This window comes from Salvia splendens, chromosome 15, assembly GCF_004379255.2.
Source record: "Salvia splendens isolate huo1 chromosome 15, SspV2, whole genome shotgun sequence".
Taxonomy (NCBI): Eukaryota; Viridiplantae; Streptophyta; class Magnoliopsida; order Lamiales; family Lamiaceae; genus Salvia; species Salvia splendens.
In genome coordinates, this window is record NC_056046.1 from 13759827 (window position 1) to 13901882 (window position 142056).

The window sequence follows — 142056 nt, forward strand, 5'->3', positions numbered from 1 at the left end:
AAAAGGAAAGAGTGCATATTCTTGTGGGACGGAATGAGAATTAAAAAGTAGGTTTATAATCCCTTTTGTTTTAACTTTTATTTCGGCACGAATTTAAACAAGTAAGGTAATTATATAGATGAATAGAAAGAGCTCGGCATGTATTGTAGAATGATTTTATTTAATTGTAAATCTTAGGTAAGTGTATGAATGAGAATTGGGATTGTGGACTAATTGGGTAAAATATTTATGGAGTTAGAAATTTGCAACCAGCCAATCCTAATTCCTAACTGAGACAATCATCGATTGGGAGAAACTACCCTTTATGGTCAAGGCTGATCAAGGTGAAGATAGGAGGCTGAGGGGACTATTCCTACATCAGAAACGAACCTCCCAGCCCCGGGAGCAAGGGGTTTGAGGAATGGGAGGAGAACGATCTCATAGTGTTCTCTTGGATCGTGGATAACATCGAAAACGACATTATCTCTGATTTTGCGCACCGCCAAACATCAAAGGCGTGTGGGATAGCCTCGCCGTGACATACGAAAGCAAGGCAGATAAGTATCTTATTTACGATTTGGAAGAAAAAGTAATTGCAATCAGACAAGGAAGCCTGGATTTAGAGACCTATTACCGGAGGATCCACGGGCTGTGCGTCAACATCGATCGCTGCCAGAAGCAGCCCGTGACTTGCTGCGACAAAGGAATCGACCAGTACAGGGTACATTCAAACGAGAAGCGCTTGGTCAAGTTCCTAACGGGATTGAATCAGGAATACGATTTAATCAGGCGAGAGATTCTGAAGGAAGAACCATACCCATCAGTGGAGGCAGCCTACGGGTGGGTGAAGACGGAGGTGGCTCGACATCGAATCATGCCACCGACATCCGCCGCACCCACCACAGATGCCGACGGCGAAAAGGCCGATTCATCATATGGGGAAATCGGGCACGGATTGGCCGCACAGAGCAACTGTCCACCGCATCGGAGCGGGCCACCACAACGCCCCGCAGCCACCACAGCCACCGGCCGACCAGGGAATCACCGCCCCGACACATCCAAATTATGGTGCTCCCACTGTGAAAAATAAAAACACTCATGGGAAACCTGCTTCAAACGATTAGGGTATCCGGAGTGGTGGGAGGAGCGGCAAAAGGCGAGGGCAGCGCCGGCGCAGGCGAAATTCGCCGCTGGAGTGAGCGGTGAGGGGTAGCCCCGACAGACGGATGTCGGAAATCAGAAGGAAATAACCGGCGGCGGCTTAGGAAACCGCCAAGAGGGTCAATCCGGCGGCGGCGGCATCGAGGCGCCAGAAACCTCGCCGAATTGACCGGGAGCGGCGCGGCGGCGACGCAACAAGGAGGTAAAGGGTTTGGTTTAAAACCAAACCCTAATGAATCTCATATCTCGTATTTTAACCCCCCAAAGTGTGAAATATTAGAAAAAGACCCCACCATATTAATTACCACCCCCTACTTGCTGAAATATGAAACTGACCCCAAATACTTCCAGAAATCTCGAATGAACCCCGATACATGTGATTATGTGTCAGAAAACCTTTTTGCACCCTTACAAAATATTTCCGCTGCATTTTATGTTGAAAATATGGCTGATACACATACGAGGGGATGTATTTTTTATTGTGGGGTAACCGATACTATGACTCCAGAGAAAAATGATTTTATTGATCTAAGTTGTGAAGTTGATAAATCCTATATTAGAACTGCCAATGGGGAACTGATTACAGTTGTAGGATCTGGAACTATTGAGATATCTCTCACTCTTCGTCTCACGAACTGCCTATATGTTCCTACTTTGTCTCAAAGGCTAATGTCTATTAGTCATGTCACCAAGGAATTAAACTGCACACTCCTAATGCATCCTGATTTTTATATCTTGCAGGATATTCAGACGAGGAGGATTCTTGGGCGTGGCACTGAGAAACAAGGACTCTACTACGTGGACGAGATAACTCAACATGGTACTGCGATGCTAGCTCACGGTTCCACGAAACAAGAAACTTGGCTTTGGCACCGTAGATTAGGACACCCCTCCCCTGGTTATTTTAAACTTCTTTATCCGAACCTTTTTATTCCTGCTGATTTTTCTTGTGCAACTTGTGTTTTGTCCAAGAGCCACAGACAGTCTTTTAAACTTACAAATACTCGAATGAATTCCATGTTTTCTTTAGTACATTTTAATGTGTGGGGTCCTGCTCCAATTGTGGGTAGAAATAGTTTTAGATATTTTGTGATATTTGTTGATGATTGCACTAGGATGACATGGGTTTATTTCTTGAAACATAAGTCTGAAGTATTTGATAGATTTGTCTCATTTCTCAAACTCATCCAAACACAGTTCCACACTACTATTAAAATTCTTAGATCTGATAATGAGAGGGAATTTGTGAATAATGTCATGACCCAATTCTGCAAAGAAAAAGGTATCATCCACCAGACTTCTTGTCCTTATACACCCGAGCAGAATGTGGTAGCCGAAAGGAAAAACAGAACGATCCTAGAAATGACCCGAGCCTTGATGATTGAATCCAAAGTCCCAAAATCTTTTTGGGCCGAAGCAGTTGCCACTTCTATCTACCTCATGAACCGCATCCCTACTAAAATCCTTCGTATGAAACTCCCCTTGATACCTTGTCCAAAGTTGCCAAAATTCCCGATCACCTAAACCTCTCACCAAAAGCTTCGGTTGTACCGTTTACGTTCATATCCTAAAACATGAAAGAACCAAACTATCCCCATGTGCAACTAAATGTGTCTTCGTGGGGTATGAGGTAAACCAGAGGGGCTATCGATGTTTTGATCCTCACACCAAAAAGGTCATCACCACTATGAACTGTAATTTTTGGGAAACCGAGTTCTTTTACCAAACCCACCTTAGTAGTCAGGGGGAGAGTGATCGAGGTAGTACTATTGACTATCTAAGTTGGGTTGTGTCATTGTCAAGCTCTTCGATTGAGGATCCAACAGATCCAGCTGTCACTACCGCCGAGCAAGTCTTACCACAAGAGTCATCTCAACCACTAACTCAAAATTCCCCTCCAACGATATCCGAGGTAATCCTTGACTCAGAACCTTCTTCTGTACCTATTTTCCACTGACCCAGTTGAAACAGAACCTCTAGAGGAGGAAAATGGCATCGATGGAGATACTGGACGGTATATACTTCCACATCGGAGTACAAGGGGGATACCGCCAAATAGATACTCCCCTGAGAAGATAGGGAAGAAAAGCCGATATGGGGTGGCGAACTTCGTGCAAGGAAATTTAACTAAAATGGCAAGAGCTTTTGCGGCTGCATTGTATGAAGAGGAAAAATTCCACAGTCAGCCGAGGAAGCAATGAGACATAAACACTGGAGAGAAGCTATGTTTACTGAAGAATAACACGTGGGTGAAAGGCAAGTTGTCTGAAGGGGTAAAGACTGTTGGGTGCAGATGGATGTTCACGATCAAGAGAAGGCCAGATGGCACGATAGAGAGATATAAGGCTCGACTCGTGGCAAAGGGATATACTCAGACGTATGGCGTGGATTATACTGAAACATTCTCCCCGGTAGCCAAGATTAACACTGTAAGAGTGCTATTTTCCATTGCCGCTAATAAGGATTGGCCACTTCATCAATTTGATGTGACTAATGTCTTCCTCCATGGAGAGTTGCCAAAACCTGTCTTTATGGAACCCCCTTCTGGGTTCATAAAAGAATTCAAAGATGGTGAAGTCTGTCAATTGAAGAAGACACTTTACGGATTGAAACAGTCCCCACGAGCATGGTTCGAAAGATTCACTGAAGTAATGAAGAAATATGGCAAGCAGAGCAATTCAGATCATACTCTGTTCCTCAAGAAGAAAGATGGTAAGATCACGTGTCAGATTATATATGTAGATGACATGATCATTACAGGAGATGATGAAGAGGAAATTAGCGAGTTGAGAAAGAACTTGTTCAGAGAGTTCGAGATGAAGGATTTGGGACTACTCAAGTACTTTCTAGGAATAGAGGTACTACGGTCAAAGAAGGGGATCTTCATAAACCAGAGGAAATACATACTAGACCTGTTGGCCAAAATTGGGAAGGTAGATTGCAAACCAGCAGACACCCCAATAGTTCAAAATCATGGGTTACAATTGAAAGAAGAAGCAAGACAGACAGATAGGGAAAGATACCAGAGATTAGTTGGGAAACTGATCTATCTATCCCACACAAGGCCGGACATTGCCTATGCAGTGGGAGTAGTAAGTCAGTTCATGCATGCACCTCAAGAAGAACATTGGGAGGCGGCTCTGCGAATAGTTCGATACTTGAAGGGGACAGCTGAACACAGACTTATGTTTGAGAAACATGATCACATGGAGGTTCATGGTTTCACTGATGCTGATTGGGCCGGCAACCCATATGACAGAAAATCAACTGCCGGTTATTTTACCTTTGTGGGAGGTAATCTTGTGACGTGGAGAAGTAAGAAGCAGAAAGTGGTGGCACTATCTAGTGCAGAGGCAGAATTCCAAGGAATCAAAAGTGGGTTGACAGAGATATTATGGCTAAGGAGGCTTATGACAGAGTTGGACCTTCGCCCTATACAACCATGTAGGTTGTTCTGTGATAACAAGACAGCAATCAGTATTTTTGAAAATCCGGTTCAGCATGATCGAACCAAACATGTAGAAGTAGATAGGCACTTCATCAAGGAGAACATTGAAGCTAAGGTGGTGGAGATGTCGTATGTCAAGTCTGAAGACTAATTGGCTGATATTCTGACAAAGGCTGTAAACTCAAAGTCATTCCGAGAAATATTAGGCAAGTTGAGTATCGGGAATCCCGTTACTTAACTTGAGGGAGAGTGTAGGAAAGAAATCAGGAATATGATACGTGATTGATATGCAAGAATATTTTACCATAGATAGAATATCAATTAATGTAAATTAGGTTTACCATATATTGTGTTGATGTAGCCTATATAAGATGTATAATCCATGTACATTGAAAAGTGAATAAGAATGAATGTTTATACCTTTTTTTAAAAAAAGATAAAAAGGTAAAAGTGCTATTTTTCTTTTTATTAACTAAGTAGCTCTTTTTGTTTTTACCACTACAAAATATAGTACGTACAGTATATGTTTATTACTCGTTGTTTATTACGGAGTATAATTTCTCTTTTAATTATCCTAGTAGTGTAACATCGGTCTATACATTTGACATTGATTGCAGCCTTCAGGTATACACCTGAAGTGGTGGTCCTCTCACTCGACTCTAATGTCGAATGACTGGACTCAGGAGTAAGCAAGTGTGCACATATGAGAATTAATGCAAAGCTCGGTCCAGACACAACGCTCCTTAAATCCACTGGATCACTGGGTCCAGGAACTCAAGAGAACTACAGTGTTTTTGTCGTTGGACACACTCGACTCCCCTTCAAAAATAAATCCCTCAACCCGAATACTATGAATTAGTATAGGGAAGTGGGGTCGATCCCACAGAGATGGATTCGCAAAGTAGTGCTAAGAGACTATGGAAACAAACGGCTGCTGCCACGCAAAGGGGTTGAGATTTTAACTATCACTAGATCTAGGCAAGAAATGTAAACGCTAGACCTAGGACACAGAAAACTTACTGGAATCAGACATCAAATCCGAAAGACACAATTACTCCCTAGACTAAGTAAACAATTACCTAATCTAGCTAAACAGAAAACAACTAACAGTGGGGACCATGTTTCCAGAAATAGCAAGTACGGTAAAAGCTGCAGACAACCAACCCATGCAATTTCCTAACCAACTCAGACGCGTAAATGCAGAAAACAGAGCATACTCCTGGATTCGAACAGAATTTAGAAATTTGGACGCCGGAAACTTGCTACGAATCGGAAATACACCAGATCTACGTAAACTAGGCGAAATGAAATGAAAACACGTAAGCGCGGCATAAAATTAAACACTCCTGCTCAGAATCACGTCGGACGCTTAATCCACTCCAGATCCAAGCAATCCAAACTCAACAATCAACAAAATCAACTCCATAACTCTGATTCTAACAGACCTGCTCCGATCACCGCCAAATTCCAATAATCACGAACAACTCCACAACATTAACCAGAAAAAACCCTGATTCATTCACAAACCAGCTCCATTCTCCCAGATTCAACCATTAACCTGCAATAATCCAGAAATCAACCAACTCCAACAATCCAACTCCAGAATTCAAGTAAACACAATCAAACAACAGGAACCATCACGATCGACGTAAACGAAAAAGAAACTTGCATAAAAGTAAGAAATATCCAGAAACAAAAGAGGTCTGAGCTTCGAACAACGAAGCTCGGCGAATTCAGCAGAAACGAAAGCGGAAAATAAATTGTTTCTTCGCCCTAAAGAAGGACGGTGTTACAACCAGATCGAAAATGTATGAAAGCTAGAGGTGAACCCCCTAGTGTGCCCTGAATTTCCCACCGAAAGAACCCAAGAGTGTGAAGAGAATGGACTAAGCTACAGGCTGTTAGCAAGGTCTCCACCGAGAAGATCCCTCCAGCTTGCATGCTTCTTCCTTTTATAGATGCGGACATAGCCTTCTAGAGTCTTCGTAGAAATCCTTATTCTACCCTTCAACTCCGAGGCTTCCTCCGTCAAGCAATTTCCTTCATAATGTCCACTTTTTCGCCAGTTTCCTAGGACCATGCAAGCGTCCTCTTCTTTTCCTGGATCTAGCGAAAATCTTCACACACCTGGCTTAAATCGTGCGTTAGACCCAGTAATTTCACGAAATAAAACCCCTAGACCGATGCATGAAATTAGCCTTATCAAACAGCTCACACTTAAACCATGCTTGTCCTCAAGTATGAAAGACAAGAAAATAGGAATAAGGTGAATTTCAATGCATGGTTACCAAGTAAAATCCTAAAAATGAAAACAAACTCCTAGACCTAAGCAACTACGGAATTGGAAAAGAAAACAACACAAAGAACAGAAACACAACAAAACAAACAAGCATGAACTATTTTCGAATTTTAAGCTACTATCCCCACAAGTTTAAGTTCAATCTGATCGATTACAGTCTTCAAATCTTCCCCCTTCCTTCGTCTGCCTAAACGGTCCATCAGTTTGTCAAGATAGCCTATCGATTTCCCATCTGTTAGGTTCGCTCGATCACTCATTCCTCACCAGGGATGCTAGGATCAAAACGCTCCACAGTTAAGGTTATACCACTGATGCGTCGGGTTATGAGAGTTTTTCCCTTCTTACTTCTCCTTTCCTATGAATTTCCCTGGGTCAGGCTACGATTTTTCTGCCCTTAAGGATTATAATTTTTTTTTCTTCCTCATTTTTCTGTATTATGACCCCTTTTCCCCTGGACTTCGTCCAGCTTATACCTCCGATTTTTTTTTTCAAACCTTCCCTGGACTTCGTCCAGCTTATACCTCCTTTTTCTGAACTTCGTCCAGCTTATACCTCCGGTTTTTTGGACTTTGTCCAGCTTATACCTTCTTAACCCATTTATTTTCTCCTTCATACTCTACTCCCTAAGCATCGAGTGGCAGCCCAATTTACATGTTAGCACAAAAGGTGTTTAGGCTTATAACTCACTTTATAGTAGGGCTGCACAGCTAGGTTATCTAAGGCATTTTCCATCGTCCTAACTTTATTCAGATCGCATTCGGCTTATTAAGGAAGAAGGTGTCAAAGTTGATCTGCTTTCTTTCTTCAATCACTCTTACTAAGGGAAACCTGCCTTATTATCTCACTAGCTCATGCGAAACACACATCCTAAAGACTCTAAAACAAAAAAAAAAAACAGACACATACTTACTCCCCCCCTCCCACTTCACTCAAGCTTGTCCCCAAGCTATCCTAGTGAAGGGGGGAAAAGGAAGTAAGAACAGCAGACAACAAACAAAACATATGAACAAAACAAACTTCTCACACTTAGACCGAACATCGGGCTAAGTGGGAGAAGGCGCAACATACCAAACCAAGACATGCAAAACAAAAGCCCCTTCTCACACTTTAGACCAAAAAATGGGCTAAGTGTGGGAAGGTATAACACATATATACAAACGAAGCATGCTGCACATAAAAACACAACGAAAGAAAAACGAAAAGTAAAAGACAGAAAAAAAAATAAGAATTACTTGGTTTTGGGGGGATTTTAATTCGGGGTCTGGCCCCCGCAAGGGCCAGACTTGGTGGCACTGTCTGCTGGGTCACCTTAGCTTTCTTTCGTGCCGGTGACTCCGGCGTCTCCTTCTGATCTTCTGTGGGGCGGGGTACGGTTTTCTTCAAAATCACGGGCCTGGAGGAAGACGAGGTGGTCTGAGGCCTTTGGGCTTGTGGCGGCTTCTGCACAGCTAGACTCCCTTGACCCGGCGTCTTGGAACCGCCGCTAGGTTCAGGAAGTCCCTTCGGTGTCTCGGGGAACTTCGCTTGAAGCCACTTCGTCATCTTCATCATCAGTGCGACGCCCTCCGTCATCCGCTCAGTACATCTGGACGATGATACCACTAGATCAGAAATGCGCCCCTTGAGGGCCACCATTTCCTCCCGAACCTTCCCAACTTTCGTCCTTATTTCTTCCAGTTCCGTTCGTACTCCAGCGACTTCTTTCCTGACACTCTCAGCCTCAGCACTATTCTTCCCTTCTCCCCGCAGGGCCACAATCCCCTCCAAAACCATTTTCATTTCTGACCTCATCCAACCAACCTCCTTTCGCACTTCCTCTACTTCTATCCTGGCTCCTGCTTCCATGTCAGCAGTATCCTTCACTTCCACCACATCGGGTTCCTGTTTCACCTGAGTCTCTGACTGCCCAACCTCGTAAAAGCATACTTCCCTTCCGCGTGCGATCAACAACCCTTTATTGAAAAAATAATCCATGTTAAAAACCTCAGGGGGGCGAGCATGTCTTACCTCTCGGCATGCCTTATGGAACTTCATGATCACATTCCTCTGCAGATAAGCCCCGAGTAGGTGGCATGTGTATAGGTGCCGAGAGGGATTTGCAGTCACTTGATGGCAGGCTTGGGCTAACCAGTAGCCCAAGTGAACTCTTACCCCCGTAGCCATGCACCATGTGAAGTACAGATCGGCGGTAGTCAGAGCGTTGTTGGCTGTGCCCATTAAATTGTAACTAATAAAAGTCTGGGCAAATCGCAGGACCCTGTCCTCAATATGGTGTGCCTTCGAACAGCTTGTTTTAAACTGACCCACCATCTGGTGAGTCAAAAACTCCCATGCGCTTTGCGCTTTGAATCCCGACATCATTTTCAGCGGACCCACCATTCTTGCATTCCACAGGCCCTCATCGTCCTCCGTTCGTGTCAGCAAACCCATCCGCAAGGTCCATTCCCGGATGCTCATCGTATGTTCCTCATTGAGAAGTCTGAAATTAATTGAGTCAGCATCCAAATCGGTAGTGGACTTAAATTGGAAGGTGGAAAAGAATTCTCGGGCCAGGTCAATCGGAACCTCGACAGTACTGTGCTTGAGCAACCAATCGAAGCCTATGGCGTCGATATAAGTCCTGAATTCACCGTTGCAAGCAATCTTCTTGAGCTCCGATGAGCTATACATCTTTCCAGACTTAGCGACCTTCCCCTCAGTACTCTTCTCTTTATAAATGGCCTTGCATTTTGGGTCGTCAAACTTCCTCATTTCATCTAGCAAGCTGTTTGTTATCCACACTTCGGCTGGCTCAAAGTTGAGTTCCTCTTCTTGTTCTTCTTCCGAGTCGCTGGACTCAGAGGGGCTCTCGGTTTCTGCGGCATATAGCACCTTAGCTGCCGGCGGAAGTGTGGATTCAGTAGACTTCCCTCTTGCCTTCTTGGTCGAGGAAGGAGCAATTTGTTTCCCCTTCCTTTTCTTCTCAGCCGCTTGGCGGCGTTTCTCCTCATCACTCTCCCCCCTGCCAGGTCTGGGAGAGTTCTCTTGTTCAGATGCTGCGGTCTCTAGACCTAGCAATTCTTCCTCCGTCGGCTCCACTGTTTCATCAATCTCATCAAGGAGGCTCCGGCGAGCCAGCCTCCTAGCATCTCTGGGATTTACCGGTGAGTCGGTCTCCTCTGGGATCTCGGTCAGATCCACAATCAAATCCACCCCAGCGTCTGCGGGTTCCTGGCCAACTTCAGAATCGAGGGCTTCTCCCTCCGTGGATAACAATGGGGTCTCTACCCCCTCAAATCCTTCTCCGACGTGGGCCTCAGTACCCACCGGTTTCTCGGGGGTATCCCCCTCCACATTTTGTTCAGAATTTAGGGCCTCGTCGCCCTCATCTTTACCAACTATAGGGGCCTCCCCCCCACAGATTCTTTCAAAACAGGGGTTTCCCCCTCAGAAATACTAACATCAACAACAAAATCTTTGACTTCCCCATACGGTTTCAGAACATCTCTCTCAACACATTCCTCACTGGCGAGTACGGGATTCACCCCCTCGGAAACACTAATCGAAATAAGGGTTTCCCCCTCAGTTGCAGAGTGTAACCTTGGTTCGTTCACAGCCAACAATTCCAACCCTGTGACCAGATCTGAGTCGTCTTCACGATCCCCTGTTGTGGGTGGTTCCGGACTGGTGGTCGTGGATTCTGGAACGTCCTCCGGTTGTGTGGTGGTCTCTGGAACAGCTGTCTCCTCTAGTACGGGAGTGGGTTCTGGAATGGCGATGACTTCTTGAACGATTTCAGGTTCGGCGACGGGTTCTGAAACGGCCTCCGATTGTGGTACACTAGAAGTCGGAGCAGCCTGTACGGATTTACCCATTGCGGTTGCAAACATGGCGAATGCCTCCATCGCCTTCTCCGCACCCCCCGAATTTCTGGAATAGCTCGGCCATAAACGTTGCCGCACTTGAATCGGCGGATCCTGAGGTGTTCCTGGCACTTTGCTTGTTATCCATGGAGAACTCTGCAAAATTTTTACACAGACTTGGACGGAAATTACTTTGATTAGGGTTAGAAAAGAGAAAGCCTAGAGAGAATTTGGGGAATTTCGGATGTAGAGAGAGAGAGAGTGAATAAGTAAAATAAAAGGAGAACACGGTTATTATCCGATAGGTATGGGCGAGGACGGTTTTTGTTGCAGGTGGTTTGCAGGCATGACGCTAGCGACCGTACGCCTCCCCATAAAGGTGTCTTTTGAAATCCGAGCCGGTGCCTACTCCCTCCAAAATTTTACTCCTCAATTCCCTGCCCAAGTAACTTCCTTCTGCAAAATCACACTTAGAGAAAAACATTAAACTAAAAATTGAAAAGCCAGACTCCCCGGGTTTAGGGTATGACAGTATCAAAAACATTCCTAAAGGAGCCTGGTATTTCAAAAATATTTTGGAAGATTGTTTGTTTTCTGATTTGTTTGGGTTTCTTGATTTACTAAAAGCGACTAAATATTTACAATTTATGTTCCAGTGTTCTCAAGATTCCCTAGACCAGGCCATGATAAAACTTCTTCGATACTGGACCTAGGAAATCTCTAAGAACACTCACTTCCCAGAATGATCAGGCGATATTAGGGAGTACGCGTAGTGAACTTCGTCCACTACACACATCTCCGAGTTATCCCTAAATACCTTTACCCTATGGCCATTGACAAGAAATGGAGTAGAGTTTGAAAAACTTCCCTGGATTTCTACCGCTCCGTTCGCACGCAGACTCACAACAGTGTATGGTCCAGTCCATTTGGACTTCAGCTTACCGGGCATTAACTTGAGTCGGGACTGGAACAGGAGACCTTCTGCCCACTTGCAGTTCCTTGGTCGGAGATTCTTATCATGCCACAACTTGGTCTTTTCCTTGTACCACATTGCTGACTCATAGGATTCAAGTCGCAATTCTTCCAACTCTTGGAGTTGCAGTTTCCTCTCTTCCTCACAAGCTTGAGGATTCATATTAATCTCCTTGACCGCCCAGTACGCCTTGTGCTCAATTCCCACCGGCAAGTGACACATCTTACCGAATACTAACCTGTAAGGAGACATTCCAATGGGCGTTTTATACGCTGTTCTGTATGCCCATAATGCATCATCAATTCTCTTGCTCCAGTCTTTCCTCGACCGATTCACCGTTTTTTCCAGGATCGCTTTGATTTCTCTGTTTGATATTTCTGCCTGGCCGTTAGATTGAGGATGATAAGGTGTAGACAATCTGTGGTGGACGCCATACTTTCTCATCAAAGCTTCAATAGTCCGGTTGCGGAAATGCGTCCCATTGTCAGATATTATAGCTCTGGGCACTCCGTACCGATTGAAGACATTAGCTCTAAGAAACTTCGATACCTCCTTAGCTTCGCAAGATGTGGTCGCCTTGGCTTCTATCCATTTCGAAACATAATCAACTGCCACTAGTATGTATGTATTCCCGTATGAAGATGGAAATGGACCCATGAAGTCCATTCCCCAAACATCGAAAATTTCACAAACGATCACCGGGACTTGCGGCATTTCATCTCTTCTGGAGATTCCCCCAGTCTGTTGACACCTCTCACAATTCTGACAAAACTCGAACGCATCTTTATGCAATGTAGGCCAGTAAAAACCACTATCTAACACCTTCCTTGCGGTCTTCCTAGGTCCAAAGTGACCTCCACATGCTAGAGCATGGCAATGATTCAACACATCCCTCTGTTCCCACTCCGGAATACACCTCCGGATTACTTGGTCGGCTCCCATTCGCCACAAATACGGGTCATCCCAGAAATAGTACTTGGCCTCGCTCTTCAATTTCATCTTCTGGGCCCGGGAAATTACTTGCGAACTGGGCACCTCTCCAGTGACTAAGTAATTTGTCAGGTCAGCGAACCATGGCTCAGCGTTTTGATGACATTTCCCTTTTTCGGCATCCCCTGGACCTGTTAACACCATAATCTCTTCCCAGCTGATAGGTCGAGGAAATTTTTTCACGTAGTACAAATGTTCCTCTGGGAATGCATCCGGTATTGCTTCCTCGGTCTCCCCTTGAAATATCCTGCTCAGATGATCGGCTACTTTATTTTCTGTTCCCTTTTTGTCTCTGACTTCCCAATCGAATTCCTGCAAAAGCAACACCCATCAGATTAATCTCGGCTTGGATTCTTTCTTTGCCAACAAGTACTTTATAGCCGCGTGGTCGGTGAAGACTATCACCCTCGACCCAAGCAAGTACGGGCGAAATTTCTCAAATGAGTATACTACCGCCAGCATTTCTTTTTCAGTAGTGTCATAATTTCTCTGAGCTTGATTCAGCGTTTTTGAAGCATAAAAGATCACATAGCTTTTCCCATCAACTCTTTGACCTAGTAGCGCTCCCACCGCATAATCGCTTGCGTCACACATAATCTCAAAGGGTAGATTCCAGTCGGGCGCTCTAATAATAGGCGCAGATACTAGCCTGTCTTTTAACAACTGAAAAGCCTTTTTGCATTCCTCATCAAAGACAAAATCAACATCGTTATGCAACAAGTGGGTGAGTGGCTGAGCAATTTTTGCGAAATCTTTTATGAACCTCCTATAGAATCCGGCATGCCCTAGGAATCCTCTCACCTCATTCTGATTCGTCGGGTAAGGCAGTTTTGAGATCACCTCAATCTTTTCCTGGTCTACCTGTATACCTCTTTCCGAGACTACGTGCCCTAGGACAATTCCCTCAGGGACCATAAAGTGGCATTTCTCGAAGTTTAAAACCAAATGTTTTTCCTGGCACCTTCTCAATACTATATCCAAACTAGCCAAACATGAGTCAAATGAATTCCCGTACACAGTGAAGTCGTCCATAAAAATCTCGATGCAGTCCTCCAAGAGATCTGAGAAGATACTCATCATACACCGCTGAAAAGTGCCTGGCGCATTGCACAGGCCAAACGGCATCCTCCTGTAAGCATACGTGCCGAAAGGACACGTGAAAGTTGTCTTCTCCTGGTCCTCGGGATCCACATAGATTTGAAAATACCCACTATACCCGTCTAGGAAACAGAAGTATTGCTTGCCCACTAGCCTCTCCAGCATCTGGTCAATGAAAGGTAGAGGGAAATGGTATTTCTTGGTCGCTTCATTTAACTTCCTATAATCGATGCACATCCTCCACCCAGTGAATAGTCTGGTGGGCACCAATTCATTCTTGTCATTCTTGACCACCTGTATTCCTGACTTCTTGGGTACCATATGGACTGGACTCACCCATTCACTGTCTGGTATGGAATAAATGATTTCTAGGGAGAGTAGTTTCAATACTTCCTTCAGCACTTCCTCCCTCATGTTAGGATTCAATTTGCGTTGAGGATCTCTGCAGGCTTTTGCTCCTCCCTCCAAGCGGATGTGATGCATGCACAAATCTGGACTAATTCCTACCAGGTCAGAGAGTGTCCACCCAATAGCCTTCTTGTTTCTTCGGATTACCTTCAGCAGTTCCTCTTCCTGTCCCTCGGTCAAGCTGCTGTTGATAATCACAGGGAAAGTTTCATTTTCCTCTAAATAAGCATACTTTAGGCCTGGTGGAAGTGTTTTCAACTCTTTCTTGGGAACGTCTTTTTCCTGGGGCAAGGGATTTTTCTCTGTTGTTTCGGTTGTCATTCCCTTCCTCGACCCAGCAGAACCTTCCACACTCGCCACATAAGGTGTATTCCTTGACCTAGCTAGCTCCGGATTTGCACAGAATTCCAGAATTGCTTCAACGAACTCCTCATCAGATAACTCACTTGTGTTCATGGCTTGACACCAACTGGCCACTTCTCTATCAATGGCATGACTCATCTCGGAGTTCTCAATCTGTTCCTGCATTAATTCCGTCTCAAGGTATTCTTGGACCAAAGGGTTAATAACATCTATAGCATGCAAATTTTCAACGTCAAGAGGTTTCTTCATTGCCTCATCAATGCTAAATGTGTATTTCTCCCCATTATAATCAAGGCAAATTGTTCCATCAAAAACATCAATGATAGTCTTAGCGGTACGTAGGAAGGGTCTCCCTAAAAGTACTCCGCCCGACTCTGTGGACTCATTATCACTCATCTTAATCACATGGAAATCAGCAGGGTACAAGAAGTCATGTACCTTGACTATCACATTCTCAAGCACCCCTTCAGGACAGATGCATGACCTGTCCGCCAGTTGAATCACTACCTTCGTGTCTACCATGCCTACCCCCACTAATTTCTTGTATATGGAAAGTGGTAACACATTTATCGACGCACCCAAATCACACATAGCATGCTCGATTTTCACGTCACCAATAGAGATGGGTAAGGTGAACATACCTGGGTCATTGCATTTTGAAGGCATCTTCCTCTTCTGAATCACTGCGGAGACGTTCTCACCTATCAGAATTTTCCCACTAGGTCTAGCCTTCCCAGCTATAAATTCCTTGATGAACTTGCTAAAGACTGGCATCTTCAGGGCCTGTAAGAATGGCAGATTGATCTCCAACTTTCCAAAAATGTCCATGAAGTCCACCGGCTCTTCCTTTTGCTTCTTGGCTTCCCCTCGGCTTGGAAAGGGTTTCGGTCGCTTTCCTGCTCCGGTAGAACTTTCAGCTGATAACTCTCCAGTTTCTTTTCCCACTGCCTCATCTTCCAACTCCGGCTCTGGATCGAGGAAGAATGATTCAGTTGATCTAGGCAAAGGTTTCTCTAAATCTCCTGTCTTAAGGTCATCCTTGACCAAGGGAATACTCCCCCCCAAGTGTCTTGGCCTAGGAATTGTATCCTCTTCTTCCCTGTCTTCTTTGGGATCTGTCACCTCCTTTGTTCTTACCACTTGCCCATCATACCCTTTCCCGGATCTCAAGGTAATCTGACTTATATTAGCTCTATCAGGTGGCCTTACTGAGGCAGGAATTTTGCCCTCGTTTCCCCGCATATCACTCAAGGAAGTAGCTATTTGTGACAGTTGCTTTGCCAGCATATCCATCGCTGCCTTCTGTTCCTGTTGAGCATCTTGAAGCTTGTGCACTACGTCATTGTTCAATTGCAGGTTTGTTTTGCATATGTTGCTGAGAACTGACGAGGTCGTGCACCATATCATCGATACTCTTTGGTGGTTTCGGGGGTTGACTGGGCCGTGGCCCTATACTCAGAGTTGGTCCACTTGCTTGATTCTGACGAGCGTTTCCTTGACCGCCTGAAGAGTTATTGTATTGATTTCCTTGGCCCTGGTAATTGTTCTGAAAATTCCTTTGGTGTGGGGGTACATAAGAGTTCCCCTGATAGCTCCGATTCCTGTTTCCCCAGCTCGAGTGGTCTCATTGGTTCCGATTAATCCAGTTGCCCTGCCCCTCTTGATTCCTTCCTGACCAGTTACCTTGTCTTTCGGGCTGAGGTGCAAACTGCTGACTTTGTTGTGGTGCCGGCTGATTCTGTTCATTGTCAGTCCATCTGAAATTTGGATGGTTTCTCCAAGGCGCATCTCTCTGTCTCCCTGGATTCCAGCTCCCATCGGGATTCTAACTTCCCATTGCATTGACCTGGGCATGATAATCTCCTTCCTGGGTCCCGTAATATTGTTGCATTTGATTATCTCCTGGACCAGGAGATTTCTCCTTCCCTTGTGAAGCCAGTGGAATCGTCTTTCCAATCGCGTTCAAAAGAGCCTTCTCGAGCCTATCAATCCTTGCTTCGACTTTGTCATCTTCTTGTTCTCTCACAGCATGCACCGATCCTCTTTTCACTGCATTCCTAGGGTTATCGTACGCCTTCTTAGCGTCAATCAACTTCCCTAGGATCTCTCTTGCCTCACTTCCCCTTTTTCTTGTAAAATTTCCCCCACTCGAGGAGTTCATTAAGTCCTTTGACTCGGGAGTTGCTCCTTCGTAAAACAGAGAGTAGGTCTCTGCCTCTATCATTCGGTGATTCGGGCATGCATCCAACAACCCCTTAAATCTCGACCAATACTGACTCAACGATTCATCGTAATCTTGCTTACACTCTAGTATTTCTTTCTTAAGTGCATTCGTCTTGTTGGATGGGAAGAAATAATCTAAGAATTCTAACTTGAAGTCCCTCCACGTGCGGATAGAATCCGGAGGCAACCTCAATAGCCACGTATTAGCTTCCCCCTTCAAGGTAAACGGAATCGCTCGTAGGCGATAATCCTCCTCTGTTGCATCATTCGGCCTCTTCTGAATACCACATAACTTACTGAATTCATTTAAGAACTCATACGGACACTCATTTTTACGCCCAGAGAACGTCGGCAAGATGCCGAGTACGTTTGTCTTGATCTCGATAGTTCTCTGGCGTGGATTCATCACTATAGCTTGAGCTGGTTCTCCATCTAAATGGGCAGTGAGAGAGCCGATTTCTGGATCTGGGTCTACCACCTGCGCCATGACTACTTCCTCTGCTTCCCCTGTTTCTGACTCTGTTTCTGATTCGGCTGGTGATTCTGGATCTTCGCGTCCTGATGACGTCCAAGATTCGTCGCTAGTAAATTCACTCGGAAACGGATCTCCCGTGGTGAACCCTGATCTGGTGGTCACAGTAGAGACTGTATCCTTAACCCGCCAATCAAACTGGCCGTGTTTCCACCCAGATGAGTTGCTCCAGTAGGTAGATCTTGAGCCTCTGCTCATAAACTGTAAACAAAAGAGAAGGAAAATAAATCAAAACTATTTACACCACAGACTCTGAACACTAACACTAAGCACGCCATCCATCCCCGGCAACGGCGCCATTTGAAGGGGTGGTCCTCTCACTCGACTCTAATGTCGAATAACTGGACTCAGGAGTAAGCAAGTGTGCACATATGAGAATTAATGCAAAGCTCGGTCCAGACACAACGCTCCTTAAATCCACTGGATCACTGGGTCCAGGAACTCAAGAGAACTACAGTGTTTTTGTCGTTGGACACACTCGACTCCCCTTCAAAAATAAATCCCTCAACCCGAATACTATGAATTAGTATAGGGAAGTGGGGTCGATCCCACAGAGATGGATTCGCAAAGTAGTGCTAAGAGACTATGGAAACAAACGGCTGCTGCCCTGCAAAGGGGTTGAGATTTTAACTATCACTAGATCTAGGCAAGAAATGTAAACGCTAGACCTAGGACACAGAAAACTTACTGGAATCAGACATCAAATCCGAAAGACACAATTACTCCCTAGACTAAGTAAACAATTACCTAATCTAGCTAAACAGAAAGCAACTAACAGTAGGGACCATGTTTCCAGAAATAGCAAGTACGGTAAAAGCTGCAGACAACCAACCCATGCAATTTCCTAACCAACTCAGACGCGTAAATGCAAAAAACAGAGCATACTCCTGGATTCGAACAGAATTTAGAAATTTGGACGCCGGAAACTTGCTACGAATCGGAAATACACCAGATCTACGTAAACTAGGCGAAATGAAATGAAAACACGTAAGCGCGGCATAAAATTAAACACTCCTGCTCAGAATCACGTCGGACGCTTAATCCACTCCGGATCCAAGCAATCCAAACTCAACAATCAACAAAATCAACTCCATAACTCCGATTCTAACATATCTGCTCCGATCACCGCCAAATTCCAATAATCACGAACAACTCCACAACATTTACCAGACAAAACCCCGATTCATTCACAAACCAGCTCCATTCTCCCAGATTCAACCATTAACCTGCAATAATCCAGAAATCAACCAACTCCAACAATCCAACTCCAGAATTCAAGTAAACACAATCAAACAACAGGAACCATCACGATCGACGTAAACGAAAACGAAACTTGCATAAAAGTAAGAAATATCCAGAAACAAAAGAGGTCCGAGCTTCGAACAGCGAAGCTCGGCGAATTCAGCAGAAACGAAAGCGGAAAATAAATTGTTTCTTCGCCCTAAAGAAGGACGGTGTTACAACCAGATCGAAAATGTATGAAAGCTAGAGGTGAACCCCCTAGTGTGCCCTGAATTTCCCACCGAAAGAACCCAAGAGTGTGAAGAGAATGGACTAAGCTACAGGCTGTTAGCAAGGTCTCCACCGAGAAGATCCCTCCAGCTTGCATGCTTCTTCCTTTTATAGATGCGGACATAGCCTTCTAGAGTCTTCGTAGAAATCCTTATTCTAACCTTCAACTCCGAGGCTTCCTCCGTCAAGCAATTTCCTTCATAATGTCCACTTTTTCGCCAGTTTCCTAGGACCATGCAAGCGTCCTCTTCTTTTCCTGGATCTAGCGAAAATCTTCACACACCTGGCTTAAATCGTGCGTTAGACCCAGTAATTTCACGAAATAAAACCCCTAGACCGATGCATGAAATTAGCCTTATCAACACCACAAGAGCACAACGTTATAAAGGTGAATGGAAGTGAGTTCCAACGTTGTATATATTCGAGTGCAGCAGAAAACGAATTATCGAGCGGATTCGACGTCGTTCCACTAACAACCCTAGGTAAGCAGTGGTATTTTAGTGGCATGTATAAAGATTGCTCTGAGGGGATGAAGCTCGCCATCACTGTGACGTCCCCGGCCCCGTGTCCGGATCTTCTGCCTCAAGTCCGAGGGCCTCGGCTGCCACTGAAGTCTCTCCGGCTATGAAATATTATCTCTGGCTAATATCCCTCGTGGTTGTGCATAGCGCGCGCGAATATTGTTTTATTAGCTTGTAGTTTTTGATCTAAGATCCATGGCTAAATGTCAAATAATGCACAACTTTTTATAGCAAAGTCGTTATCCCATTTTTTTGTAATTGGTTTTGCAAATGGTTTCATAGTGTTTAGCTATAGAAATTTAGTGATTCTGATGAATCACTTTGGGCACAGAACAGAACTAAATCAAGTTTTACAAATTCTTTCTCGGTATAGAGGTTATTCGATTTCATCTTATTAAATATTTTCTCCAAATATTTCAACTAATTTTAATATAGTTGTAATGTATGTTTTTAATGATTGACATGTATTTTGAATGAATTCATGAAAATTATGGTATACAAAATTTTTTATCTTTCAATACTTTTTGGGTGTGATAAGTACTAGTTTTTTAAAAAAAAATTCACCCTTAATTACGAGTTTAGCTATTTATAGAAAAATAACTACATTAAATACAAGTGAATATATAGTTAACATAAAGCAAATTATATAAACTCTCGTGAAGAATTCTGACGAATTCAATCTTCCTTGATTCCTTGATTCTGACGATTTGTTCTGTGTAGTGACAGAATATAAAATGTTTTATTATGTATTTTCCATTTTTTATTAATGAAGTTTTGATTTATCCGTTACCCTCAAAATCTCACAATTCAAAACTAATTAACAATGAAAAGAAAAAGTTCGAATATGGAGCAACAGTGTTAAGTGTTAAAAATTTACCTAATTATGGAAACATAGATGTGGATACTAATATTAAGGGCTCGTTTGATAAGTGGTGTGGGATATGCCCAAGATAGGGCCAGATCAAGATTTAGATCCATGTTATGAAACAAATTGATTTTACATTAATATGTTTGATAAGTTAGTTTAATAATTAATTATTAGTGACTTGTGTTTGATAGGAAATATTTGTATCAAGTAAATATGTTATGTATTTACAAATTTGTCCTTCTAAATTGTATATCTCCATCGGCTGCTAGGAAATAAATTCACCATCTTCATAAAACCTAAAATGGGACATATTGATCAAAATCAGCCATAGCTAAAACACAGTTGTTGTTAGCTTGACTAATGTGGAACTAATTACCATATAAATTCACAAAAAACTTCGCAGAAAGTCACCTGCTCGAAAACCCTCATAGGAGGCGAGCTGTAGATCTACCCCCAAAAGAAACCCAACTCATTTGACCAGACCTCTATTTCAATATTTTCAACATATACTATCATCATATCGGCTTTCCTCTTCTTCGCCGGTAGAACGAACTTTACAAATGATGAAATGAAAATATGAGGAAATAAAGGGAGGTGCACATATTTGGATCCAAGAGTGAAAAATTTGGAATACGTGCGGTGCCTAAAATAAAAAGATGCGAGTGTGCAGTAGCAATGCAGCGAAAAATTCACTTTCAGTTTCACAGTTGCCGATATGAGTTGCTTGGAGAAGAGTTGGAGATGGAAGAAGAGTTGGGAATAGAAGAAAAGAATTGGTGGTGGACGAGAAGAATGTGAAAAAAGGGTATAAAAGGTATAATAATTTATTTCTGGGTACTCAAAATCAAGCAGATTTGCTATCTCTACAAAATTGTAAGTTACATATCAATGCACTTCTAGTCCATTTCAGCGGGCCGAGATGGGCCATACCAAAAAACAAGGGCTGATGTGATAGGATAAATAGATTATCGAATGGACAGAAGTATGAAGATACATATCTATTTCTTGGCATTACTAAGTTATCAAACGGGCCCTAAAGGTAAACAATGCTAATGTTTAAGATTCAAATTTTTATCAAATCCCATTGCCCTTAGTATGCCAACATTTCAAAAAGTGAGTACCAAAAAGTTCCCCCCTTCTTCATTTAGCTAGTTTTGTTAATTATATGTTGTACTCTCCATCACAAAGCAAATCCGAAGTGGATTTAACCATTTTGACAATGTACTTTGGATAAACCTATTAATAAAGAAGAGTTGGCCCCTCTCTTTCTCTTATAAATCTTATAACTAGTTGAATATCAACCGTAACCAGAAATATGCAAACTAAAGAAAATAACAATATCAATGTCCCAACAGATGAATAAAGCGCCAACCACCTCATAATTAATTAGGAAGTTGCCTTTAATATCATTTCCCATATGGATGTGGCCACATAGTCCCACTTCCACATTAGATAAACCTGAATCAAACAGTAGGCCCCCCCGCCAATAAGTAACTCAAAAGTAACAGAAGTACTAAACCTAATCTTGGAAGGCTTTCTTAGAGTGGAATCCAACCATTTAAACTAATTTAGAGTAGTAACTAACATTTTATATGATTAATCCAGATCTTTACCAACTACATTAAGTACTCGACCACGATGTGATTATTTAAGAGAACAATAAAATGAGCTTTCAACACTCATTTTTCATGAACATTATGATCAAACAACATTTTTGCCAATTTTGTAGCTCTCATTCTTGAAACAGAAGGTTCAGAAAATTTATAATACTATTAAGCAATGCATTTTTCTTTACCACCATCCATTTTCGTATCTCAGTTTCTTCATTACAAAATCTAAGTAACAAAAGATGAAACTCGAAAACTAAATTGACAATAAATTATTTCTAAAGGAATGGTTGGCTTTTTGCGGTGGAATTACTAATTTTGCGCAAAGAAGATACAAATTGACAGCAAAGGGAAAAGTAAAAGAGACATCCTTATTCTCTCATCCCCTCGCCATTTTCATTATACTATAAATCAGTATACAAAAAGCAGAGTAAAAAAACGGAATTCTTTTCCTATACAACAGCAATAAATAACCAAACCCAATGACGATTAATTCAATCTAATCCAAAAAAAAATCATCAATCCAAAAGAATTGAAAAAGTAAGCATGCCTCTCATCCCTAATTTACAGCTGTCAATGAGCTGTAATTTTGGATCTCTTCCTTGCCTCGCTGTAAAGAATCACTCCCATTATCGTGATTGCGAACCCCATCATCCCCATCACCGTCACCGGATTCCTAAAAATCAGCACCGACACGACGGCGGCCACCGCCGCCTTCGCGTTTCCCAGCACCTGCAGCGTCAGCGCGCTGGTGTATTTGGTCACCAAGAAATTGGTCAAATTGACTAAATAGGCGACGGTGGCATTGGCGATGAGGAGAAACACCATGAATCCGTCTTCTCTCCCTTTTTGTACAGTGATTGCGAGCACATTCCCTTCTATATACAATGTGAAGGGCAGCAAAATTGCGGCGGCCATGGGGGCCATGTAGAGCAGTAGATTCATGGAGTGGAGCTTCTCGCCTTCGGATGTGAGGAGAAGGCCTTGGACTACTGATTTGAGGGCTCTGCCGGCGGTGGAGCCGACGCACATGAGGAAGCCGAAGAGGTGGAAGAGGGGCTCGCTGTTGCTGGCGAGGAGGATGCCGAGGACGACGGGGACGAGGGCGAGGTAGACCTGGGCGGATTCTTTGTTGCAGGTGATGAGGAAGGCGAAGATGGCGGTGAAGAAGGGGGTGGTGGCGCCGATGGCCTGGTTGAAGGAGACGGGGAGGTAGCGGAGGGAGGTGTTGCCGCAGACGACGGAGAAGGAGAAGATGGCGGAGAGGGCGAGGATCTTGAGGAACTGGCGGCGGCTGTGGATGTGCTGGAAGGGGACGAGGTGGAGCCACTTGATGGCGAGGAGGGAGTAGGCGGCGCAGGAGAGCATGTGGAGCATGGTGAGGAAGATGGGGTAGCGGAAGCCGTGGAAGCTGAGGAGGTATTTGTTGAGGAGGAGGACGCCGATGTTGGAGAGGTACCAGGCGGCTACGGCGGAGGCGGTGATGAGGGAGGGGGAGATGAGGTATTGCTTGGCGGTCGGGGTTGTGGGGATGTCCACGACTTGGTCGGGGGTGGTCGGGGGCTCGAAACGGGGGTTGCTGCCCCTGCGAGTCGTCCACGACTGCGCCTCCACCATTTCAATTCGAAAAACAAATCTACTACTAAAAATGTAGTCTTTGTGAGCTGCGTGATTGTAGGGATAAGGGAGTGGGAGTGGGAGTGGTAGTGTGTGTAGTGTGTGTAGGAGTAGAGGAGGTTGCTTGGATCTGAGTGGAAGGTGGGGATTTAGATTTGTGGGGAAGGAGGAGTGAGAGCTGTGGGATGGAGGGTAGGTGGGGCCCAGAGAGTGTCGGTACGATAATCCATGCCAGTTGAGTTGGGATTCTATATTTGAGAATCACAGTGCGCTGCTGCCTGCTGTAACCTGTAAGAATGGAAGGAATGGGGGTCTCAACTCTCAACACAGTGAAAATGGCGTTCCAGGATGTACACCAATGAACACTTGCATATTTGAATTTGGTTGGAGTTAGTCAACAATTTCCTACAAAGTTGAAAATTGATCTAAAAAAATTATAGTAAAATTATTTAAGCGCATACAATAAAATTATTTTGGTAAATTTAAACACGTCTCATTCGTGGATAACACTCTATTTTAATGGAAAATTGATTTAAGTAAAAGAGAACAAAGTAAGAGATAGAGAAAAGCAGATAAGAGTATGAGCGAAAAAAATTTAATTTTAAAAATAAAAATCACAAAATATTAAAATAAGACTATTTTTCATAGACAATACTTCTGCATTCTATTTAAAATGTATATTTTATTTTTAGTGTGTGCCATACAAAATGTCATTTTTAATAAGGGGAAATAATTTCCCTTCTTTTATTATTTAAATATTTAATTATTTTCTCCCTCAACTATTCTACATAAGGCCATCCGCAACGTTGTCTCTTATCCGTCTCTTAATCGTCTCGTCTTTTAACTATTCATGGACCCCACTGTACTTTTCACACCATCTCTTAACTAAGAGACAACACCTGCAACCATCAATCTCTTATCCTTCTCTTAACCATTTCATCCATTAGCTATTCGTTCAATTTCATTTTTTATTTTTATTTCCAACAAATTCAATTAATAAAAACACACTTCATTAAATAAAATAAAAAAATACATAATTAAATTCGTGGAAAAAAAAATAAAAAAATACATAATTTAAAAATATAAATTTATAGAAATTATAAAAACTACTCCGCCGGCGAATCATCCCCCGAAGGCAGTGGCGGTACACCGAATGGAGGCGGAATACCAAGTTGTCCAGCCAGATACACAATGCCGGCATGATGGGCTTGATATTGGGCGGGCGTCATCCGGGAAGTGTCCGCCATCGTGGCGGTGAAGTACATGGACATTAGGGAGGAGGGCGGCCCTTGGGAACCCGCCTGGCTTGATTCGCCTCGGCCCGTACCCTCAACCTCCTGCAAGGTAACCTCTTGTGCGGCGCTGTCTGAACCGCCCCCACTAGACGAGTATTGGTCACCGCCGTGTGCTTCGTGCGTTTCGAGGTCGAGCTCGTGCTGGACTGGACACCGCCGGCTCACCTTTCGACGTCTTTGACGGCCTCCCAAACATCGACATGTTTGAATTCTTTGCCGTTGTCGTCGAAATAGACTCGCATAGTCGGTCTCAGAATGTCGGCTCCAGTGGCTCCGCTTTGGTAATGAGCCGTTTCATTCTTGTAGATGTCGCATAATTTTTTGACCTCTCTGTCGACCTGGTCAAAATGACTTTGGAGCATCTTCAATGTGCGGTGGCGGGACCCCTTCGGCTTAATCTCGTTGTAGACCTTAGTGACCTTTTCCCAAAAGCATTTTCGGGATTGTTGATTCTCGATGATAGGATCGTACGTGACACTGATCCAGGTGTTGTACAGAGCCATCGTGTCCTTGCGGCTGTACGGATGACGACCTACATCCTCCTCCTCCTCGGCCGCCTCCTCCTCTTCCTCCATAGCGTCGAATGCCCTGGAGCTTCCACCGCCTCGTTCTCCTTCCGGATTGGGTTCATTCGGATAATCCTCCCTAATTTGGGATAATCCCTGCGAATACCTCGGGGCGGAGGGACGAGCATATGCATCCACATCAAAATGGGGTGGTTGGTACCCCGCCGGCATCGACGAGCCTTGGGTGCCCGGAGTCGACAAACCGGAACCGGAACCACCCAAGACATTGTACATGCCCCCTAGTCACCAAACGCGTTGATGTCAAACCCTCCGGGGCCGCCAGAGTTTCCATCGCCGGACATTTTGTGATGAAAATTGGAGAGGTTAGATGAAAATTGGAGAGGAAATGGAAATGATTTGGGAAGAATAGATGTGTGTTTATGTGTATAATGATTATGAAATAAGAGTATTTATAGAGTAAGAAAAGAAAAAAATAAAAACGGTCGAAAACGGTAACATTACCGTTTTAATTTTTAATTTTTTTTATTAAATTCAAATTTTAAAAAAATGATTTTATTGCGTCAGCGTGATGAAGCCCACTCGCGGGCCGGCGAGTGGGCGTCACGCCTAGCGCTGGCGCGTGGCGAGCTGGCGCGGACGCTACAACGCATCTCGCGGTCGTCTCGTTGCGGGTGCTCTAATACTGCCCGCGAGTGGGCGTCACGCCTAGCGCGGGCGCGTGGCGAGCTGGCGCGGACGCTACAACGCGTCTCGCGGTCGTCTCATTGCGGGTGCTCTAATACTCTCTCCTCTACAAAGATAAGCTACATTATTGCCAATTTTATCCAATCTATAAAACTAGTCACATCCATTTATAAAAAAAATCTATACTAATCTAAAGTAACAGTTTGTTGAAAATACCTATTTTCCCTTTTTGGCGGGAAAATGAAAAGCTATTTTATTTACCCTTTTTGTCATTTTGAAAAATGACAACCCTTGGATAGAAAAAAGGCAACTCCTATAGAGCAATAGTGGCTTCTCAAATAATCCAACAAAATGCAAACTTTAGATTTAAGACTTATATAAATACACCATTAACTGAACAGTGAAGCTTATCTCGTGAGTAAAGAAGCTGCCGGATTTTCGGAAATTCTGCCCAGCGACGGCGACGGCAGTCTGGCGACTTTCCGGCAGCGCTCCGGCGGCAGTCCGGCGATCACAGCGAAACTAACCTCCTTCGACCACGTTTTCACGATCTATCCAAATCTTCACTTTTCAAGACTTGATTGTTAGTTTTAAGCTTTCAAAGTAAGAAAATAAAGAGAAAGGGGAAAAGGAAGAAGAAATGGAGGAAACCCTACCTCTCTCGGTCGACGGCGGTGAGACCGCCATGTATACAGCGGCGACGGCGGAGGTGGTCGTCCCCGGCGGTAGAGAGACCGAGAGAGAAAGAGAGAGAGTGAGGGAGAAAGAGAGAGACCGAGGGAGAGAGAGGAGGGAGGAAGACGCGCCGGCCGCCGGCATCCTCACCGGCGCGGCAGTGGAGAGAGAGAGAGAGAGAGAGCGAGAGGTTGAGGGGGGAAGTAGCCGCCCCCTTTCTTTCTGTTTCTTTTTGAATTTGGTGGAGTGGGTATGGTTTACTAATTAATTAGGTATTAGGCCTCCCCTTTGGGCCAAATAATTTAGTATAGTATGGTCTTTAAATTTTTCTAATTGAGTTGATTTTATTTTATATATTATAAATAATTACTATTTATTTAGTCTTTGGCCATACATTATAAGTTATGCTAAGTCATTAAAACCTATAGTGTTAACGATCCTTTTGGTACTTACTATTATAATATTTGTTACAATTTAAATATTTTTTTATTGAGACATTTAGTTTTTTTATAAGTTATTATTAAGATAGTATAACTATATAACATTTTATTATAATTTTATTTTGGATGAAAGAAAAACAAATTCTCTAAACTTGCATTGTACATATATTCAAGAAATGTTAAAATTTTAATTAAGTAAAATGATAGTGTTTGGGTGATGATATTCATAGGATGAGATTGTGACAAAATAATTTGCGTCATGAGATAAGATTGTGGACACTAAAAGTAGTATGAAAAGCTACAATTTATTTGATTTCGATTTCTTCTATGAGATAAGATTTTGTTATTTATAACTTTGATTCCTATTTCTCTTTTATGCTTCTTAAAATATTATATTTATGTACATTACTCTCTTCGTTCAATAAAAATATAGGCATATAATATGCTATGGAAATTAAGATAAAATTTGTAAAGTATGAGAGGAGGAGTAGAGTAGTTGAAGTAATGTTTTAATAGTGGTATAAGATATAAATAACTTGGTGTATATGGATAATTTTATTATAATTTTATTTTGGATGAAAGAAAAATAAATTCTCTATACTTGCACTGTACATATATTCAAGAAATGTTAAAATTTTAATTAAGTAAAATGATAGTGTTTGGGTGATGATATTCATAGGATGAGATTGTGACAAAATAATTTGCGTCATGAGATAAGATTGTGGACACAAAAAGTAGTATGAAAAGCTACAATTTATTTGATTTTGATTTCTTTTATGAGATAAGATTTTGTTCTTTATAACTTTGATTCCTATTTCTCTTTTATGCTTCTTAAAATATTATATTTATGTACATTACTCTCTTCGTTCAATAAAAATATAGGCATATAATATGCTATGGAAATTAAGATAAAATTTGTAAAGTATGAGAGGAGGGGAAGAGTAGTTGAAGTAATGTTTTAATAGTGGTATAAGATATAAATAACTTGGTGTATATGGATAATTTTATTATAATTTTATTTTGGATGAAAGAAAAACAAATTCTCTATACTTGCATTGTACATATATTCAAGAAATGTTAAAATTTTATTAAGTAAAATGATAGTGTTGGGTGATGATATTCATAGGATGAGATTGTGACAAAATAATTTGCGTCATGAGATAAGATTGTGGACACAAAAAGTAGTATGAAAAGCTACAATTTATTTGATTTTGATTTCTTTTATGAGATAAGATTTTGTTCTTTATAACTTTGATTCCTATTTCTCTTTTATGCTTCTTAAAATATTATGTTTATGTACATTACTCTCTTCGTTCAATAAAAATATAGGCATATAATATGCTATGGAAATTAAGATAAAATTTGTAAAGTATGAGAGGAGGGGAAGAGTAGTTGAAGTAATGTTTTAATAGTGGTATAAGTTATAAATAACTTGGTGTATATGGGTAATAAATTGGGATAAGTTTCTATAAATGAAAATGACCATATTTTTATGCGACGAACGAAAATGGAAAGTAAATATATTTTTATGGGACGGATGAAGTATTAAGTTTGATAAAAAAATCTTAAACTTATCAATGTTGCTCACGATTATCATCGTTGCAATATTGGAAACTTTTTTCAAAAAGTTTGAAAAAAACTACTACTATCTCATACTATCAACCAAGCCATTCAATATTTTCAATTTAAATAAAAAAACTATTACTATGTGCATTTGGTCAATTTAGATACTTTATACTATGATTCTTAATTCTTTTAAAGATCAAACTCTACAACCATTCAACAAGAAGCAATACCTTCTCCAATTGTTTTCATTTTTTTATTCCTAATTAGCTCTACAAGTTTATTGGTAGTAAGGCTATTCCATTTAAAAAAGTTGCTTTGACCCACCGGATATTTAATTAAAGAAAGAAATAGGGAAAAAACAATGAGAGAAATAGAATTAGAGTACTACGTGTTTAACATTCTACCATTCTACTGCTTTTCATATGATAGTGGTTACGGTTAACCATAGCAACCCCCGCAATGTTATAGTATAATATAACAGAGGATCCTCCCCATCTTACACGTGTGTTTTTATTGAATGTGTCTTTGTTATCTATCTCTCATAAAACGTCTATTAAATTTAGATGTTTGTGTAGTGTTTTTTGTCATTTGTCACTTTGTGTGTATTTGTGCATTTTGTATATGCACTTTATTTTCGTGCGTACTAATGTAAGAGTTGGGTGTAAGATATAGCCAAACATGGTTTATGGTTTTTGATATTCATTTATTTTGTATTTATAATTTGAAACTTTTATGTTCCGTGTATAGCACGGGTGTTAATACTAGTTCATTAGAAAAATGAAGTTCATTTCCTATTAAAAATAGTTCGATGTCTTTTTCATTTATATACTACTCCCTCCGTCCAGCATTAAAAGTCTCATTTCTCCATGGCACGGGTTTTAAGAAAGTTGTTAGAGTGTGTAATAAATGGTGTGTGATAGTGGAATTTGGGACCCACTTCAAGTTTGTTAATTTTTTGGCTCTCAAAATTTCGAAAATTGCTGCCTTCATATATGCATTAAATATGCTTCTTCAATTCAATTCAATTGCATTACTTATGCTTCCAAAATTCGATTTTTGCTCCCAAAGTCACAATTTAAAACTGAATTTAAATCAACATAATAAAAAAACCCTTCAAACTGAATTTAAAATTTACACTCAACATAATAAAAAAACCCTTCAAATCATAATTCATCAAATTAGCTTGAAATATGTTCACCATACACAATTCAGTCACTGCTATTGATTCAAAGTACAAAGAGGGAAAGCTAAAAATCAAATTTCCATCTACAAAAAAAATGAGGGAAATTTGAACTCCTAAAAGTACAACTTCAAAGCTGCTATTAATACCTCACCTACACTCATTTACTCCACCTCAATCTGAAAAACTCCCAAAAAAAGCTCCCAACAGTTTTGTTGATGTAAATCCCTCAGAAAAAATTCATCATAGGGATGGATATTGGGCAGCGGCCAACAAAACACTTGAATAGCAGCATCAAGAACAACATGGTGCAGTTTCTACTCAAGCACAGCCATGATGGAGTGCTCGCAAGAGGGGCTGTTATGGAAGCAGCAGATGCATTTGAAGTTAGTAGGAAAACCGTGTACAGGGTATGGAAGGCAGCCAAGGAGCTGATGCAAAGGGGAGAACCTGCAATTATGCAAGGAAAGATTAAAGGATACCATCATGCTGATCAATTAAAAATTGATGAAGAAAAGGTTAGAAACTTATCTACTCTTGAGAGAGCTTCACTGAGAAAAATGGCTGTCAAATTAAATGTTAGCAAGAGCACATTAGGTCAGTGGGTAAAGCATGGTAAACTAAGGCCACATACAAATGCAATCAAACATGTACTCAACAATGTCAATAAGATAGCAAGGGTTAGATGGAGTCTTAGTCAACTTCAGCCACAAATTACTCAAGGTAGAGTTCCATATCAAAGCATGCACAATGTAGTGCATATAGATGAAAAATGGTTCTATATGACCAAGGCCTCAGACAGGTACTACCTCTTGCCGGATGAGGATGAGCCATATAGGGCATGCAAATCCAAGAGATTCATAACCAAAGTTATGTTTATGTGTGCTGTCAGTAGACCACATTTTGGTATGGATGGGCAGCCAACATATGATGGTAAGGTGGGAATATTTCCCTTCACTGAAGTAATGCCAGCACAGAGGAGATCAAAGAACAGGCCCAGAGGGACCATGGAAACCAAGGCAGTCCATTCAGTAACAAAGGAAGTGATGAGGGACTGCCTGATCAACAAGGTATATCCAACTTTTTCATGCTATCAGATCTTAACAACTCATGAAAGATCATCATTTAGCTAACCATATTGTTCTCCATGACAGATTATACCTGCAATAAAGGCCAGGTGGCCTGTTTGGGCAAGTAAAGACATCTACATTCAGCAAGATAATGCAACCCCACACATAACAGCCATGGATCCAGAGTTTCAAGGTGTTGCCAATTCAGATGGATTTAGAATCCAACTTATTTGTCAACCAGCTAATTCCCCTGACACTAACATCTTAGACTTGGGTTTTTTTAGATCAATTCAGTCACTGCAGTATGAGAAACCATGGCTACAAATGCCAGAGAACAATTATGGGTTAGTGTATGATATAGGCCACCTGTCAAGTGCATTTGGCATCTAAGTAAGCCAAAGTGATGTTTTTGGAATAGGGTAGTCTGATTTTTTTGGTGTGTTGGTCAGCCCCTATTATTTTTGGGTTAGGGTCTGCTGTTTTTGTTTTTTTGGTGTATAGACATAGTGCAAACCTAATGTAATGCACATAGGATGATGATACAAGACCCTCAGAAAAATTTCATCATAGGGTATGGACACAAGCCTCCAAACCTATTAAAGGGGTGGCTTTTAACTTAACCATATTGAACACATACAAACCCCATCATCACAGAGACTACAAACATCATATTCCACCAAGTATAGCCACAATTCCAATCAGATTAGCAACTCAGAATAATTTCATCATATTGCAGCAAGTAAAGCCTCCAAACCTATTAAAGGGGCGGCTTTTAACTTAACCATATTGAACACATACAAACCCCATCATCACAGAGACTACAAACAGCATATTCCACCAAGTATAGCCACAATTCACCATCATATTAGCTACTCAGAATAATTTCATCATAGTTCAGCAAGTAAAGCCTCCAAACCTAACCAAGGGGTGGCTTTTCACTCACAATAACCAGCACATATATCATCATAAAAGCAGCAGAGACTAATTTTCGAAATTCCATCACATATCAGTAGATTCAGCCTCCTAACCCAAACTGGGGGTGGCTTAAACAGAATACAATAACCACAGAACAGCCCAATGCACAAATTCCACCAACAAACATTCAATTCCACCAACAAACCTAATTTCAGTACATAGGGCAAGATCAAACCTCCTAACCCAAAATGGGGGTGGCTTAAACAGCAACAACTCAAAATAACCCTACAGAAACCCCCAAAATCAGACCAAACGAGAATCTCCAAACCCTAGATAGGGGGTGATTCTTAAAAACTCACAACATTAGAGGAGGTCTTTCATGCCAGGCAAGAGAATCAAGAGGATCTCCTTGAACCACTCCTCTTCCTCAACAGGCCGCCGTCGCCTCTTCACCCGCGGTGTTTCAGGCACCACGGTGGAGTCATCAACACCATAACCCGGCGTATCAGGGACGATGAGCTCCGAATCGAGCCAAGCATCGGGCGTATCAGGGACGTATAGCTCCGAATCGAGCTTACATTCCAGATCTGGGGTTTCAACGGACATAGATGGCTTAGAATCGGTCGAATCGACCTTCGATTCCACCATCGGAGTTTCATTAACCACAGTGGACATCGAATCGAACGAATCGAATCCATTGATGGGGGATAGGGTTTCAGAGGGTACATAGTCCATTTAGGCTAGAGTGAAGAGGAGGAGGAGGCGGCGAGTGTGAGGAGGAGGAGGCGGCGAGTAGATCTAGGGTTTTGGAATAGAGAGAGGGTGAGAGACCGAGCGAGCGAGAGAGAGATAAAATGAGGTTGAGTGAGAGCGAGGGAAAAAATTAGATTTTGGGTGGGTGTGTTAATTAATGGCATATAGTGTAATTTGTTGAGAAGGGTGAGGGTAATTAAATTGTCCAAATATGGTAAGTAGAACCGGGACTCCTATTGCCGGACGGACAAAAACGGAAAAACGAGACTTCTATTCGCGGACGGAGGGAGTACTATTGTTAGAATTTTTTGTTATTTTCTTTTACATTTTTAAACTTTCCGACTTCGTCTCTTTCCTCTCTCTCAGTCGCTCCTCTCACTCTGTGTCTCGCTGCCGCCCCGCCTCCTCCGCCATTCCGCCCCGTATCCTCAGACAGTAGAAGGTAAGCATACACCGCGCCTCTTCTCTCTCTGTAGCAGCTGTCCGAACTTGATTCCAAATTTGTTGTCGCCGGATTCCGGCAAGTCTATGCATGTCGTGCCCCCAAATTATGTAAGCAACTATCCTATACCTATATTGCCTTCAATTCAGCTTCAATTGTAGAACTGGGTTTATCCCCAATTTTAGTTTCAATAATTTTGAGTAAGAATTGATCTTGTTCGTGGTTAAATCATCTCTTAGGCTTGTGTTATGAATAAAAAGAAAGGAAGTTCAGATTTTGTGATTGTTTTGGTTTTTAAAAACGAGAAATTCCTTTATGTAGGCTAAGAGATGTTATGCTATTGCTTTCTTTGGTTTGAGATTAATCTTTAAAGCATGAAAAATGAAAGTCCTTGAATTGTGAAATGGGGAAGAGAAAAAGAAATGAGGCAGCCTATAATTTCATTTACAGTTTAGCTTAAAGTTGATATTTGAGCTCTATCTTTTCCAACTAGATTGGGAATGATTTTCTTTATATGGAGTACTCCATACATGAAGCTCATTATTGCATAAATTTGCTGGTCCACGGCTCCACGGGCTAGCCCCAAGACTGAATGTTTATGTTAGGGCAGTTTGCAGAAGAAAATCTAGACATGTTAATTTTCTTTGCATTTGTTTTGTTTAGCTGATAGTTATGTTTGAATACATTTTCATCCGTTGAAGTTCACCACTCTTTTTATGTTGTGCACGGTAATTATTCATTTTGGGGAGGTTTAATACTTTTACATTAGTACTTCACTTCACTTGTATCTTTTCTAGTTTTCCTTGTGCACCTCTCTCTCACTTAAATATTGGCACTCTATCCTTTTCTCTTGTTTTCTTTCATGATTTCTATTCTCTCTTTCATTGTCATTTCATTTACTACTATTTTGAATTTCTTCTTTCCCCACCATTGTTTACTCATCCTTGACCATGAAGTGTTATTATTGACAGGTGATCCCTTTTCAACCAATGTATATGGGCTTTTAACTTTAAACCAAATAATGGCCCTACCCAACATAGCTTCCAAAGTCCATAACATTAAAACTCTGAATACCCCGTCCAGCAACTTTCCATTCCTGTTGCCAGACCCTGTCACCATCACTAATCTATTACTCCAATCCAGTGTTGTCAAAATGTCGTTCGGGTCGCTCGGGTCGCCCGGGTCGCCTGGTCGAGACCATCACCGCCCCAACATGGGTGGGTCGATCGAGATACAGGGTCGCCGCTGGGTCGGCTGGGTCGAGTGGGTCGCCTGGGTCGAGTGAGTCGCCTGGGTCGCCCTAAACACATGCTATCTCTGATTTTCTCAAATCTCTCACATGTTTTCTGACTCTCTCAATCACAATTCTCTATATATATGCATGCACCACATCAAACTTTTCAAACCTACTTTCTACACTTTAGAATTCGGCCTCTTCACTTCTAAACAAATAAACAATTCAAAGATCTGTTTCTGCCACCCTTCATATATTCTCTTGTTTTGATATTTTCAGACAATGGTTTCAATTATTTATTGTGTTATGACTTATGAATTGTTTTGATATTTTGATCATTTTTATTTTCCATTTTATTTCTATTCACATGAATTGCGTCTACATTTATATTATTTGATATATTATAAACATTAGAGCAATATATTTATTTTATTTAATATTAAAAGGCAAAAAAATTAACCTAGCTTTGTGGGTCTCTCGACCCCGTCGACTTGTCGACCCGCGACCCGAATTTTCACCCCATCGACCCGGTGCGCCCCGCGACCCTAACAACACTGCTCCAATCAAACAATCCAGAGTCACTAGCCCAATGCATCAACACTGTTTCTCCGTGGACTCCAGGTTTAGTCCAAGCAATTCTTAAACGCCTCTGGAACCATGGCCCTAAAGCCCTTCAATTCTTTAAACTTGTTGAAGACCACCCATCTTATACACACTCAGCTATTGCTTTTGACCATGCTATTGACATCTCTGCACGAATACGAGACTACAAAACCATGTGGACCCTTATATGCAAGATGAGATCCATGAGATTGGGCCCATTCCCCAAAACCTTTGCTATCATGATGGAGCGCTATGTCTCTGCTGGAAAGGCTGATAAGGCTGTGAAGATATTTCTGTCTATGCATGAACATGGCTGCCAACAAGATTTGAAGTCATTTAATGCATTGCTTGATGTATTGTGTAAGTCGAAACGGGCAGAGATGGCATATGGGCTTTTAAAAGTATTCCGGGGAAGGTTTAGAGCTGATGTGGTCAGTTACAATATTATCGCAAATGGGTTTTGTTTAAAGAAGCAAACTCCACGAGCCTTAGAAGTTATGAAGGAGATGGTTGAAAGGGGCGTGGAACCAACATTGTCCACATATAATATACTCCTTAAAGGTTATTTTAGAGCTGGGCAGATTAAGGAAGGGTGGGAGTTTTTCTTGCAAATGAAGACTGGGAAAATTGAGATTGATGTTGTGACCTACACGACAGTCATTCATGGGTTTGGTGTGACAGGTGAGGTTGAGAAGTCGAGGAAAGTGTTTGATGAGATGATTGGAGCTGGTGTGCTACCTTCAGTCGCAACTTATACTGCCCTAATCAAGTTTTGTGCAAGAAGGATTCTGTTGAAAAGGCCATTGTAGTATTCGAGGATATGTTAATGAAAGGTTATGTGCCAAGTGCAACTACCTACAATGTGATCATAAGAGGATTGTGCCAGGCTGAAAAAATTGATATGGCTATTGAGTATATGTATAAAATGAAAGATGATTGTGAACCAACAATTCAAACATATAATGTTGTCATTAGGTATTGTTGTGAGGATGGTAAACTTGAGAAGGCATTAGAGATTTTTGGCAAGATGAATGGTGGGTCTTGTTTGCCTAATTTGGATACATACAATATCTTGATTGGCTCAATGTTTGTACGGAAGAAGTCTGATGACTTGTTGGTTGCTGGGAAGCTGTTGATAGAAATGGTTGATCGAGGATTCATGCCACGAAGGCTTACCTTCAATCATGTTCTAAATGGGCTGATGCTGACTGGTAATCAAGGATTTGCACGAGAGATTTTGAGGCTGCAAAGTACATGTGGCCGTCTTCCTCGTCATTTTAGATTGTGAATGCTTCTGTTTTATTTGCGTTTGCACCCTTCCCCTGAAGAAGAAAAAAAGAAATTGCCAGATGCCAATATCCACATGTTTAGGCCTGTTTTTTTTAATACAGGCCCTTAGTATTCACAGTTCACATGCAGTCACACATGTATATATAATGTTTCATTCTATTTACTACCCTGGTCTCTGATGGACAAGAATTTAATTGAGAAATTATTGGTCAGTTTTTGTACTTACAGTTGCTTGCTGCATTTTTTCAACAAGGTAGAGCTGTGACTAACTTGGAATTTGTCATTCATTACATTGGTTTGGAGTCTCGTGTAAAACTCAAACCCAGCCTGTCTCTGTGCGTACTTGTGTTTCTGTGTGTGTGTGTGTGTGAATTAAAGTGTCCAAGATGTAACGAGTTACAATGGAGATGTAACAATAACACCCTAATGATTACTAAAATATTCTTACATAGTACATATTTTATTATGTCCTGATATTGGATAAACTTTTTGGATATGTGAAATGAGAAATATTTCAGAAACTGTGTTGCCCAATGAGTACTTCAATAATCGGTCCAAATCCTCCACAAATGTTTCCAGGTTGATTAGTTGCTATGATGATGGAGAGTTGAGGCTAGGGTTCTATGATGTAACGTGTTTCTATTAATGATCTTGTTTCACTACAAAATAAAATCAGTGGAAGTGCTCTTTCAGCTCCATCACAAATGGTGGGCACATTGTTGCTCGCATAACATTCCCTAACAAAAACTTTTCGAGCACTTTTTCTTGCATTATAGTGAGAACTGACACCGTTCTAGCAAAATTCTCCTATTTAGGCTGAACATATTTATGTCATTGTTGGATTCGGAAACACCAGAAACTGCATTTCAAATCCATAGGCTGTAGTTGGCAATAGCTTGTAGCACTCTCGTCGAACGAGAGCCTTCGTGGCCGCTGGTATATGCCCCCTCCATGCCGTTGGATAATTTTTCCACTGCCAGTGCATGCGGTCAATAATGCCAAATATATCGGGGGAATCGTGGCATGCTTTGTGAGGACAAATCAATTGTTGGGAGCCGTGGGTTGTGAGCGCGCTCAGGTATTTTGCATAGAATGCCTTGCAAATGTCATTACAGAATCATTTTAAGGATTCACTGCCAGTGAACTCGGCGATGTGCAAGTACTCGTTGAACATATTAGAACTTTTATCAGTCGCGAACTATCAGAGGGTTGATGCACACTTATAGTGCCGAAAGCCCTTGGCTACCAATTCCGTCCGACCATTGTTGGAAGTATTTTTCTCGAGCCGCCAAGGTAGTTGCTATGCATAAGAATAAATTTATATTGATTTTGTATTTTTTTTTTATTGAGCGCAACACAGAGATTTAGTAATTGCAAGAAGCAGAAGAATAATTGGAGATAAAATTATTTTCCTAAACTAAATGCACTAGTTAGTAAAGCTGAAGACGTTTTTTTTTCACAAAAACAATCGAACCCCAATTCTTGTAATGAACTTTAAATTTAATTTGTTCGTGAAGAAAGAACCAAATTTCCCCAAATATATGTCATATTAGTGTTTTAGCTTTGAATTTTTGGTCTCTTCTCAGATCGTTCTCTCTAGAAGTGCGATTCCGATTTGGAAAGGTTCTGGTTGCTCGTGTCTGTATAAGCTATTCTGCTGTGTAGATTGCTATCTGTTGAGAAATCACAAACTCGATTGCGGTTTTATCAATAATTTTCAAAGATTTGGATTTTTTGTTGGGTTGATTATCAATCTATCATAGATGCTTATCATGTCAGTGTGCTTTACATTGAAATGACTTAGAATTGTTATGTTTTTTCCTAGTTTTTCCCCAATTATTCTTTTGATTAGTTTAATTTGTTGATGTCGATTGTGAAATCTAATTGCAGATTTCCCCCAAATCAGACGGCCACTCTGCCCCCGCTAAATAGGAGTTGAAGGCATGGCAAAAGCCAGAGATAGAACTGAGGATTTTAAGGATGCTGCGCGCCGAGCAGCACTAAATTTGGAATATGATGAGGTTTTGTTAATTTTTATTTCATCATGGTTTATCAGATTGTTGTCGTATTTTTTATTCCTACAGTTGAGTCTCTTTCTTTTGGATGGTTGCTCTATGTTTCTCTTACTTTGTCAATTCTTTTGGCAGGCCAAAATTGTAGCGATAATGGCATCTTTTATTATGCATAAATCTTTGGAAAGGTCAATATTCACCAAAGCTGCACTGAAAACGGTACATTTGTGTCACATAGCTGGGAAGATTGTTGAATTGAGTGTTGGTGATACTGGCATGTTTTATGAGGATGTATAACCTTTTTTCTGAGTTGATGTGTCGATCGTTTTTTTGCCAGCTTGAAAGTATTAGAGCATTAGAGCAGTTCCTCTTGAAGCATAAAAAGGATTATGTAGATGTACACCGAATTACTGAAAAAGAGAGGGATAGCATCGAGCATGAGGTGAGATATACATTTATTCCCTAGCTTTATAAGACTGTTCTTTTTCCTTCAACAATGATTGTTAAGGATTTGTGTTTAAGTTTAAGATTTCTTATAAGTTTATAACTTTTGGCCTGTCTACATGAAGGTAGTTTTCTATCTAGAGCTCCCTTTAGTTTTGCGTTTTGGGGCCTGTTTTTTCCTTATAGAATGATTGTTAAGGTTTTGTGTTTTAAGTTTAGGATTACTATTGACGTTTGGCATTTTGGCCTGGGTTTTAAAATGGCCCTACCTTCAAAAACTGCAAAAACAAACCATTCACCGAATCTCCAAAAAGGCCTGGGATCGAATTTTCAGTACCGTACTGCTGCCTTGGCACGCCGGAGTCCCAAAAGCTATGGATTCAGTTTCTATATCGGACTAGCCTGGTCATTTAATTTGGTGTTCCAATTCCAAAATTTAGCATTCTGGTACTGGAAATTCACTCCCTTGCCAGCTTTGGAGATTGGGTAAAAGGTCGAGTATTTTTTGAAGGTCAAGCCAGAGGATGGGCAATAAAGTGTAATCTACTTAACTTCATTCTTTCTCTATGTATGGGATCTGGAAAATAAATTAATATTATGTTATCGATTTGGAAGTTTCTACTACGGACATATTATTATTACTACTACGCTGTATGATGATTTCATGTATTCACATTGTTCGGATAGATTGCTTATAGTTTCCATAACCTACCAATTTTCATTTGATTAGAAAAGTATATTAAGGATAAATGGTCAAATCTATCCCTAAGTATCACCATCATAAAGAACAATTGCATTCTTGAAAAGGCTAAACTGCCACTTGTTGCTACTATTAATTTTCTGATATTTTGATGGATAATGTATCGGTTTGGTCGTTTGACAATTGACATAACTAGAAAAATATGTTACCAATGTATATCTTCCATGTCATTCTTCAGCGAAAATTATTATCATAAAGTATACACAATCTGCTTGAGTGGTGACTTTGTTTCATTTCAACTGTACATACTGCATATGCTATGTAGCAATATATCTTTTAAACATCTTGTATCCTTTCTTCGTGATCTTTAATGGATCCTTGTCTGGTACCTACTTTATTCGCATTTCTCACGTGTAACTGAATATCCCATGCACCATATGTCTTAACTTTTCCTATCCTCTCGAAATACCCAACCCCTTATCCTTGGTCTGTGCTGCCATTTGAATCTTAATTATTTTGGGACCTTATGATTTTGGAACTAGTAGACTATCTTTATAATGCTCAGTTTGATTTGACTATTATAAAGAGTGTCTTAATTACTTTGTATCTGTTTAGTTTCTCTGATTAAGAAGTTTTCTGCTCCATATAGGCAAATTTTATGGAGTTGCCTAGATCTTGACAAAATCTACATTTTGCAGGTTACAGTTTTCATCAAAGCCTGCAAAGAGCAAATAGATGTTCTCAAGAATAGCATAAATAACGAGGAAGCCAATTCAAAGGGATGGCTTGGTATAAGGAGTGACAGTTCAAATGCAGATACCATAGCTCACAAACATGGAGTGGTATGGCTTGTATATCTGCATTGTTTTGATATCAATCATAATGCTTTCTCCTTGTTTTATAATTGCGGCTGTGGTTATTGTTGAGATTTCTCTGGATATTCACTCGAGCTGTTCAATAATACGTAGCACTAGGTTTTGGACTCTTTTAATGTTTTTTACATGAAACAAAAGATGACCTTGCTTTTATTATCAGTTGTGGTGGTCCTCAATCCGAGATTGTCGTGTCAAATTCATTTGTCTTTGAGTACAGAATATTGTGCCATAACCATTGATTTGTTAGTAATGCTGTGGCAATTTAAGGTAAAAAAACTTTTTATAGTTTTAGCATCTCTAGGAAGCACATAGACTCGTATTTATGTACTAATATAAAAGCTGAAGTATTATCATTTCTCAATATGACTTTTTGCTTAGCGAAATTATTTTTTGTAATTGCAGGTATTAATCTTAAGTGAAAAGCTTCACTCAGTAACATCCCAATTTGATCAGCTTCGAGCTGTACGCTTTCGAGACGCCATCAATCGGGTGACACCAAGAAGAAAACTCAAGCCGAAAGGCCCTACTGTTGCAGAGAGCTCAACTTCTGGAAACATTGACTCCAGGGAAGTAAGCAATACAGGAATCAGGCAGACAGATGATGCTCAAGCACAGCCAATTAGATTCCAGCAACAGTACTTAGATGATGAGACACACGCTCTTCAGGTAATCAACTGGTGACTAGTAGAAGCTTCTGTATTTGTGGCGTAAGCTAGTCAAGCCATAGTTTTCTCTAATTTGATTTTCTGAGTTTGTGTAATGTTGATGCAGGTAGAGTTAGCTACCATGTTAGACGCTGTTCAAGATACAGAGACAAAGATGGTGGAAATGTCTGCACTGAACCACCTCATGTCTACTCATGTTTTGCAACAAGCCCAACAGATAGAATTTCTGTACGAGCAGGTAAATGAACTTCATCCACTTCTCCAAGCTGATTTACAATCTCTGTTTTCATGTGGAAATTGTACTTCATGATATAGCTCGTTTGTTACGTTTTGCTTGTTTCACATCCATAAAAAAGCCTTAGAACACTTGTTTACTACTTGTAATTAGATAAATAATTGTGCAGTATATTAGAAATGCTGAAGTTTATTATTCCTTTGTTTTTGGATTAAACAGGCAGTTGAGGCTACAAATAATGTGGTGCTTGGTAATAAAGAGCTGTCGCAAGCCATCCAAAGGAATAGCAGTAGCAGAACATTTCTTTTGCTCTTTTTATTTGTCCTTACCTTTTCAGTTCTCTTTCTTGATTGGTATAGCTGATTTACATTTTTTTCCTATTTTTCTATATTTCAAATGGTATGGCTGAATTAGACACAATTGATTGTCCATGTTATACGAAATTGTACTGGAGTAGGACATAAATTTAAGTACAGTACTTTATATGAATTTGCACAGTATCCCGGTTTTTTATTTCATTAATGTATTTTTATTTTATTTTATCCATAAATATAAATTTTACTAATATAGTATAACAGAAAAGGTTATAGCAATAATAATAATAATATATGAATTCAAAAGTACTTAAATTTTTCAATTTTTTTTGAATCCATATGGATGTAGAGAGAAGCATAGCCGATTCCAATAAGATAGTTGGAAAAGAATTTGGGCACACTCTGGTCACATCATAGTTTTATTAGTGTTAATTATGTACTTTTATTTTTATTTTAGTTGTTTAATGTTACTATTATTAATATTTTTTAAGTGCTTTAATTATATACGTGGATAATGGTGATAAACATCCATACAACTAAATGTATAAGATTTTAAAGTGATTTTTTTACTATGGAGGCGTGTGGATGCCATATTGCCTCAGGTTATTGAAAATGTCCCTAATCCGTTTTTGTATTTTATATATACTGGCGTATATGTGATAATCACATAATGATGATGATAGTAATAAGGTGTATGCATCAACAAATCTGGACTCTATATAGTAGTACTATCACATATCAAAATATTTTATATATTTACCTTACTCTTTTCTTTTTGTACTTTCCTCTAAACAAATGATAGTGGTAATATTTATTGATGAATCCACAAATCATAAAACTGCAAATTATAAGTATACATTTATATTCAAGAGTCAAACTTAGCTTTTGCGCATATCCAATATATAAAAAAGATCAAATCACATTTACTAAAGAATTCATTTAATCTTTACCAGTGGAAAATTACAAAAATGTGTGCATGGTACTGAATAAATAATGGTCATCATCAACTTTGATGTTTCATCTCTTCTTCCATTGAAATAATAGTTGCAGGTGCTTCAATAAGGGTTTTTCTATTTATTTAAACAGACAAAAAAAAAGATTTAATTTAAAGATTGTATCGATATAAAGCAACGGAAAAAAAAAGAATAGGAAAAGTCCAAAAGCCATTAAACGGGAGTGTAGAGTTGTATTCAGGGATAAAAAAATTCCAATGGTGGTGAAACAAGTTCAATTATATGCCACTCCATCCCAACACCAAATGTTGTCCATATTTATCATTTCAGTCCATCCATAAAATATTGTCCACTTTATTTTTTTCTCTATTTTTGATAAATGGACCACACTTTCTAATAACTCATTACACTCACATTTTATTATAACACTAGTAGTATATATAAAAATAAGACTCATATTCTATTAACATTTTCAATTCTCTTTTTCTTCATGTTTCTTAAAATACATGCCGAGTCAAATGTGGACAAATTTTGGTGGACGGAAGGAGTAATATATTACAGTTAAATAAGAGTAATTGTTCAAAATGGGACATGAAGATAAGAGTACACAAATATTGCGACGCTGATGTGATATTTTAGAGTTCTTAATCAATGTATAAAGATTATCAAGTTCAATTATTTAAACTCTAATAATACTACACTACTGCAAGAATACAGTATCGTAGTAGTATTTCAAGTGTCGATCCACAGGGAGGCGAGATTGCTTACACTTAATATGACTACACAAAGCATAAAAAGATTTTGTTTGATTTTGAAATGGTTAACTAACTTAAGCTACTTAAATGAGACTTTTAACACGAGAAAGACAAGTCACTCCAAGTTGCTTTCTAAGCTTGCGTTGTTACACACCAATTACGACGAACCATACGACGGGATTAAAATTATCAACCTAATCGCGTGCACTGAACATGTCTACGACGTATAGTTCACAGTCAGCTGAACACTTGTTCCATGAACCAACTTTCAACGACATTTAGTTCCTGCGGATGCGCGGGGAATAAATGTCGTCTACTATAATCACTTACCTAATCCACTATCAATTTATCCCCTGAACAGTTCTAAATCGAAAGCATACCAACAAACGATCAATCCTAAGCTATGTTAAAGAGACAATAGTTAAGATTTAACAACACTACATCATTAGCCAAAAACGTAGCATTTTAATTAAAGCAAACATTGTTGGTACCAAAACACATGATTCGATGGTGTGAAAACATTCATACAAGCCTAGATTACAACTCGGAGCAACAAAGAGAGCCTAGCCTATACACATGGTAGAATGTAGAAATAAAACCATAGGTGTGATGCTCTCGTCGAGTGGAGTTGGGATTCGGGAATGGATGGTCGGAATAATGGCCGGAATGTCTTCCTTCTCTTCTTCCTCTCCTCCTTTCTCTCCTTCTGTCTTTTTCTCTGTCTCTCCCTCTCTGTCCGTTTCCTTTCTCTTTTTATTTCCCCAGCAAAACTGCCGAGAAAACTGCTGAAATGCAGTTGAACCACCAACCAAACGCCCGACCGGGCGAAATTAGAAGGGATAATCGCCCGACCGGGCGAACGGCTTCTGGAGGGTATCGTGGGGAAACGCCCGACCGGGCGTTTTGTGTCGTCAATAATCGCCCGACCGGGCGAACTTTCTGGAATCCTCATGCGTAACGCCCGACCGGGCGTTTTAGAAGCTCAGAATCGCCCGACCGGGTGTTTCTTCTGCCTGCTATTCTGACGCATTTCCAGCTTCCAACACCCAAAACTACACTCAAAACACACTTTGGTGAGTTACAATTACATAGAAATGTTTAGTCTACGGGGGAAAAGTATAGGAAATATGCTTCGCATCAATACCCCCAAACTTAAGCTATTGCTCGCCCCGAGCAAGATACATTTTAAGCACAAAAACTCAACCAAAGTCTAACCCGCAAAGAGATTTTCATCAACAAGAATCATGTAGGGACGTGAGTGACAAGAACTAAACCCCCGACATTTCCAATCGAGATTTCCCACTCTCAAGAACAATCACTCATCCTCCTAGAACGTCAAGTTAAGGTGCACTTCAAAATACGTCCAGCATGCGATCAAACAACTCAAACCATCATCATTGACTCATTAAGCAATACTAACCACATAGACTCACAGATTTCAAATCGAACCTCTTTAACTCTACCAAGTTCTTTACACAACATCCACAAGCATCAACGATAAGGTCCAAGGTCTTATTTCAAGGTTGTAATGGGGCTAGGGACGAGGTAGGATAAGTATGGATAGTGAGCTCAAAGGCTACACATTTGAGTGCCAAAATCTTCTCTCCTACAACTTCCTTCCAAAGATTAACCAACGAAAAATTACAACCAAACCCACACTCCCCCAAACTTGAGATCTATTCCAGACGAGATTACACAAACAAACATAGAAGCTCTATCTTTATTTCATCAATTTATTCCTTTTTTTTTTTTTGTTTTTGTAAAGACCTCGACTTTTGTGAATTTGGAGGTCGTCTTTTTCTTTTTCTTATTTTTTTTTTTTTTTCCTTAGAACTTCATTCTTTTCACCTTCTATCAAGTCTAGAAATGTCTACTCTTTACAATTCACCACCCACACTCAAACTCAAACCACAAAGCTCAACTTGTATTTAGCACCCAAATAGTAGCAAGGTCTATCGATGAGGCTAAAATTAGGCTTATTTCAGTGGCTAAGTGTTTGGCTAAGTGTTTACACAAAGAATAAGAAATTAAGCTCAAGGTGGCTTCTAGGGGATCATTTGATGGACTAGGCATGTGATCATTTGGCCATGGAGTTCATCCTAGTGCCTTATCCTCCCAAATCGTTAACACAAACGAACGCAAGCACTTCACTCGATAAAGCAAATCAATCCAAAATAATTTCCACAAGTCATGCGATTTTCATACTCTCCTCAACTTAAGAAATCGGATGTAATCACAACATGCTCTTTCAAATAAATTCATGCACCCATTCCATTCATCCTAAGCTTCAAAGATCAAGTAAGATCAAGCAAGATTTCCTAACCAGAAAGCCGAAGATAAAGCATGCATCCGTCAACTACATAGATTCAAAACATCTTTATCACGCAAAACACCCAAAAAAACATACATCACAAATCATTCATAACCCCCCCAAACTTGAATGCATCATTGTCCTCAATGCATGCAAAGAAGACAAATAAAGTAAAGGGAAAGGAAACTCCCCCAAACTTGGCATGACGTCCATAGTGCATTCGGGTGGGAGGGTGGGTGTAAAAATCCTTTGCAGGTGTGCTTCCTCCTAAGCTCCAATCCTAACTCCCAGTTGCTCCTACAAAAAAACAAAAACTACAAAAAGAAACACTCAATTCAAAATAAATGTTGGAGGAAAGAATTGAGCAAACAAAACCTCCAACATATGAAATCAAAAATAAAAACAAAAAAACTTGGGTTGCCTCCCAATCAGCGCCTTTGTTTATAGTCGTTGGCTCGACCTTCTTCATCCTTGTCTACCTCTATCCAGGCTCCAATAGGCGCTTCCCCGCCTTCTCTTGCTTGATCACCACATTCTCTCCATCTACTCGAAACATGACCGTATTTGTCTTGGTCTCTATCACAACATCACCGGTTGCTAAAAATGGCCTACCAAAGAGGATAGGCATGTCCTTGTCCTCTTCCATCTCTAAGACAATAAAGTCGACCGGGAGTACAAACTTGTCCACCTTCACCAAGACATCCTTGATGATCCCTAGTGGCTTCACAATTGAGTGATCCGCCAATTGTAGCTCAATATCGATTGACTCAATCCTCGCTTGTAGACCGATTGACCTCGCCGTCTTCAGAGCCATCAATGATATTCCCGAGCCTTGATCAAGTAGGCACTTTGGGAACTTTTTATCTCCCATCTCACATGGGATCACACAACTCCCAGGGTCTCGTCTCTTCGCAGGTATCTTCCCCTTCACCAATTGTGAGCAAAATGCGCTCAATCTCACCACACCATCGTCTTGTATCTTCTCCTTTTTCGCAATAAGATCCTTAAAAAACTTGGAGAATTTAGGAAAGTGTAGGAACAAATCCACCAGGGACACATCTACATTAACTTTCCTGATAATGTTCATCATCCAATCGAGTCCTTTCTCTTGAATTATTTTCCTACCCTTCTTCTTATTCTCGACTGGGAAAGGTGGTGGCGGGATAAATCTGGAAAATTAAATGGACACTTCGGGTCCATTGCCGGACTTAGTGGATTCTTCTTGTGGATATCACTCATGGTTGACTCTTCTTTTTCTTGTTGACATTCCCTAGCTTCGGTAGTAGCCCACTCAATCCCCTCGTCCGCCCCTGCGTGCGAGGTTTGTGAGCCAAACAACTTGTCCGCCCCTGCGTGCAAGATGTTCGAGCCATTTTGTGCATCTAGCATGATTGGAGACTCAAGATCCTTCCCACTTCTTAACTTAACTGCCTTGCACTGTTCAAAACCTTTAGGATTGGGCACCGTATCACTCGGGATAGCATTAGGAATTCTTGTGTGAGATGCTGTAGCGATCTGCCCAATTTGAGTCTCGAGATTCCTCAATGTAGCTTCCATCTGACCAAACTTTTCCACCGTCTTCTCTTTGAAATTCTCATTCTCCCCTTTGACTCTTAGTCATAAACGAGAGAATCTGTCCCAATTGATCCTCGACTGATGGCTTCTTCTCATAACCCGGGGTTGAGTGTTTGTCCTCCATGGTTCCCCGAGTTGTGCTAGGACCACTTTGATTCCAGTTCGATTGCTGAGGCCTCCAATTCTGCTGATTGCTGTATTGGTTGCCTTGGTTAAACCCTTGGCCATTGTTGCCAATGTAGTTCACATCCTCGATTGGTGGTCCTTGAATACTAGAACATTGATCAGTATGATGCCCTCCTTGACACAATCCACATCTCATCACTGCCACTGCTTTGGGTTGAGGAGTCAGTTGCAGCGATTTCACTGCCTTGTCATCGACGACATCTGGGTGCTTATATCTGCCAATTGAGCTTCAATTGCAGATACTCTCTCTGCATCCTTTGTAGCACCGAATGTGTCTCCTCCTTTCTCCGCTGCTCTCCTTGGGTTGTGCCAGTTCCCGTTGATTGTTAGCCAACCTTTGGAATAAGGCTCTCACCTCCTCATGCGTTAAGTCATCCAGGTTTCCATTAGAGCCTGCAGTAACTAGTCCCGTGCCTTCATTGTTGAGTCCCTTGTAGAATTTCAAAAGGTCATGCCCCGGAGCTAGACCATGGCTCGGGCATTTCCTTATCAGGTCTGTGAATCTCTTCCAAGCTTCTGCAAAGGACTCATCATACTTTTGATGGAAAGAAGTGATCTCTTCTCTCAATTTCTCGATCTTCATCGGGGAATTATATTCTAAGAGGAAACAACGTCTTCAACTCTTGGAATGTTTCAATGTTGTAGCCCGGTATAGAGTCATACCAAGCTCTTGCTTTCTCCCTCAGAGAGAATGGGAATAAGACCCTCTTGAATCAGATTGTGTTCCACATTCGGGGGTCTGTGAGAGTTCGTCAACTCGTAGAAGGCAATTGAGGTGGCTCATCGGGTCTTCATCATCCCGTCCATGGAAAAGATTCCCCCCATTCACCAAACTAATGTAGTGAGGTGGAATGTTGATGTTGTTGTTCGCATAAGCAAACTCTCCGGGGTACTCAATTCCCGATCTAAGAGTGTCGCCAACCTCACAACGGGTGGTGGGACAGCGTTGTTGTTATTATTGTCGGCCATCGACTCAGCTTCCAGATCACTGTCACTATTCTCAAACAATGGGTTATCTCTGATTGGACTCGGCGAATCCTGTTGAATTTCAAACCCGGCTGAACTTCCTGACCCTTTCCTTCTTTGATAACAGAGTAATCCGAAAGGCGGTGTACCCTGAGATCTCGTGTGCATTCACGACTTTCTTTTTTTTTTTTTTTTATTTTATCTACACAACAGAAAATACACCAAGCACAAGCACAAAATATTTCCTAATTACCGAAAGCGAGACCTCTCGACAACTTCGGGGTAAGTCCTATAAACGTGTGTGCTAGTGTGCAAACAAAACTACCTAAAACTAAACTAAGAGTTAGCTAAAAATTACCTAAAATAATACACTCCTTCGTCTTCAAGTCCGGACGTGGTAAATGGCTATCACACCGTAGAACACGAACAAGGTACCTAAAAACTCAAAAAGAAAAATCAAACAAAACAAAATAAAAACTAAAACACTTAAGCATAAACAAGCTATTGCCTCCCCGGCAACGGCGCCAAAACTTGATGTGATATTTTAGAGTTCTTAATCAATGTATAAAGATTATCAAGTTCAATTATTTAAACTCTAATAATACTACACTACTGCAAGAATACAGTATCGTAGTAGTATTTCAAGTGTCGATCCACAGGGAGGCGAGATTGCTTACACTTAATATGACTACACAAAGCATAAAAAGATTTTGTTTGATTTTGAAATGGTTAACTAACTTAAGCTACTTAAATGAGACTTTTAACACGAGAAAGACAAGTCACTCCAAGTTGCTTTCTAAGCTTGCGTTGTTACACACCATTACGACGAACCATACGACGGGATTAAAATTATCAACCTAATCGCGTGCACTGAACATGTCTACGACGTATAGTTCACAGTCAGCTGAACACTTGTTCCATGAACCAACTTTCAACGACATTTAGTTCCTGCGGATGCGCGGGAATAAATGTCGTCTACTATAATCACTTACCTAATCCACTATCAATTTATCCCCTGAACAGTTCTAAATCGAAAGCATACCAACAAACGATCAATCCTAAGCTATGTTAAAGAGACAATAGTTAAGATTTAACAACACTACATCATTAGCCAAAAACGTAGCATTTTAATTAAAGCAAACATTGTTGGTACCAAAACACATGATTCGATGGTGTGAAAACATTCATACAAGCCTAGATTACAACTCGGAGCAACAAAGAGAGCCTAGCCTATACACATGGTAGAATGTAGAAATAAAACCATAGGTGTGATGCTCTCGTCGAGTGGAGTTGGGATTCGGGAATGGATGGTCGGAATAATGGCCGGAATGTCTTCCTTCTCTTCTTCCTCTCCTCCTTTTCTCTCCTTCTGTCTTTTTCTCTGTCTCTCCCTCTCTGTCCGTTTCCTTGCTCTTTTATTTCCCCAGCAAAACTGCCGAGAAAACTGCTGAAATGCAGTTGAACCACCAAACGCCCGACCGGGCGAAATTAGAAGGGATAATCGCCCGACCGGGCGAACGGCTTCTGGAGGTATCGTGGGGAAACGCCCGACCGGGCGTTTTGTGTCGTCAATAATCGCCCGACCGGGCGAACTTTCTGGAATCCTCATGCGTAACGCCCGACCGGGCGTTTTAGAAGCTCAGAATCGCCGACCGGGTGTTTCTTCTGCCTGCTATTCTGACGCATTTCCAGCTTCCAACACCCAAAACTACACTCAAAACACACTTTGGTGAGTTACAATTACATAGAAATGTTTAGTCTACGGGGGAAAAGTATAGGAAATATGCTTCGCATCAGACGCCAATTAGCGAACTGCAAATCGTGAGTTTCTTGCATTCTACTAAAACAAAAAAACTGCCACAGCTGACAACTGAAGGAGGATATTTATAATTTTCAAATTTTCCACACAAGCACAATCCCCTTGGATCATATCTTCCATCTTCGAAAGTAACAAACACAAAGAGGGCTTTCAAGCAAGAAATCCTAGACAATATATATGATGGGATACCTACAAACGAATTAGAGATGAATGAAAACAGATCAAAAATTACATTTTCGGCATGCAACTCACGTGTGCTTCCCATCATATAACACAATATCATAGGAATTTGCTTTTAAACAGTGCCCAAGTACACCTATCAAGAAATTTTCTCAAACAAGATTTACTCAAGCCATGAGATCAGCTCAAAAGATCTTAGTCCAGCTGATACAAGACTAAGAATTGAGGGAAGATTAGCCAATCCGTGGTTTGGTTTCTAGGTAAAGCCTAAGTTTCATAACCTCATCGGCATTGTAAAAATATACGCAAAATTAGTACTTACCCTAGCCTCTAACTGGATGCTGCATCACAGATTTGAATCATTCCCCATGTCAAAAAGCGTCATAAAATAGTGCTGAAACATAGAGCTGCATGTTTACTCATCCAAATCCAGGAGGCACATCAGGATCTTCATAGCTAGCATCTCCTGAATGCTTATGCTCGAGCACAGAAGAAAATCCAGGTGGAGCATCGTAATCCAAATTGTCAGGCTCTTCTAATTCATCCAGCTGCCAGCTGTCTCCCACTTTTGCTTTTATTGCTTTTCGTTTACGACGATTTGGCCTATCAACATTGTTCATTTGGTTTTTCTTCTTCTTCCGCCTCAGAGCAAATCCTATTGGTTCATTCAAGTCTTCATCTGAAAGTGTATCACTAGCCGCAAAAGCGCCTGCAGCATCACGAGATTCTAGCTTATTGCCTGGTGATGAATCCTTTCGAGAAGAGGACTCACCATTGTCCTTGCCTCCAGGATTTGATAGTTTATCATATACTGACCGTACAGTTTCTTTTATTTCAGACTGCATGCCATCAGCAGATTTAATTATATTCCACAAACCATCAGATATTTGGTTCATCAGCTTGTCCCTGAAATATAGAGGATTCAAATGAAACATCAAGAACCGAGCATTTTGTAGAAACTCTGACAAGAGTTATCTTACCCAATTTTGACACAACTATAATTTATATTTGTGTCAGCAGCAAATCTGAAGAGTTATCTTACCCAATTTCTTGGTGTATTGCATCAGAAAGCTGACGTGGTTTCATAGACTCCACCCCTGGACGACTTAGTGCTGCTGATTGTTTAACCATTGATATAATATTGCTTCGCAATTCTTCCTGTTGATAATTACAGAACTACTGTTATATATCAGAATACAGGAACAGATAATAGTGGGAGGCAGGGGAAAGATAATTTTATCGTTCATTTACGGTATTAGTTCTAAAACTATATTCCTCCAATGATTTTTTTTGCACTAAATAAAATAAAATTCATTGCTATGGTTCAGTATAATAAAATTCCTATTACTTATTCTAGGCCAAAATATTCATTCCCAATGTATATTTGCCTTTATATGTTTTAGTTCTCTCTATCCAGTATCCATCATGGTACAAAAATATTGGAACCAACTCCAATGATATTTTTATAGCAAAACTAAAATTTATAAAGTTATGGTTCGGTATGATGAAATGGTCTTATACTTATCCACATTTCAACATGTCCCAATTTCAACAAAGTCATGACAGTGAATCTAACAGAAATTAGCCAAATAATCTCTTCATGTATATTTAAATCATATTTTGAGTTCTCTTTCCCTTGCAAATTGGCAATACAATAATTCTGAACCTAACTCAAATGAGTTTTCACCAAAAATTAATATTCACACGGTTTGCACACAATGCCATCCCCAATTAGCCAATTTCTATGGGGCAGAGGGAGTATATAGTACTCCTATCCAAGAAAAAAATGTAACAAGCATCTGCAAATATTTAGGGGATCCTTTATTAAAAATAGTTTTGATTATGATGAGTGCTCTTACTGGACCACCTACAAAAAGTACAAATAATATTCTAGAGTTGTGACTGAGAGCTTCTAGTATTTTCTTACATAAAGGGGTGACGTGGTACACTGACTATCCAACTCTACTCAATATATACACAATATAGGAGAAATTACAGTTAAGTAAGCTCTTGATCCTTAAGATAACAATTTTAACAATTCACTTTGCAACCTTCAGTCCTTCACCTAACTCTTTAGCTGAATTTAAAATAGGTGTATATTGTCCATACAGTGAGTCACAGAGGTATTTTTGTATATTGATAAAATACCAATAAGTGGTCTTTACGCTGCTACCATGACTTTTGGCCCTGTTAACAATCTGGTTCAGAACTCTCCTACCAGCAATCCAGCATAGATGTCAACTTGTCAAGTACTCTAAAATACATCTATCTGATTAACCACAAATACCCAATTTTTGAAGGTTTTCTCTGCAAGTATACTTTCTTACTTAACACAAGCTCTATTTTTACAAACTATGAAAGAAGGACAAGACAATTAGTCCTGCATTTCAAAGTGTATAAAGGAGTGGAGTATAATGAATCTCATACATCAAGGTAGCAAGGGGACTAACGCCATCCAACAAAGGTTAGATGTTTCTTATATCAATGCCATCCATGATTTAGCAACCTGTTTATCTCAACTCTCCATCTTTAGATTGTTTTATAGCACTAAATAATGAAGTATCTGTTTCACAACAGAGTTCGTTCATCAAGTTTTCCATATGCCTTGAAAATATGTATAAGTTCATTTTTTTCCTTCTGAACCACACAAGACCAGGAACAGGAAAAAATGGGTGGAAAGTTCTGTTCCATTCATGGCAATCACCGACATGATGAACGTAAAGCTACTGCTACTTGTAAATCCCTAGCATTTGGGTCATTAAATCCCTGTCAAGCACTAAAGGATCCAACCAAAACATAAACCTTTTACATTGCACCAAACATCAAAAACCTTATCTCAAAATAAAAAATAAATAAACTGCAAAGCAAATTTCAACCAAACTATGATGAACTTAGAGATCCCTACCAAACATTTTATCCATCACAACTCCTATACTGAACTACACTTCATTTTGCAGTTACCCACAAAATAAAAGATTAAGTTACAATCTTTGGAGGAAAATTCCTCAACAAGAGTCCAATAACAGACGGTTTGGTACAGTTAACATACTTTAGTGAACACGAAAATACTAACAAAAACACAAAATTAAAATTTCATTTGTTTATTCAGGGTTAAATTTACCACACTAGGAAAACACCAGCAATTCATCCTTATCCAACAAAGTAAACTAGGTTAGATCTGTTAAGGAGGAAGCACCAATTTTAAGGTTGCAACTCTTGGCGAGAAAACTACTTAAGTTCACCATAGCACATATGCACCGGAAACTATATACAGCAGCTAATTTAATAAAGCACAGTAAAGTTGGTGTGTACAAAGCTAACAAATTCGCCAATTGAAAGGCTCAAGTGAGGCAGAAAACTCACATCGTCCTTCAGTTTACGGATGGTTTTTCGACGAAGGCGATCAAAATCACCGTCGTCTTTGAGGGTCGAAATGACAACTTCGGGTTTGACACGGCCGCCGCTGCCGTTGGAGCCCGTGTCTATCATCGGACCCAATTTGTCGTACTTGCGAATTGGTGAGTTTCTACGCGAAAGAAAAGGGAAGATAGAAAAGGAAACAATTGAAAGAATTAAAGAAGAGCAATTTCGGACTGAATTTCAGTGATTAATAATGAATAAATTACAAAGCGACAGGCGAGAGTTGGAGCCGGAGGCCGAGCTGACCGCTTCGTTGACACAAAAGGAAGGAAGGTAGGTATTTCAAATAAGAGCATCTCCATTGGGCGGATGTCCCACTCGGACATCCACTAGGACTTCCCAAAAACACCTCCTGCCACGTCACTAGAACTTCTCATCCCACTGTCACGTCACTAGGACATCCCCTTCACAATCTGTCCTTCCCATCGCCCTTCCCACTAGGACTTCCCGCAATAAAAAAATCACAAATTCACAAATATACGTAACAGAATTATAATTTTGACACGGAATACGAGAAAATTTCAAATGCTTCATTAAAAAAAATTACATAAAAAAGAGAAAAAAATTACATATAAAAAAGAAAAAATTACATAATAAAATTTTTGACTCGGCTCACTCCTCGTCGTCCGTGCCGCCCTCGCCGTCGCTCGTGTCGCCTTCGCCGTCGCCCGTGCCGCCCCCGTCGTCCCCGCCGCTAATCTCGGCGCCATCATCTCCAATGGGTGGCATCCCCAAATCGCGCCGACATCCATCGATGACATCCTTCAACATCCTTTTGTACACAGGATCTGTCGTGCTATGCCACCTATGCATGGTCCGGGACCAAGCTAGTCGTTATCTGCGCGAGGGCGAGACGGTCCGTACTCTTCTGGGAGAGCAGGGGGCCTCCGATTGGACCTCGAACGACCCCGCTGCTGCTTCCCCTAGCCTTCCGCTGTGCAGCCTTTTGCCCAATCAGGCGACGACGCCGGCGGGAGTCTGATTGAGGTAGCGGGGACACTTCCTCGGTTTCTGGGAGCTCGTGCGAACCAGCACTGCTGCTGTATTCACCGGAAGCGTTGATCTTCGTCTGCTTCTGCCAGCCCGATTCGACACCCCCACAAACTTTTGGGAATCCTTCACCACGAGATAGTTTTGGTAGAGGCCGGCAAATCGACCGGTTGCCTGGCGGAGATTGTTTTGGTAGAGGCCGGCAAATCGACTAAGCTTAGGCCTCAACCGCTCCCACTGTTTCCGGCATTGTTCGGGAACGCGACACTTCGCCCCAGCCGGTTTGTGTGTGAGGTAGGCTTCAGCGACGCGATGCCACAGTCTGTCAATATGCTGGTTAGCACCGACATAGGGATCCTCGACTATTGAAACCCAAGCCTTCGAAAGCGCGACGTTTTCCAACACGCTCCAGACCGTCCTCTTTCCCGTCTCCTCATCATCCTCCTCCTCAGCCACCGTTCGCGAGGAAGAGCCCGTGGCTTTCCCCTTGCCCCTGCCACGGCCCTTGCCCCTGCCCCTTGCCGCTGTCCCCACATCATCGGGAGTCTCCCTGACTGGAGATAGCCTCAACTCCTCAAAAGAGAAAGTTTCCACGCCGGTGAACTGAGTCTGCGGAACAAAACTGGAGGGGGTATCAGTAGACAACATATCGATAACCGGCCGATAGACATCGTCCGCTAGTGGTTCAGGCCCCCTGCCACCCCCTCCCCCAGGCATGGTCTGCATCATCCCCGGCATCATCCCACCCATCCCCATCATATTTGGGGTCATGCCCCCCATCCCCATCCCCATCATATTTGGGGTCATGCCCCCCATCCCGGCTGCCCTAGGCATCATACCACCCATCCCACCCATCCAATTGTACATATTGCAGTAAGGGGACATCATACCACTCATCCCACTCTTCCCACCCATACAACCCATCCTACCCATTCCACCCATCCCCGACATTGCCGGAACCGTTGTTGCATTTCCGCTAGAGTTTCCCTCCAGTTCGGCGGGAAATGTCGGAGTCTGCGACTCGCTCGTGGTGGGGGAGTTCCTGTCGTTCTCCATTAATTAGAAATGAAATTTGTAGTAAAAGAAGAGAGAAGCTTGTTAACACAAGTGGTGCGAATGAAATGAAGTTCAACGAGTCATATATATAGAGTTTTTTTAAAAAAATTTAAATACCGGACGTCCGACCCACGCCACAATGGCGGACGTCCGCCCGCCCGTAGCCCGCACGTCCGAGGACATCCGACGTCCTTATGGGATGTCCGTATCCGACTTGCCACGCCACAATGGCGGACGTCCCGGTCACCCGTCGCGGATGTCCGACCGGACGTCCTCCATTGGAGATGCTCTAACAAAATTATTTTCAAGATTATATTAAATTATTTTTTCATCTCTTATGTAGTATTACTAATATTCTAGATTTATGGAGAAAATTAAATGAAGTAGAAAATATATTCATTTCAAACTACTCCTCAATTAAAATATGTTTGTCCTCAAGGTGGAAATTAGAAAAAACAACATTCACCTCCATCATCCTCGTCAAAGGTGTGTGCCTTACATGATACCAGAACGTCCTTGTTGATATTATGTACTGGTGCATCATAATTCACAACATCATTATTATGGACGGATGAACAAATGTTGCTAATTCGACATTCGAAGAGATTGCCGGTTCCTTGACTACAAGCGACCATCATGCCTCAAGGCACTCTGGCAAATCTTCGAGCATATGCAGCTCAGCGTGAGTTGACACGTGATAGAGAGCAACGGTTCGACCACGTCGATGACATGTAAAATTTGAATAATTACAATATAATATTATATAATTTTTTTTATATAATGCTTTTATTGTTGGAAATTATTCAAAATAATCTATTAGTGACACAACGTCCATAATTGTCTTATTTCAATATAATATTATAATAGTTCCTTCCATGTACCACATCACCAATAACCGCACTAAAATAATCTATTAGTGACATAACGTCCATAATTGTCTTATTTCAAGACCTCCTGGGTTAATACTAAAAATGTATATATGCATATCAAATAATAGGTATATGCAGGAAAAGTAGAAAAATATTTATTAAATTCAAAATATCCATAACTTTAAGTGTCTGAACCAACATGGAAACATAAATATTAGACGTTTCCATACCCAAGACCCATTCTGTTAACTTATTCCATAAATGCCTTAGGCGGTAACGCCTTAGTCAATGGATCAGCTACTATAAGCTGTGTGCTTATATATTTTATAGATATTCTTTATTTCCAAAACTTCATCTTTCACGACAAGAAACTTTAATTCCATGTGTTTAACTCCTTTGAATACTTGTCATTCTTACATAAAGATACAATTGCACTATTATCACAATACAATTTCAAGGACATGAATATTGAGGAGACAATACCAAGGCCTGAAATAAAATTTTGCAATCACTAATTTTTCAAAGCAAGCCATAAATTCAGCTTTAATGGTGGATGTTGAATTAGAACTTTGCTTTATACTTTTCCATGATATGGCTCTTCCGGTCATAAGAAAAATGTAACCAAAAGTTGATTTTCTAAAGTCAACACATAAATCATAATCTGAATCGGAATATCTAATCACTTCTAATTGATCAGATTTTCTATCAGCAAGCATATAATCTTTTGCCCCCTTTAAGTATCTCATTATCATCTTTGCAGCTCTCCAATGTTCAATGTGAGGGTTACTTTGGTAACGACCTAGCATTTTGAGGACAAATCTAATGTCTGATAATACAGACTTGAGCATACATCAAACTTCCCACAATAGATGCATAAGGAATATTTTCCATCTCATTAGGTTCTAATTCAATTTTTGGGTATTGATTCAAACTGAATTTGTCACTTTATGAATTGGAACAACACTTGGAGAACATGCACTCATGTCATATCTCTCTAAAAGATTCGATCTATGACGTAGGATGTCTCACACATATCTTTTATGTTGGAATTTTTAGAGAGATAATTTTAGTATCATGTAGTAATCCAATGTCACTACTAGCAAGCAATATATCATCAACATACAGAACCAAAAATATGAACTTACTCCCACTAACCTTGAGGTATATGCACCGATCAACAGTGTTTACTTCAAAACCAAAAACACTAATATTGTCATGGAATTTAAAATACCATCGTCGAGAAGCCTGTTTCAGTCCATAAATTGATGTCTTAAGTTTGCAGACTAAATTTTCATTCCCTTTCTTAATGAAGTCTTCAGGTTGTTTCATGTAGACTTCTTCTTACAAATCGCCATTCAGAAAAGCAGTTTTTCACATCCATTTGATGTAGTTCCAAGTCGAAATGGGCTACAAGTGCCAAAATGATTCTAAGTGAGTCTTTCTTTGGTACATTAGAGAAAGTCTCTTTATAATCAATGCTATGTTTCTGAGTATAACCTTTGGAAACAAGTCTGGTTATATATCGTTCGATTAAACCATTCATGTCGAATTTGGTCTCGAAGACCCATTTACACCTAATACATTTGTGTCTATCAGGTAATTCGACAAGGTCCTAAACTTTATTATAATCCATACATTTTAACTCTTCTATCATGGCATCAATCCATTTATTAGAATTATTACGCTTAATGGCAAGTGAAAATGAAACTGGATCGTTATGCATACCTATATCGCATTTAGATTCTTGGAGATATATCACATAGTCATCAGAAATTGCCCACCTTCGTTTTCATAGAAAACGCCTTAATGGCACTTCCGTAGATGCTTCTTCCACACCTATGTTCAATGACTTTGGCATCATCATTAAGTGGTTGATCATTCAAATATTGTTAGGCTGTTCAACAATATTTGGCACACTTAATTCTTGAGAAAATGAGGGAAGAAGGTTATACCCTTATTTCATTAATGACCACTGACTCAACTTATTTTAACACAAGAAATTCCCGCAAGTGTACGGGGCTAGTGTAGCACAAAGTAAGCAAGAGTATCGTATCCCACAGAGACAAATTGTGTAAACTCAAGTACCACGAACCGATTTCAACTACTATTTAGACAAAGCAAATGTTTGGTTTTGATATTTAACTATTAACCATAAACAAAGTAAAACAAAAGACAAAAGATAAAGTTCCAAATAAGAGAACGAGGTGGAGCTTTGGATCTGACTACAATACCCACAATGTAAATAACTCAACAACTTTGATTACCCGTTGAAGTCTCTAGGATTAGTAGGACAATCGCTATTCTAGGCTAAGCCCCCTCTCGAGTGCACTCAACCCGTTGATTAACTATTAATATTGAAGTCTCCTTCTAATACTTCACAATTAACTCCTATACACAAAAGATTCAAGCCCTCACTCTAGAATTCCTTCTCTCGAATGCAAATTATCTAGGTGTTGTTCATTCTTTTATCAATCCTAATTAGGTATCTCTCGATTACTCAAAACTAGGTCAATATATCCAATTGTTAGCTAGGCAATTGAATTGAAAGGCACAAGAATGAAGCAAAATAATCACAAGAGCATAGGTAATCAAAAGCTATTGAATTAATCACAAGTGTTCATTGTAGTCCTCACCAAAACTCTACAAACGATTTAGCTACAAATATTCAACTCAAAAACATAAGAATAAATCATAGTCATTGAATAAAACATGAAAACCAATGAAAATACTCCCAAGGGTGGATTGAACGGAAATTCGTCTTCGTCTTCAATCTTGTTGAGGATCGTGATGCCTTTCCTCTCAATTCCACTCTCCAAACCTTCAAAAGCTGCTATAGGGCGTGTATGATGTGTTGAGGTCGAAAACCTAGGTCTCCTTTTATACCCGGGGCAGAAATAATAGCAATTTCAATCTCGCAGAACACATCGCCCGACCGGGCGATTTTAAGTCGCCAAAACGCCCGGTCGGGCGAACTTTCTGGAGTTCGCGACCAAAACGCCCGGTCGGGCGTTTTCCCCTTAAAAATCGCCCGGTCGGGCGTTTTTCCCTTAAAAATCGCCCGGTCGGGCGTTTTCTCTGGAATCCTCTAAAAGCATTGTCTTCGTCTTCGAAAGGGCTTCGCGTGAGTATCTTGCACGCCCCCATCGGAGTCCGGATGAGAGAGTTATGGCTATTATACGAAAGTCGCGCATTGAAGCGCGTCCGGTCAGGCGATTCTTCCTTCAAGCTCGTTTTCAAGTCATTTTCACATGTTTTAGCTCCAAACACTCGACAAACTCGTCAAAACACTTATGTAGTGGATAATGGATGTAAACTCAAGTAGTATGCTACAAAAACACTGAAATGTTCACGTTAAACATCCAAAATACTTGCTAAACCACGAGTTTATCAACTCCACATTACGAGTGTTAGAACTCCCACTGATCTCACCATTCTCAAAGAATCATATATTTCTAGTTTCCACAATTCTCATGCTATCATTAGGACAATAAAACCTACACCCTTTAGATTTTTCTGGTAACCCATAAAATAACCACTAACTGTCTAAAATCCATTTTTCTTTTCTTGCGAAGAGTATACTCTAGTTTCCGCTGGACAGCCTCAAACATGAAGGTGCTGCAAACTGGGTTTTCTACCTGTCCAAAGTTCATAAGAAAGTCTTTGGTACAAACCTTACTAAAAACTCAGTTTAATACATAAATAGCGGCTCTAAGAGCATAAATTCACCACCTCTATCAGATCGAATAATTTTCACCTTTCTATTTAATTGTCTTTCAACCTCAGTCATAAAATATTCAACTGTGCCTGAGATTTTTCTTGCAATAAATAAATCCATAACACGAAAAAATCATCAATAAAGGTGATAAAATATTTTTCTCCACCAAAAGTCGATGACATCAAAAGGTCCGCAAATATCTGTATGTATAATTTTAAGGAGCTCATTGCTTCTTGTGGCATTTTTAGTATTGTGTTTGGTTTGTTTACATTTAATACAATCCTCACAAACGGTAATGCTTGTAAAGTCTAAATTCGAATGAATATTATCTTTTATAAGCCTCTTAATTCTTTCACTAGAAATATGATCTAGTTCCTTTATGCCATAAGAATGATAAATTCGAATGAATATTATCCTTTAGGTGCTCCTTCGGTTGCAATGTGAGCATGAGATGCACCCATTCCATACTTCTTCATCTTACACTCCTCCTAGACCAATACGTTTCCCGATTCTTTAAGAGTCCACTAATATTTTATAGTGAATCAATTTGGAATGGTCCATATTAAGGAGGTAAGGAAGTTAGGATGAATTGGACAAGGAAATCCTCATCCACCTATAATCCAATTTTTTTCCAGCTTAGAAGAGATGTTATTTATGTCCATCACATGCTCGTACATAGTCCGTGAACTATTATATTGCATGCTCATGAGATCCTTCATAAGTTTTCCTGCAATAGACTTATATACAGTTGCGAAGCGATCCTCAACATTCTGTAAACATTCTTTTGCAATGTGATAGGTAAGAGTAGTAATGAGATGTAGATGTGTGAGATATGTGGGTGTGGTGCAGATCAAACAAGTGCAGAGGATTCACTCAACCGCTAGGCCTAGGAACTCCCTAAACTTATCTGTCTGTGTCGTTGGGATACTCTCACTTCCTATCAAAACATTAACCCATTTACTATTGGCTAGTACATGGTAGTAAGGATCTATCCCATAGAGATGGACGAGGTAGGCAAGTTTTCAGATGACTAGGAAGGGGATGGCTGCTGCCACGCAACTCATAGGTTAAGATTTGTTTATCTGCTAGACTTGGGAAAATTAAAGGTGGCTATCATATCTGCTGGACCTAAGGAACAGAAAAAGTACGTACGCATGCATGAGTAACAAGAATGAGGTTAACCAAGAGAATTCAACAACTAAACTACTTGACCAGGTAACAGGTTTCCTAAAACGGCTAAACAAAGCGTAAACATGCAGAGGGGACCACTTTCCCGAATTAACTAGTACGACAGAAAATCTGCAAAAAAAGTAACACATGCGACGGATCCTACTGCTAACTAACTTCTACCTTTATCTTTTCCAACAATTGAAATAACATACATGAAAACAGAGCATCAATTATATGAAAACAGAGCAATCACAGATCCGACTTCAAACATTACGATTGAACACGAAATGACTAGATCTAAACTACTAGGCCGAGCAAAACAAACAGAAAATAGTAAATATCCATAACCATGCAAAATTCAGAACATCACGACTCAGATCTACAACTCCGTTCAACAATTCTACTCAGATCAACAAAGAAACAACTTCAATACGTCAAATCCTACTCCTCAACTCCGACTCAACCAATTTAACGACAATTCAACTCCGATCAACCCGATCTCCACTCTACGTCAAACATCAATTGCGAAAATGCATCCAAAACAGGAAATCCAACAATCAAACATAAGAAACAGCTAAACAAAAAACATAAACTTCCATAGATATGATATTCAAGGTTCAACACTGAAACGATAAGCACCGAGCTTCTAAAATGGTGAAGTCTCGGCGTAAAATGATAGAAAACAACAGAAAATGGTAAATTGTATCTTCGCCCTTCACGAGGACAGTGTTACACCACGGAAATCAAACTAGGTGACCATGAACTCCCAGAATTTACCCTATATGTATCTAAGTGCGCAGAGAAAATGATATGTGTGAAGTAATGAGCTAAGAGAGAAAAGTGAAAAGTGTATAATACTTGGTGATGATGCCTCTCTCTTCATGTTGTCTCTATTTATAGTTGAGGCTCGAACTTCTAGGGTAGTCTCTTTGCTGAATTGACGATTTTGGCCTCCTAGAAAGTCCTTCAAAAAGACACTTTTCTGCTCACAGTTGCTTCCTCGATCTCCCGGGTCAGGTTGCAACTGGCTTCTTTACTTCACTGGGAAGCGCACGAGGTGAACTTTTCTATCCTACATACTAATGTGGATAAAAATAAAACTATTTTCAAATGATATTTGTGAAAACTCGAACATATGTTCGTTGCTCATTTTCAAATGATGTTGTCTTGCCATAAATGTTTTGTGTATAATGCCTATCTGTTTTTGGCGTGAGACCAGTTATGTTGTGAATCGAATTCGGGTCCAAGTGAGGGTGGTGTCCCTACTCAGACTAGTGTACACAGGAGACCTATGGCCTTAGGGCAGGTCTGGTGACCGAGGAAGGTGGCCACCTTCCCGGCACAAGAATGTTAAGGTGGCCGTGAGAGAACACCATCTCTACGGCACAAGATGATCAGATATGGCAAAATACAGAAAGAAAATGGACTGCAGTCAAATAATGATTTTTAGTAAGCTCGGGCATTTTTTTAAAGTAAAACCCCGAGTGTTACTGTGATAGTGGCTTGACAATATTTTTCAAATGTATATTTATATTTTTCGGCAATGTGTTCACTGAGTACTTTTGTACTCAGCCCTGCATGTATTTCTAAATGTGCCGGTTGAGCAGTGGCGGGGTGAAGTGAGTGTTGTTGGTCCACCAAGAATAAACTCTCGGAGGTTCATGTCTCCATACATGGAACCGAGTTCTTTTGCTTTCGCGGTGCCTCTAGAAAGGCAACGTTTATTCTATCTAAGACTCTGATATATTCTATTTCGTTTAAGACTCTGGTAATTTTAATATGTACGAACAACCGCTCGAGTCTGCATGATCGAGCGTATTTCGTGTTAAGTACTGTTTCCTTTAGTTTATCTTGAACACTTAATTATCGGTTGGCTTGTTATCCTTCTTGTTTCCCCCGCTTCTTTCCCCCTCTTCTTCTATTCCCCGCTCAGTCACGGTACCCCGGGCTAGGTTATCCTTAATCAGCTACAAACGTGACACTTAATGATTCCAATCCAATACGCATATATATACTATAATTATATAAATATATTCTCCTTTTCCTTATCAGCGTAGGAACATATATTTAGTCAAACTTAATGGCTAATTTAGGGAATATATTATAGCTAATTGGATGATGATAATTTAGAAAAAGGTCCATTACATTAATAGCTATTGATAGCTGATTAATTACAGAAAATGTGTCTTATACCAAGTTTATTATATCAAAACTCCAATTCTATTTAAGATTCTATCACATGTCACGTATGTGAGACATAAAACTTACATTTATATCTTACAATAACATTTCTCTTAGTGACCATAGTAAATTATGAGAAAATAAGTGTTAATTATAGTTTAGATTATAAATTATAGTCCTCTATATGCGAATATGAGTCTCATTTTTTCTGCCACATGTTTTAAAATATGTTAAGAAAAAATAGTTGAAATATTGTAGAAAATAATGGGATCATATATGATGATAAAATAAAAGCAAAGGAGAAAAAATAGTTGAAATAACATAGTGAATATAGGGGCCTATATATGATAAAATAAAAACAAAGGAGAAAAAGATGCTATAAATGGATAGGGATTATTTGCATGAGACTGACGAAAAAAAGAAAATTCAGCCTATTTCGATGTGACGGAAGAAGTAGGTAATAACGATTAGTTGCACAATTTAGAAATGACTTCAAATTCATGACGCGGGAGACTTCAAATTAAGCCTCACACTTCACCTACCATATTAAACTAACACATAAACTTAACTCAAACAAGAAATACAAAATCAATTATTTGACTTATTCCCATCCATATTCTTCTCGCCAACACCATCACCATCACCATCTGTCTTCCTAAAGAGCTTCCCCTTGAGATGTTGAGCAAACGTGCGAGGAGTGAAGCGCGGCGGCTCAGCCTCCGAGACAGTCTCCGGCAGCGGCTGGAGGACGATCTTATCCTTGTCCGTCTCGCAGAAAACGGCCCAAGAAATCCTGACCTTGTCCTTGTTGACGAGTCCGCGGTGCAGGATGCTCTTGTACCTTCCGTTGCTCAGGATCTCGATCGTGTCTCCGATGTGCATGATTATGGAATTCGGCACGCATTTTGCGGTTACCCATTTGCCCTCGTAGAACACCTGGAGCCCCGGGACCATGTTGTGCAGGATGAAGGTGAGCGCGCTGACATCCGTGTGCGCCTCGACTCCAAGGGCCAGCTCCGGCTGGGGGCATTTCGGGTAGAAGTTTATCTTCATTTGGAGGATTAGATCCTCCGTACCACACACTTCTTTTTCTAGCCTGTCTTTTTCGAGCCCTAGCCCTATTGATAGGACCGATAATATCTTCGTTGCTAGCCCTCGCACCTGCTTTGCATACTCGCTTGTAGCTTCTCTACACACACAAACAAAGGGTTCGGCAATGCACACCCAGACTCATACTATTAGTATGATATTAGTAGCATGTTTTGCTTTCAGGGACACTCCCCAAAATGTCTCAGGTGTTCGGTTTCCAAGATATAAAATAATACCAAGGTACAATCTAGAATTGAGCTGTGAGATTATTTTAGTCATAGGGATAGCTATGACTAATTATCCCACGATTATCCATCGAGAATTGAGTTGTGGGGTTGAATCTCATGAATCAAACACACTACAAATTTAATCTCGGATACAATCTTGCAAACCGATCGAACACCCGGGTTGCACATTTTCTAATTATCTGATGTGGGATGGTTTGAACCCAACAAAACATATTTATAATGTAAACAAATGGAGAATTTAACATACTAGTACTATTGTAGTGGACTTACACATAATCAGCAGGGTGATTGGGCCAAATAGAAAAGTCCCTTTTGTCCTCAGGCAGCACGCAATGGAAAAAGTAGTCCTCCCACTCGAGCTGGCCACTGGCGTTGTTAGCCAGCTTGCTTCCGTAGCCCTGCACGTTCCCGGCCACCTGATCGTTGGCGTACTTCTCCTTCTCCTCCACCGGCAGCTCGAAAAACTCTTTCCCGGCAGCCTTGACACGGCTCGTCAGCTCCTCAGGTATACCGTGATTCACCAAATGCATCACCCCCCATTCCATCGCGGCCTTCTTCACCACCTCGTGGCACTTCTTCCGCGTCTCCTCGTTGCTCGAATCGATCTCGAGGAGATCGATCGTGGGCAGCTGTGGGCCATCCTCGATGCTTTTTTCTTCGTCGAAAATGTCACGGATGCTATTCAGCTCTTCTTGGGGCCGGACGTAGTCTTTGGGGATCGTCTCCAGGCTGCTTCGGGCGAGTTCCTCCACCCGCGGCCTTGGAGCCGTTGTAGCAACCATTCTTTGTTAAAAAGTTAGGTTTGTGGATGAAGTTTATGAAATGGAAGTATATTAGGTTGGAACGTGTGAGTGTAATTGCATGAGAGATGTATGTGTATTAATAGATGTGTAGAAAAGCGGGTAGGAAAGAGACAATGAAAATGGCAAGTATTGTTGACTGGGGAGTAGAGGCATGGTATGCTATAAGTTTGGTGATGAATATTACTCCCTCCGTCCCATAGAAATATGTCATTTAATATGGACACATGTTTTAATGTATAAGAAATAGACCATTTAATATGGACACATGTTTTAATGTATAATTGGTAAAGTAAGAGAGAATGAGAAAAGTAGCTGAAATTGTGTAGTAGATAGCAGTTGAACCCATAATAATAAAGTAAAAGAGAAGGAGAAAAAGATTGTCAAAAATGGATATGAACTATTTATATGGGACAGAAACGAAAAAGGAAATATGACATATTTCTATGGGACGGAAGGAGTACATAATAGTACTTCATCTGTCTCTTGATAATTGTCCACTTTGATTCTGGCATGAGTTTTAAGAAATATAAATGAAAATGAGTTAAATGAGTTATTGGAATGTGGGGCATACTTACCATTAATGGTAAAAAGTGAAAGTTGACAATTAATTAAGGACGGACGAAAATGAAAAAATGAACAATTAATGGGTGACGAAGGGAGTATTAAGTTTAAATTTTAAATAGATCGTTATAAGACACTTCACTAAAATTTATCTGTGAGACATAATAAGATGTGCCGCATAGGATGGTGGTGGTAAGTTCAATTACTTGATTAGCAATAAAATGCAACTTCATCAGTACTATATAACTAATATATACAATTAATTAAGTTATATGCATGCACTCATGACTCATCTACTATCCAACGATATGGCTATTTAAAACTTAAATCTAAACTTAATGATCTTTTACATATTGTCCACACTCATGACTAGTTTGAGAGTTGGTTATACCTAACAAACAGAGCCGGGTGGTAAACTATTTATAACTTATCTAAACTTAATGATCTTTTACATATATCAAACCGAATTCGATTGATAACAGATACATTTAAACGATTTGTATCACTGTGTATACGTATGTATTTCATGTATATTTCGTATATATTTTCCCTTATGTATATCTGATCGATGGAGGTAATGTCGTCATGATATTTATGTACTACTAATAACTTTGTGTTCCAGTTTCCATTTTTTGCGTTTTTTTGCTTATCATTAATATGTATTTCTATATTTAATACTCCATCCATCACATAATAATTGTCACTCTTATTGTGGGTATGAGTTTTAAAAAATATAAAGAAAAAAGTTGGTTGAAAAAGTTAGTGGAATGTGAGATCCACTTTTTTATATTGGTTTTATAATAAAATATGAGTGAAGTGAGTTAGTGGAATTGTGACCTACTTACTATTTATGGTAAAAATGAAGTGTGACAATTATTGTTGTATGGACCAAAATGGAAAAGAGTGACAATTATCGGTGTAAAAGTGCAGTTGCTAAGCTAGTCAATAACTTAATTTTTTTTTACTCAATAACATAAACGAACTTAGTAACTACTAGTACTACTACAAATTTTATAATTTCAGCGAAGTTATTTAACAAGTTTAATTTGTCAATGAGCGACCAAATTAAATATTGTTGTATTATTTGGTTTCTAGAAATTCAAATCGTGACAGACACTTAGAAATTCAATATGATCTTTTTTATATCATGCCAAGTATTAGATAATTTCCTGTATATGCTAGTTTTAGCACTCCCTAGGGGCTTGGATCCCCTGCGGTGGAAGAATCACGTTAGGGGATGTTGTCACTCACATTCTAATTTTTTATTAAAAAAAACTTTTTTTAATATTATATTTTATTAATAAAACATTGGGTTGTGATTCCTCCGCGGCGGGAGATCCTAGTCCCTCCCCCCAGTATATACCTTAACCCTTCTGGAATGATTTTTTTTCCCTTCTGGAATGATTGAATTAGCTTCTTTTAGTTGAATTTTGGGAATTATAGAAATCAAGTACTACAAAACTTCAACAGATTATGTGCTTTAGTAAAGAAGATTAATTGAAGCTACCATACCAAGCCTAATTTTTGGGCTTGTTCATTTTCAGTTAACAAAATGGTATGGTATTCCACGTCATGAATACAGTAAGCAAGGTTAGACCACGTGGCGGTCTATAAGAATAGGAGCGGCGATCACAAAGATGTACTCATTTAGTCAAACTCCCTCCACATATTACGTTATCCTTCAACTTCACTCACACCATAACAATTATATTTCCCGCCCCCACCAAATGACCAACGCCTCACCACCACCACCCTTCTTCCGCCGCAGATGGCCACCGGACTCACTTTCCACGCAACCAAACCCTTCTTTCTTACTTCTCACTTCACTACCTCCTCTTCTAATATTCCTTCTTCTTTCGCACTTCCTCCAAAGTTGTCACTTACGCGCAATTTGGTTGTCAATGCCACCACTGATCCTTCAGGTTAGGCTTCTGCTTCTTAAATCATCTTAAAATCCAAATCCAATCGCAAATTACTACTTTGAAACCCCAATTCTGTTGGTGTTGAGATGTGGGAACTGAATTCAACTTTCAACATATCGTTACTCGCCTCAGGTCAGGTTGAAAAGGATGAAGTCGTCGAGAAACCGAAAAGGACTGTAGGGGAGATGGAACAGGAATTTCTTCAAGCACTTCAGGTACGTAGTATCACAGATTTCTTATTACTACCATAATATCTTTATTTTTACTCTTTTAATGACATAATAAAGTTTTAATTTATCCTATTAAACATGGATTAAATTACACTAATTTTCTCTAGGCTAATCCTCAAAACTAAACGCCCCTTATATGATTAAATCGCTATGTTTGTGTAAAAATCATGGATTAAATATGCCCGGTCAATGGTTTTGAACAAAGAATAAATGTGACAAGACATTTAATTTTGTGAAATTAAATGATATAGCGTCGATCTACATTTTACGTAGATAAATGTAGTATATTCACTTTCTCAAATCCGATTTCCGGTGAGTGAGAAATAGTGGATTAAAGTTGGGCATAATTAGCTTTTAATTAAAGCTTGGAGCATGTGCTTATGGAATAATTAACTAGTGTTAATTATCCCACATTGGAAGATTAATACATCTTTAATGTGTTTAAATTAAGTGACTTTATGTTACTTAATAATTATAGTGGATCAAGATGGGTGAAAAAGCCCACACGCGCGCACACGCGCGCCGCCGCCGCCGCCCGCCCTGCCCGAGCCCGAGCCCGTGCTCGTGAAGTTGCGCATCGAGGCCGACGTGCGCAAAAGTGATCAAAAGGCTAAGGACTTCACCCCAAATGAGGCCAAAGCCAATCTGTTGGAGCGGGGCGGACCCTCCAACAAACGCCCTCGCCCAAACCGTCCAAACGACAAAGGGAAGGGAAAGCAGCCTTCAAAGAAGTTTGAAGGCGACTGCTACAAGTGTGGCAAACCAGGCCACTTTGCTAAAGACTGCCGCAGCAAGAAGAAGAAGCCGGCTGCCCACGTCATTGAGAAGGAATTCAAGGACTGGGATGAGAACGACCTCATTGCTGTGGTCACTGAAGAGGTCAACCTTGTCAACAACAACAAGGGTGGCTGGTATATTGATACCGGCGCTACTGCACATGTTTGTGCAGATAGGAGTATGTTCTCCACCTACAACAACGTTGAAGGGAGAAAGATAAACATGGGGAATCAAGCCTCGTCTGAAATCCTCGGAGTTGGTGATGTAATCCTAAAGATGACGTCTGGCGTCTCAATCACCTTGAAGGATGCGCTGCACGTTCCGGACATCCGGAAGAACCTAGTTTCAGGATCAATACTAGTGAATAAGGGTTTTAAACTTGTATTTGAATCCGATAGGTTTGCATTGTATAAGTTTGGGAAGTCCCTCGGAAAAGGTTATGTAACCGACGGACTTTTCAAGCTTAGTGTAGCAACACTGCGTGTTCCAAAGCCACTGGCTAATAAGAATAAAGCATCTACTTCCTCTTATTTGATTGAGTCTTCAAATTTGTGGCATTGTAGATTGGGACATGTGAATTCAAAAGCTATTAAAAGATTAGTGAACTTAGATTTACTAAAGGCTAATGAATTGGATACCCAAGATAAATGTGAAATTTGTCTTGAAGCAAAAATGACTAAGTTGCCGTTTCATTCGGTTGAACGAAGCACAAAACCCCTTGAATTAATTCACACGGATGTATGTGATTTAAAGATGGTGCAAACAAGAGGTGGTAAAAAGTACTTTATCACTTTCATAGATGATTGCACAAGGTATTGCTACATTTATCTTTTAAGAAGTAAAGATGAAGCAATAGAAGCGTTCAAAAATTATAAGAACGAAGTTGAGAATCAACTTGGTTGTAAAATCAAAATGATTCGAAGCGATAGAGGAGGCGAATATGTAGCCCCGTTTGAGGAGTTATGCAACGCAAGTGGTATAATTCATCAAACAACTGCTCCATATTCACCACAATCTAATGGTGTTGCAGAACGCAAAAATCGAACTCTAAAAGAGATGATGAATGCACTGCTTCTAACTTCAGGATTACCACATAACATGTGGGGGGAAGCTGTTTTGACAGCCAACTATATCTTGAATAAGATCCCTCTCAAAGGAAAAGATGTCACTCCTTATGAGTTGTGGAAGGGAATGAAGCCATCCTACAAATACCTCAAAGTGTGGGGGTGTTTGGCAAAGGTGATGGTTCCTCCGCCCAAAGAAGTTACAATCGGACCTAAGACGGTTGATTGCATCTTCATTGGATATGCACTTAACAGTAGTGCATATCGATTTGTTGTTCACAAGTCTGAAATATCGACTATCACAGTAGGAACAACAATTGAGTCGAGGAATGCTGTATTTCTCGAAAATACATTTCCTTGCAAAGACAAGGAAAAAGTCTCAACCAATTCTGAGACAAGAATTGAAGAAGCCACTAGTTCTAAACAAGTGGAAGAAGAAGCCACTAGTTCTAAATCAGCAGATGCGGAACCTGAATCGCGCAAGCGTGCAAGGCCCGATCCAAAAGATACAGTACTAAGACGTGGTAATAGAGTCAGAACACCAAAAACTTTTGGTCCTGACTACATTGCTTTCATGTTGGATGAAGAACCAACATCGATAAAAGTAGCCTTTGCTGGCCCAGACGGGCTGCATTGGAGAGAAGCTGTTCAAAGCGAAATTGATTCAATTTTGCTAAACCACACATGGGTGTTGGTTGATTTGCCCGAAGGTGCTAAACCTTTAGGATGCAAATGGGTTCTTAAAAGAAAGTTTAAGGCCGATGGAACAGTTGATAAGTATAAAGCCCGATTAGTAGTAAAGGGTTTTAAACAAAAGGAAGGACATGACTTCTTCGATACCTATTCACCTGTAACAAGGATTACATCTATACGAGTGCTTCTCGCTATTGTTGCATTGCACAATCTTGAGATTCGTCAAATGGATGTAAAGACCGCGTTTCTAAATGGTGAACTAGAAGATGAAATCTATATGGAACAACCCGAAGGGTTTGTAGTACCTGGACAAGAGAAAAAGGTATGCAAGCCCGTAAAGTCCCTATATGGATTGAAACAAGCGCCATTGCAATGGCACTTGAAGTTTGATAATGTGATGTTATCAAATGGGTTTAAAATCAACGAGTGCGACAAATGTGTCTACATCAAGAGCACTAATAACGGTCATGTTATAGTGTGTCTCTACGTTGATGATATGTTAATCTTGGGTAGCAACACTCAAGTAATTAACGATACAAAGGCCATGTTAAAGAGAAACTTTGACATGAAAGACATGGGTCTAGCCGATGTAATTCTTGGAATGAAGATTCTAAGAACGAATGATGGAATCATCTTAACACAATCACATTATGTTGAGAAGATATTGAATAAATTCAAAGCCTATGATGGCGCGCCGATTAAGACTCCAATTGAACTCGACGTTCACTTGAGCAAGAACAAAGGCGAGCCCGTTGCTCAAGAAGAGTATGCACGGGTCATCGGGTGCATTATGTACTTGACTAATTGCACTCGACCTGACATCGCTTGTGCCGTGAACAAGTTGAGTCGTTACACGAGCAATCCAAGCAAAGAGCATTGGAGAGCTCTTGTAAGGGTTTTGAGATATTTAAAACATACTCAAAATTATGGGCTACGCTTCTCGAGATACCCCCCGGTACTTGAAGGGTACTGTGATGCCAATTGGATATCCGATGATAGAGACTCACTTTCAACAAGATGTCTTTACTATTGGGGGTGGTGCTGTATCGTGGAAATCCACAAAACAGACCTGTATAGCCCGATCAACAATGGAATCGGAGTTCATTGCCTTGGATAAGGCTGGTGAGGAAGCCGAGTGGCTTAAGAACTTCCTTGAAGACATTCCATGTTGGTCTAAGCCAGTGCCACCAGTGCTGATCCACTGCGATAGCCAAGCAGCTATTGGAAGGGCAAACAATGGCTTCTATAACGGTAAGTCTCGACATATACGTCGACGACATAACACCGTGAGACATTTGATCACAACAGGGGTGATTACAATTGACTATTTGAAGTCAATAGATAATCTAGCGGATCTGCTAACCAAAGGGTTAAACCGTGATCAAATGAATAAGTTGCTAGAGGGAATGGGTTTGAAATCCACAAACTAAAGAACTATCACAGTGGTAACCCAACCATGATGACTGGAGATCCCAAGAACTTGGTTCAAAGGGACAACTAAGCTATGAGAGTTCATGGAAAACACTCAAACTATATCTATTCCCTAATAGCAATAGAGTGTTGGAGATCTTGCCTAGTGGTAAAGGCTAAGTCTATGACTTTTAATGGTTCTTAAAGATCTCAAAGAGATGGAGTTCTCAAAGAGACCAAGTATGGCAAGGTACTTGACTAAGAATCACCTATGTAAGTGCGAAGTGTGGTCGCTTCATAAAACGTACTTATGAATCCAAAGTGGTGTCCAAGACCGCAATGGACACAAAACGTGAGAACGGATGAGGTTGAGGTGTTTAAGCGTTAACACCATTGTCTCGGTGCACGCCGTGGGGGATTAGTTCAAAGCATCGCGCTACTATGCCGCCTGTGTATCCGATGGTGTCGACTATGGAGGGTTCAAAGTCAACAACTACCTATCCTTATGCTTATATACCTCTCGAGGGTTGAGCTTATATCTGCATGCATATGCATTTGGCTATTTCCACTCATGTGGGGGATTGTAAAAATCATGGATTAAATATGCCCGGTCAATGGTTTTGACCAAAGAATAAATGTGACGAGACATTTAATTTTGTGAAATTAAATGATATAGCGTCGATCTACATTTTACGTAGATAAATGTAGTATATTCACTTTCTCAAATCCGATTTCCGGTGAGTGAGAAATAGTGGATTAAAGTTGGGCATAATTAGCTTTTAATTAAAGCTTGGAGCATGTGCTTAGGGAATAATTAACTAGTGTTAATTATCCCACATTGGAAGATTAATACATCTTTAATGTGTTTAAATTAAGTGACTTTATGTTACTTAATAATTATAGTGGATCAAGATGGGTGAAAAAGCCCACACGCGCGCCGCCGCCGCCGCCCGCCCCGCCCGAGCCCGAGCCCGTGCCCGTGGGCGTGGGCGTGGGCGCGGGCCCGGGCCCGGGCCCGATCCTTATATTGGGCTTGATCTTGGGCTTGGACTTGGACTTGGATCTTGGCAATTGGTCTTTGGGTGGTCTTTGGGCTTGGGGCTTGGCCCAAACTATTCTTTTTGGACCACCGCCGAGTCAGCAATCCAAGTGGCTTGACACGTCGTCAAGCGAGGCACAGTCACGGCTGCCACGTGAGAAATCCACACATGCGATAGGCACACGCCTGCCACACGCTCGTAACCGAATCTGCCATGATGAGCCTTCATGGCTCGGTTGACCCTGCATGGTGGCTTCTGCATCATCATAAGCTCTCTCCCTCTCTCTGCATTGTCCTTCTGTCGAAGCTCTGCCCTCTCCTCCATCCAGTTCGCCGGAGCTCTACTGATTGCGGTGCTGCATCAATAGAGACGTAGTCGTTTTACCTTTGGGGACGACACGCCAAACCGAAGAGCACTACCGGGGCGTATCTCGTCTTGCGGGAAGAGTCCTCCTCGACTCGGCTAAACATTCAAGGTTTTTTTTTGTTTCATTGTAATTCAGTTTAGTTTCGTTTCTTGTATTCCTTCTTTTGGGTTGTATTACGTCCGGCTTTTATCTCTTGTAATCAGTAGAACCAACGGTTTGTTGATTAGTATTGTACCAACTGTTATGCTTGTTTCAGGCATTCTATTATGAGGGGAAGTCAATTATGTCGAATGAAGAATTTGATAATCTCAAGGAAGAACTAATGTGGGAAGGAAGCAGCGTTGTAATGCTAAGTAATACTCCATATCTTTGCATCTTTGATTTGTTACTTTTATGATATTAAATTTGTAAGAGATTGTGCCTCTTAACTACTGAAATTCCTTTCTTTTACTTATGTTGTCTTGTGTTTGCAGGTGCTGATGAGCAGAGGTTTTTGGAAGCTTCAATGGCTTATGTATCTGGAAACCCACTTTTGTCTGACAAGGAGTTTGATGAACTGAAACAGAGGCTAAAGGTAATTTGATAATATGATAACATGCTAGTACCAATTAATATCTTGTTATCACTTATGTTCTTATATATGCTAGCATATACTACTATTATTGTGTTCCTCAAAGATACTTCAGTTATTGATTTTCACTCCTTTAGCATGTTGTAGGCAGATGGTAGCGAAATTGTGATTGAAGGTCCTCGATGCAGCCTCCGTAGTAGGAAGGTTAGTTCTATTTAATTCCTCAATTACTTCCCTTTATGTATGGTTATGTAGCAAGTCTTTCTTGCTTGATATTCATACAATTAAATTTCTTAGGTGACTGACTTAGAAATTATGTTTTATGTCTGGTTTTCATTTAAAATGCAGGTCTACAGTGATCTCTCTGTTTACCTAAAGATGTACCTTCTGAACGCTCCGGCTACAATTGTTGCATTAGGATTGTAAGTCACACCATACTTATGCATTACACGGACTTCATCAACCTTCTCTACTTTTAGAGCATAGCGTGCTATCAAACTTCACTCAATCATCTCTTCTGCAGGTTTTTCTTTATAGACGAAATAACTGGCTTCGAGGTCTTAAAGGTGATCAAATGCCACTCAACTGAAATGTCACATATCAGCAATGCTTCCTTAATTCTCATTAGTTGAATTAAATCCAATGTCATTTCAGATTCCGGAGCCATTTGGTTTTCTCGTCACGTGGTTTGCAGCTCTGCCCTTCATTATATGGCTAGCGTTCACACTCACAAATGCCGTTGTGAAAGATGTTTTAATCTTAGAGGTGAAATTCTGTCCAATGTTTAAATCAGACAAGAGAAAAGTAGAGTAACTGATTTTTTCTGCAGTATGTTTGACATTGAGGTTTGGATATTTCAGGGGATCTGTCCAAACTGCGGCACCAAGAACAATTCCTTTTTCGGTTCCATACTATCGATTTCTAGTGGGGGTTCTATCAACAACGTGAAATGCTCCAAGTAAGCTCGATTATTTATCCAACATAAAGAGTCTGTTTATCTAGCTTTTTCTTGTCTGGATTGTTTAAATTGGTGGCATTGTTATCAGCTGTGGGACTGCATTGGTGTATGATTCCAAGACACGATTTATCCAACATAAAGAGTCTGTTTATCTAGCTTTTTCTTGTCTGGATTGTTTAAATTGGTGGCATTGTTATCAGCTGTGGGACTGCATTGGTGTATGATTCCAAGACACGTTTGATTACGTTGCCTGAAGGAAGTGATGCATAACTTGATAAGGTACCATCCTTGAAATTACTCATGCGGTTAATTTCTTAACTTCATTGATCTTCCAATTCACTTAATTATAGATAGTTATGAATGTAAAATTCTTATCTACTTTAACTAGTGAAAAAATTGTCACAGTTCTACATGATTACTGAATTTACAAAAAATCATATCTAGTCATGTGATAATAAATTTAACTAGAAGTCTTAACGTTTTTTGATAGGTAAGATATGGATGTGATTTAAGGCAATCGAAAAATGTATTACTCCATAATTTTATCTTTGTATTTGTGAGTGAGCTAATAAAAATAAGATATGCAAATTCAATCACCAAAATATTTTTTTTTCTATTTTTTTTCTCCATAATCAGCTTCCATTAGTCTGCTTATATTTGAACAAATTGGTGCAGGATGTTGTCGTTTTATTGGCTACCAATTACAAGGCCAACATTGGTAATGTAAATATATTACAGAGGCTTCTCTGGTGCTGTATTATACCACATTTCTTAAAGTACGTAGTTGCAATATTAATTTTTTATTTGCATACTCTGTTTATGTTATAGATTCTAATGTATAGAGAAAACATAATACAGTTATATGAGAAGATATTATTATTAAATATATTGCTCGAGACAAATTTTAGCGCGAGCTCTACAATGTTAGTAATTGGGAGTAAAATTATCACTCTACAACATCATCCAACTCTGATACAGAGCAAAAGACGATTGTACCAAAAAGTTTCGGCTAAATCAATGTATACGAACAATATCATATAATGTTAATTATAATAGACAAAATACACAAGATTGCCACAAGGTGTTTAATGAAACTGTGATATTGGTGTTAAATGGCTAAGAAGAAGAAGGATTTTGGTAAAAGGCTTGATTATTTTCTTCAACAATATGACACCCTTATATAGGACATTACAAAGCTTGTGCTACAAGTATTCTTGGGCACCAAGCTAATATATTCTTGGGCACCAAGCTCATGTATTTCTTAGCCTCCAAGCTAATGTATTTCTTAGCCTTCAAGCTAATACAAAGCTTATCCTACAAGCTTATACCTTTCTTTTTCTAACACTCCCCCTCAAATTGAGTAGTGGGATCTCCGATACTCAATTTGTCAAGAACTCCTTCAAGGCTCCTTGAGCTAACTGCCTTGGTCAGTATATCTGCTAGTTGATCTTCAGAACGTACAAAAGGGAATTCGACCACTCCTTCTTCAATTTTTTCCTTGATGAAGTGTCTATCCACCTCAACGTGCTTTGTTCGGTCATGTTGGACTGGATTCTCTGAAATGCTTATGGCGGCTTTGTTGTCGCAGTATAACTGACTCTTACTTGGAATATAATCAATCTCTGTCATCAATTTCCTCAACCACATGATCTCGGTCAGACCACTCTTAATTCCTCTGAATTCTGCCTCTGCACTAGACAGGGCTACCACCTTCTGCTTCTTACTCTTCCACGTTACCAAGTTTCATCCAACGAATGTAAAGTAGCCTGAAGTCGACCTTCTATCCACTGGATTACCTGCCCAATCTGCATCAGTATACCCATGGATGTCTAAGTCTCCATTTTTCTTAAACACTATTCCGTGTCCGACGGTTCCCTTCAAATATCGAACTATTCTTAGTGCAGCTTCTAAGTGTTCGGCCTGGGGTTGATGCATAAATTGACTTACAACCCCTACAGCATAAGCGATGTCAGGTCTAATGTGAGATAAATAGATGAGTCTCCCAACTAGTCGCTGATATTGCCCTCGATCTGCGGCCTCAGCTCCATCTTGTATCTTCAAGCCATGGTTTTGTACAATTGGGGTCTCGGCTGGCTTACACTCTAGTAGGCCTGTCTCTGCTAAGATGTCCAAGATGTACTTCTTCTGTCTCAAGAATATCCCCCGTGGTGAGCGAAGGACTTCAATTCCCAAGAAGTACTTGAGATCACCTAAATCCTTCATCTCAAATTCTTTGAAAAGCTTCTCCTTCAAATTCTCAATTTCCTTTGCATCATCGCCTGTAATAATCATGTCATCAACGTACACAATTAAACATGTAGTCTTTCCCTCGTGCCTTTTCAGGAACAGTGTATGATCTGAATTGCTTTGCCTGTATCCATAGCTCTTCATTGTGTCTGCAAATCTACCAAACCAGACTCTCGGTGACTGCTTTAGCCCATACAGAGTCTTCCTCAATCGGCATCCTTCACCTGCCTTGAACTCATCAGAGAAGCCTGGTGGCGCCTCCATATATATTTCCTTTTTCAACTCCCCATGAAGAAAGGCGTTAGTGACGTCGAACTGGTACAGTGGCCAATCTCGATTGGCGGCAATGGAAAGTAGTACTCGGACTGTATCCATCTTAGCTACAGGAGAGAACGTTTTTGAGTTTGTCAATTCCAAAATGAAACAGTTCATCCTAGAAAAGGGAATGATACACCAAACCACCTGTGCCCACACTCCAGAACAAAATGGGGTAGCCGAAAGGAAAAACAGAATCCTACTAGAAATGATTCGTGCCATACTCATTGAATCACAAGTCCCAAAGACCTTCTGGCCTGAAGCCCTCGCCACTTCCGCTTACCTTCTAAATCGGCTACCTACCCATATCCTAAAGTTTCAAACGCCAGTCGATACCCTAGCCCTATACACGACCATTCCTCAACATCTTTCCCTAAAACCTCGGATCTTTGGCTGCTCCGTCTTTGTCCATATACCAAAACATGAACGAACAAAATTATCCCCATGCGCTATTAAATGTGTATTTGTGGGTTACGGGGTGAACCAAAAGGGTTATAGATGCTTTGATCCTAAATCTAATCGTATGTACACGACCATGAATTGTGACTTTCTTGAATCAGAGTACTTCTATACCCACCTTAGTGGTCAGGGGGAGGGTGATATTAGGACACCTAATAGTGACCCACTAAGCTGGGTGTCAATGCCAAGTGTACCAGAAGTGGACCTACCAGAGGAAGCAGTACGCAACTCCGCTGGACAAGTCTCTGACGTGGTGCAGACTAAAGCGGCAGGTGACACAAGTCCTAGTAGTGACTCTCCGCTCCTGATATCGAATGTAAGTACTCTTGCCCCTGTCAATGAGATTACTGGAACTAGTGTTGTGGATGAGACTCAGGGGGATAATAGTGATCAACCTAAAGAAGTTGAAATGGATGAAGTTGAGGGAGTCGATCCTGACACTGGGAGATATATACTACCTCCAAGGGCAAACAGGGGAGTACCACCAAAGAGGTACAGTCCAGAAAGAATCAACAGAAAGGCAAGATACTCTATTGCTAACTTGGCAAAAGGGCACCTGACTGAGATGGCTCAGGCATTCGAGGAAGCACTCTACGACGAGGAGGAAATCCCACAGTCAGCCGATGAAGCGATGAGGAACAAGCATTGGAGAGAAGCTATGAAAAAGGAGATAGATGCTTTAATGCGTAACCACACTTGGGACAAGTGTATACTCCCCGAAGGAAAGAAACCAGTTGGGTGCAGATGGGTGTTCACCATTAAGCGGAGACCGGATGGAAGTATCGAGCGGTATAAAGCTCGACTGGTGGCTAAAGGATACACTCAGACTTATGGAATAGACTATTCAAAAACGTTGAGTAATTCTCGTACTAAATCTATTTTTGATTTAATACATTCTGATGTTTGGGGGCCCGCACCAGTAGTTGGGAGAGGTTTAAGAGCGATGATGAGATTGATTCTGAGCTCCAAGAATCGTTGTTAGCTCTGATACCATGTTAAATGGCTAAGAAGAAGAAGGATTTTGGTAAAAGGCTTGATTATTTTCTTCAACAATATGACACCCTTATATAGGACATTACAAAGCTTGTGCTACAAGTATTCTTGGGCACCAAGCTAATATATTCTTGGGCACCAAGCTCATGTATTTCTTAGCCTCCAAGCTAATGTATTTCTTAGCCTCCAAGCTAATACAAAGCTTATCCTACAAGCTTATACCTTTCTTTTTCTAACAATTAGCTTACATTTAGATTAGTTTTATTTAATTTTTTTTCTTAGCAAGTGTCTTATTTTTAGTGGAGTCTTAGGGATATTGCTATGTTTTAAAATTTTAATCAACTTGGAGTTTTTAGTGTTGATAGGTTCAGGAATAAAGTTCAGTCTAACTTAGTGTTATTGTTATGGCATTTTAAGATGACGATATCTTAGTTTTAAGAGGAGTAATTATCTTTTATTTCTTTTACATTATCTCATTCTTCTAACTTTTTTATGTTGAATATTATGTTCGGTAGTAACCCGGATTTTTGTTCCTATATCATCAGCTTCTTCGTTGATTATCATGTCAATGACCACTCATCATTCTATATCAAATGGTGTACCTTATATTAAAAGCACTTTGCTACTCTGATTCCACATTGACTAAGCAAATTAACTAGTACAGTACTACTATAATATTTTTTTTCCTCATATTTAAAATCTCCCTCTTAATTGGATTCTACAATAACCGTGCCTTTAACCGAACATAACCTCAATCCACATCTTGTTAATAAAAAAGTATACTACATTATCATTAAGGCCAAATACTATACCTGCGCGCACGTTCCCACACATTTTAGGACTACGTGGTACAAATTCAAGCTTGTTTGCCCTTTAAACATAAATTTATACAAAAAATATTCAATTGATTGACCTGAAAGATATGATAAGTGCTAACACGTTCGTGAATGTCACCAAGCTAATATTACTCATTCTACATTCAAAAGATTACTATATAAACAACATCTCTACAATTTCTTAGATACTAGAAAAGATTAGAGGTGAACAAAACCAATGGCTTATAATTTGGTTTATTCATGGTGCCTTGTGTTAGCGGTGGTAGTTGGTGGAGCAGCAGCGGGGGAATATTCAGCCCCAGCTGGATTTCAACCTACTCCATGGCAACAAGCCTTTGCCACTTTTTATGGTGATGAATCGGCTTCCGAAACCATGAGTCAGTAATTCTTCTTAATCCTCATATAATTCCATGTTGTTTCAAAGTAAAAATTTAGTGGACGAGAAATAGTGTTATATATGTGATATGTCTAGTCAATCGCAATTGTACAAGTATGCTCTCCTTCTTTATCCTATTTCTATAATTGTGATTGATTAACATACGACTACGATGTGACAGCATGTTCGGAACACTAAGTTTTTTACCAGTTTTGTTTCAACACTCAAGTGGAAAATAGACTTGCATGCATGTCATTTACAAAATCAATCAAAATAGCCTCACATGATCATTAATCCCAATTACTATTTCAAGAAATGAACACATGTAGTAATATGATGATATGGTGACAAATTAAAAAAAATGCAATGGCGCTACACAGGCGGAGCATGCGGATACGGAAACTTGTTCAACACCGGCTATGGCACGGACACGGCGGCGCTGAGCACAACGCTATTCCAAAACGGGTACGCGTGTGGGCAGTGCTTCCAGCTCCGTTGCGTAAATTCAAAGTGGTGCAACAAAGGGTCACCCATCACGACCATCACCGCCACCAATCTCTGCCCGCCCAACTGGTCTCAGGACTCCAACAACGGCGGCTGGTGCAACCCGCCCCGCTCCCATTTCGACATGGCCAAGCCAGCTTTCATGAAGATTGCTCAGTGGACCGCTGGCATTGTTCCAGTCACATACCGCAGGTACGTACATAAAACCTCGGCCCATAAAAATAATCATAGTAGTGGATAATACGAGTTTCAATGCAAAATTAATAAAGTAAGTTAGCGCTAGAGATTTATTAATGTAAAATTGTTAAAGTAAAACACCAACAAAGAGATACGACTAAAGTATTTTTAGACGTTAGTAGAAAATGAGTCTCACCTAGTGGAAAAACATGATTATTTTTTGCGGACGAAAATAATATTGAATTCTGAGATCACATATATACATATATTGTTGCAGAGTAGGATGCAATAAGAAAGGGGGAATAAGGTTCAAGTTCGAGGGGAACGGGTACTGGGTGCTGGTGTACGTGATGAACGTCGGGGGAGGGGGGGACGTGGCGAATATGTGGGTGAAGGGAAGCAAGACGAACTGGATTAGCATGAGCCATAACTGGGGTGCTTCATATCAAGCATTTGCAACACTTGGTGGGCAGCCGCTTTCATTCAAGATCACTTCATACACATCGCATCAACTTTTAATTGCAAACTATGTTACCCCTGCAAATTGGCAACCCGGAATGACTTACACTGCCAATGTTAATTTTCAGTGATTACACCTATTTTTACAACATTAATATAATTACACCATGTACTACTTTTTTTTGTTAATTAAGTTCGCTGATTTACTCTTTCTACGAGTAACTAATTAAGATGCGCAAGGATAGGTACTTTATTTTAGTTTATATATTTGCCATTCTTCTGAGTTGTGAGGTACTACTTTTTAACAAAAATGCGTTTGGTAAATATTTTATAATTAGGTAGCACACTCTTTGGGTCAAATAACTACATTAGTATATAGAGAGAGGTTCAAATGAAACATAAATGAAAACGTAAAACCTATATATCAAACATTCTTCAGCAAAATTAGTAAACTCTACATAAAAATACTAGTACTACTATTTCTTTTCAACACCATCATCAAGATTAAAAAATATATATATTCTAATTAGTCTTTCTCGATTAGTTTAAACTTAACTTCAATCCTAAGCTTGTTTATTTTCTATTGATCACCTCTAGGAAAATGTCATAATCCAAACTGGATCGGAGGAAGTGTAAGAATGAGATGGATTCAAAGGACTGATGATTGAGAATGGACAATTAGCATATTGTCATTGACTTACATCGAAAAATCACGCGTGTTCTTCAACTAAGTCATGGATACAATGTGCTTCCCACATCTTCCTTTCATTCTCTAATCTTTTTTTTTAATGAACAAGGATTAATAGTAATAGATTCACTTTCATCTTGCGGTCCTAATAGTTCAACATGGTATTAGGATTTTCAGTACCCCCTCTTAATAGTATTACACGGTTACTATCTATCTATGGTGTCTTCCAAAAACTTTTAACATTTCTAAATTTGAAATATGATCTCACACTTTATTTTATATTTAAACACTTCTTATTTATTAGTAGTAGTACTACTTTTTTACCAGTCAAACTCTCCGGGTGGGATTCTCTATCCCATAATCTTGTATACCACTCCCTTCGTTCCCAAAGAATATGCACTTTGGGTTTGGCACGGCTTTTATTGCAAAATTAGTTAAGTAAGAAAGAGGTAGAGAGAAAAATTAATTAAAGTATAGTTAGTGGGAATGAGTCACGCCTCATTAGAGAGAAAAGAGTTTCAAAAAATGTATATTCTCGTGGGATGAACTAAAAATAAAATAGTGCATATTCTTGTGGGACGGATGGAGTATAATATTCGACTAATAATTTCACTAACTATCATTTATTGTACTGTAAAAAGTTTATTACGTAAATACTCCAGTAAATTGTGTTAATACAAAAACTTATAGTATTTTTTTATTTTATATATAACAATTTAGAGTAATCAACATAAATAATTTTTTTTTAACAAGAATACTCAGAAAATTATGGTACATAATTTTTTAAAGGTAAATTTTTTGTTTAAAATATTAATTACTTACATTATACGGAGTATAATAATATGCTAGGAGTATTTTATAATGAAAGTTACTACTAGTAAATTAGTAATGGCATATTGTGGGCCACGAAAGATACTGAGATAGAGGATCTCATTCGAGTTATTAATATACTCTTTTTACGGGGTGCGATATATTGCTAACTTTTTAAGTTGCTAGCTCTGCTAACTCATCAACGCAATGTATTTAAAATGTCAACACCATGACATTAAAATATCAACACAATATATTGAAATATCAACAAAATTATGTGTTGATATTTTAATGTCATCGTATTGACATTTTTAATACACTACGTTGATGAGTTAACAACTTAAGAAAGTTAGCAATTGATCACGCCCCATCTTTATAGTCATTCTATCCATATCTGCTAACTATTTGTATTTACGCTATTGGGAGAAGGAGGGGTATAAATTATGCTTTGATGGTGTGGCGAATTTTTGATGGTGATGAATGCTGGAAAATACAGATCACAACACAGAGATTTACGTGGTTCGATTTACTGAGGTAAATCTACGTCCACGGGAAGAAAAGAGAGCAGAGTTGTATTGCTTGATCTGTTTGCTACAGCTTACAATACAGACTTGCTATTTGATCTTTGATCTCTAGAGAGCTTAACCCCAGTCTATCTGATCTAAGTTCTATTTATACATTGAACTAAGATCGTGGCTTGCATCACCACTAATGATGGTTGTGGATGTCGTGGAGGTCATGGAGATCCTGCATGGGTCCACTACCTCTTTGTTTGGTCCGCTTATCCCGCATGAGATCCTGCATGATTTGACACCACTAAATAGATCGTGTAGTGGTCATGAGATCCTGCATGGGTCCACTATCTCCCAGTTCGGTCGAATACTGAGACCGAACTGCTGAACTATTGCCGAGCAGCTTTTGCCGATCTGAGAGTAGAGCTTGATTGGTCAGCTTTTACCGAGCTGTAGGCTGGGGCCGAACTCTTTGGTAATGCCGAACTGATTGGTCGGCTTTTACCGAGCTGTAGGCTGGGGCCGAACTCTTTGGTAATGCCGAACTGATACTCTTCCTTGGGCTTTGGGCTGATGGGCCGTCACTGCTATTGGGCTTGTTTAGTCCGTACCCCATCACTACCCCCCCCCGAAAAGCGAAGTGAATCACTTCGGCGAAGCGAGTCACTTCGGCATTCTGGATAAAGGTACGGGGGAGGCTGACGTCAGGGGACGTGCCTTGCGCGTGACTGCATTAAATGCGACAGTAAAATCCGGCCGTTGAATCCTGAAAAGGTGGGATTCGAAACGGTGCGATGATTTTGAAATCTTCTCCGAATCTGATAAATACGTCCTTTCTTCATCATTTGAATACTTTTGCTATTGCTTCTTCTGCATCCTCTCTCTTTTGCGTAAAAATTTCCTTCCGCTTTCAAGAGTTTCTTCAGAATTTCTTCAAACTTTCAAAGAGTAAGAACTATGTCTTCTTCTTCTTCTTCTGAGTCAGGTAGCGGTAGGAAAAGGGGTAAGGGGTCTTCTAGCCGGAAAGAATCCGGGGAGAAGACCGTAGAGTATTTTCACAGCATCTTGAGTAAGGATACTGTGATATCCTTACACGAAAAATATTTTTTTCCTGGGGGGAAGGTTGCGATTCCCGACGACCTTCATAGGGCTGACTCGCCGCCGGAGGGTTACGCCACCGTTTATGAAGCCGGCTTGGAATGCGGGCTTCGTTTCCCTCTTCCCCCTGCCTTTGTAGAGCTGCTAGATTTTTTTCAACTCCCTTTAGGTCAGGTGACTCCGAACTCTTGGAGGCACTTATCGGCCTTTGCTGCCGAACTGCGTAGGCTAGATAAGGATCTGTCTCTGAGGGCAATCCTTAATTTCTTCCAGTTTAAGAGGAAGGGATCTTGGTTTTACTTGATCCCTTTACAGCCCTTTAGAGCCTTTTGTAAAACCAAATGGCCGAAATGGCAAAATCGCTTCTTTTTTTATAATAGGACTTCGGCTTCGGACTTTTCCTGGAGAGGGCCGAAGTCCGTTATTCCTCATCCTCGGGTAGAACCGTTGGACGAGCTCGAGACCGAGCTCAATAAGATTCCCATGATTAGGAAGCAGTACCTGGAGTCTGAGCTCGTCAAGGGCGACCTCGTGTTCGACTCCTCGTCTTCGGATGAAGAGACCGAGGGTGAGGAATTCTTTTTTGTGCCTTACTGCTTTTGTGGCGAAAACTAACTTTGCTTTCTTGCTTTTTGGCAGTGTATATGCTGAATAAGATTAGCCGCAAATCCTCCGAGCTTAAGGAGCCGGAGAAAGAGAAGGCTACCAGCTCGGCGCCTGATGCCGAGAAGAATCCGAAGAGGCAAAAGACCTCTTCGGATCCAAAGAAGCCGGAGTCGACTTCGGCAAGTAGGAAGGGGAAGACCCAGAAGCCCCCAAGAGCGCCAGAGAAAGACGTGGTCTTGGCGCCTCCTTCGGAGCATATCTGTGAGCCATTTTTATGGCCCACGGACTTCGCCGAGGTGAACTTTCTTCTTGATTTTCTGGCCTTGCTTTTTTTCTCTGTATCTTTTGTAGCCCCTCTGTTGACTTTTTGCTTTTTCCATTTTCAGAGGAACGATATGCTCTCCAAGCTCGTCGCCGTCGAACTCTCCAAAGCGTCCAACGACTATGCTGAGATGCAGAGGAAGTTGGCGGCTGCTTGTCACCGGGCCGAGCAGGCTGAGGCAAACTTTGAGAAAGCCAGAGCTGCTAGGATTTCGGCCCAGGATGAAGCTCAGTTTGCCAAAAACCAGCTCGTCATCCAGCGAGAGCAGACGAAACGGAGGGATGCTGCCGCCGTGGTTGCCCAAGGAGAGGTTCTCCGTGCTTTCGCGGAGAAACTCTTTCTGAGCAACCAATTTTCAGCCTTTGTCGGTGATCTGCTGAAACTGATGACCGATAAAGCCGAGCAGGGTCCCGAAGTCATCCTGCCGCTGTACGGCCGAGAGATAGCAGCTCGGCTTCAGAGTCTGCCGGTGCTTGAGGAGCTTGCTTCGTCCTCGGTCCTGCTTTCTGCAGACCAAGTTCGTAGTTGCCGAGCTGACCGCGATGAGAACATGGAGGCTATCTTTGCCTCCATAGGGTCAGTTTCACCCGCTCCAATTTTCCATGGAGAGGGTGAGACCGAGCAGCATGAGCGGCAGACCGGCGATGAGCAGGCCGAGCAGGAGGCGCAGCAGATCGGCTACAGTGGCGCCGAGCAGGCTGGGGAGAGCAGGGAGGCCGAGGCTGAAGCTGAAGCAGACAAGGAGAAGGAAGCTGAACCTCACCGAGAAGGCGGAGACGAAGCTGGCGGAGTATGATTTCGTCTCCCTTCTCTTAGTTTAGTTTCTTCCTTCTTGTAAAACGGCCTTGAAGCCCTTGTGTAGAAAAAATTTTTTCTTATGAATGAAAAAAATTCTTCTTTCTGCTCTTGTGTCTTCGTATAGCCTTTCGTACTCTCTTTTACTCCTGTTGTGGTTTACTACCTGCTCAGTAATCTGAAATGCCGAACTGACATAGCTGCTCTATATTCTGAACTCTTAAGGAGCTGGAGGTACTTCACTGGAAGCGGCTGTACTCTTCGGCTTTAGACGAAGCTGAGAAAAGAGCCATAGCTGACCAGGTGAAGAATGACGAACTCTTGGCTCGTTCAGTGAAGCTGGAGGCCGACAATAAGGACTTAGAGTCCGAAAAGAAAGATCTGGAGGCCGAGCTGAATACCGCCGTCGCTGAGAGGACTGCGTATGAGGATTTCATCTGCAGGCGCGGGGGTATGACCATCTCTGAAGTTCAGGAACGAGTTGACGAACTGTGGGAGGAATATCATGTACTCCGGAGGAACAATGCGCTGGAGAGCTCGGCTTGCCAACAAGTCGTGAAATCATTGCGGCGCTGGGCTTCTCGGTACGACATCATTCTTTCCCGGCGTCCCTCAATCGAGAGATTCCTTAGGCATTTCCCGTCAACAGATGGTCACACTCCAGCTCAAACCCCTGATTCACTTGCTCAAAACCTTACTCCAAGTCAGCAACGAACTCAGGAACAGCCGGAAACGTCAAGACGAGAACGGACTCAGGAGCAACCGGAAACGTCAAGACAAGGACGGACTGAAGTTCGTAGAGGAGCTGTGATTATGAGTGAGCAAGATCAACAAATGCTTCGTGAAGAGACTCTTCGCCGCCGAGGTGCTAGAGCTTCCCGGGCTCAGGGAAGAGGCGGTAGGTCGATTAGAGCATCTCGTCGACCTGCTTATTCTTCAGCTGCCGAGAACGCCCGAACTCGGCTTCACGAGGATTTTGTGAATAGATGGCTCAACTTTAGCAACCAGGGACAGTAGAATAGTCCTTTGTAATGGCGTAACACCTTCTCGTAGGGCAGCGGAGTTGTATGCCGAACAAGAGTTAATAAATGAAATCTTCATTTCGCTTCTATCACTGCGTATTTACAGCTCAGCGAAAAAATTTCATCGTGCTCGTCCTCGGTCTTATGAAGTAAACTTCTTTGACTGGACTCGTCCTCGGTCTTATGAAGTAAGCTTCTTTGACCGGACTCGTCTTTGGTCTTATGAAGTAAACTTCTTTGACCGGACTTGGTCCTTGGTCTTATGAAATAAAGTTCTTTGACCGGACTCGTCTTTGGTCTTATGAAGTAAAGTTCTTTGACCGGACTCGTCCTTGGTCTTATGAAGTAAATTTCTTTTGACCGGACTAAGCTTGTGTCCTAATTCGGCGAGTTTTATCGCGTGGATCGGACTTTCCCTTGTCCTAATTCGGCGAGTTTTATCGCGTGGATCGGACTTTCCCTTGTCCTAATTCGGCGAGTTTTATCGCGTGGATCGGACTTTCCCTTTGTTGCAGTTCGTTTCAGACGAACTGCTTGTTTCTTAAGCTGAATTGTGGTCTTGTATCCTCCTTAGAAGCTTGGACTCACAATCGTTGGCTTATATATGTTCTAAGAAGGGGATCAGCCTTTAAAGAACAAAATACCTCAGTAACATTTGTAAGAGACGACACGCACATAGACAGACAAAACGCACATAGACAAACCAAACGCACATAGACAAACCAAACGCACATAGACAAAAAAGGACGAACAAGCACAAAGAAAGCACATACCCCTAGGACCGAACTAGACACAAGACTGACTGACCGGACTGTCTCTTACAAATGGAACTTCATGAGGTTGGAAATGTACCATGTTCGGGGTGCTTGTTCTCCTGACATGTGAGTCAATTTGTAAGACCCTTTGCCGAGGACTTCTGACACCCGATATGGACCTTCCCATGTGGGTTCGAGTTTGCCCAGCTTTTCTGCTCGGCTTACTTCGTTGTTTCTCAAGACGAGATCTCCCACTTGAAATTGCAGCTTTTTCACCCTTTGGTTATAATACCGGGCTACTTGCTCCTTGTACTTGGCTGCTTTTATGCAGGCCAATTCTCTTCTTTCTTCGGCCAGATCTAGTTCGGCTCTCAGTCCGTCATCATTCATTTCTGAGGAGAAATTTAGAGTTCGGGGACTGGGTACGCCGATCTCAACCGGAATCACGGCTTCAGTGCCGTACACCATCGAGTTCGGCTCCGGTGTGACTTCGGTCATTTCGCCTGCCTCTGACTCCGGCTGCTGTGATTGCTATGCTTGATGGTGCCGATCTGATTGCTCGGCACTTTTAAGCGCAATCTGCACTCTTGCTCTTTTTTGATCACCTCGGATGACCGCTATCCCTCCTTTAGTGGGGAAGGAGTTCGGCGAGGAAGCCTCTGATCGCTATGATCGGGCTTCTTTTTGTCTTCTCTAGATGAGCTGTCTAAAGACCGTTTTCGACGGTCCGCCTCATCGGCACGAGAAAACTGGTCCGCAATGTCCCACATCTGTTGAGCTGTTTGCGGACTGCATTCCACGAGCTTTCTGTAGAGAGCTCCGGGCAGGATTCCATTTTGGAATGCCGAAATGACAAGTAGATCATTGAGATCATCTACTTGTAGGCATTCCTTGTGGAATCTCGTCATAAAGTCGCTGATCTTTTCGTCACGACCTTGACGTATAGAAAGCAGCTGAGCCGAAGTGCTTCGGGCTTCCGCTTTCTGAAAGAACCTCCTGTGGAAAGCATCCATTAGATCTCGGTAAGATCTAATGCTTCCTTGGGGGAGGCTATCGAACCACCTTCTTGCGTTCCCGATAAGTAGCTCGGGAAACAGCTTGCACATATGGACCTCATTGAGACCCTGGTTCGCCATGTTATACTGATAGCGTCCCAAGAAATCATGAGGATCTACTAACCCGTCATAAGTCATCGACGGAGTTCGGTAGTTCTGTGGCAAGGGAGTTCGGGTGATATCGTCCGAGAACGGAGTCTTCAATGCTCCGTACATGGCGAACCCGACATCTCTTCGGTATGGAGGAGATGGAGATCTCCTGTGATTCCGGTACCGAGGAGGAACAGGAACATGTCGGGGTTGAGGATTCTTCTTCCTGGAAGACACGGCACTACTGCGGTAGTGACTTTCATGTCTGGATGAGGAAGGAGAATCCACCGTTTTCGTCTTCGGCTCTTGGCTCTTTTGCAGGAAGGCTAAGAACTCATCCTGCTTCTCAGCCAAGAACAGCTTGACAGCCTCATTCAAATCAGGCTGCTGGGAAGACTCGGTGTGTGGACCTTTTGAGCGGCTTGTTCCTTCATCGTGAAAACTGGAAGTAGATGTCTCCCGAGGCTGTTTTCCGGACCTGCGGGCTGGACTAGCTTCCTCATGGTTTTCACGAACGGTATTACGGGTAGTATGTGATCTGGTATGCATTTTTTTTGGGGTGGAAAAAGGGTCAAAAATTCGCTTTATCACAAATTTGGTTCTCTGTTTCCCACAGACGGCGCCAGTGATGGTGTGGCGAATTTTTGATGGTGATGAATGCTGGAAAATACAGATCACAACACAGAGATTTACGTGGTTCGATTTACTGAGGTAAATCTACGTCCACGGGAAGAAAAGAGAGCAGAGTTGTATTGCTTGATCTGTTTGCTACAGCTTACAATACAGACTTGCTATTTGATCTTTGATCTCTAGAGAGCTTAACCCCAGTCTATCTGATCTAAGTTCTATTTATACATTGAACTAAGATCGTGGCTTGCATCACCACTAATGATGGTTGTGGATGTCGTGGAGGTCATGGAGATCCTGCATGGGTCCACTACCTCTTTGTTTGGTCCGCTTATCCCGCATGAGATCCTGCATGATTTGACACCACTAAATAGATCGTGTAGTGGTCATGAGATCCTGCATGGGTCCACTATCTCCCAGTTCGGTCGAATACTGAGACCGAACTGCTGAACTATTGCCGAGCAGCTTTTGCCGATCTGAGAGTAGAGCTTGATTGGTCAGCTTTTACCGAGCTGTAGGCTGGGGCCGAACTCTTTGGTAATGCCGAACTGATTGGTCGGCTTTTACCGAGCTGTAGGCTGGGGCCGAACTCTTTGGTAATGCCGAACTGATACTCTTCCTTGGGCTTTGGGCTGATGGGCCGTCACTGCTATTGGGCTTGTTTAGTCCGTACCCCATCACGCTTAGTTACGGTTTTATAGTAAAATCCAACCATGTATAAACCAGAACGTTGATTATTATCTCACAAAAGGGCATCTATACCTTCCCACATAATTTTTCCTTCTTCCAACAAAAGGTGACATAAACAAACTTTTGGGAACCCATTTAAGTATTTAACAACGGCAGCCCTATGACACAAATGAAGAGTGATCGACCTGCTGGAAATATCGATTTTCCTCATTTATTTAATGCCGACTGAATAAGAACAAAAACAAAATAAAAAATAACACCACTTGGTCGTACAATAATTTCTCGCATGCGGCCCACGCTTCAGGCCTTCTAGGTTTCAAGCCCAGTAAACCACTGACATCTTTATTTTAGTTTTTTTTCTCTCTATAAAATTGACTTCATTATTCTGCACCTAAACAATTAACACCCTTATTTATTATTTAGGTTAGCAACAGTATTTTCTCTCTCTTGATTATTGAAGGTTTCAAAAGTCAAAAATGAATTTCTTGACTCGAACCATTTTTCCTTTGATTATAGTCTTTCATTTATGCTTGTCCTTGATTATATATTTCGTTTAGCATTTACAAACTAGAGCAGGCTGGCTTATTTATTCTAGAGTTTAGAGTAGTAGGTGATTGTTAGTGATAGCGATGGATCTTTAATTATTTATACTTAGGTACGTGTTTTTGGATCTTGCATTCATTGATCACGTTTAAGTCTGTTAGATTGAAATCGGGATTAAGGGAGTTCACAATTGATTAGGGATACAAAACACAGGATTTTCATAAAATAAGAGGTTTTTTAGTGGTTCGGAGAGGTAGGGGACGCTAATTTATAGGATAAACTCATATAAAATTATACTACTACTATTTTAGTGGTTCGGAGAGGTAGGACAATCGTGAGAGGAGCAGGAGATGAAAGAAACAGTTCGGTTCTGGAATGTTTTTGGTTGGCCTAAATCTCAGGTGAATTTTCTGATTTCTTCGTCTTAATGTAACTTTGTAGCTTGGCTCTTAGAGCGCCAAACGTGAATAACCAAATCCTGGTTAAGATTGAAGTGATGCTACTCAAACTTTCTTCCACCTTTTTCTGAGATTTTACACAATAATTTTAGTTCTACTTATGTCTTTACTGATAAGTGATACATACCGTTTTGTAGAACACTGAAAGTGAAATCGGGGCATCATCTCTTGGAAGGACGCAAATTCGCTGATCCTCTGCTATGTATCACTCTGCGCATATCATCCTATTTATTCCTTGTCGCTGTGGTCACAAGAATGTTACTTACGGCTCCTATCACAGAAATGTTTGGAGACGACACCAAGCGAGGTCACAAATATCAGCTGATTGTACTCCAACAATCAAGCAAAACTGGTAATACTTTTTTGAAACATGAGCAAAGTGTATAGGAACTGTCATGCTTGGTAACATTTGGTTGAAGTTAAAGAGTAAAAACAGAAGAAGCTTCCGGTGGCCTATTTTATTTTATTGTAAATAATTATTCTTGGAGTTGAGGAGATCGTCTATCGTTCTCCAAGATATTTTTCATTAATGTGTAAATCTTATTTTATTTTATATTATAGTATTTTCTTTTACCAAAATCATAGATATATAAATAACTGCACTAAGAAATGTAAAGAATGATTGATTCTACTTCATTCTTTATCCCAACGTAAGCGTTCACAATATAGCCCCACCCCAACAACGTATTGCAGGACGTCTCTTCCCCTCATGGCGCCAGGCAATTTACTTATTTTTTTATTATTAATTTAATATATATTAATATTTATAAATACTCCATTTCCTTCTCATTTTTCACATCTCAATTCTCTTTTTTCACACTTCCAAGCTTTTGTCTATCTTCAAATAATCAAATTTGTCGGAAATGAATCGAAAAAAAAAGAACAGATTATTCTGAAGAAATTTAATAAAAAAACATAAATTATAAATCTGCACAGGCCCGTGCACACGCACTCCTGTTGTGCACATTCAGGTGCGCGTCCTTACATCACACGTCACCATCTTCCAAGTTGGGCCGCCATGGCAGAAAACAGTCGAAACAGTTGGGTAGCAATGGCCATCAAAATTGAGCTGCTCTATTTTAACTTTATGTGGCCTGAACAAGGTTTGGCTGATTCTTTATACTACCTCCGTCCCCCCACTTTGATCCGACACGAGTTTTAAGAAATGTAATAGAAAATGAATTGAAAAGGGTTAGTGGATTATGAGTTCTACTTTTATATATTAGTTTTATAATAAAATGTTAGTAGAAATGAGTTAGTGGAATAAAGGGTCCACTACAAAAAATGGTAAAAAGTGAAATGAGACAAACTTTGAGGGCGGACGGAAATGGAAAAATAGGACAAACTTTCAGGGACGAAGATAGTAATTTATATAGATCTTAATTTAGAAACCATAGCGCCCTATTTTAGAAAGAGTGAACTACATAAATGGTACCTGATCTTTATTTTATATCGTTTTTGGTACTCCGTGACAAAAATAATCCTAGGTACCAAACATGTTAATTTTTTGTTATGGAGGATATTTTTGGAAATTTCAGATAAATACCAACCATGTGATTTTTTTCTCTTCATTTTTTATTTCTTTTTTTCTTCTTTAGTTTATTCTTCTTTCTTTTTTCTTCATTTTCTTCTTTCTTTTTAGTATTTTATCTTCCTTTCTTCTTTCTTTTTTCTCCTTAATTTATATTTCCTCTTTTTTCCTTCTTTTTTAGTGCTTTATACATACATCTAATTGAATTTATGTTAAGAACATAACATCTAATTAAATTAATTATTTAAAGTTATTAAATCAATTGAATTTTTTTATTAAATTATTTTGTACTCATTTTAGGGTTGAAACACCTAACTAAAAATATTCAACTCTTTATATCATTATGAATACAATTCACAATTAAAATTTTTATCAATACTATATCGATTAGTTATTAATTTAATATAGAATAATAATTATTATTATTATATTATATTATATGATTCATAATTTAAATAACTATACTATAACTATTTATTAATTACTACTATTTTTAGTATTATAACAATAATATTATTATAAAAATTAAATATATTTTAATGATATTAATTAATTATTAATTTATAACATCAAAATAATAATATTAATATTGATTAATAATAATATAAAGAGTGAGTAGAATGGGAGAAGTTATTATAATATCACTTTTGGTACTAGTTTTGTGTATGCCCAAAATATCCTAAATGACACAAATGAAAAAATGTATTTGTTTAGAGGGCATCTTGGGGTGAAAATGGCATCAGGTACCAAAAATGTGATTTATAGGTACCAAAATCGATATAAAGTAAAGATCAAGTACCATTTACTCCCTCTGTCCGCCATGAGGAGTCTCATTTGAGTTCGGCACGGGTTTTAAGAAATATAAAGAAAAGTGGGTGAGAAAAGATAGTGGAATGTGGGGTCCATTTTTATATATTAGTTTTATAATAGAATGTGAGTGGAATGAGTTAGTAGAAAGTGAGGTGTACGGTGTACCTACCATTTATAGTAAAAGTGAACCGGGATTCCTAATGGCGGACGGATGGAGTATGTGCGAAAGTGAAAGATCATGTATCATTAACGTAGTTCACTCTTTCAGAAAAATATCTATAATAATTATGAATTTTTTATTTTACCTTTATCCCAATAATTTTGTTTTAATCCATCAACACCACAACATTTGTGCATAGATTATGACATGATGTAATTCGTAAATATCAATAGTATCATTAATTCAATATTTGAAAATTGAAATAATGGTGCTATAACGAGAAAAAAACGACAGACAATTGTTCCCAGATTTATTCCATATGCCTCGTTGAGATCAGACTGGGCCCGGCCGGGTTGAGCCTGGCAGAATGGGCCAGCTTGCTACTTTGCCAATTCTTCTCGCAGCTAAATACTCCCTCCGTCCGACATTAAATGTCCAATATTTGACCGGCACGAGTTTTAAAAAATTATTTAACTTTATGAAGGAAAGTAAGTATAAAAGTTGGTGGAATATGAAATCTACTTTTATATATTAATTTTATAATAAATTGTAAATGAAATGAGTTAGTGAAATGTATGGTCCACTTGCCAAATATGATAAAAGTGAAATGAGGCATTTATTGGCGGATGGACGAAAAAAGAAAAATTGAACATTTAATGGAGGACGGATGGAGTATATTAATGCGATTAAATTCTTTTTTATTAGGAAAATAGAAACTTACTCGTCAATAAAGTCGATGCATTTACAAGCTTAAGTAGTAGTACTAACAGCAAAGCGGTCTGAAAAATCAACTCAAGTAAAGCTTGAAAATATTATGTAGTGTTACAATTTTTATAAGAGGGATAAAAAATATTCTCTATCTTCATTATTATTATAATCTCGGGCCTAATGATTGGAGGGAAAACATTTTATCCTAAGAGCTTTTCACCATATAAACTACTCTTGTTATCCCCCGGCCCTTGATTTCAAAGGCTTTTTAGTTGCTTTTGTTTTCTCTTCATAATACTATGCCACTATTTTATGATTTAAAGTTAGACTAAGCATAAAAATATTGGTGACTTTATCTCACCTAATAAATGTAACTAATAGTACTACATTGCAGTTAGATTCATTATATAAAGTACTGAATGACATAAATAAGTTTCAGCTGACCAAAAACTAATAATTGACCACTTGAAGTAGCTTTTAATTTTCTCACGTTTCTACCGTGCTATATATTTATTGTGGTTACACATATTCTTATATTTTCTTAAATAGAAAAGGTTTGGAAAAACTGAAAGGTCAAAGAAGCATTTCTTGTTTGTTTGCCGCGTGCTTTGCTTCTTTTTTTTTATATGGAGCGTGTTTTACTTTTAGCGCATAGAATTAAGTGAAAACATAAAATTAACTATTTGAATCATAAGATCGTAAAATAAGCTTAAAAACTATTAATTCGTTTATCAATTTATCCTATCACAAGTAAACACTCCCTTGGTTTTATACGATCGAACTGTAAGGTAAAAATCATTTTAGACCGGTCACAATTCTGCACATGTAAATCAATTTATAAATTCAAATTCATGTAGTGTACAACTAAATGAATTGTCGAGGCTAAACTACGACAAAAATTGAGTTCAACAAAGATGAGTTTGATAGAAATTTTTATTTTCGAACGTTACATTACATGATTGAAGTGACTCCAACCAGCCTCTACTAATTAATTTTGAGATTGAAGGAACATTAACTACTGAGAAATTATTGCACATTAAAGAGAAATTTGACAACACTCCAAAACTAAAACTAGTACGGTCAAATGAGACAATTAACTAACCAATAAGGCCACACACCTAAATACCTAAAATCCAGCTGCAATGCAATAAATTTGATTAATTACAACCAATTTATATTTTCTTCATTCCAAACCAACTAACACGGCCTTAAACCTAAAATTACAAATTTTTTTCACACCCAACAATTTGCGCCATCAATACGTACGCCAATTGGCTTTAGGTACCACATTATGTACTACTAATATTTTTAACCCTAAAACATCATGGAGGCCTCTACATAAATAATGATATACATAGAGCCACTAGTCTAGAGATGCAATTTGCATATGTATAATTCACACAATAACAGTTTTAATTAAAACAAGCATAGTCAAGAAGAACCACCGGACGGATAAGTTTGCGAGGCATCGAGTGATTCGGAAGGGGCAGCAAGATCGTCGATGACTTGGGCATGCTGGGGCCATGGAATCAAGCTCATTGGTGGAAAACAACAAGAGCAGTCCTCTTGGCAAGGCTGTAGGGTATCGAAACCCGACCCATAATCATTGCCCTGAAAGAAAGCATCCCCGTCGTGGGAGGGGGACGATGCGTCCCTGAGTGGGCCCCAGCACTCGACCTTGTTGAATTCCGGAATGTTGGAGTGGAAATACACCCAAACCAAAGACTCTTGTAGCTCCGGGTAGTTTTTGAACAAGTCCTCATCTCCATGCACAAAAGCCTTCAACACCTAATTATTCATGATATATATTTATACTTTGTTATATGAGTTGAGATCTATCAACATATGTACTATAAATTATGATGATAGCTATATTGTTGTTATTAATTAATTACCACAGGAAGTTCTTTGCAAAAAATGAAGTATCTGAGCCTGGAGAAAAGGTCTAAGAGGAAGTGACCACCACTAATGTGACAATGGACGTGGAGAGACATCTTCCCTTTGATTTTCTTCCACTCCGCCACCACTTCATCTCTTTGTAACTTGTTGTACCATCCTTGCAACTGCATCCACAATTTACATATTCATTCCACCAAATCTAATTATTAAACATATATATTTAATTAATTACTATAGTATCCTTAAAATACACAAATTGAAAAAAAATTATTATAGGTTGAATTCACATATTTAATTTGTAGTGCAAGTCAATTTGAGTTAGATTATTGACATAGTTGTGTCATTTTTCGTTGCGTCTTGTATAAGTATAATATGTCTCGCTCATAAATTTTAGTGAAATTGGGCAACTAATTATGATAATCATCATAAATAAGTAAGCCAAAAATAGACGCGACGTAGTATTAAAAAAAGAAAAATCTAGAAGATCCCAGTCATCATCCATCTTCAAAGATGGACCGACCGCTCAAAAATAGTTTTTCCAAAATATTTAAAAAAATAAAAAAAGATCGATAAAAAGGAAAATTAAATATAGTAATTACCTGGGAATTGTTAATGGTTTGAGAGATGGCTAGAGTGAGCTTGGAAGTGATGTCACTGTGTGTAAGTGTGTATGTTCTTGGATGCTTTCCTGGATGCTTTTTCTCTGCCCCTAAAAACAGGACTTTGAGCTTTGATGCCTCAAATATTGCCGGCCCAAATAATCTTGCAACCTAACCGATGATCACACAATCTATATAATTCAGTTTATAATTAACTAAATCCACTATTCAAATAAAATAAAATAAAAAAAAACTTACAGGGAAGATGGATTTATTTTTTCTGTGTCTGCTTGTTGTTCTGTGCAGAAATAAAGCGTTTCTTTCATCTGTTAATGGAGATTTTGATGGGAGGAGCAACGCAGCTGCCATGGTTCCCATCTAATTGAAATACTACAAAATTCAGAAAATGAGAAAAGGGTGTTTTAATTAATGGAGACTTGTGTTTTGAGTCAGAGAAGAGTGGGGAATAAATGAAGGCCAAAAATCAGGAGGTTGCTTTTTGGGGAATGTTTCCCACTTTTTTTTCTTTTTCTTGGTCTGTGATTCGGTGTTTTAAGCTTTGTTTGGATGCCAAAATGTTTGGAAAACTTGGAAGTTTGGCATTCATAGTGTGTGTGTGTGTGTCAAGAGCGGTTGGGTTGGGGGTTGCTTCTACTCTTAAACCTCTTGCTCAATTAGCGCCTAAATTCTTGGATGGATACTACTAAACCACGTAAATATTCTTGCCTATTTTGGCATTATTTCAATTTTCTTAAAATAAATGGCTCAGGACTCTGGAGATCATCGGCAATACACAACAAACAAGTTCAGTAGTTATCTTGTTTCATATTTGGTCAAAAATTACATTCCAATGAGCAAGGAACAAATAAAATTTAAGAATTATTTTTGTGTTATATTTGGTCAGAAATAAATATTCAGTATTATCTTTGTTTTATATTTGGTCGACATCACAATTCTTTAATTTTGAATCTTTATGGTTTACTTTGACAGAAATGGTGCTATTAGAATCGGAATATTATTAACATATTATAAGTTTACAACAAATATTATCAGTATGTTTTGTACAAATATTATCAATATTAGTATGTTCTTTAGGGGTGCTGTGGTTTAAATTACAGAGTTCGTTTGCTTACATATGAAAGTTTGGATATACTTTCTTGGACATGTTATTAGTAATTCGGTAGTGTAGTCATCATAACTTAAAAATGTTGAGTATTAATCATATTTTGTGTTTTCAATATTTAATACTAGATATTTTTTTGAGCATATATTTTTAAGAGTAAAATAAAGTAGATAGAGATAAATAAAGTGTTGTTTTTTCCCATAAAATAAAATGTCTTACTTATAGTGCGACGACCTTAAAAGGAATGCGTCTCGCTTATAATGAGACAGAGGGAGTAATACAAATCACCACAATCTACGTTTTCTAAAAAAATAATGTATTAATTTTGTGAAAGGTTTGACTTATATCGTACTTTATATAATCTGATAATAAAATGATGAACCACTCTTGATATTACTCGTTTCATAATAGATGACATACTTGATGAGTGACACGTAATTTTAGAAGATGTTGTTTTGTGTGTTAAGTGGAGAGATAAAATAATATATTTATATTAATGTGAGAGAGATAGCTTTTTCCAAAAAAAGAAATGTGACATACTTCAAGAGATGAGCTAAAAAAAATATGACATCCATTATGGGACGAGTGAAGTACTATATTAAGGAATTTGACTCAATTAATGATAAGTATGATATTTGTCGTCTTTGTTAAGATGACACATTATATAAAAAAAAATCTCAGTATCCATCTCTAAAAAGGAAAAAAAAGTAAAAGGAAATAGATAAAAATAAATTGAATAATGAAGTACGCCCTTAAAATAGTTTAGACGTTTATTATGGGCACAAGATTTAAGAAAATGACGTTTAAAGGTTAAATCAGAGAGGATAAGAGAGTCAATAAATATGAAAGTGAATAAAGCTTTTTATAAAAAAAAAGAAAATAATTCAATTATTTTAACAGAATTAAAAAAATATGGAGTACAATTCAACTACCTACAAATAGATGAAATATTACATTTTAAGAATAATTATAATTATTAATGGAATATTTAACTATAGTGTAATTTTAGTTTCCCGGGAGAAGAGAGAGAGCAAGCCATCTATTTTCCTGCAATTCGACATTTGTTTTTATTACACCCAAAAAGACTTGTTCAAGATTCAGAAGCATTTCCATATGGATTCTTCTTCTACATTGCCGCCATCGACCTCCGCCACGCCGCCGCTGACCTCGCTGGAGGAGGTTGTGTACAAGACCAAAGTGATTGAATTCTTCGACCGAACAGCTCCCATCATTCTCCAAAACAATAATGGCCCCTGCCCTCTCCTCTCTATATGTACGCCCTTCTTTCTACATCTAGGGCTTTCTTTATTCATATCACCATCAATGCTGCCAAACCTATCTACTTTTTTTGGTGACTTTCATGGAACAAATTGAACATTTTCGGACGAATCTGAGATGGTTGAATTTATTTTGTGATATAATGTGAATGGCACCAAAAAGCGTAACACAGACTGAAGAGTTTTTGACCAATGGAATGTTTAAAGTGTAGATATTGCTCTTCAATATCACGTTGGAGAAAGTGATATAAAGAGTATCAGTAACAATTTCAAGGCATTGCTATATCAATTGTGTGTAGTGAAATTTTTTAGGCAATATAGAGGAAACAAATTCGATTAGCTGCAGCTGTGTACTTAGTGATCTGAATCTGCACTGAGTTTCCTTTAGGCTTCTAGTAGCATTTATGCAGACTGACAATTTCATAGTGGATGAGGTTTTGTATTTACATTTGATAGTGATATATGCTGTATGAGTCTTGTTATTCAACCAAATGCACTGATGCCATCGTGACAACCGTTCTCATTTTTATGCAATTGTTACCTTGGTTGACTGCAATTTCTCCCCTACTAACTCAATTACTGTTTTTATGTAATAGGTAATGTTCTCTCCCTAAAGAACAGTTTGAGTTTGAGTCTGGATACACCAGAGGTTTCGCAGGATAAATTGCTTTCTCTGGTCGCTGACCGGTTGATTAATTCGAACAGTAAAATTGATGTAATTTCTTTCTTGTCCACTCCTTTTTCATCAATAGATTAGTTTGCATTGTTCATACAATATGATCTTCCTTTGCATACATTCCCATATTTCTTCGAAACCTGACCTGTTTGATCTCAGCTAACGTGAGTTTTTTAATGTTGTGACAGAACAAAGATGCTGGCTATGTTAAGAATCAGCAGCAGAATATTACTGATGCTATTGATTTACTTCCTAGGCTCACAACTGGCATTGATGTGAATATAAAATTCAGAAGGTGGATTAGGTTTCTTGTTAATAGTTTTCTGGTTTTCATTTTTCACATCTCAGAGGTTAACACTACTAATATATAATCACATGTTACTAGATATATTCTGATAAATGTATATCTGAATTTTCAGAATTGATGACTTTGAGTTCACTCCAGAATGTGCAATATTTGATTTACTGGATATCCCACTTTACCATGGATGGATTGTTGATCCACAGGTTTCAAATTTTTGGCTTATCACTGCAAGAAATTTTCAGTTTCTAATGTTTTTATTTTGGGCACTGTGTGTATGATCCGCCGGAGTAAACTCGTGGGATTCAGTCTCGTAGTCCCTAAATGACATATTACCAAAGCATTAGTTAGATGGTGTCTCAAGAGACTGAAAATTTATTTGAGAATTGCATATGGAATGCTTCTCTTTATCACATACATACATCTACATTTTCGATTAATTGTATGATTTAAAAAACCCAATACAAATTTACCGTATGTACAATTCTTTCAGTCCCTCTCAAACTAGAAGCATGGATATTAATCATCCCTAGCTTGATACAAAGATAATAGATTATCAGCTCTTACCCCATTTAGAGGACTGTCTCCCCATTGATCCTCACTAGAAATCATTCATTGTTGAATCTTCTTATGAACAAACTTAATATCAACCTCAATATGTTTTGTTTGCTCATAAAAAGATCAGGTTACATGCAATTTGAAGTACAATCTAATTATCACACTACAACCTAGCTTATGAATGTCAAACCCACTTTACTGAGAAATTGATGTATCCATTCTATTTTGCACTGATTTGGTCATAGCTTGCTTTTCTTACTCTGCTCTTGAGCATGAAATCACATTTTATTTCTTGCTTTTCCACAAAATCAAATTACCTCTAGAAAAAGACAATATTATGAAGTGGATCTTTGATATTCATTTGACCCTACCCAATCAGCATCTAAGAAACATCCAATCTTATTATGACCATGGTCACTATAAACTATTCCATACCAGGTGCTCCCTTTATGCCTTTAAGTAAATGAAATCAATCTTATTAAGACCATGGTCACTATATGGGATTCCATGCCACACACTCCCTTTAAGTAGCACAGAATATGCTCTACCACCCTCGAGTGATCAAAAGCTAGTAATGACATATAATTTTCTCACCACACTTAAAGGATAAGAAATATCAGGATGTGTCACACTAAGATAGATAAACTTTCCAATCAATCTTCTATATATCTCAAGATCATCTACTTATGTTTTGGATTGTTTCTATGTTTCAGGATATTGAAACTGCTGATGCTATTGGCTCAAAATCATATAACTCTCTCATGAGTGAGCTTGTTTCTTTGGAAACACAAGCTATGGAGTGTGAAGAGAATGAGAATCTAGAAGAAGACAGTGTAGATTTTGTGGCTGCAACAACTGCTGTTCTTGGAATTCCATCTCCTAGTCTTTCAAGAAGCCAATCCTTCACTGATTCACCCCGAAGTATGAAAAAGGGAGATATGGAAGAAGAAGGAGAAGTCTTGAGAGTCTTGAAGTTATCAGAGACTGAAATGCTTAGTTCAGCAATGGCCGGTGTAGCTGTAGATACTGATAGTGAACATATGGGGAAGTCTGAAGTGTTGATATGTTCAGAACCAGTGGGAAATCATGTTTCTGGTGAAACTGTAAAGGATGGGGCATTAATTTCTAATGACAGTGACAATTTTGTACATGATGATGAATTTAAAAGATCTTGTGGAAGTGCAGTTGATGAACCCGGGAATAGTGAACATGTTGATGAAACTCTCTCTTTAGAAGAAGTTCCTTCATCTTCTAGTCACTGTCATGATGAACCCAGGAATAGTGAACATGTTGAAAATAAATTCACTTCCACTTCAGACCAGGATGAACAAAGTAATTGCACAAATGATTGTACAGCTGGAGAATTACCAAGCTTCTTGACTGCTTCTGCAGATTTAGGATCATCAAGTGGCCCAGTACATAACACCTTTAGTCCTGTCCTCAATTCAGGTATTGATGTTAGTGAACCGATGTACGAAGGGGAAGAGTGTATAATGGAATCAGGAACTGCAGTCTGTCAAAATCAAGAGCCCATTTATGAGGGTGAGATGGTTCTTGCCAAACAAGGGGATAGTGGTTGTGTTAATGAGGGTGACTCTATGGAGAGAATATCTATCACACAAGGTTAAGTCTCTGAGTGAATGACAGATTTTTTCTTATTGATTAATTCTTTTTACTGTTTCCATTGAGGATAAAGCTAGAATCTGCCTTGTTGCTTTATGTATTTGTTTTCATGTGCAGTACATTTGCTAATGAATTTATCTACCTTATTGTACTTATTAGGAGAACTAATCAGGAACTTTATGAAGAACAGTGCTAGTCAGTTGACTATTTATGGGTAAGTTTTATGAAATTCTGCTGTGCGGTTCTTTTTGTCTGGCCTTTATGGCTTCCAAAGGATTTGAGTGTTGGTTGTCTTTGCAGCCTATTTTGCTTACTAGATAAAGTGAAGGAACGTGAGCTGTGTGTTTTTTTCAGAAATAATCACTTCAACACTATGTTTAAGGTTAGTATGTTATGATGCCTATATTTTATATGTTTATCTATTGGCAATCATACTGGCATTTCTTAGGAGTTAGGAGTAGCTTACTTTTCTACTTAGTGTTATTTCTCACTTGCGTGGAAAACTCACCGAAGACAAAATATGGTTGGTTAGTCTTTATAGCTAATTTCAATTGGACGAGAATTTACTAAATCCGTGAACCTTTTGAATTAAGATAAGGGATCCCAGGTCATGCATTGACCCTAGCGAGGGGATCATCTAGTGCATGTATTTGCATATACATGAAATCAGACTTCTGACGCTTTAAGTAAGGGAAAAATTTCGATTTTGGGGTCAGTCCCCATTAAATATCACATATTTGACCGGTGCGAGTTTTAAGAAATTGTTTTGACTTTGTGAAAGAAAGTGGGTGAAAAAAGTTAGTAGAGTGTGGACCCTACTTTTATATATTAGTTTTATAATAATCGTGAGTAGAATGAATTAGTGAAATGTGGGGTCCACTTAGTATAAATAGTAATAGTGAAATGAGACATTTATTGGAGACAGTCCAAATAAGGAAATATGAGACATTTAATGGGGACCGGGGGGAGTAATTTAAAAAAGAAGGTTCCATAAAAGGGAACCATTTTTTCTATATTCTATAAATGGAAAATACGCCAATCTCATTGTCATTTTTAAAGTGACGTGTTTAAATTTAATATTTCGTAAAAAAATAAAGAATTCGAACTCAGGCTGAAGCCTATCACACATCACCTAAGACCTTCGACCAAACCACATGGGCAAACTCAACATTCGCGTTTTTGATGAACTATGTTAAACTTAAATACGCCAATCTCATTTTTTGTATTCTATAAATGGAAAAACGCCAATCAAAATAGTTCCCTTTTATGGAACCTTCTTTCCAAGTTAACCCCAAAATCGAAATTTTCCTGAAGTAAGTGACTAATCAAAGTAGCACTTTATATGAAAATTATATGTTCTTTTTAGAGTTCAATAAGACATCAGAAAATTCCTATTTTAATTTTTTCCATTTCTTTTGAGATTTAAAATATGTAGTTTCTCTTTTTTACTTTTTTCCATTGGGTTTAGAATAGTACTAACAATTAGTCTTGCTATTTTGGTGTTGGCTTTGAAGCTAATATTTGGTTGTTTGCAGTATGAAGGTGACTTGTATATATTGGCAACAGACCAAGGTTACATAAATCAGCCAGATTTAGTATGGGAAAAACTTAATGAGGTAAGAATCTTGTCTAGTGTATATTTTAATTTAATTATTTTACAGTTGATGGTCTCATTTCAGTGGATAATATAAAAGCATGTAAGTGATTATCGTGCTTGGCCAATCAAAGTCCCTAAGAAGATAATCTATTGGTGGAATAAAATTACTTCTCCGCCTTTCTAATTTTGACATCATGGGTGTGATTAGGGAGCACTCTTGATGCAGTTATGGAAATTAGATAACATCTAGGCTGTTTCATGTGTTCTCCAGAATGTATTGATATTTTTTACGAGGGCATGCTTTAGATATAACTGTCTCAGCTTCAGTAGACAGAATATTGAGTATACTGTTCAGCTTTATGACGTAATTTATGGTACTCATGGGAATATCACAGGTATAACAAGGATTATTTTGCAGTAATTTTATAAAATGTCATGAAAGTTTATTTGGCACGCTGGAATCTATATATAAATGTGTATCCAATTTTAAAAATGGATTAACATGAGAGACTCTGGCTTGCCAAGTCAGAAACCGAATGTTGGAATTTTGATCCAGTGACATTTTTGAAAAATTGTTGAGAGGTTATCAGCAGTTTTATTTTTCAAATTTCCATGGTCATAATATTTTTGCAAAGCTCCCCACAATCAAGGTGTAACTTGACAAATGGTAATATACCTTTTATTAAGTTCAGAGTTTCATGACTGCTCAGCAGTGTGTTAATTCTCTCCATAATAGTAAGCAAATTTTTATTCTGATAATGTTAATATTGGAACTTCCACGATAGATTACAACCAGAGGCTGTTAAGATGAAGTGTAGACTCTTATATTTATTTTATTGTTTATTCTTTTCTCCCTCTCCCTTTCTCTAATTTAATGTAGTCTCGAGAAATGTATCCATAAACATACATAAATACACTCTGGCTATTAAATGGGCTTTACTCTTGTATAGAGGACATCATTTGGTTTTCTGGTCTGCTTTTTGAGATTTATATCATGTAATTCTCTCCTTCGACTAGGTGAATGGTGATACTGTGTACGTGATGGGAAACTTTAAGGATTTCAAGATGGATGATCCTTCCAACGTGACCTGGGATGAGCAGAATGCCATGTCCTGTACGGCTGTATGTAGTTCTCGTATTTCTGGTTTATGAAATGTATGACTACTACACTAAGCCACAACTTTGTTTTACAGGACTATATAGCTAGCATTGATTGTGTAGCTCAATCAAATTCCAATATCAAGTAATTTTTCTAACTTTATTGATAGCTAGCTTATTTTGTTCAGTTTACTGATAGGAACAGATGAAATGATTCCGACTGTTATACATCACTAGAAAGATAGTACTAATATTAGTTAAATCAGTAGTACTTGAGAATCGGATGGTATCTAGTTTGACATGTATTTTCATATCATTTTGGTAGTGTTAAGGTATGTGGGAAGGTGAGATGAAATTGACAAAAAATGGCCCATCAAAAGAGGCCACTACAGTATGTCCCAAGATACTCAATCTATGATACTGAAAACATAGCAATGAAGCCCTATTTACGGATCCACATGCAAATTGGCTTAGCCTACTAACAAAAATCCGACAATAGTAAAAAGAACTTAGTTTATAAATCATAATCTGACTAATTAACTTATGCACCACATGCTATCAATTGCTCCCTCCCTCCGCACTAACAGCTTTGTCCTCAAGGCGCTAGATGCCGGCTGCTCATCAGGTACGTCCATTGCCGTGCTCGTATCCTCAAATGGCAGTCTGCATTTAGGTGGGAGAAGATGTCCTCGGCATCTGTCTTGAGGCTGTATGCTAGGATGTCACTGTAGAATTGTGGCCAGTTAAAGGCGGACAGGGAAAAACTGGTGGCAAGGTTTGGTGGTGGGTAGGACAAGGGTGGATGTGTTAGAAGTCGATCAGCAGGGCAGCAAAAATACTGAATGAATATGTTGTACACGGACTATTCAATGGAATGAATAACAGGAAATATATTGCATACCAGATGTTCAATTTTTGACAAACTGAAACAGGAATTTAACAAACTAAATTCAGCAACTTCAGTCCTCCAAAGAGGCCTGCTACAACTCAAGACTCTGACACTCTCTTTCTAACCTCCAGATAGTATTTATTACCAACCATAGACTCGGACTCAACAATGAATCATAAACTAATCCTACTACACTCTCTTTGAAAATATAAACTAAAATAACATGACATGAGAAACATAAACTAAAGACTATAGACCTGACTCTATGCTGCTGGCATTGACGCAATCTACATCTGATATGATGCATACACATTAGGATATGATGCATACACATTAGGATATGATGCATACACATTAGGCTGTGTGGCGCGGTCCAGTTTCCGGGCCTCCTTGATTGCCACTGAATATTTATTGATCATCGGATACATCTGGGCACGCAATGACTTCTTCAATCCTGCTAAAAAGTACCCCACACATTCCGCTTCTGAAAATACCTTAAGCCGTGCCATGTTACTTTCGAATGCAGATATATATTGCTCCAGGCTGCCGGTTTGTGTGGTATTCTTAAGAGCCTCATACTCATTGAAGGCAGACACATTGCCAAAACGCACCAATATCTCCTGCGTGAATTGTTGCCAGGTAAGCTGGGGATGTAGACGCAACAACAATAGCATCCATGCAACCGCTGGCCCCGACATGGCTCCCAGGGCATACTTCACCCTGTTTGTCACTGGTATTTCGTGCACCAGAAAAAACTGCTCAGCTTGGATGAGCCACGCCTCGGCATTGAAGCGATCAAAAGTGGGTAAATCTATCTTCTTGAAGCGATCATAAGTGGGTAAATCTATCTTCTTGAATAGCTGTGGCGGTGAAGTTTTATGTTCCCGCAAGTTCTCTCCCCCGGAATCATTGCCGTTGAAAGAAGCTTCACTGATAGACAGCTTTGCCAATATGGCACGAACCTTGACGTCGAGCACTGCCTGGTTTGCTCGAATCTCTGCGATACGGCCCTGCAAATATTCAACATCATTCTCCATCTCTTCCACTTGGTTCTTCAGTGCTGCGCCCATCTCACAAATTGAAAGAGTTAAGGGGGTTTGTGTGAAGAAGAAACGATGAAACTCAAACAAACTTGAAGAAGCTCTACAACTTCAAGAGTGCTGTTTCAAAATACTTATAATCTGAAAACCTAGCAACGAAACTACTAATGGTAATGGACCCAAGCCCATGCAAATTAGGTTTAGCCTATTAACAAGACTCCAGCAATTAATTATAACAATAATTAAAAGAAACGTAAATAATATTCTAATATATTACTATATCACATTTATTTCCGACTAATCAGTAACTGCTGCTCCATTACTCAGCACCACTCCATGCAGCAATTAAGATAATTACTGCTGTCATGCCATTACTTAATATAATTTCCTTCTACTTGATGGAATATTTTGAGGTTTTTCTATCTTTAGCCTACATGTATCATCTCATTATTCTATTTCTGATTTCTGATGTTGTTTGAATGACTTTATGCTTTTTATGTTTGGCAGTTCTGATTTGCAATTGGCTATAGCTCTTCAACAACAGGAATTTGAGCAACAACAACCTCAGCGATCAGTACACCCAACTGTTGCTAGTGATTCAGGGCTGGCCACGGATCCTCAGGTAGTTGTTTTGAAGCAATCAATGTGCTGTGGCATTGTTCTCATATTTTCTGGAATTGTTCATCCACTTCTAAATGATAATTCGGTGAAGTTTTGTTGAAATATTAGTTAATTAGTGCTTAACGGTTTGTTAAACGGCTGATAATATTGCACAAGTCAATAGTAACCATAGTTTGCTGATTGAGATTCTTCCCTGTAGCAAGTAGTTTCTTTTATTAGATTTGATTCTGTGATATGGGACAACTATGGGTGGAAAACCATAATGTTAAATGACTATGTAGGCTAGTATAAACTTTCTTAACCAAAAGGGGGTCATATTAACTATTAACTGCCAGAATCATCTGTCTCCCAATCTCTGACTAATGTCCACTGCCCAACTAAAGGATCTGCCTGGTTGATAGTTTGATTTGTATGGAACTTAGCTAAACTCATAACCCTATCCAAAAGATGATTACTTTCAGTTTAGGGTTATTTATGTCTTTTGATTCAGTTTACGGGCTTGGCTTGTTTAGTTTGTATATACAGAGATTTCTGTATGTATTTATGGTTGATTTTGATAAAAATGAAAAGCTAGGTTTTGTTTTTCCTTCTCCAGTTCTTCCTGTATTCAATAGAGAATCAAGGAAATTTCACTCTTACCTGTGTTTTTTGTTTTTTCCGCTACTTTTTGAATCATAAGTAACGGATGAGACGCTTTCTGCATCACCTATCCAACTTGCTATGTACTCGATTTCAAAATACTAGCATGTCTATGTTTAGGCTTTCTATCCTAGTCACCATCCAATCAATATGGAGCATTGTTTTACACTTTGAATAGTTGATAGCGGAAGTATTGTTCTAACCTCAATATTATTGCAGGTTTCACACAACAGCGGGAAACACACGCCTTCCTCAACTAAGCACGAGTCCAAATCGAAAGAGAAGTGTGCCATCATGTGAATACTTTATGCTAGTTCCATGCAAGTTACGCGAATGCTGCAACTATCTCTTGTGTATGCAGCGCAGCTTACATGGTTCATAGCCCCATGTGTGTAAAGCTAATCAGAAATCCCATTTTTGTAAATCTCTGCAGTAAATTTGAACTCATAAATTTGCAGCCATTGATTTTCTCAGTTTAGTCATAAAGATCCATATGCTAATGGATTCTTAAGGATTTTGACTTCTAGGATCGGTAGGTGGTTTAAAGCTCAACTTCTGTATATTTCAGATACGTACACAATTATACTACTGTTCAAAGAACTGATCAAAAATTTGGTGGATCTCTTTTTCTCCCAAATATCATGTTTCCTAATCTATTCTAGTGCTATTACTATTCGTTACACAGATAAAATGACGCTACAAAGTAGGCTCATTAGGCTTTAATAACTTTGGAATTTGGGAGGTGAACTCCCCAGCCTGAGCCTATATGGCTAATCCCTCTTGGTTTTGCAGCAAGTCTTCTACTTAGTAATTAGAGGTGCCTTCATCGTCGGCTTCTTCATTCTCTTCTTGCAGTCCTAACTCATATTATTTATAGAGCTGTACAGGGAAAGAGATTCAATTCAATTCGTGTCATATGCAACTTCAAAAGTTACAAATCAAAACCCAAAAGAGATTCAGACAAGCCTTACGGCTAAATCACCAATCATAAGCCATCCTTGAGCAGCAAAAAATAAGTTTGATCCATCATACAATTATGTACACAACTTCTTGAATTTTTGCAGCAAGATAGTGGAGTTCCCAACGTTCGATTAAACCCTATAGCCCCACGAGGAATTACCCAAGAAATCATACACACAAGTCCCAGAGCAATATCAAAATAATTCCGAAATTATTAAGTTCCAAAAATTAAATAAAGCAAGACAACGGCAGATAGTCTAATCATGGGGGCGACCACAATAATGCAATATAGGCATGGCTGAAATAATTAGTTGTGTAAATTAATATACGTACCATTCAAAATTAGAGAGGTAGTAACATCACACTCGAGTCAAACCAAAAAATTTTAGAAAACGGAAAATTAGAATTTAGGAATTAAAAAGACTAATTAATACGTTTACTTGGATTTTCATAAAATTTTAAACTCTCGTAAGTTTGTAACAATGATTTATAAATTTTGCATAAATTATACTAGTACTATTACAAGAATTTACAATTTTGTAAAATTCATATAACTCTTTTTCATCAGTAAAGGCAAAAATGTTAATTTGGTTAGTATTATCATATTATTATTGGTGAAATATTTAATTTAATTTAATTTTTGAAAATGAGATGGACCCCATAAAGTCTACACTAATTATGCATATATTGTTTGGTAGGAAGTCTAATGTATTGGCGAGAAACCGAAAGTTGGAGGAGCCACCATCATTGATAGCACCTCTCACCTCACTTTCTTATATCACAATATTTATTTCATTGTCCACACAACAATTTTTTTTGATGATAAATAAACAAATGATTCTACCTATTTGGTCACATTTAATTATTTGCAACACTGCAAATTAACATCTCTTCAAAATTACTAGGAAAAATATCAGATGATGTAATACTCGGTGTGTAAGTACAAGATGTTTCAAACCAAACTATTAGTGTTAAATTTCACATCCTAATAAATAACGTCAAACATAGGGAGAATAAAGGAAATTATGTAGGTTTCAGAAAACAAATTGGATTAATACATAACAGATATCTGGCCTTATTATAAATCTATCTTAGGGCATCTCCAGTGGCTTTCGCCCAGCAATAGCCCAGCCACAAACTCCTCCTGCCACATCATCGGCACTAAAAATTCTCCTGCCACATCATCAGGACAAGCAAATAGCCCAACAATAGCATAGCCACATCACCCCTAATTATATAAAACAAATAATTGACAATCACACAAAATACGGAATTAAATTGTACGATACAGATACGGGAAAATTCAATAATATTATTTAAATTAAAAAAAGTACAATAAAAAATACATTAATTTTAAAAAAATTTACATGAAAAAAATACATTAATTTTAAAAAATTACAATATTTAAAAAAAAAACAGGACCCCATCCCGGGACATCATCTGCTGCCACGAGTACATGTTGTAGTACCCGGGTATCGGACCCCATCCACCTCCCACGGGTACCGGGGGAGTTTGATACCCGCTCGTCACTGGAGTACCTTCGTTGTTGTTCTCCATTTCGCGTTACTGATCTCGTACAGAAATTAAGATAGAGAGAGTACTCGTTAAAACAAGTGGTGTGAATGAAAATGACGTGCAAATCGCGTATATATAGTGTTTCGAAAATTTTTAAAAAAGTTAAATTAAATTCGCTCGCCGAACGCTCGCCGGTCCTGAGCCTGCAATGGCTGCGAGCGCTCGCGAATCGGCCAGCGCTAGCCGATTTTTTCGCCGAAATGGCGCTCGCCGGTTCCAATGGTTCGGCGAGCGCCGGAAATCGGCTAGCCGGCCCGCTCGCCGCCATTTGAGATGCTCTTATAGTGTTTGTTTGTAGTACTACTATATTTTATTTTCTGGTGAAAATGTGTCCCACGTGAGTAATTTCCAGTTAAATTAATGTTTACTTATTGTGAGTGACGACGACAAAAAGTACTACTAACATAGATGAAAATGTAAATACAAAACGATGATCTTTTGTTGAATGCTGGTTTGTCGTCTCCACCTTTATCACTTTTCATGTTAATTTCATTTTTCGTGTGAATTAAATTAGCATTTACAGGTTTAGATCCAAGCTACAAAAACTACAAAAAAAGTGAGGTTTATTAACGAATTTTGACGTAGATATATCTCTAGAATCCGTCACTAAAATTTCCTAAATCAACACCATCATGGTTAGAGTAAAAGTCTAGTGATTCAACCATGTTAGCTACTTGATGTGTCTAGTTTAATTCCAATAGCAAAAAAAAGAATAAAGAAGGAGAAAACTGAAAAGTAATTTATGCAATTGTGATTGGATTTGACCATTAAATTTATATCCCATAGTTATACATGTACTTACTCTGTATCATCATTATGTAATTTTTATTTGCAATATAACTATCAAAACTGACAAATTTTTAGTGCCAATCCATGTCAATCCTCTAATGATATGTAGCCAAAATAAATGTTCAAATTATAATTTAGATTTACGGTAGTTAAACATAATAGGCATAAAGAACTTACTTATTGCATTATTCATTTCCAACATTTGATCTAATTTTGCAATTGAATTCAACATTAATGGAGTAATGGTATCAATGCATATTCTCATATTAAGTAGGAAGAAAACTAGCGAAATACATTGGATGTCAAAGATGATAAGCTTATACTCTCTCCGTCCCATTGAAAATGACTCACTTTCATTTTTAGTTTGTCCCAACCAAGATAACCAATCACTAAAAATGGAAACAACTTTTATCTCTACTTTATTCCATCTCTCCTAATTTACTCTCTCCACTTAACACACAAAATAAAGCTTCATAAAATCTCGTGCCGCTTCTTCCTTGGGCTCCGACCAATGAGCCATTTCTTTAATCTACTTTAATCAATTTATAATTTAATTATAATTAATTAAGTCACAATATCATAAATATTCAATTCGAACCCAAAAAATCTTTAACTTTGGGGCCAAACATGACTACGTGATTTTGAAACATACATGTATTCCAAATACACAAAAATAATTATGGTTTTCCAATTTCATGATAAGAAAAAATAAGTAACGTGACTATTTAATGTTGTCGTCTCCCCTCCGTATCTGCAGAGAATATAAAGATGAGATTTTATGTTGTAAACTGCAAATTCAATAGCCTTGTTTTTATGTTGACTTTTGAAATTTTACTACTTTTCCATAACTTGCTCTGTACACTATACCCTATTGGAATCTAAAAGAAACAAGTATTTGGTAAATTAAAATGACCACACCCTCTCTCTTCTCACACCTTAATGTTCTCCACCAACAACAAATTAAGTTCTTACAATATAGTAATATGAAACTATAAAAAATTGGATGATTAATGTTGTTGCAGTGGATATATCTCCTGCTTGAAATGTCGATTATCCAAGGAGTGAAAGTGCTTCCACCTTGTCCACCTCTCAACCCTAATAAGGACTTCAATAGTACATATCTTAGAAGCAATGACCAAATTATATTATTCAAGTTTTTATTTAATTTAACTTATACTTCATCTCAAGATTTCACGAGTAAATATTTAGTGGTTTGGACATATTTTTTCATTACTTTTTCTCTCTCTTTCTGAATTATGATTGGCTGAACACATCAGGTAAAAATTTGATACATGTTGGGTCAAGTCATCCCACATAGGAGAGTATGTAAAGTTGCAAATAATATATACTCCAGTTGCCCTAACTTCATTAGTATGAGACCTTTTCGGAAAGTGTCTCAAAATCAAATCATGAGAACTCAAAGTGGACAACATCATACTAATATCGAGTTCAGTTGTGCATCGACGGACTACCTTCTCCTAAGGCTTTAGAAAGGTACATGTACTTTGTGCGATTTTAATCCGGTTTGTTGATTAATTTTCTGTTTCGGGGTTGTTAATTAGTGAATCGGTAATATTTTTGCTTTGTGCTTGATATTTGTTGTTTTAACGATTTAATTGTTTTTCTCCAAAAAACAATTTCGAAAATCTTTTTGTGTGCAGTTTAGGATTGGTGGTGATCTAGTGATTTTGGTGTTGGTAAACAATTTTGTGTATGTAGGTTTACACATTTATCACACTGACACATACTAGCATATAAGCCCTATAGAGATATGACTACAAATTACTACTCTATTAACTAATAAAAATTCTAAACCATACTTATGTTTCTTGCGTCATTTTTAGTTAACTTTTTAAGATTCATAGTTAAATTAGTAGATATGTTCTCTTTAACAAACTAGAAATAAATCGGAGGTTATCTTTATTTGTAGCTCGTGCGCATATTCAATGAAAAGTTGAAGGCCTTTTCATACACGTATTAATGCTTGGATATTTATGGCCCTCACAGGTTAAAAGTAACTGCACATTTCTTTGAAAATACATTTATGGGATGGAAAATGCTATTTCCAATGACCAGTTTTTTCACTTTCCCTTCTTCTTTTTTAGTGTATAAAATATTTACTCCTTATTTTTCTTCTACAGTAAATTGGGTTTAAATAGACTATTCTACTTTAGTGGAGTATATTTGTGATAAAACGACTTCTGCACCAATTAATTATCAAATGAGATGTCCCTATCAGAAACAATAGTTAGCCGATTTAATTTTAAATTATCGACTATATCACCTGATTCAGTCCTAGACAGTACTTGTTTCACGTCTAAGCATCTGCTCTGACATCACACCAATTGTCTCTAACTAGATATTTTATGCTAAATTGCAGTTTGCTTCTTCTTATGCAATTTATACATATTTACTAATTTTTTAAGTATCATCATTTTATTTTAATGATGAAATAAATGAATTCGTTATTCCAGATGCAAGTGGTGACCAATATTAAGTATGTGTAGTATGATATTATGCACATGGGTGTTATTGAAAAGAAAATACTACCTAATCTCATCGCATTAAGGGTATCAATTATACATTTAAAATTGAATATAATTGACGGCCATAACTCTCCATACCAAACATGTTCTAAGTATTGAGAACTATTATTGCTTGCACATAAATGTTCTTACATAGTAAATAATAATTAAATTTAACACACAAAATGAAAATTGTTTTGGGAGGGAGGCCATTGATGCATCTTTATCATTGATATCTTTATCTGACATCTCACATCTCTCTCTCTCTCTCTCCTCTTCTGGCAATGATTCCACACCTCTTTCTTCTTCTCCAACTTCCCTATATATTTCTCTCTACTCACAGCAAAAGACTAAAAAAGGCAACAAAAAGTGACAAAATTGAATTTTTTCAGAAATATCATTTCCCCCATCAGTAAAAATGTCTTTTGCTCTATATGTGTAACATCTGCATCTCTGCTGAGTAGGTGCAGAAAGTTTTGTGCCTCTGATCCCAATATAAGGCCTCCCTCTCTCTCCCATCAATATCAACAAATTAAACTGCCATCTCTCTTTTTAAATATATATACATAATTGTGTAACATCTGAACAAGTCTGAGGAGATCAGTGAATAAATATCACATCAGCAGATGAAGGCTTTGCTTGTGTGAACAAGAAACCCTTTTCCAAGTGGTCCTCACCACATCACTTCAAACTTCAACATCACCTTTCAAATCCTCTTTCTCTTCTTTTTCATAGCTTTGATTTCCTCACTATATTATTTCTCTTCTCTCTCACCGTATCATACGGCAAAAGGGACCACACACTTATTTACATATATCCATATATATAAACACACGCGCACACTCTCATAAAAAAGGTTCGATCTTTATGCAAAATATGCAAGAACCGGGCATGAGCATGATGGGTTCTGGCCCAATTGGAGGGATGAATGATGTGTCGATGTCGGCGGCTCCGGCGGAGGTGAACCACCAGCTCAAGGCGGAGATCGCCACACACCCTCTCTACGAGCAGCTGCTGTCGGCACACGTGGCATGCCTCCGCGTCGCCACGCCGATCGATCAGCTTCCACTTATCGACGCGCAGGTCTCCCAGTCTCACCACATCTTGCGCTCTTACGCTCAGAATCACGCCCACTCTTTCTCCCCCCATGAAAGGCAGGAGCTTGACAATTTCTTGGTAGGTTTTTTCAGTTTTCTCCTTTTTCCTTTTGATTTCTTGTTGTTTTCCATCGTGGGCTTTGTTGAATATCTGTGATCTATCGTGGGTTTTCGCTCTTTTGAATGATTAATCAGTATTTTGTGTAAAGATTCGATTTTTATTTTGTCTTTCCTGTTTGGGTGTGTTTATTTTGTGTGAAAACAGGCACAGTATTTGTTAGTTTTGTGCTCATTTAGAGAGCAGCTGCAGCAGCATGTCAGAGTCCATGCTGTGGAAGCAGTCATGGCCTGCCGTGAAATTGAACAGAATCTGCAATCTCTCACTGGTATCATTCACCTTTCCCTCTCTATATTTTATCTGTACAAAATCTTATGAACACCATCTAAATATATTTTATCTCAATTATGGGGTTAGAAAAGAGTAGAGTTTAAGAAACATACGTAATTTATTGTTATTTATCATTGGGCTATATATGATCCAAAGAATTATTCAAAAAGTTATGGCTATTTAACCCTAGATAAGTCTCCATCCATGTAAATTAGTTTTGATATTTACGCATATGTCAGTAAGAATATCTACACTAATCCCACTTGAGCTTGAATTAATATTTGTAGATATAATTAATTATTATGGATGGCCTGATTCATTTGGTAGGCAAGAGGATAAGAAAGTGATTTGGGGTATTTTGTAAGATAGTGAGACCGTACAAGAGGTGGTTGGAGTGCTCTCTATCGGAAGAGTAGTTTATTTTGTTAGGAAGAGATTATAGGTGGGGTTTGAGTGTTGAAGGAATTGCACAACAAATTGACAATCAAAGTAACACACAATTAAACAATTATATTTCCCACTAACAACCGATTAGGATGCATTTGAATACCTTTCTATATTGCTTGCCATTGTTGCATTGCTATATATAATTGTAGTTTGAATCAACTAGAACCTTTGATTTAAAATCTCAACCACCTTGGGTAGTAGTAGAAGACAACTTCGTCTCTCTAATACTCATTTTGTTGAGTAGCGTTTACTTTGAGATATATACTTGATTGTCAATAAATATGATTGAATAATTGGACAATTACATATGGTCAAATTAATCATGTAGTAGATTATAAATAATCTTTATATATCATCCAAAGTAAACACCTCTCTATTTTTCTCTAGTTATTGATGTATATGTGCTAACTATATTGTGCTTCATTGGTAGTAGTATTTGTGAAACATTAAATTTGTTATGATACATTTTACTAATGTAAATAACATGAATTCTTTATGCTAAAATAGTAGCTCATCTCACCTTATTTTGCAAAAATTCAAACACACATCACCATTTGACATGCCATTAGTTCTCAAGGTTTTTAGAAAGAAATGTTAATACGTACGTGTGAAATATTGTATTTATAAGTCATCGGCCGGCAAAAAAACCACTATGAAATAAATGATGAAGCCATCTAACTTTTCCTGCCTTCTAATTATTACAAACATGTTTTTATATCTACCATTTCTCTGCGTGGTGATATGATGATATATTTACCAACTACTTCTTATGAGTTGTGCATTAAATTTTCAACTAGACAAGATATTACGGTTGACGAGCTTGCCTCATGTTTTTCCATGCTCAATGAAGACACCATAATTCAATAGCAATTATTGATCATTTATAAAATAGCCTGGTTAATAGAAAAGACAAATATTAAAGCTTCACAAACAATTGAGGTTCAATTATTGTTGTATTCAGTCAATTGTATAAAACACGCCCTGTGGTTTCATGTGGGAACTCTCACACGGTGCGTTTTTGAAAACATATATTTTTGCACCATTTTCCCACTTTTTTCATATGTTTTAAACAGTAGATAATGAAATTTTTTTTCCAAACAGGCTATTTTCCTTCCAATTTATGATATTTTACTATTATTAATTAGATATTGATATGCTAAGATTTTTTCATATTTCCCACTCTAGAGAACGCTAGATAGAAAAGGTGGGAACCACTAAACTATAAGAAAGTTTTCCAATCTTTTGTTTATTATTGTTCATTTTCTTAAAATAAATTTACAAAACACATTCCTCAAAGTTATACCTTGTCTTGCAAGAATGTTCACGCTTGCTACTTTCAATTTTGTACTAGACTTCCAACAATCAATAAAGATTGTTTTTTTAATATAACCCAACACTTATAAGTTAATACATTCTGCTAGTAGTATTTACATTGATGAATTGCTTAATTGTAAACTCACTTGACCATCTTATTTTCATATACTCAGTCCTACGATTATCAATCTACATATCATTCTCAAATTAAACACCCTCAAATTGTATATATAAAAATCCACCAAAATAATTCTCAATGAACCATGGTTGATCTATTTTATATCATCAGCCACAATTGGATCATTGCACAATTGATTCATGAAAAATGGAACTCAATATCATGCATGCATCATGTAGATTCTTGTTGAAATTCCAGTTTATTGTTAATATTCCAACTACAAAACCAGAAGAAGATATGTTGCATATGCATGATTGAAACTCTGTTTGCATTTGACAGCATTAGTAGAGATGGACCAATACGTTCCGTTGTTGTTTTGAAATGAACAGGGGCAGCACTTGGAGAAGGAAGTGGTGCAACCATGTCTGATGATGAGGATGAACTCCAAATGGACTTCTCTTTGGACCAATCCGGAGGCGAAGGGCACGACCTCATGGGCTTCGGCCCGTTGCTCCCCACTGAGTCTGAGAGAACTTTGATGGAGCGAGTAAGGCAAGAACTCAAAATTGAGCTAAAACAGGTGAAACCTTTTCCTTGTTATGCTTCAATTGTTGTAGCAAATAGGATCATCTTAAGGAAGTGAATTAATTTGCAGGGATTCAAATCAAGAATCGAAGACGTGAGAGAGGAAATACTAAGGAAGAGAAGGGCAGGGAAGTTGCCAGGTGACACAACCACTGTGCTCAAAAATTGGTGGCAGCAACACTCTAAGTGGCCTTATCCCACTGTAAGTCTCTTTAATCGTTTGAGGGCGTTTGGCCGAGCTTATGTTTAGAAGTTTATACGCGATGGTGGTGTGAAATGCTATGCAGGAGGACGACAAGGCAAAGCTAGTGGAGAAGACGGGTCTGCAGCTGAAGCAGATAAACAATTGGTTCATCAATCAAAGGAAGCGAAACTGGCACAGCAATTCGCAGTCAGCTACGTCTCTCAAGTCCAAGAGAAAGAGGTAGACGACGAGCTGAGAGCTTAAGCCTGCTGTCCGTATATGATATGTTTACAAGGCAAGCTCAGCTCTGCTGACTGATGATTAGCTAAATCATTGACATGTCTTAGGTTGTCCGAGTCTCGAATACATATATCTATATTATGTATGTATGTTTGTAGATTTTGTAAGGTTGAAACCTGCTAACAGATTCACTTCTGTGAACCCCTCAAAATAACTGAGTAATAATTCATCGTGTGATGTTAATCTTAGTTTTGTTGTTTGTATCTGTCCTTTGCATTTGTTCATGGCTCTTAGATGGATGTTAGAAATAGATAATCCATCAATTGCATCGAGAATAATGAATGAAGTATTATGTTTAGATATTGATGTGATAATAAAATGATGAATTAAAAAGAGTGGTTATCATTTTTATGGATAGAGATGGAAAATGAAATGAGAGAATTTTCGTAAATATGGTTGGAGAACATTTATGTACCTCTGTTTGTAGGGGACGATTTTCGCTCTCTAAAACGGTTGAGACAGTAGCCTAACTAGTTCATGGGCAAAGTTAGGAATTATTAGAAAGATTGAAAAACCTAACATGATTAATACTACTATTGTATATGCAGGGTCCAACATTATTAAGTCTATTACTAACATTTATTTATTTGAATTGAAAAATCGAACTGTTTGTCACAATTCATATTACAAAAATCACGCATTTTAAGATAGTACTAGTACTACTACACAATTCAATTAGAAAATAGTCCTATTTCCTTTCCGCTTAATAAGCATAACTTAATTAATAAAATATGCTCTCCAATCAATAAGCGTTGGCGTGAGTCATTAAGTGTAAATTATTACCATTATTTCACATAATTATATATACTTCCAATTGTTGAATTTGGAGTTCATACCATTAAGCGAGTCAGGGAAAGAAATGATTTTTAAAAAATTGAGACAGTTTAAAAAAATGTGGGCAAAGGCGAATGAAAGTGGCACCCCATTTCCCCCATTACTTCTCGAAACGCGCCGGCAATGCTGTCCTTTTCTTCCCAAGTCTAGTCCATCATTTGACGAAACCAACGAGGAGAAACTACTATGAACTACTTCCAATTTCCGCAAAAGTCACCATTCGGCACCTCTTGTTTTATGGGTTTTAAAGGTCAAGTTAAAATATGCAACTTTCACATTTAATTAAATTAATGCATTCACTGTTTAACCCATATAGGCATTTATTTGAGGGTAATTGATAACTGTAAGGTACTACTACAGTTTTAGTTCAAGGGCGGAAAAAAAATTAAGTGAAAGTTCATTGACCTAAGCGCAATTATCCATTGTTAAGTTTGTCTTTATCCAAGCCCCTTGGCCTAGCGGTAAAGGGTGCTGGATACCGCGTCCATCCTGGAGGTCTCGAGTTCGAACCCTGGGTGGCATAATTTGTCTTTCCTCCTTGTTATAGGAGTTGATTTGTAATTTCCTCCTTCATATATATGATATAAATATATGAAGTTAATTTAAAAAAAAAAAAAAAAAAAGTTTGTCTTAGATGAGTATTTTATTCCTCAACCAATGGTTGAATATTCCGTCAGTTGGCTGGCTTCTATCTTTAATGCGTGATGGTCTTTTATAGCGTTTCTCTATATCTATATAAGTCAACCCATCTATGCTATTAATGATTTCTGCCGCATTTAGTTGTTCCATTTATATTTTGGAGCGACAGTTAATTTAGAATTTTGATCTTGCTTCATATTTTATTCACCCTGCTTTGTATTTCGGGATTTATGAGCTGGGAGATTTCTTTTGATGCTTAATCTATTCATCTCTCAAGTTTATTTGATTTGAATGCTTTGTATTTCGTTTTCTTTGCTGCTTGTACTCTGATATTGAGATATATTCAATTGTATGGTTGCTGCATAAACAGATTAGCTGAATATTCAATCTTGATTCCCATTTGTGAGTTTGGTTTGACCAAAATCTGTTTATAGTCTTGTTTAGTGTTGAGATCCCATATACTGCTTCATTCTGATTGTTGAAAAGATCCCTTTTTTTGTAAAGCTAGTTAGTGGGAAGTAAGAATAGAGGAAAATTCACCAACATGGCTCACTTAACTTACTCTGATTCAATGTCTGGGAGCTCTCAGCACGGCCAAGGCGTGCAGTTTGTGCCGTTTAAGACCTCAACAGGGTCACTTAGGGTGTTGTTGTTGCACGGGAATTTGGATATTTGGGTGAAAGAAGCCAAGAATCTCCCAAATATGGATATGTTCCACAAGAACTTAGGTGATATGTTTGGGAGGTTGTCTGGCAAGTTCTTGAGTAAAGTGGAAGGCACGCCGCCTGTCAAGATCACGAGTGATCCTTATGTTACCATCTCCGTGTCTAATGCTGTGATTGGTAGGACCTTTGTGATTAGTAACAGCGAGAACCCCGTTTGGAGTCAGCATTTCAATCTGCCAGTCGCGCATTATGGTGCAGAGGTGCACTTTGTGGTAAAGGATAGTGATGTTGTGGGATCTCAGATGATAGGGGCTGTTGGGATCCCTGTGGAGCAGGTGATATCTGGCGTGCGAATCGAGGGTACTTATCCGATTCTTGCTGCAAATGGGAAGCAGTGCAATCCGGGGGCTGTTTTGACCCTTTCCATTGAGTACACACCAATGGAGAGGGTTCCCCTCTACCATGGTGGGGTAGGTGGAGATGTCTCATATCAAGGTGTGCCTGGTACCTACTTTCCTATCCGGAGAGGGGGCAGAGTCACGCTGTATCAAGACGCTCACGCTGATGATGAGTTGCTTCCTAAGCTGTGGTTGGCTAATGGTAGGTATTATAACCATGGACATTGTTGGCATGATATCTATGATGCAATATGTCAGGCTCGTCGTCTGATATATATCACCGGATGGTCTGTATATCACCTTGTTCAGCTTGTGCGGGATGGGCCTAATGCCAAAAACAGTGTTTTGGGTGAAGTCTTGAAAACCAAGTCTCAAGAAGGCGTGCGTGTCTTGCTCTTGATATGGGATGATCCTACATCCACTAGCATCTTGGGGTATAAAACGGTAAGACTTTTGTTTAATCCCTTTTTAAGTTGAAACAATTTATCATTTGGTCATTTTTAGTTAACATTCTATATTTAGACATGAGTAATGAGTATCATATATAGTAAAGTCATTTATGATACAAGTTTCTTTTATTTTGAAACAAATCAAAGGATTCTGTTGCTTATGATACATCATGCTTTCTATAATCAGCTTTTACTCGTGATGCAACTTTTTTTTAATAATAAATGGCAGCCACTGCAGTTTTGTTAGCTTGCTTCTGCTTCAGTTATGGTGTTATTTCAAGCATTCTTAGGCCACTCTTTTTATGACATTCAGGAAGGTGTAATGAACACAAACGATGAAGAAACACGCCGTTATTTCAAGCATTCATCTGTTCAAGTGCTGCTATGTCCACGATCTGCTGGGAAGGGTAGCTGGGCCAAAAAGCAGGTTTAATATCATATTACTTTCTCCTCACACATATAAAAACTTTTCATCGAGTATATTGTTTCATCTCTTAACTGCTTCAGTCGGACGTATAAAGGAGTCCCTGAAGGGATCAAGATTATTTTCTTGTTAATTTATACTATGACTACACGATTCTTTTAAAGTGAATTCCTGTTTGTATTCGAAGAAATAAAGACCCAACTTTTCCTTATGCCATCAGGAAACTGGAACGATCTATACTCATCATCAAAAGAGTGTGATAGTAGATGCAGATGCAGGTCAAAACAGGAGAAAGATCGTGTCCTTTGTCGGGGGGCTTGATCTTTGCAAGGGAAGATATGATAATCAGAAACACTCAATTTTCAACACACTGCAAACTGTTCACAAAGATGATTTTCATCAACCTAATTTTGCTGTAAGTGAATATTTTATTTATGCTTCCCCACCTCCATGTTGTGTATTACTTTTTTGTTTTATATATGGAGGCTTGTAACAAGAAAACATCTTATGATGAAACTAAAAGGATACACAGATAGAAATCATCTCAACACCACGTTATCTCTTTGTTAGGGGGCAACTGCTGGTTGTCCGAGAGAACCGTGGCATGATCTACACTGTAAGATTGATGGTCCAGCAGCATATGATGTATTGACCAATTTTCAAGAGCGTTGGCTAATGGCCTCAAAACGCCACGGCCTTCAAAAACTGAAAACTTCATATGATGATTCCTTACTCAAACTCGAAAGAATCCCTGACGTGCTACGGATAGATGAGGCTGCTGAGCAAGCTAGAAATGATCCAGAGGGTTGGCATGTTCAGGTATAAATAAAATTGCTCTTTAAAACCTTTCCTCTTTATCGAGGCTAAATTTACTACATGTCGTAGGTATTCCGTTCCATCGATTCAAACTCTGTTGAAGGCTTCCCCAAGGATCCTAAGGACGCTCCAGGAAAGGTCAGATCCTATTTTCTTTTTCCCTATTCCATTAGATTAGACTTTATGATGGTAGTATGACATAATAACTTTATTTCGTTGCGACAGAATCTGGTCTGTGGGAAGAATCTGCTGATTGATATGAGTATACATACTGCTTACGTGAAGGCTATTCGCGCTGCACAACATTTTATCTACATTGAGAACCAGTACTTCCTTGGGTCTTCATTCAATTGGTCTAATTATAACAATTTGGGTGAGAAACAAGTCGTTTGTGGTCAAGTTTTGGTCTTAATTTTCAATGTAAGTCTGCATTCTAAACTTAGCTGATGATGATGGTGGAGACTCCTTATATTTTCAGGTGCAAACAACTTAATTCCTATGGAAATCGCTCTCAAGATAGCCAATAAAATCAGAGCAGGGGAGAGGTTTGCTGTGTACATTATCGTTCCAATGTGGCCGGAGGGGGTTCCTACAAGTACTCCCACTCAAAGAATTCTCTTTTGGCAGGTGAAATCTCACACCTCATGTTTTCTTCGCCTTTAAGAATGAGATAATAAGGATCTCAATCTGCATATGTTGTACTACCTTGAGACTACTGTTGAGAATCTTGAGATCAGATAAATCCCTGTTTTTTTACTCTTAATCTATTATAATTAGCAATGTTAGCCTAACAGTAAAGTAGTTAATGTGTGAGGCCAAAGGTCTCAGGTGCAAGTATACATAGGCATGGTCTTAAATTTAATGTTGCAATTACCAGAAAAGAATAAATATTGAAACGAAAGTTGTGCATGCTTGCAGTATAACACAATGCAAATGATGTACGAAACCATCTACAAAGCTTTACAAGAGGTGGGGATGGAGAATGAGTACGAGCCCCAGGATTACTTGAATTTCTTCTGCCTTGGGAATCGTGAGACAGATGTCAGTGGAGGCAAGCCCGACACAAAGAGCTCCAGTGGAACTACCCCACAAGTACATATTCATTCTCTCAGTTACTACATGTCATTGTTGATACATTTCTCTCTTGATTCTTGACTTTGAATGCTATATTGTCATGTGTCCAGGCACTGAGTCGGAAAAACAGGCGATTCATGATTTACGTTCACTCGAAGGGGATGATAGTAGATGATGAGTTTGTGCTCATGGGTTCTGCAAACATCAACCAACGCTCTCTGGAAGGAACCAGGGATACTGAAATCGCCATGGGCGCGTATCAACCTCAGTATATATGGGCAAACAAACACGCTAATCCACATGGAGAGGTATGATATAAATCTGATAACATAATGAAAGACCAAACCATGGACATTTTAATAAATATATCCCGAGCTACACATAATAATGATTAAATACCCGAACTATCACAAAACAAACAAAAATGTCCCAAAATTTTAATTTCCAGTTACAAATAGGTTGGTTGCATGGCTCGTAGGACACTGACATGAATGTTAGAACAAATATATTGAAAATGAGCTAGCATCAAAGTTACGGCGTTTCACAACCTAAATTTTTTCTTTTTTGTTTGTCCATGTAGTATTAAACTGTAATTTTTCACATAGCTATTTCTCATTTTTACTATGAGCATAAATGTGCCTTTTTCTTCACTAATGTTAACCAAAGTCAACAACACCTGCTTGCATATGTGATCAAGTTGTTGTATGGTACAGATCTATGGATATAGGATGTCGCTATGGGCCGAGCACACTGGTACAATTGAGCCATGCTTTGAGCAGCCGGAGAGTTTAGAATGTGTGAGGCGCGTGAGATGGATGGGAGAGCTGAACTGGAAACAATTTGCTGCTAACGAAGTGAGTAATATGCGCGGCCACCTGCTGAAGTATCCAGTTGAGGTCGACAGAACTGGGAAGGTGATGCCTCTTCCCGGCAATGAAACATTTCCAGACATGGGTGGCAAGATTATAGGAACATTCAGTGGCATTCAAGAGAATCTCACTATTTGATCTAAACTAAACCTCAGATTTTACTGTTCTTGTCCATTATCCCTTCATTTTTGATGCTAGAATCATGGGCTTGGTGATTTGTTTTGATCCATACATCATTATAGGAACACTATATTGAGTTGCTACCTTACCTATAGAATCGAATAAGGTGGATTTTTCTTGATTTTAATAAAAATTACTATGTAACCAATAAATCAGTGTATTCGTTGAGCTACAATGTTTCATTTCTTGATAATAACATATATTCACTTTTTTTGGCAATAAATGTTGAATTATATTATAAAAAAATTGACAACAATTGTTTTCAGAACTAAGGTATAGTACGAATGTTGGGTCTTATTCCCATCTCCAGTTTCGACATTTCAGCAGGCCCATTGGCTTATGCAGTTTACGAGGTGGTGTTGTTTTGTGAATAAGTAAGGATTTTAATGTGAAGGAATTACTTGAAATTTAGAGTTATAGGCTTGGCAATTCAAACAAAAACAGAAACATAAAGACAGTTTCAAAAGATCATAAGCATGCATTACTTCAGATTCAGGGAATTAGTTGTCTGAAGACCAAATATTATGCTGGGATACAAACTCCTGTACTGCAAGTATGTGAATAACTTTTTCTCTTCTCATTTTATTCTCATCTATTCTCTTGTCTAAGGATTGCACAGCCCCACACAGTAAAGCTACTCAATACGAGTTCCTGATAAATTGATATAAAATGATGTAAACACACCTCAAGGAATTCAATAATTTTATCAGGGAGGTCATGAGTTAAACTCTTAGTTGCATTAGATTAAAGAAAGGAGGATGCAAGAGCAATGAGAGTGTAGATGAAACCCAATGTCCATACTAAAAACATACAATAACCTGAAACAATTACAAAGGTGCACTTCGATAAAAGGATCTTAAAACGGATATGAAATCCCATAGTAGAAAACATACTGATGGTTGTTTAAATTGTTTCATTATTGAAAGAATCCAAAACTAACACTCGCAGCCTAAACTATTTTGAAGCTTTGGGTGCATTTGAAATCCACTCTCATGGATAAGGATTCAAAATCAACTTGTTGAATACTTGCACTCTATTCTAAATATCCCTTATTCCATTCAAATCATATTTGATAGTTCCAGCTTAGCTAAAAGAAGTGAACAATCTCTCACATGTGACTTAAAATAGTTCATTCCTAACAGCGGTCAATTCTTACTGCTACCAAATAAGGAGTAGTAATTTGGATGATCAACAATGGACTCCTTAAAACGCGAAACATAATTTTTTTTACACACACACCTGAGGAAAATCTCAGCTTCTTCCAAATTAACACAGTCTAGTTTATCTAAATAGTGACCTCTCTTTGCTGGAACTTGGAACTCATTGTAACTAGTTCAGAAATAACTGTTCCATAAATTGAAATATCCAATACTATCACCTTGGACTTGATTTCTTTCTCCCAGTAGTTTTTTCTTCCCTAAGGATTCCCCCATCTTCTGATGGTTTGGAAGCAACCGATAAAGTTGAACAACTAGATCAAACCATTCTACTACGGGGACATCCCTGCCTTACAATCCATATACAGTATATAACTTTTTAAAATATAAACCGCATAACTGCCAATATGATATCACCCCACAGCATCAACTTCATAACTAATTTGTATCACATATCCAGCATACCTACTGTCATCCCTATTGTTGAGCTGGCGACCAGAACTGTATTTCAGTAGAGAAATACACAAATGTAGAAAATTCTTAAACAGAAAAATGATATGAAAATATCAAAGGAGTTTGATATAATTATTCTCTAAAAGGTTTGCAAAAGTTATGTTTAAACAGAACAAATAATAAGTTCTATATATTTAGGAAATAGGCCATAATTGGACAATAGAATAAATCACATAAATATACTCAACAAAATAACTAGTGCAGCCCATATAAAAGTTTTAAATACTAATCATCATGAGTTTAAAAGTACATACTCTCCACTTTTAAGCTGTGTGTGCATCTGTGTGTTGACAGAGGTTGACAGAGAGTTAGAAATCACCAAGTTTACAAGGAACATACTTTGATCATCCAGAAAGATCATGGTACGTAATGCAACTTTTTAAAACACAGTCTAGTTCCTTCAATGTCTTTTCTCTCATTATCAAACATATATATGATGGCAAGGAAACCCTAAGACAAAGAACTTCAATAAATACATGAAAGTTGAAACAAATCCTACTTACCAATTAAAACAATCCCTTGAAATAAAGGGTGGCAAGCATCACCCTGATACCATTTTCACAATAATGCACAGCAAATTGAGAAGTATAAGAGGCATTCTTAAGTACTGAGTTGCGTAAATAAGACCAAGTATCTGTCCCTTGAATGACTTTCTCTTAATTCCAGAATACTCCTGGAAGCTCCATCCCCTAGGGGCAAGGAACCGATCTTCATTTAGTATCGCCAGAGCATTTGCAAGAAGCAGAAAGCCTTCTACAAGTGTCCACAACCCCATTCATGTATGATATAGCAGTTTAGAATCACTTTCCTAGATTAGTTTATGGCATAACAAGTATTTACAGAAACATCTATACTAGCTTAAGCTTTGTGCTGTTATTTCTCAAAAGTTGGTTGCTCCAAAAACTAAACCTAATTTTTGCAAATGACCAACAGAACATTTAGATCACTTCTGTTAAGAGCAACTCCTTGATTTGAAACAATTTTGGTAACTCTCACATCCTCGAGGATCAATGACTATGGATGAGCTTGATTTTCAGAGTCTAGCCACCACACAATAATACTGATCAACTGGAAAACTCAAAGGAAGAAGCATTGATTCAATCATTTGATTTTAAGCCCAAATCTCATTACAAATTATTAACTACCGTTCAATAAATCATAAATTGGTAGGACATAAAAGAGCCCTATGATTTGCAATCAACTAGCGAGGTAATCTGCTATGAGCGAAGAGCAGAAATAATAGTAATTCAAATTAGAAAAACCTGAACTCTGGAGCTGAATCGCGGAAGGATTACAAGTAAATCTTCGAACGGTGCGGATACGTGAAGCAGATGTGGTTGGCGGTGGCGGTGGCGGCGGCGCAGGTGCAGTGATACGATTATTATTATTACTTCATTATTTAGCTAGTTAATTATAGATTTACACCTCTTTTTCATATCTTTTGTCTTGCTCATTAAGTTAGTATCCACTATTACAAACAATGTACATTGTTCTTTAGTTCAATCATTCAAGAAATATCAATCCAGTTTATCCTTTATCGTTACTTTATCTTTTATTGTACTTTATTTTCCGCAAGTTCATCTCGTCAAACCATAATTGACCGAGAACCCTAGGCTGCTCGATGGGAGGATCCCGCGAAGGAACCTAACCCTTCTCCGGCGACTTCGCGCTGCCAGAACCGATACGAGTACCCTCGTATCATCTGGTGCTTTCATTGTGATCTCATCCTCCGTATTTCCGCCATCATGTCATACACATACACCGCCTACCACCATCACCAATTCGGCCAACCTCATCCGCTCCTCGAAACAGACCCATATCAGTGGCCATCGCTATACGCCGCCCCAACTACTGAATATGGACAGCCAGAACCACCGCACTTCTCCGACAGACCAGATCCATCCTACGGGCTGCCATGGTTTGGTTCTCGAGACGAGCAACCACCATACACAGCGAAGACCACCGCACCGCCGCTATCCACGTTCGCTGGTCAGGATCTGTATCGCCATGTACAGTGGCAGCCGCCCGACCATGTACAGTGGCCGCCGCCATGCCAGACCCACCCACAACAAATCCACTACTACCAGCCGTCGTTGTTATATCCGCAACCTCCCGATCAATCGGATTGGCAATGTCTCCCAACGACCAACGATGTCGGCCATATGGAGCCTCTCAACATGCCACGTGATCCAGTGACGTCGGAGTTTGAACCGAACCTAACGGTGGCTGCCTTGGCTTCACAGCTCGAGCGTTTGACTGCTACTGTCAAGCAACTGACGTCTCTGATGGATGCAAACAAACGCTGCCTGAGTGATCCACACACCGCGACACGACCTCCACCAGACCCTACAACCAGTGTCATGTACACGGAGCCGGTATCGTGTCCCCTACCACAGATGACAGCCGCCGCCCCAGCTGATCTCCATCACGATCCATCTAGAAGCTCGCTGCCTGTTGTCGTTGCTATCCCCCCTCCACCAGCCACAATATCTCTGTCGTGCGACTCCAATTTCGGGTATGACTCGATGGAATTAATTATCGTTGATAATGATGAAGAGGAAAAAATGTTATTCATTCTAGTGTTGATGTTAGTGGACCAATTTATGGTAGTAAAGATGGCATAGATGATCCATGTAATGTTGTTTTTACTTGCCGAGAACCTATACATGTGGTGGAGCATAACAGGTTGGATATTACAATGTTGAGCAACAAGATTGATTCTTTTTTGTTGAAAGAGGACGAATATGGTTCCATTGAGGATATGAAGAAGGTAATTGCCTGTGTATATGCGGTTTGGCATGTTGGTGATGTTACAAGTATTAATCGTCGATCAACTTTCCTCGACGCCGATGCCCGGTTGATTCCTCTGCAAAATGACACTCTATGCTTGAGCATTCATGGACGCATTGATGCAGGGAGACGCTCAACTATTCGGTGTATGTTTGACCCAGGAGGATTCCTCGACACTCATTATTGCTTCATGGTGCCCACCTTGGGGACAAGGTGGATTTCAACCGTGGGGGAGTTGATACGATTATTATTATTATTATTATTTAGCTAGTTAATTATAGATTTGCATATCTTTTTCATATCTTTTGTCTTGCTCATTAAGTTAGTATCCACTATTATAAATAGTGGACATTGTTCTTTAGTTCAATCATTTAAGAAATATCAATCCAGTTTATCATTTATCGTTACTTTATCTTTTATAGTACTTTATTTTCCGCAAGTTCATCTCGTCAAACCCTAATTGACCGAGAACCCTAGGCTGCTCGACGGGAGGATCCCGCGAACGAACCTAATCCTTCTCCGGCGACTTCGCGCTGCCGGAACCGATACGAGTACCCTCGTATCATGCAGCAGGATCCCCGGATTTGAAGAAATCTCCCAGTCCGCGTAGAGAAATTAGCGATCTTTCATTCACTTCTTCCTTTTTCCCTTTACTCCATTTTATCTCTCTTTAATCCTCCACGTTAATTTTTTTTCCTCTTAAGAATATTTTTCAGTTACATAATTTTAGGTCTCGTATATAATTTTTCACCTAACCCTTAAACATGCGGAAAGGTATAGTCATACATGGTCGATAGATAACAAAGAAACGGGCCACACTAACTAATTACTAAAAAGGTAATTATACTAGACTTTGTAAAGGGAAAATCCCAATGGATCAAATTAATCCGATATATCAATGGGGAAATATAGTACATAGTACCCAAAATTAAAATGTAGTATATTACCTACATAAACTACCATTGTTCAAAATGTTCTGATTCGTATTTCTATACTAGAGATGCCTAGATTCCTACCATGTTTACACTCTAAATTTCTCATATAGTACTATACTTGCACACAAAATACTCACAATCATCATCCACATAACTTAAATAAAAATTCATGTATTTATTTCTTATTTACAATTTAGATCTCATATCCGTCGAAAAGGTCTAATATATTCAATCAATTCACAACAATATATGTTTACATACTATTTACTAATTCCCATTGTAATAGTCATTTCATGTCTTGGAAATGACAGCTAATTTAACTGTCACTTTTCCGCGAGATATCAATTCTCTCATTCAGCATCTTCACTCCCATATACCTGTTGGTCAAGTACCGTTGCATAAAAGTTCTTGTAATATTAAAAATCTAAGGCTCCGTTTGGTACACGGAATTGGAATTGGAATTGGAATTTTATGGAATTGAATTGGAAGAAATTGAATTCTAATTCAATTCCAAATTCTATGTTTGGTGAAGTGAAGTAATTGATATAAAATTGAATTTGAATAATTTGTGCACACTACACACAAAATACACACTCACACACACTTCACACAAAATACATATACTATACATACATAATACACGCACTTCACACACACCGCACACACTATACACATTTCACACACTACACACACTTTACACATTTCACACACTACACTCATTTCACACACTACCCACACTACACAAATTTCACACATTTCACACACTTCACACACTACACAACTTTCACACATTCTTGCACAACACATATTTCACACACTACACACATATCACATGCTACACACTTCACACACATTTCACACACTACACACACTACACAAATTTCACACATTTCCCGCACTACACACATTTCACACACTACACAAATTTCACACACTACACAAATTTCACGCACTACACAACTTTCACACATTTCACACATTACACATACTACACAAAATTTCCCACATTTCCCGCACTACACATATTTCACACACTACACACATTTCACTCATTTCACATACTACACACATTTCACTTCACACACATTTCCCCCACTACACACATTTCACACACTTCACATACTACACAAATTTCACACATTTCCCGCACTACACACATTTCACACACTACGCACACTACACAAATTTCACACACTTTCACACTTAACACACATTTTACACATTTCAAACATCCGATTTTGAATTTTTTTTTCTTCAATTTTAGAATTTTTTCCGATCTGGATCAAAAAACAGAAATTTTTCAAAAGTTTAAACTGAACCAAATTTGAAATTTTGGTTTGTGAATAGTGTATGTATTTTGGGTATAGTGTGCATAGTGTGTGTATTTTGTGTAAAATTTGTGTCATGTGTGTATTTTGTGTGTAATGTGTAATATGTGTATTTTGTGTATAGTGTATGTAGCGTGTGTATTTTGTGTAGTGTGTGTATAGTGTGAAGTGTGTGAAATGTGTGTAGTGTATGTAGTGTGTGAAATGTGTGTAGTGTGTGAAATTAGTTTAGTGTGTGTAGTGTGTAAAATTTGTGTAGTGTGTGAAATGTGTGTAGTGTGTGAAATTTGTTTAGTGTGTAGTGTGTGAAATGTGTGTAGTGTGCAAAATTTGTGAAATGTGTGAAATTTGTGTAGTGTGTGAAATTTATGTAGTGTGTGAAAAGTGTGTAATGCGGGAAATGTGTGAAATTTGTGTAGTGTGTGCAATGTCTGAAATTTGTGTAGTGTGTGCAGTGTGTGAAATTTGTGTAGTGTGTGAAATTTGTTTATTGTGTGTAGTGTGTATACTTTGTGAAATTTGTGTAGTGTGTGAAATTTATGTAGTGTGTGAAAAGTGTGTAATGCGGGAAATGTGTGAAATTTGTGTAGTGTGTGAAATGTTTGTATTGTGTAAAATGTGTGTAATGTGTGAAATTTGTGTATTGTGTGAAATGTGTGAAATTTGTGTAGTGTGTGCAATGTGTGAAATGTGTGTAGTGTGTGAAATTTGTTTATTGTGTGTAGTGTGTATAGTTTGTGAAATTTGTGAAATGTGTGAAATTTGTGTAGTGTGTGTAGTGTGTGAAATGTGTGTAATGCGGGAAATGTGTGAAATTTTTGTAGTGTGTGAAATGTTTGTATTGTTTGAAATGTTTGTAATGTGTGAAATTTGTGTAGTCTATAAAATGTGTGTAGTGTGTGAAGTGTGTGAAATGTGTGTAGTGTGTGAAATTTGTGTAGTGTGTGAAGTGCATGTAGTGTGTGTAGTGTGTGAAATGTGTGTAGTGGGTAGTGAAGTGATCTAATTTTATGACTATTTTGAATTCCAATTTTCTACTTTTGCTATGGAATTCAAATCATGGAATTGAAACTTTTGGAATTCTAATTCAATTCTAATTCTATACATTTTTGTGATATCAAACAATGGAATTGGAATTGGAATTGGAGCCTCCAATTCGAATTCCATAGCTCCAATTCCATGTTCCAAACACCCTAAGGAAATTCATTCTAAGCAATAGCCCAAATGAAATCCAATACACCAATACATCTAATAAACAATATAGATTGATCCTCATTCTTAGAGAACAAAGTCATTCTTTTTTCAGAGGATTAGTAATGTTCCCATTTTTACCCATGGTCATCGAACTATAGATTTTCTTAACAACTACGTTGCGTCAGAAAATTTATTATTCAAAAATAGTGAGGTTTGAACCCTAAACGACGTCTAGGTTAGAAAAAAGAGGTCACACCATTTGGTGTTCCTAATGGACACTTGAAATGACAAAGTTGTGCATGAATGTGTTAGTTAAGATGCATTGAGAAACACACACACACATACCTCCCAAGCATCATAACAGTGGCCTGAGGATTAGTTCCCGGAGTGGCATTAAAGGTGGATCCATCAACAACTCGTAAAGCATCGACTCCAACAACCTTATAATCATGATCCACCACCCTCCCAACTTGACACCCTCCATGGTAATGCCAAAGGGTCCTCACACCCAGCCTGCAATATCGCTCCAACGATATTGTGTCATTCGGGCGATAAGGCAGTGAATAATTCTCGAATGTGTAGGGTTTAAACGCCTTTGAATCGACTATATTTGCCATAATTTTGAGGCCATAAACACATCTTTCCAAGTCTATAGAGTTGTTGAAATAATTGAATCTAACAAGAGGATTGTCATTGGGGTCCTTGTTTTTGAGCTTCAAGTAACCTCTAGAGAGAGGGCCCTGCACTTTTGCTAATATGAAACCCCCTTGTAGTGCTCTTGGATCTGGGGCTTGTGCTGAGACCATCCCAATCTGTATTCATCAAATTAGTTAAACTTTAGAGTAAAGGCCAAAATTGGTCCTGAACATATAGTCATTTTACGATTTTGGTCCTAAACATTATCTTTTGGATTTTTTGGTCCTGCACATATGGACATTTGATCATTTTGGTCCAGCACATATGGAAATTTGATCATTTTGGTCCTCCGTCAACATTTTCGTTAAAAACTAACGGTCAACATTATCTTTTGGATTTTTTGGTCCTGCACATATGGATATTTGATCATTTTGGTCCTGCACATATGGAATTTTGATCATTTTGGTCCTCCGTCAACATTTTCGTTAAAAACTAACGGTCAACGGCCGATTTTTTACTAAAACAATGGGTTGGGTCGGGTCGTGTTTGGGTTACACGTTAAGAAAAAAAATAATTATTTTTTATTAATTAAAAAATTATAAAACTTTAATTTTTAGTTATTTTTGTTGATTAAAAATATTATAACGACTAAAACATGATGTTATTATACGATTTAAACATGATATTACACGACAAAATAAAAAATTACCAAATTAAAATAATCATTTTTTAATCAAAATAATAAAATTAAAGTATACTAATATTAAATCTATATAATAAAATTAAATAATTAAAAAATTATTTTAATAAAATCTATACTTTAATTTTATTAATTAAAAAATATTAATTAATTTTTAAGAATATTATGCTTAGATTTTAACGAAAATATTATGCTTAGATTTTAAGAAAATATTATTTTTTTCTTAACGTGTAACCCAAACCCGACCCAAACACGACCCGACCCAACCCATTGTTTTAGTCAAAAATCGGCCGTTGACCGTTAGTTTTTAACGAAAATGTTGACGGAGGACCAAAATGATCAAAATTCCATATGTGCAGGACCAAAATGATCAAATGTCCATATGTCCAGGACCAAAAAATCCAAAAGATAATATTGACCGTTAGTTTTTAACGGAAATATTGACGGAGGACCAAAATGATCAAATGTCCATATGTGCAGGACCAAAAAATCCAAAAGATAATGTTTAGGACCAAAATCGTAAAATGGCTATATGTTCAGGACCAATTTTGGCCTTTACTCTAAACTTTATATATATTTGCAAAGTGTAGTCAAAATAGGTATAATATCTAAACTAAAGAAAAAAACTGATCCATGGGCCTGAGATAATGAGCCCATAAACGAAATCTCAATTCATTTTTGGGCCCTAAGGCATACCTGAGGAGAGAGCATCGTATATCCACCGGTGAAGTTTCTTCCACTGATGGCTTCAATATCATTTCCAGTTTGAGATATTCCAGCCACCTGAACTAGAGAAACCTCCACCGGCGTCGGGGACGGCACGTAAATGGCGTTCATTGGGTTGTCGCCCATACCTAGGCCCACTGAAGGCTGGTCCATAACTACTGTTATATTATGGGCCTGCAGATGGCCCATTGGGCCTATCCCACTTAACATTAACAGTTGTGGGCTTCCAATTGCCCCAGCCGATAATATCACCTCATTATAGGGCCCTGTTTTTAAGTATGCTGTGTGATTCTCCCCATACGCATCTTTAAATACCACCCCTTCAGCAGTTGGCCTCTCCTTCCCTATTAAATTGATCACAAGAAAATGAGAGATATGAATGGTTTGCCAAAATCAATTTTTTTTAAAATTGGTAAAATATTGAAGTTACGTAGATGGTAATTAACTTGAATAAAAATTTATATGTTCACTTGGACCACAAAAATGAAAGCAAGACATACCTCGAGTGGTGAACAAGATTTTTTGAACCGTAGCATTGAGCAGCACAGTAAGTCTGTTCAAATCCGCATACTCCACAATTAGTTCCGCCGCCGTGTGGCGCCGCTCGTCGCCGTCAAATATAGTGCCGCCGATTTTCGTCCCAATCAAATGGTCATACGTAAAGCCATTATAAGGGACCACGCCAGCCTCGAGCAATCCATCCCCCACCGCCGCCTGCCACTGCCGTACCGTGGGCTTAAACACCACCGCTTTCTCCACCCACCGGTACGACTCCTCAACGAGGCGGGGGTCCCAGCCAGCGGCTGCCACGTAGCGATCGGAGGCGCGTGAGTAGAATCCGGCGTTGATGGAGGTGCCCCCGCCCAGGACACGGGCGCGTGAGTTGAAGACGCCGTCTTCGGAGATGAAGCGCTGGGCGGGGGAGGAACGGGAGAGGTCCAAGAGGGCTCCCCCGAAGGCGGAGAGATAGGTGATGTTGGGATTGCCGTAGGGCGAGCCGCCGCGCTCCAGGACGAGCACGGTGGAGTTTCGGGAGAGCGTGGCGGCGAGTGAGCAGCCAGCGGTGCCGCCGCCGACTATGATGTAGTCATAGAAGGAAATTGTTGGCGCTGTGGTTGCTTCGTGCATGAAACTGCCAATCGAACCTATTGAAATATTGTAAAATGGTCCTTCAAAATTTATCACTAATTTCCATTTTCGCAATTCCCTAAAAATTTATCACCGTTCAATACCATTTTTAGTAATAAACCTCACATTCCACTAACTCATTCATACTCACATTTTATTATAAAACTAATATATAAAAGTATGACTCATATATCACAAACTTTTTAATACAATACTACATTTCTTAAAACATATGTCAGGTCAAATGGTGACAAATTATAGGGGACGAATGGGAGGGAGTAACATTTAGTAACATAAATTATTCAGAAATAAACATTAGAAATCGGTATGCATTTAAGAGAGAGAGAGACCTCCTTGAGAAGAAGTGAAACTATGAAAGATGATGTTGATCCTGGCAAATCCAAAAAAGAGTAATCTCCACAGCCGAAAACCCATGAATTTATCAGCTTGAGGCATATTCTACAACCTTAATTAATTACTCCATGTCATTGGACTAGCTAGTGGGTGTATATATATAGTTAAGGCAGTGACTGATGTGGATAGTTAACGGGCGTTTTTAAGTGGAAATTAAGTAAGAAAGCGTTTGACTAAGCTAAATTTGAAGAGCTTATAAACTAAGTGAGTTTAATAAGAGATCCTTCAAAAGCTTATAATCTTAATTAAGTGCTTCTAAGTTGTGATATTTAAGTCACTGATCTTCACTGGCGGTGCCAATGTAGAACAAGGGGTACAACTGTACCCCAAATATCGTTCGTATTTATATACTATTTCAATGAAATAATTTCCATAAACATGCTTTGGCGCAGCAGTAGGAAGTAGCTAAGTGATAGGCTTACACCCGAGTTCGATTCCAATTAACTGCAGTTTCATTTGTTTTATAAGTACTTTTCTCTATTACTCCATTTATTTTTTCATTTTCTCTATACTTTTTTCTCAAATATTCTACTCCAAATATCTTTTCTCTCTCTTCTTATTATCATTCTTAGATAATTTATGTCAATTATTATATTTGCATCTATATAAGAATTTCAAACATTGGAGTAATATATTTCTACCTATATAAAAGTTCTAAATAACATATTTTATATTTTAAAGTATCTTTGTAACTATATAATTATATCAAGATAATGAATTCACATCTAACCAAAGAAAAATGGCCAGTTGAATTTTAAGGAATAAATCACTTTTGTTAAATATCGTACCCTCAAATAAAAAGTTCTTGATCCGCCACTGCTGATCTTATAAGCTAGAGAGATCATTCTAATTTAGAAAATGAAAATCATAATTACACAGGAAAATAAAAAATATAAATTCTAGTAGAATTATTTTTTTTTAAAGATTCTAGGTCACAAAATTTTGAAAAATAAATTATGTTTGAGGAGGTTAATTTTTTGGAAGCTTATAATTAAGTTGTTTGGAGCTTATTTATACAGTTTATAAACTAGTCACTATTTAAAAGCTTCTTTTATCAAAAATTTCACATGAGTTTATAAATTTCTAAGCAACTTATAATCTTTTTTAAAAAGCTTTTAAGTCCATCCAAACACTCTGAATCTTTTTTATGAATGTTCATCGATAACACACGTAATACACTTTGGTTGTTGAGATTAAAGTATTTACGTCTGGACGAATCTTTATCGACAACATATCCATATCAAGATTTGGTTGTTCGAATATAAGTGAAATTAAGGTATTTACGTCTGGACATTTTATTTTAAGAATTGACAACAAAACATAGTAGTTTAGAGAACACTTTAATAGATAGATGTTTTGTCACGCCATTGTATAGATAATAATTCCAAATTTCCAATGACACTTGGGTTGTCAATAACATTACGTTGTTCTATTCTCGTGTACTTGGTAGGGTGTGATGATGGGTATAACTTATTTTAAATTGGATATAAATTATTTTTTAAATTGGAGTACTAAAATAAAAGGTTAAGTATTTTGCAACCATTGCCAAAAACAATCCGTGTACTGAATTTTCGATACTTTTCAAAAATAGTCTTAAACTCATAGACTCATATATAGTTGTATTTTCTTTTTTTTAAATACCCATTTTGTGATATTTTGAAAAGATATCCGAAAATTACGATTTTGCCGACCAAATGATAAGTCACATCGCAAAGTCATCCCGTGAATTATGTGGTTCAACTACAAGAAACTATTAGAATTATTAGGATTTATATTCTAAAATTCAAAGCCAATACAAATTAAATCACGTCATACCATACTTTCCATATTTTGATTATTTACCGTCGGGGTGTGATCAATTGCTAACTTTTTAAGTTGCTTAACTCTGCTAACTCATCAACGTAGTGTATTAAAAATGTCAACACATAATTTTGTTCACATTTCAATATTATGTGTTGACATTTTTAATACACTGCATTGATGAGTTAACAGAGTTAGCAATATAACGCACTCCATTTACCGTTTGTGTTAAATCCTGGTGTTATAGTGCATGTTTTCTATCACAGTCCCTCGATAATGTCGCCAATTATTTTGGCGTGTATGCTTTACGCTAATGTCCGTCGAAATCCTTTAGAAATTCCATTGAAGATGTTTATCGTTGTTAGTTTGTCAGAATTCCGTCGATAATCAATCTGTAAACTCCATTTCTGTAGTGTTTGATGAATTAATGATATTCAAATTATTATTTAAGAATTGTAAATCACCAGGGTTAAAAAGGATGACTTACATATAGAGAAATGTCCAAAACAGAAGTTTGTTGAGTGTTAGTAACAACCCCAAAATCCCAACCCTATGATATACACCCACCGCAGGAGAAAGTGTTTGATGACCAGCAATCCCGTTGCTGTCAGATTATACTTTCGATAACCAGCAACTTTGAAGACCGGAAAACGACGAAACCTATTTTTGTCCCTATTATGTTTTCTGTCAATTTGTTTTAGCTCTGCCGTTTTTATGTTATCTTCAGTGAACTCTACTTTTTTCGAGTTATTAGATTTCTTTCATGATGTTTATGTAGGGCATTGACGGTCTAAAATGGCAAATCATCAATTTAGTAAGACATTTGATGTCCTACATAAACGACATGAAAGAAAACTTATCTTTTAAAGACATAAAAATTGAGACGCATTTATTATTGTGAAAATTTTTAAAAATATCAACAATTTAGGTTGCAAAAGAAAGTATTGCTAAATTAAGAACAATTAACTAAATCTTTTTGTTTTTTAGGACGCTTTCATTTGCCTTCTCTAATTTTAATTGGGCCACTAACAATATGGATACTTTTTGAAGCGTTGGTGGTATATTTAAAACACAATTTAGCGTACTTATAAATTGCATTAAAACTGTTCTTAATGGTTTTTTTTTTTGTTGCATGCAGTGGTTATACTTCATTCTAAAAATTTGTACAGTGTCCATATTATCTATGTCAGCCTCTGCACATGCACAGACGCCGTTACGTTAGATTTTTAATTGCATTAGAGAATTTGGGTCAAACTATATAGTGCTTTATAGATTCATTTAATTATTTCATTACCAAAATCCATCCATCTGAATACACTCTTATGTCTGACAAAATAAAAGACTAGCACAATCATCAATTTCCCAATCTCTCCTTCAGAATCTTCACTCCCATATATACCTATCACACAAAATCAAAGCACACACATATATACATTAAATCATGCAAAAATGTAGTATGATACATGCATGTCTAAAATGAAAATATATCTATAGACACATACCTGCCGAGCATCATAACAGTGGCTTGAGGATTAGTTCCAGGAGAGTCACGAAAGGTGGATCCATCAATAACACGCAATGCATCAATCCCAATAACCCGATAATCGGAATCCGCAACCCATCCCATCTGGCATCCCCCGTGGTAATGCCAGATGGTCATGACTGTGTCCTTACAGTACTGCTCCAACGAAGGTGGAGACGTTAGCATGGTGGGGGAGGAGGTTGATGGGAGATCTAGCGGTCATGTTTAGGAGGACGGGGAGGGAGAGGTAGTCGTATCTGAAGGGCGCCATGGACCTTGACTGGATGACCCTCTCAATCACCCTCAGGCCCTCCACACATCTCTGGAGGTCCTGAGGGTGTTGGAAGTAGTTGAATGTGACAGAAGGGTTGTCGTTAGGGTTCGTGTTTACGAGGCTTAGGTGGCCTTGGGAGAGGGGCCTCGAACTTTCTCGAGGATGAATCCACCGTTGAAAACGATGGGGTTTAGGGCTTCCATGGCTGCGATGACCCTCTCAATCATTAAGTTGAAGGTAAACTTATAGTACAAACTTACCCTTGGAGAGAAGATTCCAAAGTCTCTTTGGGTGGAGCCGCCGGCGAAGTTTTCTCCACTGGCGGCTTCAATATAGCTCCCATAGGAGGTAATCCCGACAACTTGAATCAAGGACACCTCCACCGGAGCCGGCGACGGAATATATATGGCGTTCATTGGGTTGTCGGCCATGCCTTGGCCCACTAAAGGCTGGTCCAAAACAACTGTTATATTATGGGCCTTGAGGTGGTCCGATGGGCCCACCCCACTTAGCATTAGTAGCTGTGGGCTCCCAATCGCCCCTGCTGATAATATTAGCTCATTCCTTTCTCCATCATTTAAATAAGCTATGAGCTTATTTCCAGAAGCGTCTCTAAATATCACCCCATGAGCCTCCCTGTTCACAATTTTAAATATTTTCATAAATTTGTAGTAGTATTTTTTAAGTGAAAAAAAAATTAGTTACGCATTCGAATTTCTAAGTGGTGAGTACCTAAATCTAAGCAGAAGCATGCAACATGACGATAATGCCCTTGGGGTTGGCAAACTCCAAAAGATCCGCCGCCGTGTGGCGCCGCCCCTCGCCGTCGAAGATGGTTCCGCCGACCTTCGCCCGATCAAATGATCGTACGTGAATCCATTATAAGGACTAACACCGGTCTGCAGCTGTTAAGGGTGCACTCCCTTAACAAGATTCCGGCGACGACGAGCGGTCGACGACGGAAGGATAAAGGTGGACGTCACGGGCTTTCCCCGGGATCAGCTCCAAAACTAGTGTTTGCAGAAAATTAAAGAAGACGATAAAATTGGGAAAATATGTTATTTCTTGATTGAATGGGAAAAATACAATGCCTCATATTTATAAGACTACCCTGATTTAGAGAACAAGAAAATAAAGATCCTAATAATATATGAGAAATATATGTTAAATCAATACTAAACTAAATAAGAGAGATTTGGGGATATTCGTAGAGATATTCCAGTATCAACTCCCCCTCTGTTAAAATCCACATTGTCCTCAAGATGGAAACATGAAGAAGCATAGAAGAGAGTCGCTGATAACATAAGCTTGACGAGATCTATCTCCTTCTGGATCAAACGCACATCGAACACCTGAGTGTCTCCCTTCATTATCTCCATAAAAAAGTACCAAGGCGGGCTCGTGATAATTCAATGCTAAAACGGGGATCTTGTCAACGCAACCAAGAATGCTCAAACAACGCTTGTCCATCCGGGGAGGGATCA

At 38.9% G+C, this 142056-nt stretch overlaps 13 protein-coding genes, 3 long non-coding RNA genes, 1 other non-coding gene and 2 pseudogenes across 28 annotated transcripts; 10 read left to right on the forward strand and 9 right to left on the reverse strand.

Moving 5' to 3' along the window:
- Positions 1–22151: 22151 nt before the first annotated feature.
- Positions 22152–23764, reverse strand: LOC121769506 (probable sugar phosphate/phosphate translocator At1g12500). The gene has a single exon (XM_042166333.1). The coding sequence runs from the start codon at positions 23439–23441 to the stop codon at positions 22398–22400; it is 1044 nt and encodes a 347-aa protein (XP_042022267.1). The 5' UTR covers positions 23442–23764; the 3' UTR covers positions 22152–22397.
- A 2513-nt stretch (positions 23765–26277) lies between these two features.
- LOC121768242 lies at positions 26278–26717 on the reverse strand. The gene is made up of 2 exons (XR_006043323.1): positions 26604–26717; positions 26278–26508 (listed from the first exon to the last, which is right to left on the reverse strand). It is a non-coding gene; the product is annotated as an uncharacterized LOC121768242 (long non-coding RNA).
- Positions 26718–30059: 3342 nt separating this feature from the next.
- On the forward strand, positions 30060–31268 carry LOC121766722. Its single transcript, XM_042162982.1, has 2 exons — positions 30060–30878; positions 30963–31268. The coding sequence occupies exons 1-2, from the start codon at positions 30060–30062 to the stop codon at positions 31266–31268; spliced, it is 1125 nt and encodes a 374-aa protein (XP_042018916.1).
- A 1843-nt stretch (positions 31269–33111) lies between these two features.
- LOC121766384 lies at positions 33112–36327 on the forward strand (annotated as a pseudogene).
- Positions 36328–36972: 645 nt separating this feature from the next.
- LOC121766616 (syntaxin-81-like) lies at positions 36973–41564 on the forward strand. Of its 2 annotated transcripts, none has more exons than XM_042162898.1 (8): positions 36973–37408; positions 38006–38136; positions 38263–38346; positions 38465–38569; positions 39970–40113; positions 40549–40812; positions 40918–41049; positions 41266–41564. In XM_042162898.1, the coding sequence occupies exons 2-8, from the start codon at positions 38059–38061 to the stop codon at positions 41407–41409; spliced, it is 951 nt and encodes a 316-aa protein (XP_042018832.1). In that variant the 5' UTR covers positions 36973–37408; positions 38006–38058; the 3' UTR covers positions 41410–41564. The 2 variants fall into 2 exon arrangements, with proteins under 2 accessions (XP_042018832.1, XP_042018831.1); XM_042162897.1 differs by lacking the exon at positions 36973–37408 and adding an exon at positions 37513–37738.
- Positions 41565–43947: 2383 nt separating this feature from the next.
- Positions 43948–53687, reverse strand: LOC121768065. 5 transcript variants are annotated; one of them, XM_042164410.1, is made up of 5 exons: positions 53469–53687; positions 51148–51263; positions 50878–51011; positions 50428–50814; positions 49214–49814 (listed from the first exon to the last, which is right to left on the reverse strand). In XM_042164410.1, exons 1-4 carry the CDS (start codon positions 53592–53594, stop codon positions 50525–50527), a joined length of 666 nt encoding a protein of 221 aa, XP_042020344.1. In that variant the 5' UTR covers positions 53595–53687; the 3' UTR covers positions 49214–49814; positions 50428–50524. The 5 variants fall into 5 exon arrangements, with proteins under 5 accessions (XP_042020342.1, XP_042020344.1, XP_042020343.1 ...); XM_042164409.1 differs by having other exon boundaries at positions 50428–50832; XM_042164408.1 differs by lacking the exon at positions 49214–49814 and adding an exon at positions 43948–44120 and having other exon boundaries at positions 50428–51011.
- On the reverse strand, positions 45861–46936 carry LOC121766723. Its single transcript, XM_042162983.1, has 2 exons — positions 46569–46936; positions 45861–46452 (listed from the first exon to the last, which is right to left on the reverse strand). The coding sequence occupies exons 1-2, from the start codon at positions 46934–46936 to the stop codon at positions 45861–45863; spliced, it is 960 nt and encodes a 319-aa protein (XP_042018917.1).
- LOC121769631 lies at positions 47605–47711 on the forward strand. The gene has a single exon (XR_006043651.1). It is a non-coding gene; the product is annotated as a small nucleolar RNA R71 (small nucleolar RNA).
- A 10227-nt stretch (positions 53688–63914) lies between the features above and the next one.
- On the reverse strand, positions 63915–65699 carry LOC121767670 (leucoanthocyanidin dioxygenase-like). Its single transcript, XM_042164001.1, has 2 exons — positions 65114–65699; positions 63915–64695 (listed from the first exon to the last, which is right to left on the reverse strand). Exons 1-2 carry the CDS (start codon positions 65623–65625, stop codon positions 64095–64097), a joined length of 1113 nt encoding a protein of 370 aa, XP_042019935.1. The 5' UTR covers positions 65626–65699; the 3' UTR covers positions 63915–64094.
- A 2195-nt stretch (positions 65700–67894) lies between these two features.
- Positions 67895–76123, forward strand: LOC121767354 (PGR5-like protein 1B, chloroplastic). 2 transcript variants are annotated; one of them, XR_006043074.1, is made up of 11 exons: positions 67895–68129; positions 68262–68344; positions 73967–74063; positions 74184–74284; positions 74429–74485; positions 74630–74703; positions 74805–74847; positions 74936–75046; positions 75142–75239; positions 75328–75518; positions 75915–76123. XR_006043074.1 is itself a non-coding variant. In XM_042163611.1 (11 exons), exons 1-10 carry the CDS (start codon positions 67976–67978, stop codon positions 75507–75509), a joined length of 888 nt encoding a protein of 295 aa, XP_042019545.1. In that variant the 5' UTR covers positions 67896–67975; the 3' UTR covers positions 75510–75518; positions 75915–76123. The 2 variants fall into 2 exon arrangements, 1 of the variants encoding a protein (XP_042019545.1); XM_042163611.1 differs by having other exon boundaries at positions 67896–68129; positions 75440–75518.
- Positions 76124–80720: 4597 nt separating this feature from the next.
- Positions 80721–91930, reverse strand: LOC121767484. Its single transcript, XR_006043121.1, has 2 exons — positions 91804–91930; positions 80721–81683 (listed from the first exon to the last, which is right to left on the reverse strand). It is a non-coding gene; the product is annotated as an uncharacterized LOC121767484 (long non-coding RNA).
- On the forward strand, positions 91024–92229 carry LOC121767483. The gene is made up of 2 exons (XR_006043120.1): positions 91024–91619; positions 91814–92229. It is a non-coding gene; the product is annotated as an uncharacterized LOC121767483 (long non-coding RNA).
- A 3808-nt stretch (positions 92230–96037) lies between these two features.
- LOC121769405 (protein STAY-GREEN homolog, chloroplastic-like) lies at positions 96038–98013 on the reverse strand. Its single transcript, XM_042166204.1, has 4 exons — positions 97642–98013; positions 97384–97554; positions 96781–96948; positions 96038–96673 (listed from the first exon to the last, which is right to left on the reverse strand). The coding sequence occupies exons 1-4, from the start codon at positions 97759–97761 to the stop codon at positions 96317–96319; spliced, it is 816 nt and encodes a 271-aa protein (XP_042022138.1). The 5' UTR covers positions 97762–98013; the 3' UTR covers positions 96038–96316.
- A 1530-nt stretch (positions 98014–99543) lies between these two features.
- On the forward strand, positions 99544–109303 carry LOC121767345 (ubiquitin carboxyl-terminal hydrolase MINDY-1-like). Of its 5 annotated transcripts, XR_006043073.1 has the most exons (13): positions 99544–99779; positions 100380–100498; positions 100648–100754; positions 100879–100966; positions 102032–102941; positions 103101–103155; positions 103242–103323; positions 104477–104557; positions 105556–105660; positions 105732–105781; positions 107052–107735; positions 108073–108187; positions 109045–109065. XR_006043073.1 is itself a non-coding variant. In XM_042163597.1 (12 exons), the coding sequence occupies exons 1-12, from the start codon at positions 99620–99622 to the stop codon at positions 109123–109125; spliced, it is 1953 nt and encodes a 650-aa protein (XP_042019531.1). In that variant the 5' UTR covers positions 99544–99619; the 3' UTR covers positions 109126–109303. The 5 variants fall into 5 exon arrangements, 4 of the variants coding, with proteins under 4 accessions (XP_042019531.1, XP_042019533.1, XP_042019534.1 ...); XM_042163597.1 differs by lacking the exon at positions 107052–107735 and having other exon boundaries at positions 109045–109303; XM_042163599.1 differs by lacking the exons at positions 107052–107735; positions 109045–109065 and having other exon boundaries at positions 105556–105652; positions 108073–108162.
- Positions 109304–115253: 5950 nt separating this feature from the next.
- LOC121769387 (homeobox protein HD1-like) lies at positions 115254–119295 on the forward strand. Its single transcript, XM_042166185.1, has 5 exons — positions 115254–115850; positions 116037–116157; positions 118428–118618; positions 118694–118825; positions 118911–119295. Exons 1-5 carry the CDS (start codon positions 115542–115544, stop codon positions 119049–119051), a joined length of 894 nt encoding a protein of 297 aa, XP_042022119.1. The 5' UTR covers positions 115254–115541; the 3' UTR covers positions 119052–119295.
- Positions 119296–120602: 1307 nt separating this feature from the next.
- On the forward strand, positions 120603–125678 carry LOC121767281 (phospholipase D beta 1-like). The gene is made up of 10 exons (XM_042163520.1): positions 120603–122087; positions 122406–122519; positions 122737–122931; positions 123087–123335; positions 123402–123470; positions 123558–123705; positions 123811–123959; positions 124251–124424; positions 124517–124714; positions 125120–125678. The coding sequence occupies exons 1-10, from the start codon at positions 121125–121127 to the stop codon at positions 125411–125413; spliced, it is 2553 nt and encodes an 850-aa protein (XP_042019454.1). The 5' UTR covers positions 120603–121124; the 3' UTR covers positions 125414–125678.
- A 3192-nt stretch (positions 125679–128870) lies between these two features.
- Positions 128871–129749, forward strand: LOC121766725 (extensin-1-like). Its single transcript, XM_042162984.1, has one exon. It carries the CDS (start codon positions 128871–128873, stop codon positions 129747–129749), a length of 879 nt encoding a protein of 292 aa, XP_042018918.1.
- A 1231-nt stretch (positions 129750–130980) lies between these two features.
- LOC121766587 (protein HOTHEAD-like) lies at positions 130981–137072 on the reverse strand. Of its 2 annotated transcripts, none has more exons than XM_042162863.1 (5): positions 136913–137072; positions 135935–136579; positions 135405–135778; positions 133718–134184; positions 130981–131227 (listed from the first exon to the last, which is right to left on the reverse strand). In XM_042162863.1, the coding sequence occupies exons 1-5, from the start codon at positions 137016–137018 to the stop codon at positions 131167–131169; spliced, it is 1653 nt and encodes a 550-aa protein (XP_042018797.1). In that variant the 5' UTR covers positions 137019–137072; the 3' UTR covers positions 130981–131166. The 2 variants fall into 2 exon arrangements, with proteins under 2 accessions (XP_042018797.1, XP_042018798.1); XM_042162864.1 differs by having other exon boundaries at positions 135935–136566; positions 136913–137014.
- A 2977-nt stretch (positions 137073–140049) lies between these two features.
- The window catches only part of LOC121766726, a 6278-nt pseudogene continuing 4271 nt past the window's right edge, over positions 140050–142056 (reverse strand).

Bases quoted from the DNA above. Each gene is read 5' to 3' on its own strand.
- LOC121769506 (XM_042166333.1), bottom strand. From the start codon at position 23,441: ATGGTGGAGGCGCAGTCGTGGACGACTCGCAGGGGCAGCAACCCCCGT.
- LOC121766722 (XM_042162982.1), top strand. From the start codon at position 30,060: ATGGATATTGGGCAGCGGCCAACAAAACACTTGAATAGCAGCATCAAG. The intron at 30,879-30,962 runs GTATATCCAACT...TCTCCATGACAG, and splicing joins GGGACTGCCTGATCAACAAG to ATTATACCTGCAATAAAGGC.
- LOC121766616 (XM_042162898.1), top strand. From the start codon at position 38,059: ATGGCAAAAGCCAGAGATAGAACTGAGGATTTTAAGGATGCTGCGCGC. The intron at 38,570-39,969 runs GTGAGATATACA...TACATTTTGCAG, and splicing joins GGGATAGCATCGAGCATGAG to GTTACAGTTTTCATCAAAGC. The intron at 41,050-41,265 runs GTAAATGAACTT...TGGATTAAACAG, and splicing joins TAGAATTTCTGTACGAGCAG to GCAGTTGAGGCTACAAATAA.
- LOC121766723 (XM_042162983.1), bottom strand. From the start codon at position 46,936: ATGGAAGCTACATTGAGGAATCTCGAGACTCAAATTGGGCAGATCGCT. The intron at 46,453-46,568 runs GTGTCCATTTAA...GAACATTATCAG, and splicing joins AGTCCGGCAATGGACCCGAA to GAAAGTTAATGTAGATGTGT.
- LOC121768065 (XM_042164408.1), bottom strand. From the start codon at position 53,594: ATGATAGACACGGGCTCCAACGGCAGCGGCGGCCGTGTCAAACCCGAA. The intron at 51,264-53,468 runs GTGAGTTTTCTG...AATTATCAACAG, and splicing joins TCCGTAAACTGAAGGACGAT to GAAGAATTGCGAAGCAATAT. The intron at 51,012-51,147 runs GTAAGATAACTC...TCTATATTTCAG, and splicing joins GCAATACACCAAGAAATTGG to GGACAAGCTGATGAACCAAA.
- LOC121767670 (XM_042164001.1), bottom strand. From the start codon at position 65,625: ATGGTTGCTACAACGGCTCCAAGGCCGCGGGTGGAGGAACTCGCCCGA. The intron at 64,696-65,113 runs GTAAGTCCACTA...TTGTGTGTGTAG, and splicing joins AATCACCCTGCTGATTATGT to AGAAGCTACAAGCGAGTATG.
- LOC121767354 (XM_042163611.1), top strand. From the start codon at position 67,976: ATGGCCACCGGACTCACTTTCCACGCAACCAAACCCTTCTTTCTTACT. The intron at 74,848-74,935 runs GTGATCAAATGC...ATGTCATTTCAG, and splicing joins CTGGCTTCGAGGTCTTAAAG to ATTCCGGAGCCATTTGGTTT. The intron at 75,240-75,439 runs GTAAGCTCGATT...CATTGTTATCAG, and splicing joins AACAACGTGAAATGCTCCAA to CTGTGGGACTGCATTGGTGT.
- LOC121769405 (XM_042166204.1), bottom strand. From the start codon at position 97,761: ATGGGAACCATGGCAGCTGCGTTGCTCCTCCCATCAAAATCTCCATTA. The intron at 96,949-97,383 runs GTAATTACTATA...TTGTGGATGCAG, and splicing joins AAACCATTAACAATTCCCAG to TTGCAAGGATGGTACAACAA. The intron at 96,674-96,780 runs GTAATTAATTAA...ATGAATAATTAG, and splicing joins TTTGCAAAGAACTTCCTGTG to GTGTTGAAGGCTTTTGTGCA.
- LOC121767345 (XM_042163597.1), top strand. From the start codon at position 99,620: ATGGATTCTTCTTCTACATTGCCGCCATCGACCTCCGCCACGCCGCCG. The intron at 100,499-100,647 runs GTAATTTCTTTC...ATGTTGTGACAG, and splicing joins ATTCGAACAGTAAAATTGAT to AACAAAGATGCTGGCTATGT. The intron at 105,782-108,072 runs GTAATTTTTCTA...TATGTTTGGCAG, and splicing joins CAATCAAATTCCAATATCAA to TTCTGATTTGCAATTGGCTA.
- LOC121769387 (XM_042166185.1), top strand. From the start codon at position 115,542: ATGCAAAATATGCAAGAACCGGGCATGAGCATGATGGGTTCTGGCCCA. The intron at 116,158-118,427 runs GTATCATTCACC...TGAAATGAACAG, and splicing joins GAATCTGCAATCTCTCACTG to GGGCAGCACTTGGAGAAGGA. The intron at 118,619-118,693 runs GTGAAACCTTTT...ATTAATTTGCAG, and splicing joins TCAAAATTGAGCTAAAACAG to GGATTCAAATCAAGAATCGA.
- LOC121767281 (XM_042163520.1), top strand. From the start codon at position 121,125: ATGGCTCACTTAACTTACTCTGATTCAATGTCTGGGAGCTCTCAGCAC. The intron at 122,932-123,086 runs GTAAGTGAATAT...TCTCTTTGTTAG, and splicing joins TTCATCAACCTAATTTTGCT to GGGGCAACTGCTGGTTGTCC. The intron at 123,706-123,810 runs GTGAGAAACAAG...TTATATTTTCAG, and splicing joins GTCTAATTATAACAATTTGG to GTGCAAACAACTTAATTCCT.
- LOC121766725 (XM_042162984.1), top strand. From the start codon at position 128,871: ATGTCATACACATACACCGCCTACCACCATCACCAATTCGGCCAACCT.
- LOC121766587 (XM_042162863.1), bottom strand. From the start codon at position 137,018: ATGCCTCAAGCTGATAAATTCATGGGTTTTCGGCTGTGGAGATTACTC. The intron at 136,580-136,912 runs GTCTCTCTCTCT...ATATTTCAATAG, and splicing joins TTTCACTTCTTCTCAAGGAG to GTTCGATTGGCAGTTTCATG. The intron at 134,185-135,404 runs GTATGCCTTAGG...TGATGAATACAG, and splicing joins ATACGATGCTCTCTCCTCAG to ATTGGGATGGTCTCAGCACA.